The following is a 117,636-nucleotide window of genomic DNA, read 5'->3' as shown; positions in this document are numbered from 1 at the left end:
AAATTACATTTTAAAAAATGTGGCGTTTAAGGCTCTCATGGCCAAAAAGGTTGCTGATCCCTGGTCTAGAGCCTCAGTAATGAGCCTTAGGTTAAATACATAGGACATGGGCAATAAGCAAATACAGTTCACTTAACAATAGACAGCTGCTACTCATTCCCATCACCAGTCACAAGAGAAGAGCCATTTCTTTATGGCCTCAGTAATTGGGCACACGTTGAATCAGAAGAGTTCCAGGTGGCATGGAACAAACACACAGAGAGAATTTCTTTTTTTATTAGCCAGAGGAATACAAACTTAACTGGGTAAAACTGTTTGGTAGTCAGGTTTTATTCTCTAGGTTGTTTCAGCTGTTCCTGAATTTTCTGTTTTATCAGGTTGCTCTTTTGTGAGAATTCATATTTTTTTGTCTTGATCTCAGGAATGATTACAGGTAGATCTCTATCAGAGATTTGTCTGAGGTAAAAAATATAGTTTTTACCTGAAAGGGTAAACAGGTAAGGTGTGTGTGTGTGGGTGGGTGGGTGTAAAAGAGAGACAGAGAGACTGAGAAAGAAAGAATCAGAAATAAATCATCCACCCCTTTTGCTGGGGAAGTCTTGAACATTCCTGGGTAGACTCTTCCCTAACATACCAACAGGTATGAGGCCTATTGGTTACTCTCAATCTGGTATAACCTGACTGTAGAGACAGTTTTTACCAGAGTGTGGCCACTGTGAATGCTATAGGTTCTTGGAGTTATAGGTGAGAGCTGGGTGGAAGGAAGACGTCAAAAGTGTATGACCAACCCTGAAAAGGGCTCCACAAACCCTTATACCAGAGGTGCTAGTCATTGTAAAGATTAAAATTAATATTCAATAACTAAGAATTATATTTTATAAAGTTTATTAATAATAACTAAAGTTTAAATAAAAACTAACTCAGCCCCAGTCAAGAGAGAAGAGAGCGAGAGGGAGGAGTTATAGAGCTTATAAACAATATGTGACCATGCAATGTAGTGGAGAGATTAAAAGGAATTCTGGGAAATACTGAAGGACTTCTGGGGGATGAAGTCCAGAGTACAAAATTCTAATTAATACATCCCCACTCCTTCATGGTCCTTTTGGGAGACCAGTCTCCCCAAAGGGATCATTTTAAACACAACTGACCTATAAATTGCAATAATTTGTGGATAAAAGGAAAATAAAAGAGAAAAAGAACAAAACCAATGATTGCTACATTCAGAAAAAGCCAGTTTGGGAGCATTCTCCTTTGGCAGAAGAGTATTCATTCCAAAAAAAAAATGCTTTCAACCCCCCATAGCTTAATTTAGCACATCCCAAAGTTCACTCTAGATCTTCTGGTGCAGCATGTGGTCTCTGCAGGCATCTTCATGGCACCTTCTGGATTCTTGGATGTAGCAAGTTTCTAATCCTAAAATTGTTCAAATTCAAATAAAAATTCACAATAACATAGTCGCCCCTGAGGAGAATAATAACAAACACAGGGATTACTCAGGGATGCATGGCTGAGTTATGAGGTATATGAATCAATTGGCAAAAGAAAATCAAAAACATCAATAAAAAATCCAAACAAAAGAGAAAAAATGTATTGTGGATAAAATATAAAATATCAAAAGTCTTATATCTAAAAAATCTAAGTAAAGGAAAAATACCTATAATAGGTCCTTGAATCAGGACCCAATTAAAGTGATGTATGTAATTATACACTTACCCAATCAGTAGCCAGGACTACAAAAAGTTTGCCACACTATGAAACACAGAAAAGGGACGAGATTATGGGAACCAGGATGGCAGCCATAGTGAGGTGCTTGATGGGGCTAAGGGAAGTCTGGCCTCTAACATATGTCAAAACATCTACAACCTTGAACCCCAAACAAGTTCAAGTCCTCTTGTCTTGGCTCAAAAATCTCATCAATCTCACTGGTATTGGTTGGTTTCTTTGACCTTTGTGCTCTCTAGGCACTATGCAGGTTAGCTTTGTACTTCTTTGGCACTGTGCAGTGGTTCTTTTTGTATTCCCTTCTTCTGGAATCAGACAGAATCATTAAGCAAAGTCCCATAATTTTTAAAATAATCAATGGCATTATTCTATAGTCTAAAGCTTTTTGGGTATGCAAGGACATTAGGGCTAATGGACATTTTAAAACTTACCCTAGTATAAAATAAAAAAAAAATTTTTAATACTGGTAACATATGCTTCAAGTCCAAAAAAGGTGAGAAAAAATAAAACTCAAATACTATATTGCAAATACAAGGAAAATATAATACAAAATGTTTTAAAAATCAAAAATATATAGCTTACAATCAATGACACACTGTGTCAGCCAAGGAGAGGTAGAATACAAAGGTTTCTCACCAAAATAATTTCCATTTCCTTTTTAACTTGGCCATGATCCATTGTGTGAGTGCAAATGATTTTCACAAAGTAACAAGTTTTATAAAACAGTAATACAGTAGATAATGCACATTCAAAGAAAAAATTCCCAAAATTCACAATAGCCCAGTTAATGACAATAGCAAACAAACCCACTATCATATTTCACATGAGTTTCTGTGTGACATTTTAAAAATCTATGAATTGATGGATACTTGTCACAAATTCTACAGGTGTAACAAATCTTTCAACCTTGGCAAAGATGTTTTTAACGAAGTCTTTTACTGCCATTATTTCAATATTTAGCAGAAGAGCCTAGAAAAAGCACAAACCTTTGCACTATTGATGAAAATCTTTTTGAGGTCTATAACATCACCATGAAATCTAGATTGTTCTGGTGGGAGTAGATTAAACTGAAGAGTTAAAATATTATGCATGCAGAAGCTTTTTTTGGCTTCCTGCTTTATATAAAACCTCTTTTGGTAGGAACTTCTATTTTGTTCCCATCCTTTAATTCAACATTCTATAATAAAGAATGTTGAATGATAGGTATACACATGTATACCTATCATTCCAGAAACTACTAGATATCTAAAATTATTTCTGAAGTCCCCTTAACATTAACTAAAATTCTTAAGTCATTAAATTCTCCAAAGGTTGTATATAGGTTATAACCAGTTTTTATGGAGTCCATCCATCATATATGTGACAATTAACAAATGCAAAAATGAAGAAAAGGCTGTATAAGCAACAAGTGACCTTGATGGATCAGGTGACAAGGATTTGTGCAGATTGACTATGGACTTGTACAATGATATTTTGTTCAATACAGTCATAGGGGAAGGGTACAAATAAAAATAATATAATAGAATATATCTAATAGGAAAAAACACAGTAGCTTAAAATAATTCAGTGTAGCAGAATAGCACTGATTAGATTAATACAGATAAACTTAAGAAAAAAATTAAACCTTAAAACAATCAGCAAAATAAGCAATGACAGGGTACAGGCAGTGAGTTCAAAAGAATCCTTTTCTACAATTCCAATAGACTTGTTCACTACTTGGAGAGGAAGCAAAAACTCAAAAAGTTAACATCAATATACTTCCAGATCTCTTTTAAGGTTACTTCCCCTCCCCCAGTATTTATTATCCATTTGCATTTTTTTTTGTTGGAGCTCTGAAGTTCCTCATAGTGAGGGAGAATTCTGCACTGAAAATAGTATGAAGGAACCTCAAATTGGATGTATTGTAGGGGCTGGACAGGCCCAAATGGCAAGGGGTGTGGGGAGATGAATTTCTCCCCTGAATATTAAGATTAGTCAAGCTAGGCATAAGGACCAGTGCACCCAGGAATAGTAGTAAGAAAAAACACTCCAAAACTTTGAGCTGCGCTAGCTCTGTAATGCTCTCTCAGAATGAGAGTTGTTTGAGATAGGCAGACCAGGCCATGCTTTGTAACAAGATTACTTCTTAAATAAAAGTTAAACAAAAAGAGACCCTGACTAGAAAGTAAAGAGACTTTTTTTTTTAGGGTTTTGCTAAGAGACTTGGAAGAACTATTCTTCTTTCCCCTCCTCCCTAGGGGCAAAACTCCTATGGAGAACAATAGGGTATTTGCATATGAAGGACTGGTTACCCCTGGTCAGGAAGAAAAAGGAAAAAATATCAATCAGGCTTATCCCCCAAATCTCTGACTTCAAATCTACTGATTTAGAACTATGTGCCCTCAAAAAAAATGGCATAGGAGTCCCCTTCCGGTGAAGAAAAATCCTGAGTTGCAAGTCTCTCTCTCTCAGGCAGGAACCCAGGGTCAACTTAAGAATCCAGCTTAGAAACTAGAAGGGTGTGTGGCTCAATAGTGTTGTTTTTTTTTTCTTTTTCCACGCTGTGTTCCTCTGCTGAAAAAATGGCTAGGATAGGCTGGAAACCCACATGGGGTTGGGGGGGTGTGGCCAAAGGGATTGGGGAATCTTACCCTTCCATGGGGAAAAAATTGCACAAACGAGCAGCAGGCTTATAGCAGCTGATCTGGTAGCAGGCAAGCAGAGGCTGCAGGCTGGGTGGGGCAGTGGCAGGAGGAGGGCTTACTCAAGCAGGAAGGCTGGCAGGCAAGCAGGTGGGCGGCAAAAAAACAGCAGGAGCACAGGTTTGAAAAAATTTATCTATTCTCTATTCTTTCTCAAAGACTTAAAAAAAATTTTAGAATTCTATCCCTTCTGGTTGCCATAAATGTAAAGATTAAAATTAATATACAATAACTATTATATTTTTAAAAGTTTATTAATAATAACTAAAGTAAAAAAACTAAGAGCTCCAGTTGTGAGAGAAGAGCACTAGAGAGAGGAGTTACAGAGCTTATAAACAATACGTGACCAAGCAACATGGTGGAGAGATTAAAAGGAATTCTAGGAAATACTGACGGATTTCTGGGGGATGAAGTCCAGAGTACAAAATTCTAATTAATACATCATCCATGACCTCCCTATACTGGTACAGCCTTCCTGCCAGTAGTGTGAAAGGGAAAAGAAGGGTGCTAGTGAGCTGGGGGTCCATGAGCATTAGATCCTAGGTTTCTGAGTTTTGTTTTGTTTTTTTAACCTTTTCTATTCTGGGTGATCTAGACCATGAAAATAGCTAAAGTTGCTTTATTTTGGGAGCACAATTTCTATTTCTGAGAAATTTCAGAGATCATGGGGATGAAGAAAATCTGGAACTTCACAGCTGTGAATTTTTTTAAAGTATTTTGATAGTTGGGTTTTAATGTAATTGTTTTCCTTTGTAACCCTATGCATTTTATATAATCATTTTAAAATATTATGGTAAGGTAGTGATGGAGTACTGTTTAGAGACCTTAGAGACTACAAGATTAAAATTAATATCCAATATCTCCAATATTACATTTTATAAAGTTTTATTAATAATCACTTGAAGTAAAGGAAATAAAAAGACTAAAGAAAAGCCTGAGTGAAGAGAAGTTTTCCCTACTGAGGTAGTGGGAGAAGAGAGAGAGAGAGGGCAGGGTTACAGAAACTTTATTTCCAAAACATAAGGATATACTGTGAGGATGAAAGTGGGATTCTGGGAAATGAAGTCCTATATAATAAAATTCTAATTACACAAGACCAAGTGACCAAACTATAACCTTTATGTAGCATGTAAGCCCCTCACCTTGCCCCAGACAGGGGAAGGAGGAAGTGCTCCACTGGGCTGCTGGGCAGAGGGGCAGGTGATGAGAGAAATGTCCTCAGGTGTGGTGGAGAGGGAGAAGTCCCCTCTGGCATGCTCTGGAAAGTGTGCCATAAATTCACCAACATGATTCTAAGGAGTCCACGACACTCACAAAAATTAAAAACCCCTACATTCAGTGGTCCATCCAAAAGTATCCTCCCCTCCCAAAGTGAACCTGTGGAGCCACTAGGTTCTAAGATAGATGTTTTTAAATTCCTAAATTATAGTGCTTTTTCTCTTTTCTTTCGAACCCCAGGAAGTTCTAATCTAACATGCACTATGAACCAAGAAAAGACATTATATTCCAAATTAAAGACCACAGCCACATTCTGTCAAGGTGACTTTTGTCTTCAACTCTTTTCATTGCAGAGAAATAGTGATGTGAGCAGAAAATCAAAAGGAATTGAAGAGGGGGTAAAAGAGAATATGGTTAACATATAACTTTCTGGAAAGTAGTCTCCTTTTTATTAGGCATTTATACCAACATATCTAATTATCCTGCACCAGGAAATCATCAGATCCGCTTTATAAAACACTCTACCCTTGGGGAAGTTAGGTAGCACAGTGGTTAGAGAACCAGGCCTGGAGTCAGGAGAACCTCAATTCAAATCTGACCTCAGTCCTCCTTAGTTGTGTGACCCTGGGCAGGTCACTTAACCTCTATTGCCTAGACTTTGCCACTGATTTGTTTTAGAATTGATACTAAGTCAGAAGGTAACAATGCTTTTTTAAATTTTCTACCCTTGAGATAGAGGGTTTGAGGTATTGCTCTGAGTCAGAAAATTTAGGGAAAAGGAGAACAGGACGTTTTAAAAATCCATATCAAAGTGAGCTGATCCTGTTTGACTTGGTCATTAGCTCTATGAGTCACCCAGTTGGTGTTGTCATCTGCCTTATGATAGAAGATGAGATTATATGTTGAAGGAAGTATACTACAGACTGTCTGGACAGATGGAGAGAAAGGGTGAAGCATTACTAAGTGATCACAGAACTGTCATGAATTTAAGAACTCTGATAGACACACTAACTCTAAAACTGTCTTCATGGAAATATACTTCCTTCTATCCTCCTTTCAATTGCCCTTCCCTTTTTAGCTATAAAATAAGGTGGGTTTTTTTTTAATCCTTACCTTTTATCTTAGTATCAATTATAAGACAAAAGTGTGGCAAATGGGGTCAATTGACTTTCCTAGAGTCAAACAGCTAGAAAGTGTCTGAGGCCAGATCTGAACCCAGTTCTTCCCAACTCCATGCCTGGCGCTCTATCCACTCTGCTACCCAGGTGCTCCTCATAGAATAAGTTATTTTTTTCCCATCAGGTCTCTCATATATCCAGAATAGAGGGACCATTAGAAAATAATATCTAGGTACCGTCTATTTCTCTGGAATCCACTTCACATCTTCATTCACTATCTCTACTCTCAAACAAGTCCAAGAAGATTTCCAGGGTTAACTTAATTGTGTGAAGTATGAATCAAACTTTCTTTGTATTTCAATCAGCAACTTTTAATTTAATCAACCAAAAACTGAAAACACCCCTACTTAACACTTTGTTAGCCAACAAGTAAAAACTTTCACAAGTCACTTACTTAAAGAGTTCACACCCTCAGAAACTCAATTGGTCAGAAACTTGTGAATCCTTTTGATAAGCGTTCACACCTTCAGAGGATGAGAGGTGTGAATCCCACAGACACTGCCCTGCCCTGCTCTCCTGGGCAGTGCTAGGCAATTTGTAAGCTATGATTAGCCCCTGTAAAGAGGGGAAGGGACAAAAAGTACTACAAAAGTCCTGATCTTCTGCTAGAGAGACTTCTACAAGCAGTCTTCTGGAGATAGTCTTTGGGAGGTCCTCTTCAGTCTGAATCTGGAGCTTGGAGGATCTTGGACTGGGACTGTGGCTTGGAGCTACAACTTTGGACTTGGGACCTTGGCTCTTGGACTGTTTCTTGGGTGAGTGAGTAGCTGGCCTTCCTTTCCTGATGTCTGGAGAGAGATTAGTTTTGGAGAGGCCTTCCCTTCTTGGAGGAGGCTGTGTGAGTGGTCTTCTGGTTGATGGTTAACAAGCCCTGCTGTGCTGAGCCAAGCACAGGAGTAATATTTAGTGTGATAGGTGTGATAGTGTGATAGAAGATAGACATCTTCTCTACTCTCTTTTTGTATTTTTCTACTTTCACTCTTTCCACCCTTTTGTAAATAAAAGCTATTAAAAGTCATTTTGACTTGAGCTATAATATTTTAAATTGGCAACCACAATGCGAATTTAGAATCTTCACATATTTAGTCAAACCCTTAATTTAATTCCTTACAAATGAATCTGATCTAGAATGGATCCAAGTGTCTTGTTAGTATACAGGATCTTCAGACCAACTATAGAGTGGATATGGAACCACATTTTGGTAGTAGAACTCAGTAAAACCCCAAAAATATTCACTTCAGTGCTGGGGAAGGCTGTGTACCAGGACAAGAGGAGTAGCCAAACCCTTACTAGGGCATCATGACTTCATACAAGGAGCAGGGATGAGTGACAGCTGGCTGCTCTGCCATTACTCCTTAGTTCCAAGTCACAGTTCCAGGACAGACTAAGAAGGGGATCTGCATTCAGGGAAGGCATACCAGAGTCAAAACTGGTTACAGATCCTACCCTGTGCACTGAACAAGAGACATCTTCAGAAGCAGGCAGCAGCAGTGTAGCTTCAACCTCCAGACACAGAGCAGGGTCTCAGTTAGGCTTCTAGCTCAGCCTGCAGAGCAATAATCTGGAAAGGATGATAGTGACTGAGTTCAGCAGCAGTCTACTACTAGTCAGACCCAAATCCAGGCTCAGGAACTTGCAGAGCCCAGATCAGAAAAGGACAAATAACAGACTTTGCTCTGGATGAGGACCCCTTAAGAACACTAAAAGTTTGCTGGTCATCAGCCTGAACTGTGCCTGAGAGCCTGGAACGACACAACTCATTATGCCCAGGAAAACATCAAAAGGACCAGCACATCATTTCCCTCCAAAAGTGTGCACAGCCTCTAGACCTAATATCAAGTTCAAATTCAGAAAGTAGACTGAAGAATGAGCACCAAAAGAAATTCACACCATAAAAAACTATTATCATGACAGATCTCCATCACCAAGACATCTACAAATAAACCTTAATGAAAAATAAAGCTTGGATACAAGTTCAAGTAGAATTCCTTGAAGAGATCAATCAAAAGTGGCTTTTTAAAAGTTTAATATATTTTTATAAATTAAATGAGAATGTGAAAAGAAAAAAAAATAGAAAAGAAATGAAAGCTATGGAGGAAAGAATTGGCATAAAAGGTACAAAACCCTAACCAAATATCAAACTTCTCCAAAATTAAAATGGAACAAATAAAGCCAATGAGACAGACTATGAGACAATAAGGAATATTAAAACAAAATCAAAAGACTGAAAAAAATAGAAAAAAAATGTATAGTATTGCAGAGCATGGAACAACTGACCTGAAAAGCAGATTGAAGGGGGAGATTTTAAGAATTATTAGACTACTTGAAAGTCATGAACAAAAAAAGAGTCTAGATATCATATTTCAATAAATTTTAAAATGAAATAACTCTAGGAATCTGAGGGTAAAGTAGAAATAAAAGGAATCCATTAGTCATCTTCTGAAAGAAACCCCCAAATGAAAACTCTCAGGAACATTAAAGGCTAAATCCAGAGATTCCAAGTGAAAGAAAAAAAACAACAATACAGTTAGCCAGAGAGAAAGGATTCAGATACCAATAAGCCACTATCAAGATCACAAATAATTTAGCAGGCACTATTATGTGGAGGACATGTATATATTACAGAAGGTGAATGATATAAGATTTCAACCAAGAATAACTAATCCAGACAAGTTAAGTACAATCCTAATGGGGAAAAATGAATCTTTAATGCAATAAAAGACCAGAGCTGAAAAGAAACTTTGAAATTTAAACACAGGAGTTAAGAGAAACATAAAAAAGTAAACACGAATGAAAAATGATACAAAACTAAACAAGGATAAATGACTTACATTCTAATATGATATATAATTAGAATCTGCTCCCCAGAAATTCTCTTTCCCAGCTTCCCATGTTCCTTCTCACATTATGTGCTAATGTGGGGAGGATATAAGTTTTGTATAGCCCTTCCTCTCTCTCTTTTCCCCTGATCACGGCTGGGAAAAGGGGCTTTATGCCAATCAGGAGAATCTACACACATGAGTTTACTTTTTGTCAGATAATTAGGTTTGAACTTCTATTTCTTTTAGTTTATTTTCTTTCTACTTCAAGTGATTATTAATAAACTTTATAAAATATGATACTTAGAGTTATGGATATTAATTTAAATCTTACAATGAGGAAATGATACATGTGTTCCCCCCCCCCCCAACTATATTATCATCAAGGGTCTTAGAGGGAGCTTAATTATACAGAAGGCCTGAGAGTAATTCTGTTATATCTTTTTTTTTAACCTTTACCATCTGTCTTAGAATCAATACTAAGTAGCTGAGATCACATTTGAACCCATATCTTCCCAACTCCAAGACTGGCACTCTATCCATTGCTCTACCTTGCTGCCTCAATTCTGTGATATTTAGATGATCTTAAAAGAAGAATGGAAAGAGAGGGGACGAGGAATACATTAGACAGGGAGTAGGAGGATGTGAAGGAAAGGAAGGTTAGGGAAAATTATCCCACATAATCAGGGTATGCATGAAGCAGTCTATGAAAAGGAGAAAGGGGTAGGGTGAAGTTGCTAACAATTGAACCTCACTCTCATCTGAACTAGTCAAGGAATAGAAGAATGTACTTGTATGCACACACAATGTAATGAAAATGGGGTAGCTTTAATAATAGGAGGCTATAAAGAGGAAGGTATGAGCCAGTCTCAGGGGCTATGGGCTTGAAATACTGAACGTAAATATAGCAAGGATCCTGCACCCAGGCTAGCAGAGAAATAGGGGAAACTCTCTCTTGCTAGGAACCAAACTCCTTTAAGTTGAATATTCTATAGCCCCTGGCCTGATAAGGAAGTGACTCCTATTGGTGTATGTAGGACTCAGACAGGAAGGGAAATATGGCATTTCCTGTTTAACAGTAATGAAGTTATTCCTGCTTTAGCACTTCAGAATGTTCAGGTAGCTGTCCCTGCTTGGCCCTAGATGAAGGTAGTGTAAGAGGGGAAAACTAGATATTTAAGGTATGGTTGCCAGAAATTGATTAACTCTATTTTAAAATAAAATAGACCCAAGTCAGGATGACTTTATGGTGATTTATTTACAATTAGGAAGGTTGAAGGTAGGGAAATTGAGAGAGAGAAACTGGCCCAGACCAGGTAAGAATTTAGAGGCCCCAGCAGAGGGGCACAGAGGTTAATTATACAAGGCTTCTAGCCACAAGGCCTTTTACAATTAGAGAGGCAAGAAAGGCCTCCTTAAGGCTAGAGCCTCCAGAAATGCCAAGGGAAGAGAAAGAGAGTCAGCCTAACTTACCCACGTGACAATTCAAAGGGAAGCAGTCAGAGGTCCCACCAGAGATCCTTCTACACCAAGTTCAGAACGCCAACCCCTCCAGAGGAAGTTACCATCATATTTAAAAGATAGCATCTTTTGTCACTTCCTGCATCCACCTTCAATTTCAAGTGGTCAAATGGCAGCTTCAACACTGTTTTGGGACTGCCCAAAGAGCAGTCCCTTGTTTTTGATTTGTTACTATCATTCTAAGTTGGGTGGGGTGACATTATTTCTGGTGGCTAGAGTCTAAACAATGAATGAGGATGAGCTAATTCCATTTACACAGTAGGCAATAACAACACGTTCTAAGATTAAAAGCTAAGGGGGTTTATTGATAATGAGACATAGGTGAAAGGGATTGGAAGGAGGGTTAGGTAAAATTAAGAACTAAAGGACAGTTAACTTCTCAGACTTGGGTTTAAAATGCTGAAAGGTCTTTCTTGTATGCTCCTCTGCTGACCCAGGGTGGACAGCCCTGGGTCAGAATGATGTGGTCTCTTTGGTGATAAATAAATCATTCTCTTGCATTGCCAGATGTGATGTTAATATTTGGCCTGCAGTTAGTTTGATCCTACCTAGCCTATGGAACTACCCACATTCCTGCTCCCTCCACCCTGGGTTCCCAAACCCAAAAAGGGAAAAAAGGAAAAGTGACCCAAGTCAGGGTCTACAAGCTCTTTTATACCCTGGCTTCCAACTGCCAGGTGGCACAAGCCCCCTGGTTCATGCCAGGTTCTATATTCTAACTAGGGCAAACTGCCAACTTGCCCCATTAAAATATGCATATTACAACACACATACACACATTTTGTCACAGAAATACATTTTATTAAACAAGGAAACAAGAGAGAAAGGAGAGAAACATTAAGAGAGAATTAGAGCCTTAGCTCATTGTGTTTAATCTAAGGTGTCATATTTTAGGAAGGACATTGGAGAGCTATAGCAGGTGGTACAGATAATAACCAGGTTGATAAGTATTCATTTGCCCGGGATGCTCTTTGGTTGTGATTTTCAGGTAGTCCAATAATTATTAAATTGTCTCTCCTGGATCTATTTTCCAGGTCTGTTGTTTTATCAATTAGGTGTTTCATATTTCCTTGATTTTTTCATTCTTTTGATTTTGTTTTATAGATTCTTACTGCCTTGTGATATCATTCACTTCTAATTGCCTAATTTTAATTTTTAAAGACTGAATTTCATCCCTTATTTTTTGATCCTCCTTTTCCTTTTGATCTATTTTTCTTTGTATGTCATTGTTTTTATCTTTTACTTTCTTTGCCTTGTTTTTGAGCAGGTCAATTCTGGCTTTTAGTACACTATTTTCTTGTTTTAGTCCGTGTGCTTCTGTTTCCAGATGCCCTATTTTGCTTTTTAAGTTATTTTCCCAGTTTTCTTCAAAATCTCTTAATTTTTAAAAAAATTTTTTTTAGTTCTTCCAGAGCCTGAGCCCAATTTGCTGGAGTTTCTGAGTTTTTGCTTGCTATTCTTTGGTTCTCCTCTGTTCCATTTGTTCTTTGTTCATTACCTGAATAGAAGCTCTTGATTGTAATTTTTTTTTCTTTTTCTGTTGTTTACTCATATTTGTCCCCCTCCTTATTGGCTGCATTCTTTTTCCTCTGTTTATTTGCTGGATCTGTGAGTTGTTTGGGCTTTTCTTCCCTAAAAGGGCTTCTTCTCCGTTCCACTGATTAACTGGATTAGGCTGATCAAATTGACCTATTGCATTAATGTGCCCTAAGGCCAAATCTTCCCCAGTTGCTGGAAGAAGCTAAAGGTGAACATAAAGGTAAAAGTGTGGAGGCTGAAGTAAGTCACCTTTGGGTCCTCCTCTCTGCCAGCCACCTCCCTACCAGCCACCCAGTCAGAACCCTGAGCTTCCCATGGTGGTACCAAAGTATTCTGTTGAGGTTGCAGCCTTCAGCCTGGGATCCCAGTCAGCCCCTGTGGGTCTCAGTGCAGTAGGTGGGGGAGGGGTGTTGGATCTTTCCCTTATACCCAATAATTCAACTTTATCTGTACACCTTTCAGGTTGAATCAAGTAGGAAAGACCAGTGGCTCTATATTGTTGTTGAGTTTAGCTTTCTCTATTTTGTGCATGTGTTCTTATGATTAGATCTGTGAGTTTGAGCTTTTCTGCCCCCTAGAGGTTTCTTCTCTGTACTATTTATAAACTGGATTAAGCAGTTGAGCTGATCTACAGAACTGAATCTGCCCTGAGTCCAAAATTTCCAGAGGCAAAAGCCTAATATGGAGGTGTGGTGGCTGAAGACTACGATCAGCCTGTCCTTTTCTCTGCTTCTCTCCTCCAACTGCCTCCTTGCCAACTGTAGTCAGAGCCCTGAGTTTCACATAGTTGTAGTAGCAAGGCACTGTGTCCTAGTTGGAGCCCTCACCCTGAGATCCCACCTATCATTCGAGTTTCAGCACAGTAGGTGGGAGAGGGACATTGGGACTTTTCTTCTTTTCCTTAAACCCAAGAATTCAACCTTCTCTGCATACCTTTTAAGTTGAATTGAGCAAGAGAGTCCCACAGCTCTGTCTTATTATTGGATTTGGTTTTCTGTCCCCTTTGAAGCACTTTGTTTTTGATTGGTGTAGAAGGGTTTTTGCAGAGGAATCAATTTTTGCTGCTTTTAAACCATCATCTTGACTCCACCCTTCGCTGGATGATCTTATTACCTTTTCGTAGATTCAACTACAATCTTTTAGCAAATTACTTCTATATCTTCATTTATAGACTTCATTTTCTAGTCTCTCATGACTGGATTTCATGTCTCTTTTGGAATCTTCTCAAACTCAATGGGCTCAAAACCGACTTCCTTATCTTTTCCCCATAAATTCACCTCTGGGTTCTCTATTTCTGTCAAGAACACCAACATTCCTCTAGTCACCCAAGTTGATGACCTAGAATCATCTTTGACTCTTTATTCTCAATCCCTCAATATCCAATCACTTACCAAGTCTTGTCGATTACAACTCTAAACACTTTTCAAATTCAAAACACTCATTCCGCTTACACCCCAACTAAGCTAGTTCAATTCCTTATCACCTCTCATATGAACTAGTTTAATTGCTTCCCAATTGGTTTCTCTATACCCAACCACTGTGTAATCAGGAAATGTTGTGTTATTTATAAGAAAAAGCAATGACCAGTGTATCTGAATCACAGATTTCCTGGAAATGAGTAAGAAGCATAAGACTGAAAAAGTAGAAAAGAGCCTTGTTATGGAGGGATTTAAATGCCAAGAAGGAGATTTTATATTTTATTCTAGAGGTAATAATGAACTAATTGAATTTATTGAGTAGGAAGGGACATGGTCAAATCTATACTTCAGGAAGATTACCTTGACATCTGAGTGGAGGATGGTTGGAGGGGAGAGTCACAAAGCAGGGAGATGAAACAGAAGGCTATTGCAATAGATCAATCATAAGGTGCTAAGGGCATGTACTGGGGTGTTAGCCATGTGAGTAGAGAGAAGGGGATATATGCAAGAAACATTGTGAAGGTAGAAATGACTTGTCAATAGATCAGATCTGTGAGATTAATATGTGTGAGGAATTAAGGATGACATTAAAGTTTTAAGTGTAGATATTTGGAAGGTTGATGGTAATTTCTATATTAATAGGAAAGTTGGAAAGAAGACAGAGTTTTTAGGGAAAAATAATGAGTTCTGTTTTAGGCATGTTAAACTTGAGAAGCCTATCTGGGCCTGGCATTCAAGAGATACTAGGACTAAATATATAGATCTAAGAATTCTATGTAGAGATAATTGAATCCATAGGAACTGATAAGATCATCAAAAGAGAAAGAGGAAGATGAGAAGAGAGCTCAGAGAGAGACTTTGGGAATGCTCATGGTCATTGGAAATTACTTAGAGAAAAATCCAGCAAAGACAACTGAGAAAGAGTGATTACATGCTGTCACAATAACCTAGAGATGAAAGAGTATTCAGGAAGAAAGAGTGATTAATAGCATCAAAGGCTTCAGACAGGTCCAGAAGGATGAGGATTGAGAAAATGCCATTAGATTTGTCAATTAAGAAATCATTGGTAACTTTGGAGTTTCAGGTCAACAATGAGATTAAAAGTCATGTTGCCCAGGGTCTAGAAGCAAATGATAGGGAAGGAAATGAAGACACAGCTTTCTTAAGGAGTTTAGCTGAGAAAGGGAGGAGAGACACTGAATGGAAATTAGCAGGGATTTCCAGATCAAGTTAAGGTTTTTTAATGTTGGGGAGATATAGCCATGTTTCACCTAGATTTTCCCTGGCTTCCTTAAAATCTCAATTAAAATACCATCTTTTGTAGAAACCCTTTCCCAATCCCTCTTAATTTTGGTGTCTTCCTTTTAATTGTTTCTTATTTATCCTATATGTAGCATGTTTTGTAGGTATTTGTTTATGTGTCATTTCTTCCCCATTCAATTGCAAGCTTCTTGTTCAGAAAATTTTTATTTTTTTATTCCCAAGGATTGTACAGTACCTGGCACATATTATCTATTTAATAAATGTTTATTTATTGGTCAATTAATATTTTTAGACATCAAAGAAGGAGCCAGTAGATAGGGAAATACTGAAAATCATAAAAAATAGGGATGATAGTTGAGACAATCTGCTGGGGAAAACAGGAGGATATTGAATCAATCATGCGTGCAGAGTGGTTTGCATTGGTAAAGAGAAGGGCTAGCTCTTCATGTGAGACAGAAGTGAATTTCGTTTAGTAAGAGAATGTCTGAGTGACATGAGGAAGAGGAGGAAGAAGAGGAAATTGGAAACATTCAGCAAATTACCTAAATTTTTATTAGTGAAGTTTTAGGCTTAGGTCCTTAGATGAGAGAGGATTGGAGTAGGGTGAGGTGCCATGGTTGGAATAGCCTTTCTGGTGAGTAGCTTAGCAAATTGACTAGGGAAATGAGAATAATTGTTTTGCTATATTGAGGATCCAGTAGAGATTATGAAGTGCAAATTTTTAGTGATTCTTATCAGCTCAGTTTTCTTTAAATTTTCTCCAGCTCCATTCATAAGCACATGAAAAAGAACAAAGGAAGCAGATGGTGAAAGTAATTCATAGTTGACATTTGGGAAGACGTGATCATCTGTAACACAAGGCATCAAGGGATTTGAGTGTGTAGGATAGTATAGAATTGAACTGATCACCAAAGGGTCAAGCTAGAAAAGGAAGGAGATTGTTGCTAATATTAGAGTTGTTAGTCTGTGAAAAATCTGGAGTGGAGCAATTGGAGGTCATAGTAAGGACAAAGAATAGGATTAAAGGTTGTGAGATAGAGAGAAAGATAGAAGAATGACTTTTAAAATTATAAGATAAAGGAATTTCAGAGTTTATGAATTTGGAAGTGGAACATTTGGGGGGGTAATGGCAAGATTAAGGGTATGGCCAGAATCTGTATGTATAGCTGACAAAGAGTGAAGGAGTAGGTCATAGGAAATGAGTAAATTGATAAACTGAGAAGTTAGAGTATTTGAGGAAGCAGCAGTATTTATGTTAAAGTCCCCTAATATGAGGACTGGAGTTGAGATGGAAAGAAGACTGAGCCAGTCAATGAATTGACAGAGGAAGGAAGGAAAATGCCCCGGAGATCAATAGACAGTGGCCAATGGGATCTCTATTAGGTAGCAAATTTAAATAGCTTAGAACTCAAAAGAGCATTTCTGAGTAATGGTAGTTTTGGAAAAGTCTAGAAGGGATGAGAAGGAGAGAAAGGGAGCAAGCAGTTGGGGAAAGGGAATGGAGTTTTAACTTCAGCAGCAGGAGAGTTCATAATCATGGCAATAAGGAGGACTCAAGGGGGTGGGACTATGTTAACAACTGAGGAAGTCTAGGTAACGTATTCATACTATAGGGAGGTCCATTGAAGGAGGCAGTTAGATTATTCAAGATCCAGGCTTGTCGTATATGGTGATGCTATGTCCTTTGAGGCTCAGGAAGTCTATCTCACAGCAAGCAGAAGCAGATAAATGTACAATCTATGCCATCAGGAGATACAAGGTACTACTAGCAGCAGTGCAATGATCCAGACAATTCTGAGGGACTTATAAGAAAGAACGTTAACCACATTCAGAGAAAGAACCGTGGGAACAGAAATGCAGAAGAAAAACACAGGAACAGTTATGTGGTTTGATAGGTATATGATTGGAGATGTTGATTTTAATTGATCACTCTATTGCAAATATTAATAATATAGAAATAAGTTTTGAACAATGATACATGTAAAGCCTAGTGGAATTGCTCATTGGCTCTGGGAGGGGGGAGGGAGAAGGGGAGACATAAAACATGAGTCATGTGACCTTGGAAAAATATTCTAATTTAATTAATTAAATAAAAAAAATTTTTAAAGGAGACACGAGGTAGCTAAAGAAAGTGGGTCTGGTTTTGGAATGACCTCTGAAAAACTGGAGAAGTCTCTGAAAAAAGACAGGCTAAAAGGTGGGCTACCCCCTAGGCTGACTAGAAAGACCCTAAAGGAGAAAATGTAGTCTAAGAGGCAGGTGATAACATGACAGACTTATTCAGAGTTCACATAATTTCTGTTTTCATTATGAAAAATATTCTATTAGAAATAACAAGAGTGAAATCGGCTATCTTAGGAGGTCGTAGGTTCTTTACAGTGCAGATTTTCAAATGGATACTGAATGGTCACTTGCTAGGGAGGTTATAAAAAGAATTCTTGATTAGTTATTGGTTGGACTAGATCACTGATTCCCAAAGTGGGCACCACTTCCCCCTGGTGGGTGCTACAGCAATCCAAGAGGGCGGTGATGGCCACAGGTGCATTTATCTTTCCTATTAATTGCTATTAAAATTTTTTAAAATTAATTTCCAGGAGGCTAAGTAATATTTTTCTGGAAAGGAGGTGGGAGGCCAAAAAAGTTTTGGAACCACTGGACTAGATGAACCTTCGAGGACCTTTGCACCTCTGTGGGCTTTTTAAAATACCTACCATAGTATAGTACTACACAGAGCATTGAGAAGGATAAAAATGGAATATAAAATACAGTCCCTACTTTCTAGAAACTTGTCATTAGGGAGTCAAGACATATAAACATTAAATAATTAAGTAACAATGCAAGGTTGAGAGCTCACAAGTATGATACGGATTGGCCCATAATCAAGAGTCCAGATTTAGAAGAATCAACAAAGTAGGTAAAGGAAGACTAGTCAGAGACATAAGTAGAGAACCATCCAGATTGTAGAATATCATGAAAGCCAGGGGGGGAAAGTTAGATTATTAGATGGTATAGGACCAGTCTAACATCTAAGGAGGGGAGACAAGATCATCTCAGCATTTATCTCACATTGTTTTCTTCCTTCTGTGGCCTCCAGGTGAAACTATTACACTTAATACAATTTACGATTCCCATTGAACATTGAACTCTTTAGTTAAATTAGTTACATTTTGGAAATTAAATTAAAGAACATTTCTCCTTAGGGGATCTATAGCTGAAAAATATCCAGGTGACAGGAAGTGATCAGAAAATACAGCCTCCTTTATATCTCTAGATGCTTGGATCATCAGTTTATTTCCCCCCAATTAAGTGGAGAAAAATAAAAAAATCATCATGCAAACTGCCTGTCAGGAATATTGTATAAGACGGGAAATCAGACTATATGATTCTAATTTCTCTTCCAATTAGGATTTTGTGTCATTTCTTTAGCTACTGCTATTTCAAGAAGAAAAGGTATTTCTATTATCCAATTGATCTTCAAAATTTCTCAGAGGCAGCTAAGAGACTCAGTGGACTGAAACCCAAGCCAATCCACAGAAGGTCTTGGGTTCAAATCAAGCCTCAGACACTTCCTAACTACTGATCCCAGTGGGCAAGTCACTTAATCCCCATTGCCTAGCCCTTACCTCTCCTGCCTTGGAACCAATTGATTCTAAGATAGAAAGTATGGGTTTCCAAAAAAAAGGAACTTCTCACAAGTAATCCTCTCTCTGCATTCTCTCTGAAGAGTTTCATTTTGTTGGAAGGCAAGAACTGAACACTTTTTGACATTTTTGAATATCTATGAAGAAAAGGAGAATTCAAGAAGCAATAAAAAAATGATGAGAGGTCCTCAAGCTCAAAGCCGTGGGTAATAGTGGGGACCATACATTTCTAAACCTAGCCCAAAGTGTGACCCTTAACATCACCATAATTGAGGCAATCTCCCAACTTTTTTTTTTAACTGGACCCATGATTTCATTAGTATAACTACTCATGAAGAAATTCCCTCTCCCAATATAGATATGTAGCTATTCCTTCACTTGTGGTCCTAGAGAGTGCTTTTGGTACTGAGACTATGAGTGACTTGCCCAGAATCATACGGCTCATATATGTCAGAGATAGAACTTGAAGAGGACTCCTGGGAAGAGTAGCCTTGCCAGCTAGAAGGAGAGACTAAAGGTTCCTGAACGGCAGGAGCTACATGCCACATGGGAGCTTGGAAACACTGGTACTCTGTGGAGAAGAGCTCAAGGTACAGGCATGTAGCATGAAGCGTGTTGCAAGAAAAGGGTGCTGTTACCCTGGATTGACTATGCTAGTCAGCCACTGGAGCTTTGTCTGGCTCACTGATCCTCCTAAAGCATTATCTGCTTAGGGGCAGGCAGGTAGTACAGAGGACAGAACACCTGGAGTCAGAAGGACCTGGGTTCAAATGTGACATCATATACTTCCTAGCTGTGTGACCTTGGACAAATCACTTCACCTCAACTGGCTAGACCGTAATGCTCTTCTATCTTAGAATCAATACAATGACAGGTTGGGGTTTTTTGTTTGTTTGTTTGTTTGTTTGTTTGTTTTTTTAAAGAGGCAATCTGCTTGAAAAGAACTTGCCATCTGGAACTGGAAGAACATTGTACACAGTGACAGCAACATTGTACAATGATCAACTGTGAAAACTTGGCTACTCTCAGTAATGCAATGATCTGGAACAATCCTGAAAGGCATATAACGGGGAAGGCTATTCCCCTCCAGAGGAAGAATTGTTGGAGTTGGTTGGATGGGGATCAAAGCATACTATCTTTCATATCAACGTATTTATGGTTTTATTTCGGGGTGTTGGCTTTGTATGAGTGTGCTCTTACAACAATGACCAATATGGAAGTGTGTTTTGCATGATAATGCATGTATGGCCCAGACCAAATGGCTTACCAACTCTGAGTTGGGGGAGAGAAGAGAGGAAAGGAGACGGTTTCGATCTTATAATTTTGAAAAACATATGTTGAAAATCAGTATTACAACGTAACTGGGGAAATAAAATATCTTTGAACTTAAAAACAATTTTAAATAAAGAAATAAAATAGACAAAAAGAAAAGAACTTGCCATTTGCTTGAAGATGCCTATCTTATAGCACTGTTGGGATCTGGTTCATCTATCTACTCTCTAGTTTCTCTATCTTCCTCCTATCTGGAGAACCAGCATCGTTACCCTTTTGGAACTACATAACCTTTTTTAAACATTGTGTATTTATTGTTTGTTCTTTTATAATAGATTTTGTTTCAGAATGAAAATATGTTAACTTTTGCTGCAGTGTTTGCTATGAAGAAATGGTTAAAGGAAAAGGCAGTGGCTAGTTAGATTTTTTTTCCAGAGGGTACTAAGGGTCATAGGTCTCCACTTAGTGACTAGTCTGGGGATTCTGATCTTATGAATTTTATTAATATTTGGCATAACTAACTCCCCAAAAGAGCAAGGAGAAAGGGCAAATATGAGATTATAAGAACAATATCTTGGACTTGAAAGGGAAAAAAAGGTTTTTTTATTAAGCCACACAAAGTAAGGCTTCAATAGAATCTTGGATTTAGAACTAGAAAGGACTGTAGGAGTTATATGGTACTCTGGCCATTTTCCTATAATGCTATTGGGCTCCACTCTGCCTCATATCCAACACTCCTGCTCCTCCCCTAGTGCCCTGAGCTCCTAATTGGTAAGAGTTTACCCATATTAAGATGTACCATGATGTATTCCAGACAGCTATCTCCAACAGTAACTCCATTAGAAAGCTAAAGTTTGTGATAAGTCAACTAGAAGTCCAAAAGGTCATTGAGGCTAGACTAAAGATGGCCTTGCATTGGCCTGATGGGTTTGAAAATGTTTGTAGGGAGCACAAAGTCATTGTTTTAGGGAAATGTTGATGTTCCTGATCCAGAACTCTATGAACTTACACAGCATCAAAAAATTTTGAAAAGAAAAGCAAGACTGAAAACGCTTTAATTTGTAAACAGTGAAATTAAAGAACTAATTGGGAGGCTGGTTGTTTGAGGGTAGGGGATGGGGGAGGATTGTTTTTGTTATTTGTTGAAGAAATGCAAATGAGAGTAAATTATTATGGAAAAAAATGTAGGGAATTTCTGGATTGATAAGCAGTTATATCCAAACTTACTAATGATTAGTTGTTTCCACCAGCTTTTATTTTTTTAATTAAAGGTTTTTCCCCCATTTACAAGAATTCTCGCCTTACCACTTCCCCCTTCCTACTAGAAAAAGAAAAAAAAAGAGAAAAAACAAAACCTTGGTTACAAATATGCATAGTCAAGCAAAACAATTTCTCATATTGGCCATTTCCAAAAATGTATTTATTTTTTATATTTAAACCATCACTTCTCAGTCAGAAAGGACTTAGGGCTCTTCATTATTGGCCCACTGGAACAGTGGTTGATCATCATGTTGTTCAGGTTCTTAAGTCTTTCAAGGTCACTCAGTTTCCTTCATTCTTAGTCAACAATGTTTCTAGTTAGTCAAGATTCCTTCCTCTGTCCATTCACTTGCATAGTGTAGAGGCAGAGCTGTTTTCGGGACTGAAGAAGTCTCTCTAGGGCCAATTGGGCTTCTTTTAGCCCCTCACCTGTAAGGGCACTGCAGCCCCGAAGCTCCCAGCATCGGTCATTGAATCGTTCGAGCTGCATCCTATCCCTAATCTCCAGCAGAGACAGGGCGCCTGGCACCTCCTGCTTATTGGCTAAGACCAAGAAAGGGACACCAACCATATGAGCATTATTCAGGACATTTTCCAGCTCAACCGTAGCCTCAGGCAGCCGGTCTTCATCTGTACTGTCCAGTACATAGAGGAGGGAGTCAGTATCCTCTAGATAGTCCTTCCAGCTGGACCGGAGTTGGTCCTGACCCCCTATATCCCACAAAGTCAGGGCCCCATACTTTGATGCCTCCAAAGACTCCACATTAAAGCCCACAGTAGGGTAGGTCTCCACTTGTTGGTTACTCTTCAGTCTGTAGAGGAGAGTGGTCTTGCCGGCAGAATCTAGGCCCATTATCACCACCCTGGGTTCCTCCTTATGCTGAGCTTTGAAATTTAGGTTACCCATCTTGGCCACTGGTTAAATCCTAAAGGGGAAAAAAATGCCAGTGGTAATTGACTGTTCCTTTCTAGATATTGGGCACTTAGGGTCACAACCTGGCTCCAACCTGTCCTTCCAGTCTAATTATCCATACACTCATCTTCCAGTCAAACTGGACTAGTTGCTATTCCCCTCTTCATGACATCCCCTGTGTCCTGCTCCTATTTCTTTCCTTAGATTGTACCCTCATACTTGAAATATTTTCCCCCCTTGCCTCCCTTAGTTCATTTCAAGACTCATTTAAATAATATGCCTAGGGGTGAGATAAAGCTCCCTACTTTCTTGATAGATGATTCTATATTTATTTTACATATATTTTGCATTGATTTAATCTGTATACATGCCAGCTTTTGTTTCTCCTTTTGTATCTCCAGTGCTAACACAGTACCTGGCACATAGTAGGCAGTAGGCACTTAATATATGCTTGATGAATTGAATTGACCTTAGCAAGTGCATAGAATGATTTGTACCCCCAACATAACAAGATCTTCCATAATTTCACAATTAGAAAAAATGATCTAGACCGGAATCTAGGTTTGTTGAAATGACTCCCCAGAAAAAACATATGATAGATCATGTCGTGTGATGGGGATATGATGGGGGTATTGGCATTAAAAGATCACTCTATTGCAAATATGAAAATATGGAAATAGGTTTGAACAATGATACATGTATAACCCAATGGAATTGCTTGTCAGCTCCAGGAGCGGGGAGGGAAGAAGGGTGGAAAAGATCATGAATCATATAACCAAGGAGAAATAGTTTAAATAAATAAATAAATTATAAAAAGAAATGACTCCCCAGGATCAGGAAGTTGAGGATATATCACTTGAATTCAAATCTCCCACTGAGCCAATCTGATCTCTGCCGATGAATGTCTCAAAGGGAAGGAAAGACCCAGAACCAGTGAGTCAACACTCACTAGCATTTATTTCTTCAGAAAATTGCTTCATAGAAGAGTAAGTGCCTAAACCTCTTCCCCCCCACCAACAAAAAGAAATATAGTCTGTCCTGCCATTCGTTAGCAATAAAAGCAAAAAGGCAGATGTCATTATTTATTATATGGTTGTGATAGCATTAGTTAGTGAAAAACACTGAGTAGAAACTTCTGTTCTTAGTGCCCTATTGATGCTAACTTCTGCTTTGCTCCTTAAGCTCAAACTCTGGGAAACTCCTGGGTTCATTAATCAGAGTGAAAGAGAAAGCCCAAACACCACCTTCTGCTCCTTTCCTAACTTTCCCTATGCGGGCTAATGCAGACAAAGTTTCCAACAAACACTATTAGCTTATTGACAGAGGGAGAAGAAATGTATACCCCAAATGATGTGAATTTTCCTTGACTCTGCTACTTACTTCTTACTACTACTAACTACTACTACTTCTACTACTATTCCCATCACTACTACTATTACTACTACTACTACTTCCACCACTACTCCCTAGTCCTTCTTACTCCTCCCTACTCTTCACTACCACCACCACCACCACCACCACCACCACCACTACTACTACTACTACTACTACTACTACTACTACTACTACTACTACTACTACTACTACTACTACTACTACCACTACCACTACTACTACTACATACTCCTCCACCTTCTGTCAATAACCTTGGACAAATCATAACCTTTCTGGACTGTAGTTTTCCCATCTCTAAAATGAGAAACTGGGCAAGATGACTCCTTGATTCCTTCCAGTTCTAAGTCTATGCTCCAAAGAGTCTCTAATCACAAAAAACAACTTATTTGAAAATTATTGAAATTGAAACTTATTCCCTCTCTGACCTTGAAAAAATTCTTTAATTTTCCTGGGCTTCATTTTCTTCCCCTGAAAAAAAATTATAGGGGTAGAAAGTTTGTTCTAGATAGCCTCTGAGATCCCTTGCAATCCTAGGTCTATGAATCCTAGGGATGTTTTTTTTAAATAATTTAAAATTGATTTTTTGTTTCTTATATCACCATAGATATCCCAAGTATTTCTCTCTTCCCATTCCAGAGAACCATCCTATGTGACAAATAGTATTTTTAAGAGGGGGTGGGAATCACCATAACTGATTAATACATTGGAAAATTCTGAAAATATGTCCAATATATAACATAGCAAGTTTCTGTTGGAAGGTGAGGCTTATCCCCAATAGACTGAGTTAGTAGAACTGCTAAAAAGCCTTTGACACCAACAAGCAGCTCCATTTACTAGCCTAGTGATCCTGGGCAAGACACTCCACCTGTCTTATCCTCAGTTTTCTCTTTTGTAAAATTAAGGTAATGATAACAGCTATCTCACTGGAGTGTTGTGAGGATCCAAGGAGATAACATGTGCAGAGGAACTATTCCATTGCCTTTGAGAAGAAACAAATGGCAAATACTGAGTAGCTATGCCTTTCTCCTCAGTCCCTGACCACCAGAATAGACAAATAATAAAAATTACCTCCATCTAGTTAAGCAGTAAAGGGCAATTTCTCCTCCGGGCTTCAGTTTCCAGTCTCCCATGGAGTCAATCTGATCTCAGCCAGTGAATGTCACAAACACAGGGAGGGAGAGACCTAGAGCAAGGTTTAAGGAAGTGTGTGTGGTCACTCTTGCTACTGCTCTATTTCCTTTTCACTGGGGTGGGGGTGGACCAGTGTGGCAATTTTGCAGCCTCTCAGTGAGATAAGGATTGTTTTTTTCCCTTCTCTTCTGGCCCTGCCTCAGAACTGACACAAGGGACTCCTGTATTCATGGGCTCTGGAGGGGATGCCTCATGCAAGCTACTCATGCAAGATCTTATCATCAGATGCTCCTGTATCCTAGCAACTCGGAATCCAAAGGCTGGAAAGAGAGTCCTGCTGGTGTTCATTTTTCTGTCTTCTGCTTGTCTTCATATAATCTGTGCAGTCTTGGCGTGTGGATCTATTATGAAGGTCCTGAGTGAGAACTGTCGTCCCTTTTCCCATTTTATCGAAGCCCTACAGTCTTTTTCTCATCTGTAGGGATTCTTTCACTAGCTTAGATGTATGCGCTTAGGTGGTACAGTGGTTAGGACTCTCCCAGGACTTGCAAATAAACCTGAGTTCAAATCAAATACTTACTAGTCATGTGACCCTGAGTGAATCACTTGAATACTGTTTGCCTCAGTTTCCTTGGCTGTAAAATTGGGTTCATAATGCCACCTGCCTCCCAGAGGATCAAATGAGATAATATTTATAAAGCACTTAGCACAGTATCTGACACATAGGTAGGTACATTTATTAAAATGCTTGTTCTCTTCTTTCCTTCCCCCTCTTCCTTTTCCCTATTTCCTTATCTGTAAAATATGGATAATGATAAAAGCACCTTCCTCCCAGAGTTATTGTGCAGATCAAATGAAATAAAATATGTAAAACTTTGGAAACCTTAAAGGACTATATAATGCTAGCTACCATTATTATATGGGCAGGTAGGTGGTTCAATGGATAGGAGGCACCAGGCCTGGAGTCAGGAAGATCCATCTTCCTGAGTTTAAATCTGGCCTCAAATACTTCCTAGCTACCTGACCCTGGGCAAGTCACTTACCCCTATTTGCCTCACTTTTCTCATCTATGAACTACACAGGAGAAGAAAATGGCAAACCATTCCAGCATCTCTGCCAAGAAAACCCCAAATGGAATTTCCAGGCCCGGTTCTTTATCCACTGAGCCACCTAGTTGCCCCCCACCCCATCCCACCCTCCACACATATAGTAGACTCTTAATAAGTGTTCATTGATTGATTGCTCCAGATCCAGTGCAGCCCTAGGGGCATGAGCTGTACAGGGCATGTCACCTCTCACACTGGCTCCAAAGTCTCTTGGAAATTTACCCCTTTGTGTATAGAGGCCGCAGAGTGATCCTACTATGGGATTTTCCCTTGTAATTGATTTTATCATTCTATCTTGTTGAAATGTTTTGCTATTTTCATTCTTGCCTTGTCTGTTGTTTGAGAAAGCAGAACATGTGGGGAGTAAAGAGTTCCAGAGTTGAAGAGGACCTTGTTACCTACTACCAAAGAATTATACATCTAGAATCAAAATTATATGTCACCTAATTCAAACTTTCATTTTACAGATGAGGAAACTGAGGCCCCAAAGTAGTTAAGTGATGAGCTCAAATTACACAGGTAATAACAATCAGAAACAAGATTCTATGGTTCTAAGTTCAGCATTCTTTCCAAAACACAATGCCTACCTCAAGTAAGATGAAGTTTTCAGCTAATCCTAAATCACAGTATGGAATAGATTCCTTTGGGAATCGTTTTCCAAAGAAAGCTAAACTCATTTTGAAGATTAATGCTACATATTGGGTTTTGATCTTGTAGTACAATTAATTACCCTAAGGAGGGTAATCAATTCCTCCTAAAAACTGTGCCTAGGGACAGTTGGGTGGCTCAGTGGATTTAGAGTCAGGCCTAGCTGTGTGACCCTGGGCAAGTCACTTATTCCCCATTGCCTAGCCCTTCCTACTCTTCTGCCTTGGAACCAATATATGGTATTGATCCAAGATGGAAGGTAACAACACAAAAAACTCATCTAAATTTTGGACAGTTGCCACCAGGTGAATGGCAAATGCCTCTTCATTCTTGGAATCAGTGTATAATCCATAAAATCCAGCTTCCCTCAGACATGTGTGGGACAACTAGGTGGCAAGGGCATAGAGTGTTGGGTCTGGAGTCAGGAAGACTCATCTTCTTGAGTTCAAATCTCATACTTACTAACCCGGGTAAGCCTGGACAAGTCATTTAACCCTGTTTGTCTTTGTTTCTTCAACTGTAAAATGCCTGGAGAAGGAAATGGCAAATCACTTCAATATCTTTGCCAAGAAAGGGTCCCAAAAGGCCAGGCATGACTGAGAAAATGACTAAACAACAATAGGCATAGATAACTGAAAGAGGCAGATTCACTAATGAATAAAGTGTAATTCTTGATCCAATTTAGTATACCTTAGTATGTGTATTTAGTAAACCTTTTGACTAATTTCTGCCATCTACTTGATAACAATTTGATATTCATACTCCAATGAAATTTAAAGTAAAAGAGATAGGTACAAATTAAGTCACCCCGTTGCTAAACTTCACTGTTTTCAAACATTGCTTAATTAAATCTTTTTCTCACTTATAAAACTATTCCAGATTTATTCTCAACTCTGGTTGCTCAGCAGGCTATAGGTGTTACTTGCCTCCTAGGTGTCTTCATCTAGACTCAAAACTCTCTGTTCTAATTATCTGACAAAGAAAAATTGATTTTTATTTCTTCCAGTAAAGGTCATCTCTAGCCTGATATTGTATGCATTCAATCCCTTCATTCTGTCATGGATCATAGATAAGCTTCTCACAATAGTCATTTCAAATCTTGGCTTCTGCAATGTGATTTCTCTATGATGATCTTTCTTAAATTAGATCTTAGTCCCCTGATTCACTGATCCATATTGAAGAGGGGTATCCATTGATCATTTTAACTAACCCAGCATTTCTTGTACTTCTAGGGTAAGCAATGAGTCTATAAAGTTCACAGAGACTTCCAGGTCTACCAAGAATGAGACCTGCAAAATCTGAGTACCTGAATATTTTATTTCAAGGATCAGAAATAGGCAGATTATAAGACTGTGAAATAAAATATCACCTCCAATCTGTTCCCTGAACTTGCACTTTCACTCTCAGATGGAATTCCCAAACAGAGTCTATTACTTTCAGATTCTAGGGGTAACACTGTAGGTGGCAACTTCTTCTATTGTAGCCTACTCTCGGTATGCTTCTTATTAACAATTAGTCAGCCCCAGTTGATAAATAGTCAAAGGATATGAACAGGCAGTTCTCAGATGAAGAATTTAAAATGATCTGTAATCATATGAAAAAATGCTCCAAATCACTATTGATTAAAGAAGTTCGAATTAAAACAACTCTAAGATATCACCTCATACCTATCAGTTTGGCTAATATGACCAAAAGGGAAATGAGAAATGTCAGAGGGGATATGAAAAAATTGGGACATTAATACACTGTTGGTGGAACTGTGAACTGATATCACCGTTCTGGAGAGTAATCTGGAATCACACCAAAAAGGCCATAAAACTGCTCATACCTTTTGACTCAGAAACACCACTACTGAGTCTATATCCCAAAGAAATCAAAGACAGGGAGAAAGAACCTACTTGTGCAAAAATATTTATAGCTGCTCTTTTTGTAGTGGAATTGGAAACTGAGGGGATGCCCATCAATTGGGGAATGGCTGAACAAGTTGTAGAACATGGTTGTAATGGAATACTATTGTGCCATAAGAAATGTTGAACAGGATGAGTTCAGAAAAACCTGGAGTTATATGAACTGATGCAAAATGAAGTGAACAAAACCAGGAGAACAGTATATACAGCAAAAGAAATATTGTACAATGATCAACAATGAAGGACTAAACTATTATCAGCAATGCAAATTTACAAGATAACCCCAAGGGACTTATGATGAAAAATGTCATCCAAAGTCAAAGATGGAACCTTTGGAGTGCAGATCAAAGCATTCCACTTTTCACTTTATTTCCTTTATGAGTTATTTCTTATAGTTTGATATGTGTCTTCTTTCACAGCATAAGGAATATGGAAATATGAATTGCATGACAGCACTGGTATAATCTATATCTTACTAATTACTGCCTTAGGGAGGAGGAGGGGAGTGAGGGAGGAGAAGAATCTAAATCACAAAATGTCAGATAACAATTATTAAATGTAATTGAAAAAAATTCAAGTGAAAAAAATTAGTAGACTTTAATTAGCTATTATCAAAGGCATTTACGAAGGAACAGTTAGTACAAAATCTTCTCAAAAAAAAAAAAAACAAGGGCATATTCTCCCACGCATAGACAGAGTTCACGGGAAGAAATCCAACTTAAGAGTATAAAGAGAAGTGTGTCACATGTGTATCATATATATGTGGCATCGGGTAACTAGCATCTTCTGGTTCTGCATGGCCTGGAAGTTCTCTATCTCTTTGTAGAGGCCTCTTGCAGTTCCCCTTGGGTACAGGGTTTATACTGGGAGGCACACTGAGGTGAGCATCTAGTGTTTGAATCTTATTTGAGACCACAATTTGCCATTTTCCCTTGGTGCAAAGTGTTACGTGCTAAGGTTCCAACAAGAAGGGTATGTGAATGATGGCTTGAGTGTAAGTGGCATGATATGGAACAGAAATGAGGGTTTGGGAATGTACCAATTGATCAGCATAGTTTAGAACAACATGGAATACAAATATATGACCAAAAAAAAGGGGGGGAAAGAAACAGAGGAAAGAAATTTGTGGTTTTAATTGTTTATATATGGAAATTCTTTTTTAATGTAATGAATTTTAAATATTTGATTTGATTTGATTGATATTTAAAGTTATTTATAATACATTTTTTAGAAAAAATAATAGCCTCTTGAAAAATTTTAAAGTATGTATCAACACCCTTTATATAGAACTTTTCCAGAGATATTCTACAAGCATAATAAAGTACACTGAAGCAAGACACGTTATGCACATAAATAATCCAGAGGCAACAACTGCAGATGCTTCAGAAAATCAGCTATGGATTAGGCTGAGTCATAGAAATGAATGTCTGAACTCATTATTAGTAAAAAAAAAAAAAAAAGAAAAGAAAACATTCAAATGAAGCTCAGTATAAATAATTTAGAAATTCCATTATCTCAGAGTAATTATATCCACATGCTCTCATTTTTTTAAAAAGGGCTTTTTCCATATTGGTATTTCAAAAGACACAGGTGAATATGAGTACCAAAATTTGTGTTGATTATATTCCAGAGTGGGTGCTTTAGGATCTGTTAAACTGTAACTACTGAGATTCGTTTTATAGTCTGATTTTTTTTTTTTTACATATAAAGTTATGTTTGCTTCTTAGAGTTTTGTAACTGCCAGTAGTGTCCTCTCTGGGGAATGTAAATGAATCAATTTTGATTGCTAAAGAATGTGTACATTCATACACCATTTATACATAGTTATAAATCAAAGCCCTTTTCCCCTTATTAGTATCTTTGTGTAATGTAAGCTTATTCTCTTTCTACAGTGTTTGATTTAGCCTTCATTTGTAGAATAGCAAGAGAGAAAGTCAAAAGCAATTCCAGTCTTTTTTTTTTTTTAACCCTTACCTTCTGTCTTAGAATCAATACTGAGTATTGATTGTAAGGCAGAAGAGCGGTAAGGATTATCCAATTGGAGTTAGGTGACTTGCCTAGAGTCACAGAGCTAGGAAGTGTCTGTGACTAGATTTGAACCCAGGACCTTCCATCTCCATTCCTGGCCCCTTATCCACTGAGCCATATACTTGTCCCCACAAAGTCTTTTGATTCTCACTTTGAGAGAACATCTCAAGAACATCCTCAGTGTACCTCTGGAAGGCCTTGAAATTCAGGCCTATAAAAATTGGCTATTATTCTTGTGACAATTATCTCTTGCTTAATTCTACCTTCATTACTAAAACTAGCCTAGAAGGTCTGCCTATCTTTTCTGAATACTAAATCCATAGATAAGCTCCCCCAGGGTCCCAAATGGCCTCATAGCACCTAGCAACCTTTATTCACCTTGTTAACCAACTTTTAGTAAACTAAGAAACATTTGCCAGCATTCTCCAGATAAAGGAATTGAAATCTCCTCTTCATTTTTAAACTCCTCATTCCAAATGTTGAGGAGTTTGACCCTAATTTAGTGGGAGAAAAAAATATGGTTTATACACATGCATATATATTGCTTATATCCCCAAAAGGTTTGAAGTTTTAACCTTTTGAAAAAGATCTGAAAAGAAAATCTCATTGAATTTCATACTACCCCAAGCAACTTTGTTGATTCTACCTGTAAGGAAACCATCTCTTGGTAAGTTGGGCATGAGATTCTGTCAATTTGTTTTATGTAGCCATGTTCTAGAATGGAAGTTAATGGCTAATTATATCTCTGGTCCTCTGGGAAATCCTTTTAGCCTAACAGGTTTTTAACACCATCTTAAATCACACACCCACAAAAAAAAGCTTCCACTTGATTTACTAACAAAAGAAATTTCAAACTGCTCCATAGCACCAAGACATTATTATGCATGGTAGGCTAGGAAAAGGCCATATATCATCCAGCACCTGGGAAACCCTTCATCAAAGCTAAAAACTTCATCGGTTACACAGAACTGAGTTCATCTATCTTTATAAGTACTAATTAGCAAAGGAATAGGAGCCAAGTTGAAGGACTAAGCAGCATGGTAGAATGGATAGTGTTGGACTTGGAGTCAGGAAGACTTGATTTTGAATCTCCCCTAAGACACTTAAAAGTTGTGTGGCCCTGGCCAAGGCATTTCCTGGGCCTCTGTTACTTCATCTGTAAAATGATCAGATTGGAATTGATGATCTTGATGATCCTTTCTAGTTATGGCATGGTTCTTAGCTCCAGGCCAGTCTGAATATCTGTAAAACAATGGTAGTACCTCACCTTAGCATGGTTTTGAATGTGAACTTGTCATGGTCAACATATAAGGCTATACTTAGAAGGATCCCTGCAGGATGCTCTTAAACTATTCCCCTTCATCTCTCCTCCCTTAGGAAAAGCTGCCTATACACATTGTTTCTACTTCTTCCCCTCCAACTTTTCAATCTTTTTGACTTCTGACCTCATCATGCAGTTGAAATTTTTCCCTCTAGGGTTACCCAGTGATCTTTCAGTTGCTAAACATTATGGTCTTTTGTCGGTCTTCATCTTTTTCTAAGCTCTGCTCTAGTCTACAGAAGATCCAAGACTTTTCCCCCTAATTCTACACCTAAGAGCTTCTCCATATCATTCTTCCCCCCTCCCCATTCTCTCCTCTCTGAGGATGAGGTAGCTCTTTCCTTCCCAAGTCTTTCCTGGTAAGGCTACATGCATCTTGATCCTATCCTCATCTTTCTCCTCCAGAGGCTTATCCTTTTAATCATCTTCACCCTAATGCCTCTAATCTTTAGTCTTTCTTTGTCCATTGGTTCTTTCTCTAAAACCTACAAACCTGCCCAGATTTCCCTTACTCAGGGAAAAAAAAATTCATGTGAGCCTGAATCATCCTTCAAATCATCCCCCTAGATTTCTTTTCCCCTTTACATCCAAAGTCCTGGGGGGAAAAAATACAAAACATTCACCCTCTTGCTTCTGCTTCCTCATCTTACACCCTTTTTCTCAACTCTTCCAACTTTATCATTTGACAAAATTACTCTTCTCAAGATTCTCAGTGATCCCTTAATTGCTCAATTCAATGGTGTTTTAAAAATCTTTATCCTCCTTGATCTCTCTTCAACATTTAACATCTTTGTTCTTTCTCTTTACCCCTACCTTTTTAACACTACTGTCACCTAGTTTTCCTTCAACCTGTCTGACTACTCCTTCTGAGTTTCCTTTAGTGCAGGGGTCGGCCATGAAAGCCATAAAGGCTACATTTTTTAAAATGTAATTTTGTGAGAGCTGTACAGTGCTCACAGTGCCGCTCCTGTAACAGCGCCTGAAAAAAAATGGACTTCATGGCTCCTGCAGAAAGAGCCATATCTGGCCCTCAAAAGAGCCAGATATGGCTGGAGAGTCATGCGTTGCTGACCCCTGCTTTAGTGGATCACCATCCAAATTTCTACCCTCCATGCAAGAAGAGTTTCTGTCCTCAGCCTTCTCTCTATTTGCTCTGTGATCTCATAACCCCAGTGGATTCAATTATCATCTCTATGCAGATGTTTCTCAAATATTTATCTAGCCCTCATCTCTCTTCAGAGCTCTAATTCAACATTACCCACTACCTGGTGGACATAAACTGGCTGTCTGACCATAGGCACCCCTAACAATCTGTTTAAATTAAAACTCACTCTCATAAAATAAAACTCATTAAACATGATTATGATTAAATTAAAATATCATTGTCATCTGTGCCCAGGGCAACTAGGTAGCACAGTGGATAAACTGCCTCTATCTTCCTGAGTTGAAATATGGCTTCATACCCTTGTCTCTAGGATAAATGCAAGCTCCTTTGATTAGCATTTAAAATTCTTTATAATGAACTCCAACATATCTTAGTAGACTAATTTGAACCCTTGTTCGCTCTACATCCAGTCAAACTGGTCTGCTTGCTCTCTAGGCACCCTCTCTGGTAACATACAGGTCCAGAGGACTTGCCTTGACTGCCCCATTCCATCATATTCCAGATACCCTCTCTAGCCACCATCCTCCAATCCATCCAGGCTCAAAGCCTAGGTGTTGTCTTCAACATCTCTCTCTCACCTCCTATATCCAAGAAGTAATCAAGTTCTGTTCCTTTTTACTTTCTTAACCGTTCCATTCTCTCTTCCGACTCTGGACTACTCTGATGCAAGCCCTCATTACCTTATAACTGGACTATTGCAGGATGGCTGGTCTCCTCGTCTCAAGTCCATGCCTAATCAAGTTAGTCTGTCCTCTGTTCAGAAGTTAAATTGATCTTCTTAAAGCACAGGACAAACTCTGTCATTTCTCCATATGGTAAACTCTAGTGGCTCCCTGTTACCTCCAGGACTAAATAAAAAAATTTGCTATTTGATTTATAAAGTCCTTCATAGCCTGTCACCTTCTTGTCTTACTCCCCTTGACATGCTCTGCAATCCAGTTACCCTGGCTGCTCCTCATCCAGGATACTCCATCACTTGGTTCTAGGTATTTTCTCTATCTGTCCCACATGTTTGGAATGCTCTCCCTCCTAGCTTCTTGGCCTCTCTTCGACATTTAACACTCAACTTTTATCTGTTGTCCTATGGGTTGTACCGTTAGTAGCAAGTGGTTAGTACAAAGAGAATTTATGGATCAGACACTGAACTTGGAATCAGGAAAACCTCAGTTCAAATCCTACCTCAGACATTTACTAGCTGCTACTCTGTGGCACACCACTTGAGCTCCTTGATGGCTCCTGTTCCTTCTATGTAAAATGGGGTGGTTGAATTTGATAGTCTCTAAAGTTTCTTCCAGCTCTATATCTCTACCTCATCTCTGCCTCCTGGCTTCTCTAAATTGTCAGTAAAAGTCTCACTTTACCCAATAAACCTTTCCTAGTTTCTCTTTAATCTTACTACGGCTTTCCTTCTAAGATTACCCTCCCCGCCAATTTATCATGTATATACCTTGTTTATACATAGTTATTTTCATATTCGTTTCCCTCTGTTAGATTGTGAGCTCCTTGAGAGTTCAGATTGTTCATGGCCTTTTTTTTTTTTGTATCCCCAGAGCTTAACACAATGTCCAGCACATAGTAGGCACAGAATATTCTAGAGCTTAACACAATGTCCAGCACATAGTAGGCACAGAATACCCCAGAGTTTAACACAATGTCCAGCACATAGTAGGCACAGAACAAATGCTGCTTGTCTTGACCTATCAATGCATGTATGTACATATGTGTATGTACCTAGTCTTCATTCCTCATGGAGCATGGACACTTCACAACTTAAAGGAAATTAGTAGGAATGTTGCCCCTTTTTGTGGACTGACCATTAGTAGTAAAGATGATTGGACAAGAGAATTTATGAATCAGATACTGATTTTGGAGTCAGGAAAACCTCAGTTCAAATCCTACCTCAGACATTTACAAGCCACTTGAGCTCTTCTTCCTACATAAAATAAGGGGGTCGAATTTAATGGTCTCTAAGGTTTCTTTCCGCTCTAAATCTATTTGTGATCCATGATCCTATGGCCAGGGTGAAGCAACACATCATTTTCATGCACACTGCAAGCACAGCCCTGGGTAAATCTAACACCAACCCTGACAAAACAAGCCAAAGTCCCTCCTGCAGCAGTGATAATCCAGCATTGTTTTGGTAGACAAAGGAAAACACATCGGGAACTGGATTCAGGCTCAAAACGCACCAGAAGTGGGTTGCAATGATCTTTGTCAATGTCCTCGTTTTGAATATAATTGCATTTAGTATGGTTGTTTTAAAGCTACTTGCCAGGATTTGATTTTTATTTCTTTCTTTCTCTTTCAGTTACACATAGAAACAATTTTTTGACAATTGCCTGCTGACATTTTAGGATTCAGATTTTTCCTCTCCCTCCCTCCCCCGCTCCCCCAGGCAGTAAATAGTCTGATATAGAGTCTCGCAGTGCTTTCTTGCAATACATAGTTCCATATTGCTCATGCCGTGACAAGAGACACATATCACACAAACAATAAAAAAGCCATGAAGGAAATAAACTGGAAGGTCTGCCAGTATTTTATATTGCCATCTAGCTCACCAATCAGGGTTTTCCTGCTATTTCCACTTCCTATTTTTGTAGAAAACCTATTTCATAACTAAGAAAGGAGGTAAAAGTTAGTGGCCTCTGCGTGCACGCATGTGTGTGCGTGTACGTGTGTGTATGGCTAAGAATACTTGATCTAGAGGATCTAGTCTCTGCAACAGCACAAATGAACATGAAGGAATCTTTTTTCTCTCTTTGCCAGGAGAAGTCCGGCTCCTACTCTTCCAGTTGCTCCTGCAATTTTAATCCCAGTAAGCCCAAGAAAAGATAACGAATGGCAAAGAGCCAGATGCCGGAGATATGGAGCCGGCTCTCAGTCTATGTGATAATATCCAGCTGTGCCTCCCCAAAGGGAACTAATGCCAACAAATGGTGTTATTCCCCACCCCCCTCCGCAAGTTGTTTTGAGTGTGCAAAGAAGTTCCTCAATGCTGCTACTGTTCGGTCAGCCACATTTCCAGATCCAAATGGGGTATTTTTAGTTGGTCGTGAAAATCCAGACCAGCAAGGAGGCTAGAGAAGCCAACTGGTTAGAGATGGCGCAGCTCAGGGTCACAAGACCTTTATGTCATTTCCAGATTAGTTAGTGACCCATTCAGTAAACAGCAAGAAATAAATTGCTTAAACTTTTCTGTGTCTCATGACTCTCAGCTTCCAACTATGTACAGTGAAACTATAGGGTCACCTACTCATCGCCCAGTCATTTAAGGTATTTGTGGGAAAATGTTTCACAAAGATAAAATCTCCCTGTCAAATTTGTAGAGAGTCAAGATTGTCTGGTGGAAGGATGATTACTTTATGAATTCCAAGCAATATTCAAATTCCTTTTATGCTAAACCTGTTTGGAATATTTTACAGAGTGAGGAAACTGTTCTTCAGGAGGGAAAATCTAAATGTTTGTTCAAATTGTCCTTGGGCTGCTGACATTTGACACAATCTACAAGTCATGAAGAAATGTGAGAAGGAAAAAATATGTGTGTGCTTTTAAAATATTTAAATAATGAGATATTTTATGATGATTTTTTTTCTCAAGCAAAGGGATCAATTCACTCCTAAGAAGGGGAAAATTGGTGCTTGTTCACTATTTGCAAAACAAAGGACTAACACATAATATTTTTTACCCAAAAATTCACCCCCAAAGCATTTTACCAAGCCATACATTGCATCTAATTCTGATAGTCCTGGTTGGGGCTAATGCAGTAAGCATTATACACTCTACTTGGGAATAACTCAACCAAAGCCTTTTATTTTCTTTGGAATAAACTAACAGAGACAGAGAAGAAATCTTGGCCAAGTATTTCTTATAAAAGATAACAGCTCTTAAAAATCTGGCTCATCTCCAGATGTCTGCATTGAGTCTGAGCTTTTCCCAGAGGACAAATCTGAAGATATTCTAGCTTAATGCATAGCATGTAGGGACAGGATGATCCCATCCCCTAAGTGTGGGTTTCCCCCAAGGATCTGACATGGATCCTCTTCTTATCTCTTTTTGCACTTTCTATGATGTCTTCTGTATCAATGGGCTATGTTTCTACAATATAACTCCCAGATATAGAGAACCAACACTAATATCTCTCCTGAATTCCAGGTTCATATATTCAACTATCTATAGAAGTCACTACCCACACATTCCATCACCATCTCAAACAATATATAGCTCTCATCATTTGTTGTTGTTCTTCAGTCATTTCAATTGTATCCAACTCTTTGTAACATCATTTGGGGTTTTCTTGGCAGAGATACTGGAATGGTTTGCCATTTCCTTCTCCAGCTCATTTTACAAATGATTAAACTGAGGCAAACAGAGTTAAGTGATTTAGCCAGTGTTACACAGCTAATAAGTGTCCAAGTCTATATTTGAACTCAGGTCTTTCTGACTCCAGGCTTGGCACTCTGTTCATCGTGTTATTCCTTATCCACCCACCTAGCTACAACTTATCCTAGTTCAAATTCTGATCTCCTGAGCTATTATAATGGCTTCCTAATTGGCCTTCTTTCTGTCAGGATCCATCCTTCATGAAGATGCTAAAATAATGTTCTTAAAATATATGTGATTCTGGAATCCTCCCTGCTCAAAAAACCTACAATGGATCTTGATTGCCTATGGGGCACAATGTCAACTCCTTAGCCAAGTATTCAATATTCTCTGCAACCTGGTTCCCCAAAGGACAAGAGAAGTGATGCTGGTGGCTCTGATAAGTCTAAGAAGTTGTAAAGTGTCTAGGTATGTTCATACAAGAAATACTAAATGATGGGATTTGTTATTATGAGTGGTCTTAAAATGTATTGGCCACATAAAATAAGATCCTATTGTACTAGCTTTTTCTTTTCAATATTCAACTTCCCATCTTCATGCATTTGCACAAACTGTTTCTCCTGCCCAGAATGTACTTCCTCCTCCTTCATCTCTCAGAAACTTTTGCTTCCCACAAGGATCAGCTCAGGTACTACCTCCTCTGTGAAGCCTTCCCTGAGTTCCCTCAAGTGCCTTCTACCTCCTCAGAATACCATGAATCCTATTTAATTGTACATATATCGTATTGTGTATTGTCTCTCCCACCCCTCCACTCCCCAAGGAAAATGAAGCTTTCTTTAGGGCTAGGACTGTGTTATTCTTGTCTAGTTTCCAGTACCAAGTACACTGCTTTTCATATAAGAAACATTTGATGAATTGGATTGAACTGAATTTAGTTCTGGTACCAAATTCTCTATTCAGATCTTTGATGTCTCAGATTTTCCATTTATAAATGCAAAGGAGTGCCTCAAAGTCTTTTGAGTTTGGGACCTGTTGTATCTGATTCTGAAAAGGCCAGAAACAAGACTGAACAAGGGGTAGAAACTGCACTCTGGCCTTAATCTCCATCTTTTTCTCAACTCAGTCAGGGATCAGGGAGATTAGAAGAGATTTAGAGCTAGAAAAAGTTTATGTATAGACTTTATACTAGGGGAGCATGGCAAAACCTGCCCCTCCATGATAAAAGCATAGATGAACCAGAAGTTGCAGGCAGCATCTGGACAAGAAGAGGGAACAGAGATTGTGGGAACATAATAATGATATCACTAAAAGATATCAGAAGAGCTGGAAGTGTGAGTTGCCCGCTCCTTATGTGTGCCTTAACATCGTGTGATCCCTTTGAGTGCTCCTCACCACAAATGTAACCTGGCCCTATGTATGTGCTTCTCCATATATGTCCCCTAGAGGTGCTCACTCTTCCCAAAGATGCTTCGTGCAATTGTGGATGAGTGAGTCTCAGATTTATGGGGGAAATATTTTTGTTGCTACTTTTCTTGCTAAGCTTTTCTTTGAATTAATTATATCCTCTGGCTGACTTTCAAAGATAAGCACATTGATAGGGGCTCACAAGCTATGGTTTTAAGTGGATGAAGAAGCATAAAATCTTTTGAACCTAGGTATCTGTTCCCTACGGCACTCATTCTGTCAGTTAAGGATTGCCCTCAATAAATTACATAAAATAAGGAGATAATCTTTCTTACAGGAATGTGAGGAGATGAGATCACAGGTGTAAAAAGAAGGACGTTATATAAATCCAAAGTAGTATCTGGCTGGCCATTTCCCAGACATGGTAGTTGGGGATTAATGACTTACTTACATCAGTGATAAGGGGAGAGGGATTAAAGAATCCATTAGAAGGTAAGCTGTTTCAGTGCCATAACTGCCTTTTGGCCTGTCTTTGTTTCCCCAATATTTCATACAATGCCAAGAATTAAGCACTTCATTCATGTTGACTTGACTTATGAGTTTGTTGCCACATTTTTAGCCCAAAAGCTGCCAGAAGAAGACAAGTTCCTAGACTAAATCAGTTCTGATACACTGCTCTCCTGGTTTCTTCTAGCCTGAATTGGATAAAGAAATGAGTGTGTTTTCCTCTCGCTTACTTTAAAATGAAATCATTCCAAAAATAACTATCTAATCAACAAAATTATAGGCTCATCTTACTTTGCAATAGTGTTTTCATTCAATAACAGATTTACTTTAGTTATATATGGATTGACTTTGACCTCATTTCCATTACAACTTCTAAGGTATTTTGATTGAGATTAAAAGGGTTTTTATTTATTTTACAAAGGCTTCCTCTTTTATGTCTTAGAGGAGACTGTAGGACTGATATACTGCAGGGATACAAGCCCTTTCTATCTCTTCCCTCTGCTCATTTCACAGGACAGGAAACATCCTCCCAATACTTTGGTCAAGAAATAAATGACCAGGAAAATCTGCCTGTTATTGATTTGCCTTTTGAACAAGTAGCTTAATGCTAACAATTCACATATTTATTTTGCATAGAATCATTTTGATGAGAGGGGGCAAGTCATGATTATGTTGGCAAACATTTTTATAAAGACCTTTGAAAATCAAGAGAACAATTTAGGAAAAAAGATACCCTTAATTTCTCTGGCAACTATTCTGCCCTGGAAGACCTGTAATTTCTTGCACTATAGCCTTAGAGAGTTGTGTGAAGTGCCAAGAGTTTAAATGACTTACTCATAATGTCCCAGTGAATGTCAAGGACCAGAATTAAATCTAACTCTTCCTGACTCCCAGTACAGCACTCACTGCCTCTAGAATTCGTGTCCATTAAATGAAATGAATAGCTTGTATTACACTTTGTTGAGCTGTCATAGAGATTAATTAATTAATTGATTGAGCAAATAAATGCAGAAAACTTGCCAGTTTGAATTTTTTTTTAAACTAACTCTTTCTTCCTTTTATTGGGTAGCAAGACAGTAATTTAAACCAAGTTAGGTTTACCTACTACTTGCCTGTAAAACCTGATATTTGTCCTAAAAGTGTATGTAAGTTGTTGTTAACAAGAAAATATACATAAACAACACATACATCTGACAGTTCATAAAATGGTAGATTCTTAAGAGTTGGAAGATGCAGAGTGGAAAGAACCATAGAGTTGGAATTGAGGACCTGAGATTGAATCCTGGTTCTCTTGTCTACATGAACAACAAATTTCTGCATTTATAAAATAAGGAGACATCTGAGGCCTCTCCTGACTTTAAATTTTTCAACCTGTTGTGTGCATCTGCACACAACAACCCCTAACAGGAAGTTATCTCATACCTGTTTTAAATTGTCTTTAAAAATGTTGAATTCCTTCAGAAGCCACCAGGAGTCCTAGGTTTATTCATCATTCATTAGATCTCCCTTTATAACAATAATCTACACTCCTTTTAACAGTACTTCTGTGCATTGGCTCCTAGGTGGAAGAGTGGTAACGGTGGGCAATGGGGGTCAAGTGACTTGCCCAGGGTCACACAGCTGGGAATTGTTTGAGGCTGGATTTGAACCTAGGAAATTTCTAACCCTAAGTCAGATAGTTATCTGTAACAATCATCTCAGGGAATTCAAAATTTAAGTATTCAGTGGCTATAATTAGCTAACCACTATTTTGTTCCAGAAGAACTTTGCCTTTGGAAGTTAAGCTTCTGGGAACCAATAGATTTTCTTCCTCCAAGAGAAAGACCATTTTTTCTCTAGTTAGATACCTGGGCATGTGAAGGACCCTTCATCCTTTTTTATTTTTTTAATTTTTTATTTTTAGAAAAAATTTCCATGGTTACATAATTCATGGTTTTACTTTACCCCACCAACCCCCCCCCCCACCTAGCTAACTCACATTTCCACTGGTTTTAACATGTGTGGTCAGTCAAGACTTATTTACATATTATTGATAGTTACATTGGTGTGGTCTTTTCAGGTCTACATCCCCAATCATGTCCTCATCAACCCAAGTGTTCAATCAGTTGTTTTTCTTCTGTGTTTCCACTCCTGTAGTTCTTCCTCTGAATGTTGGTAGTGTTCTTTTCCATACATCCCTCAGAATTGTCCTGGCTCATTGCATTGCTACTAGTACAGAAGTCCATTACATTCGGTTTTACCAGTGTATCAGTCTCTGTGTACAATGTTCTTCTGGCTCTGTTCCTTTCACTCTGCATCAATTCCTGGAGGTCTTTCCAGTTCACATGGAATTCCTCCAGTTGATTATTCCTTTGAGCACAATAGTATTCCATCACTAGCATATACCACAATTTGTTCAGCCATTCCCCAACTGAAGGGTATACCCTCGCTTTCCAGTTTTTTGCCACCACAAAGAGTGCAGCTATAACAAGTCTGTTTATCTATGATCTCTTTGGGGTACAATCCCAGCAATGGTATGGCTGGATCAAAGGGCAGGCATTCTTTTATCACTCTTTGGGCATAATTCCAAATTGCCATCCAGAATGGTTGGATCACAAAAGATCAAGAATATCAAGGGAAATAATGAAAAAAAAAAAAACGTGAAGGAAGGTGGCTTAGCAGTACCAGATATTAAGCTATCCTATAAAGCATCAGTCATCAAAACAATATGGTACTGGCTAAGAGATAGAAGGGAGGATCAGTGGAATAGACTTGGGGTAAGTGACGTCAGCAAAACAGTGTATGATAAACCCAAAGAGCCCAACTTTGGGGACAAAAATCCACTATTTGACAAAAACTGCTGGGAAAATTGGAAAACAATATGGGAGAGATTAGGTTTAGATCAACATCTCACACCCTACACCAAGATAAATTCAGAATGGGTGAAAGACTTGAATATAAAAAAGGAAACTGTAAGTAAATTAGGTGAACACAGAACAGTATACTTGTCAGATCTCTGGGAAAGAAAAGATTTTTAAACCAAGCAAGAGTTAGAAAAATTACAAAATTTAAAATAAATAATTTTGATTATATTAAATTAAAAAGTTTTTGTACAAACAAAAACAATGCAACCAAAATCAGAAGGGAAACAACAAACTTGGAAAAAAATCTTTATAACAAAAAATTCTGACAGAGGTCTAATTACTGAAATATATAAGGAGCTAAATCAATTGTATAAAAAAAATCTAGCCATCCCCCAATTGATAAATGGGCAAGAGACATGAATAGGCAATTTTCAGATAAAGAAATCAAAAGTATCAATAAGCACATGAGAAAGTGTTCTAAATCTCTAATAATTAGAGAAATGCAAATGAAAACAACTCTGAGGTATCACCTCACACCTAGTAGATTAGTTAAAATGATAGCAGGGGAGAGTAATGAATGTTGGAGGGGATGTGGCAAAATTGGGACCTCCATCTTTTTTTAAAGAGTCTAAGGATTATCCTCTAAGTGAAAAGAGATGACTGAACTTAATCCTTCTGCTGGTGGTAGCAGACAGGACAGCCCAGAGGAAAGAGAACGTCAGAGATTAATATTACTTACAGCAGACAGAAACAGATGCCCAGATATGGGTCCAATGTCATCCAGAAGACACCGGTAGTCCTGTTGAAAAGGTATTATCCCTCCAAGCTTGTACCAAACTCACATGTGTGTATAATTCCATATATGTTCCTTTTTCATATCTGTTCTTCCTACTGATGGTGCTTGTGTTGTATATTCACCATGCATTTTCCACAATGAGTTCAGGAGGTGATTATTAATTATTTTTCCAACAAATATATCTAGTCCTACTAGAACACAAATGACTAATGTATCACAAATATAATGATCATGTGGACTCATTCTTCCAAAGCAAGGCCAGCTACATCTTCCTCCTGGGTTTTGGGGTACTCTTGAGAGGTTGAAGGATTTTTTTTCCTAATGGCATTGGTTCAAGTGCCCATTCTTTTGTGTTTCTCCTCCAGCACTGTCTGCCACCAGTAACAAGCCCTCCAGTTCTATTTAACCAGTTAACGCTGATTGGCTTTTACAAAGACATTAATTTCAAAGATTCAACTTAAAGAAATGCACATGTGCCTAGAAAGGAAGAAGACCAGTCAAGTTACAAGAATGAAAGGCAGGCCAAAAAATTGCCAAAATCTGAATATCTTGTGCCACCATGGTACCACTGCTAGGCTTATGCTCTTGTGTATTTTTTTCTTCATAGTTTGCTGCCATTGTTATTGTCAGGGGGACAGGGAATTTTATTATAGTTTCAGGAATTCTGGGGGGAAAGGTTACCATCTCTACCCCACCTTTTCCAGAGTACTAAGTGTCTTCTTTTTTTCCCCCATGATTCTATGATTCTTGTTGTCTCCCTCCCATCTCCTCTCCCCTGTCCCAGAGTTGACAAGCAATTTTACTGAGTTATACATATATTATCTAAGTGTCTTCTTGGGGCTGTTGGATATCTATGGTCATTGTAGATGTAGATACTGTTGGGGATGAGGAGGAGATAGGAGGCAGCCAAATAGGAGTTAAAATGAATTCACTTGCCTTAACTCATCTAGTAGAGAGGGCTGGAGAATTTATCATTGCGCAAATCAAGTTAAAAAATGTCTTGAAAACTTCCTGAGGAGCAATTTTCTGTGCCAGCTAAAAATGTGTTGATTAGACCTAGGCATCCTAGGTTGGGAGAGCCCCATAAAAAGGGGTAGTATTTTTTTAAGGAAGAAGACACTCTAGGTACAGATAGATGTTAACAAAAGATGGCAACAGCTACTCAACAGAAAAGCTGAAAAGGACAGTGAAAGAGGTACTGCAGCTTAAAGTTACAGCTAGTTACTGGGTTGTATAGCCATGAAAGGTAACCCTGTCACACTATATCCCTGGTATATCTATTAAATTTCTAGTATACAAAAGGTCAGCCCGTCTGGAGTTTCCTATTTATTTTACTTGACTTTATAACACATTTTTATAGTAAAAAGTTAAAATAATCCATTAGTAGTTTTCTATATATTTCTTCAGGTGAGGTTATAAATTTTTACTTTAGATATTTAAATGTTATACTTATATGCACACATAATATGTGTTCTATGCTTTCTGAATGTGAACATATTTTTTTCAATTATAACAACAAAATAAAAGCTTGTCCAGATTTTCTTAAGCTGACCATGTTACAATATATTTTATTCTATCCTTTCATTTTAAATCTATACTCTTTTCACTAGAAATATTTCTTCTAGACAATATATTGATATATTTTATTTTATTTTATTTTATTTTTTTTAAACCCTTGTACTTCGGTGTATTGTCTCATAGGTGGAAGATTGGTAAGGGTGGGCAATGGGGGTCAAGTGACTTGCCCAGGGTCACACAGCTGGGAAGTGGCTGAGGCCAGGTTTGAACCTAGGACCTCCTGTCTCTAGGCCTGACTCTCACTCCACTGAGCTACCCAGCTGCCCCTATATTTTATTTTTTAATCCATTCTGTAACTCTTTTTTGATGGGATAATTCAATCTATTTATATCTACATAATTAAACTTTACTCATCTTTACTTATCCCAAAGTTGTGCTTATCACAATCACAATACAGTCATTTCTATTTTATGTAGAAGAATCTTATGATACTTGATTCATGTTTTTTGCTGAGTACTTTCTCCTTTCTGGTTGCTTGAAATTTTGGTTTGGGGGTTTTATTTTGTTTTCCATTGTAGTTTTAAGGTCTGATAATGAGTTAAATTTTTACATTCTTCTTGGGGTTCTCTGGATTTTTTTTGGAAGTATAGATGTGCTTATTTTTATATTTCTGGACATGTTTCTTTTCTTTTAATTGTTTTCTTGAAATAGTAGTAACTGAGTAGTTAGATTCTTTTATCCTTTGACATTTTCTTGAACTCCAATAATTTTGGGTTATTCTGTCCTTTATCTGTTTTTCAAATGAATCTTTTTTTTTTACCTTTACCTTTCTTCTTAGAATCAGTAATATGTATTGGTTCCAAGGGAGAATAGTAGTAAGAATTAGGCAATAAGGGTGAACATGGTAACATAGCCAGGAAATGTCTGAGGCTAGATTTGAACTCTGGACCTCCCAACTCTAGTTCTGGCTTTTAATCTTCTGAGCCATCTAGCTGCCTCCTTCAAATGAATCACTTTCATGTGCATTGCTTCCAAATCTTTTTTTAGCTGTTATTTTAATTCCCTCTTAATCATGTTTGCTTTACACTTTCCAGTTTGAAGGCCATTCTCTTTAATGGAAAATCTACCAATACAAGGACCTGTGCTTTCAGGAGTGTGGAAACTCCCAGAAAACACAAAAGCAAAAGAGGAGCTGAGTACTTCAGTTACCTTTGTCACTTTACTATACAATGTTCCCCATTCAATGGATTTATCCATTCTTTTTCATTCTTCTTGTTCTATGACTTAACAGGCCATGTTATCTTTAGTATTTTTCAAAATGCCTATAGGTTTTTGTTTCCTATAGGATTATTATATATTATATATATTTTATATAGAGTATTATTCTTCCAGAGATAGACAAAGTTAGGAATACCTGGGTTCAGAAACACCTTTGACCTTTACTACCTTTATAACTGTAAGCAAGTTACTAAAAACTCTGTAAGATTAAGTTTTTATTTGAATTTTTTAAAACCCTTACCTTTAGAATCAATACTGTGTATTGGTTCCAAGGCAGAAGAGTGATAAGGGCTAAGCAATGGGGGTCAAGTGACTTGCCCAGGGTCACACAGCTGGGAAGTGTCTGAGGCCAGATTTGAACCTAGGACTGCCCATCTCTAAGTATGGCTCTCAATCCACTGAACCACCCAGTTGCTCCCTTTTACTTGAATAGTTAGGATAATAAAACTTTTAATACCTACCTTGTGATTATAATAAATTAAAATTAATTTTGGAGACTTTATACAAAATTTACAAGTATTTATTAGTAAAGAGAAAGAAAGGGAGAAGTAAGGTTTCCAGCCTCACTCCCCAAAGTCTCTGGCCATGCTGCTGCTGCTTCCTCAGGTCCTGGATTCCCAACCGGCCCTGGTCCCTGCTGGCCCAATGCTATGCCACTTGCCAGAGATGGCTTACATGGAAAAGGGTTGGAACTGCTCCCCAGTGAGAAAGCTTCTTCCATAAGCAAAAAATAGCAGAGAGCCTTCTACTTCATGCCTTGGCTTTTTAAGCTTAGTCTAACCCTTCCCCTAAGATTTTCTAATTGGCCAGGATTTCACTCTAGTCCTTTCCCAGATCAGGACTTTGGTCTGCCATGATAGCAAATTAAAACACATGACTGTGTCACCGACTCAATGCAGTGAGTCTCCCCGCTCTTTGGGTCCTCTAAATATTTAATTCGCACACGACATTGTTCTGAGGATCAAATGAAATGTTTATATAGCAAACACGTAGATACATTACCAATATAAAGTGGAGTCTCTAAATCAGGTTTCCCCAAGTTCAAGGTTTTCTGTGGATCTCCATCTTCTCAAGCACTAATCAATGAATGTACCTTTATTAGTCTGCCAGAGGACACAATTAATTCAAAGCAAAGGTTTTTCATAGGATAGCAAAGCAAGAAAAATAATAAACTTTCCCCTTGTAAACCTGGGTCAAACTCTCCCACAAACACACATACATAATTCTTAGGAAGAGTGGAAAGAAATCCAGATAGGGTAGATGTATGACCAGGACATGTGTGTAGAGGGGGCAAAAGCATGATAAACACACGTGGCCAGAATACCCAGATGCAAGGACAACATGATGCTGTAAGGACAATGATATCTTCTGGAGATATCATGGAACTGCCCCTGCCAGATCTGTTCCCTGTTGGCCTCTGCTGGGCATGCTGTCTCTGTCAATGTGTTGTTTCTGCTGAATGGATGCTTAGTTTCTGCTGGACACAGGCCAAGCACAGCTGCCCTGGGTACATGGTTGAAGAGCTTTCTGTTTCCAACTTTTGCCTACAGCTAAACTTCCTAGCTGCAGTTCTAACTCTTCCCCATGAGAACAGTGAGTTATTTAAGTTTAAAGTTCCAAGACTTTCTCTTGCTTTTTCAAAGAAGAAGCCGGTAGCATTTCAGCCATAAGATCTGAAACCCTTTTTTTTTTTCCTTGAGGAGAAGAAGCCAGTATGTTTCTTTCAGATCCTAGACCAGAAGAATCTTTTCATCCTAAGCACTGGGTTCTAGGCTCCAGGCACTAAGTTCCTAGAGACAATATAGTACAATATAAATAGTGCTGGCCCTGAATACTACTCCAAAGACCAAGGATAGGATCATCACTTCCCTGGGTGGTTGCTTTGAACTAATATGCCCTTTGGTGGACTAATCAAGGTAAATACAGTAAATTCTTTCCACATTGGGGTATGGGGCGGGGTGGGTAGGAACATTAGGGGCACTTGCTCCCTGACAATCTGGAAAGTCCTCATAAGATTTTTTGGCCTTCTCTTCGTATCAGAGAACAAGTCTGAGTTTTGTCTTTTTCTTTTATGGGGTATTTGCAGCACTGTCTTGTAAATTTTGGATTAAGTATACATTTCTGAGTTTCTAAACTTTTTCTTCGTCATCTGCTGTCCTTCTGCAAAACTTCCTCCAAATTCCCATTTAATTTCTTATGCTGGCCAGAGGTATATCAAAACCCCAATGGGTAAAGTCAAAATACAGGAGGGATACCACCACATTGATTAGTGCTTAAAAGGAGGTAGATTCACAAAGATCCTGGAACTTGGGGCATTCCAATTTGAGGACTCCACTCCGAGTTGTTTTCTCAACTATAATGAGGACTTCTAGGTCTATGTATTGTTTTTGTTTGTTTGTTTTATTTTGTTTTAATACAGTAATTTATTTATTTGTTTGTTTGTTTGTTTGTAGGCAATGGGGGTCAAGTGACTTGTCCAGGGTCACACAGCTGGGAAGTGTCTGAGGCCAGATTTGAACCTAGGACCTCCCATCTCTAGGCCTGGCTCTCAATCCACTGAGCTACCCAGCTGCCCCCTTGTTTTTGTTTTTAAAGAACACAGAGCAGTAGCTCTCCTAGTTAAATAGTTAGTGTCCTCAAACTCAGCTTCCTAGTCATTGGAGCATGGCCTCTTCCCAGAAGACCTCACCTTAGCTTAGAGTGGATGCTCTCTATGTCTCCTTAGTAGTCCTCAGTGATTAGATTATATCTAACTAATCATCCACTGCACTAGAGATTATCCTCCCTACAAATAATCAAGACATCTGGAGCTGGTTCCTGCTTTTTCTCAATTTCACTTGCAGTGTGAGGGTTGCAGTTTGGGCACTCAATCTCTAAAAGGTTCACCATCACTGTTCTAGAAAGATAATAGAGCAGTAGAAAGAACATGGTAGAGAGTGGTGGGGAAAAGAGGGGGAGGTTCAGTTTCACCAGTTTCGAAGCCTCAGGCAGCTAATCAAAGGAGGCTACCCCTCCCAGCCTGGGGGAAGACTGACCACTCTGTTAAGCCAACTGGACATGCTCAAAAGGACCCTCAAAGGCATTGCCAGGTTAGAACAGGCTATGACCAGAGAAACCTAGGTTATATATGCATGTATATTAGTCATCAAAATCTAAAATCTTATGAGGCTTTTCGAGCCTTTACATATGTAAATATTGCAAAACGTTGAAGTGTTTTATAAACGTCATTTAAGATCATCAGGTCTATACTACTCCTTTGTTTTCCTTTGTGGTTACATATCTTACACATTCCATCTTTTATACATGCCCTTTTAAAATTTGACCTTTGTCCAAAAGGCCAGTCTAGTTTCTTTAGATGCTTCCCTGTTTTTCCTTCCTCTTTGGGATAAATAATAATAGCACAGTTAGAATTTTATATTTTAGAACTTCCTATCCCTCTGGAGCCGTGTTCCTGTTTAGAGCCTCGCCGTGACATTCTAATTATCTTTTCTCTGAACTTTTTGAGATTTGTTTTTCAAAATCTGGGATGCAAGTCCAAGTAGGCCAGCGAGGCTAGTAAAATTTGGATTTGAAATCTGACTCTCTTACTTACTATTTATGGAACTTTGGAAAAGAATTTTACAGAGTGGAATTAGACGATCTTTTCCAGGCCTAACATCTTGAGAAATGTTTGGATGTCCAAAATTTAGGAACTAGCATTTTTTCAATTACACCACAGGGTGGCATGCTTACTCCATGAACTTCCCTTCTAACGCCTTCCGAACTCAAGTTTGTATCTTCTTAGAAGTAAAAGCCTAAAAAGGCCCGTCCACGTGGCATTGTAGCCCCTCAGACTTGGCAGAGGTCCCAAAATCATAGGAGCCATTGTACTGTGCCCTGATGATCAGAAGCATTCCCAAATGGAGACAAAGGGACAGTCTACCCAAGTTAAGTACTGGAAGATCCTTATTGAATATCCTTTCAATGCTATTATGAAGTAAATCTTTTGTTTGCTACTAAATAAATGTTGAATGAATGCCTCATCATTTTATATAACACATGTATAACCAAGATTGAATTGCTTGATTGCTTGTCAATCCCAGGAGGGCGTAGGGAAGAAGGGAGTGGGGAGGAAGGAGAGAGACAACATGAATCATATAACTTTGGAAAACTTATGTGGAAATTTGTTATTAAAATAAAATAAAGATTAAAACTTTTAAAAATAATAAAAATAGAAAATGAAAGGGTTAGACTAGATGGCCTCTGCGATAGGACCAATATGTTGTAGGCTTCCCCTCCTTCCCCCAGTATGAAAGCGTCTAATTTTTCTCTAAAAGGCCTGGAAAGTTATTGAACTGGGAATGGTTCAAGGTTCAAGCTGTACTTCCATTGCTGCAGGTTCATGGAGGCTTCCTGGTCACCTAAGGGCATAAAAAGGCCCATCCACATGGAAATAAGACCCTTCAGATTGGCAGAAAGCCTAGAATCACATGAGAAACTGCACCCTGCCCTGCTGACCTGAAGCATTCCCAAATGGAGACAAAAGGGGCTGTCTCCCCAGACTAAGTGCTGGAGTACCCTTCTGAATATCCTTTCAATGCTCTGACAAAGAATAAGTCCTTTTGTCAGCTGTTGAATGAGGATTGGGTGCCTCGTCAAACCTGTAATAGTATAAAAAACCTGAGTCAGCCCTGCCCCAAACAGCCTGTTGGTTCTCCCCCCCCCCCACTTTAGATCTATGATCTAATTTGAGTGGCAAGGGGGAACTCTTCCCCAAAATACCTTGGGAGAGAAAATCCCCAACGGGGATATTCTGAAATGACATGGAGAAATAACAGGACATTTGAATAGTGCTGCTCTGACCTATTAACAGGAGGTGCAATCGTGTGAGCTGTGGAGATAGTCATCATATGATTTCCCCCTAGATACTTCCTTCAAACTAACCTCCCAAATCTGCCTCCTTAAATCCCATGCTTTCCTCCTTCTTTTCATCTGGGCCATAGATAGATAGGATAGTCACATGCTAACTCTCACCATTACCCACAAGTAGTCTATTTCCCTAAATAGAAACTCTGACATTCCCCTTCCTGACCAAAATCTCCAATCATTCTGCCTCTCCCTATGCCTCACCCCCTCCTAAATCTATTTGTTTTCATTGAGACTTCTACTCCCTCTGCCCCTCGATACTTTTTCAGGCTATTACCCCACCTTACTTGGCTTTCCTTACTCTCCAGCCTCAGCCCAATAGTTAGCCCTTTCAATTCCACAGATTTCTCTGTTTTGGAATCCCTTGCCCCTGCAGCCTATGCCAGTTCATCTTTTGCCAAACCTCAACCCTAGATCACTCCCACCATCCACTAACTGCTACTGACTGGGTACATTACAACTTCATGTTATTCAACCTTAACTGCACCTTCCCTGTAACAAAGCAGTCTTTTTATTCCTCTCAAACCAATTCCTTATTTCACTCCCCAAAGAAGCTATTCCATTCCTTCTCTTCCCTCCTCAAACTTCCTGCACCTCTCCCAACTGGGGACCTTGTGTTTTTCTTTACTGAGAAAACTGAGTACATTCAGCATAAATTCCCTCTTCTTCAATGCTCTTCATTGCAAAACCCTTTGATATCCCCTTACTATCTCCTTTTCCCCCCTCCATCTAACGGAGACTGCCCTTCTCTTTGCCAAGGCCTGCTCCTCTACCATCTTCTCCTAAAGATTGTAATCAAACATCCCCTCTCAAATTTTTAGTTTTTCCCTGTCTACTTTTCTTTCTCTACAACTTTCAAGCATGTCCAAGTTAGTCTTCCTCATCTTTAAAATACATTCAGTACATTCTACAATTCCTTCAAAATATCATCTAATATCTTCTCTTCCCCTTTTTAGTCAAACTCCTTGAAAAAACTATCTATCTATATTTCTCACCTCTACTTCCTTCTCAATAGCTTCTCTGTCCTTTGCCATCTCAGCCTAATTATTCACTTACGATTTCTCTCTTCATATTTACCAGTCCATATTTACTAATCCTTTTTGACCTAAATTCTCCATTTTACACTATATTCTACACTCTCCTCCTGGGAACCCTCTTCTTTGGGTTTTCCTGATATTACTTTTCTGATTCTTCTACTTGTCAGGCCACTCCTCATCCTCCTTTGTTGGCTCACCATTCACTTAATTGTCCTCTAACCATGAGTATTCCCCAGACTTCTGCCCTGGGTCCTCTTCCCTTTTTCCTGTACATTTTCTCTCTAATAGCCTCACAAACTTTGATGTAATTAACTCTTAATATCTATGCAGAGAAGTCCCAGATCAATAAACCCAGCCTTGGCACCTATGCTGATCTTCCACCCTGTAGCACCAGTTGCCCATTGGATATTTCCAATGGAAGACATTTCCAAGACAGAAATATCTTGGAGACATTTTTTAAAATTCTTACCTTCTGTCTTAGAATCCATACTAAGTATTTGTTCCAAGGTAAAAGAATGGTAAGGACTAGGCAAGTAGGGTCAAGTGGCTTGCCCAGGGTCATGCAGCTAGGAAATATATAAGGCCAAATTTTAACCCAGGTCCTCCCATCTCTGGGCCTGGCTCTTTTACCACTGAGTCACCTACGTGCCCATCCTAGAGACATATTAAACTGAATATCTTCAACACCGAATTCATTAACTTTCTCTTCAAACCATCCCTTCTTTCAAACTTCTCTATTTCTATGGAAGGTACCACCATCCATCCAGTCTCCAAATATGTAACCTGAGTGCTATCCTCAACTCCTCACTTACCTCAAATATAATCACTTGCTGACCTTGCCATTTCTACCTTTATAAAATCTCTCATATCCAAACCTTTTCCCCCACTCACCTAGATACTGTGTTAGTTCAAGCCTTCATCACCTCTCAGCTAGGTTATTACAACAGCCTCTTAATTGTTTTCACTGACTCAGGTCTCTCCTGACTTTAGCCCATCCTACACACAGCTGTCGAAAGTATTTTCCTTAACTGCAGATCTGGCCGTGTCATTCCTGTACTCCTAACTTCCTATTGATTCTCAGATAAAATAGAAACACCTCCATTAAACATTAAAAACCCAATAGAATTTGGCCCTAACCAATCTTTCCAGCCTCAATAAACATTACTCCCCTTCCCACACTCTGTCATCCAGTTAAACTGGTCTCATTTCTGTTCCTCACACATGGTCCTCCAATTTCCATCTCTCTGCCTTTTCCCTAGCTATTCTCTCTTTATCTCTATTAAAACCTCTCTCTCTCTCTTTTTTAAAATACAACTCAAGCAATATCTTTTTATCTTCCCAATTGCTAGGACCCTCCCTTCCAAATGACCATATCCACACATACACATATACGCATTTGTTAACATTAAATTTATGCTTTTTGTATAGCTATAGAGATAGCATAAATTTAATGTTTTAGATATATAGTCTCCTCCATTAGATAAGTGCTCCTTAGGGCCAGGGATTATTTCATTTATCGTATTTAGATCTTGAGCTCTAAGGTACATTCCACACCAGAGAGTGGGTTTTTCAATGAAGGTCTCATAAGTCAGTGTTCTTAATTTTGGTCCAACTCTTCTCATAGTCATATATCAAATAAAATCAATCAAACAAGTGCTTTCTTTTAACTTCTATCTTCTGTCTTAGAATTGCTTTAAAGAGTCAGTCCCAAGGCAGAAGAGGGGTAAGGGCTAGGCAATTGGGGCTAAGTGACTTACCTAGATTCACATGGATAGGAAGTATCTGGGGTCAAATTTGAACCCAGGACCTCCTGTCTCTAGGCTTGGTTCTCTATCCACTGAACCACCTAGTTACTCCTTAACAAGTATTTATTAAGTGCCTACTATGTGCTATTGGTCACCTAGCTGGTACACTGGATAGACTGCTAGACCGAAAACCTGCAGGACTCATCTTCCTGAGTTCAAGTCTGGCCTCAGACATGTACTAGCTGTGAGATCCTGGGCAAGTCATTTAACCCTGTTTGTCTCAATTTCCTCAGCTGCAAAATGAGTTAGAGACGGAAACAGCAAAGCACTCCAGTGTCTCTGCCAAGAAAACCCCAAATGAAATTACAAAGAGTTGGGCATGACCAAAATCTGACTGAATAACAAAGGAAATTTTTTTTAAATCACATTTTTAAAAAAATTTAATTAATTTAGAATATTTTCCTATGATTTCATAATTAATTTTCTCTCCCTCCCCTTTTCCCTCCCCCTCCCAGATCTGACAAGTAATTCCACTAGGTAATACACATATTATTGCTCAAAATCTATTTTCATATTATTCATATTTACAATAGAGTGATCTTTTAAAGCCAAAACCCCAATCATATTCTCATCAAACCTTGTGATCAATCATATGTTTTTCTTCTGTGTTTTTACTCCCACAGTTCTTTCTCTGGATGTGAATAGCATTCTTTCTCCTAAGTCCCTCGGATTGTTCTGGATCACTGCATTGCTACTAGTAGCAAAGTCCATTACATTTGATCAATCCACAATGTTTCAACTACTGTGTGCAATGTTCTCCTGGTTCTGCTCATTTCACTCTGCAAAAGATCACATATGTTAAAAACACATTTATAGCTGTACTTTCTGATAGCAAAGAACTGGGAACAAAGTAGATGCCCATTGATTGGAAATCAGTTGAAAAAACTATGGTATATTCATTTAAAGGAATATTTTTCAGTAGTAAGAAATGATGAATGTGAGGAATCATGGGAAATACAGTCAGATCTATATGACCTGATGCCAAGTGAAGTAAACAAGTGCAAAAGGAAAATAAGTACAATAATTACAACACTGTAAATGAAAGGGATTACACAAAGAAAAATATAGTCTGAGTAAATGAAAAGCCAGTGCCAGTCATGGAGAAAAGTCAATGAGTCATGCCTCTCAAATTAGAGTAGAGAGACAGGGGATTATCAGAGCAAAATATTATATATGTTGTTCAATGTGATTGCTGTTTGCGATGTTTTAAAATTGTGCTTGTTACAAAGGAGAGTTTAATCCTGAGGGAGAGGGGATTTTGTCCCTGAAGAAATAATTATGATATAAAAACAAAGACATCAATAAAATGTGATAGAGGGTTGGGATGGGGAAATAGTTTTTAGATCTGCCATTTAATCAGTGTTCAGACCTTCCAATAAGAAAATTTCTGTGTCAATGCAGATCAGTGATAAAGACTATTTTAAAACATGAAATAAAATGTAGACAATAACATTACTTATAACTGCAAGCAGGAACCAAGGTACATACCCAACAGTTTGTGAATGGTAGAATAAAGCATGGAATTTCAAAATAGCAGAATATTATCATACAATGCCATAAAAAAGAAAAATATAAAGAATATAAATAAATTTGAGAAGGCATTTGGAGTAATGTGAAACAAAAAAAGTAGAATTAGAAAAATAATATTTACATGACCTACAACTATGTAGTTGTATATATATACTCAGATACAGAGATGACTGAACAAATGGGATAGAATGGGACACAAAGGAAATATGAAGCAGTAATTATTAGTTATAAAGCTGTTGATAAATAAATATTTTTATCCTTCAAAAGGTGGGAAACCAAGAAAGGGAAATTCTATTCTGGATCAAAATCTTATGAACATGGAAGAAATTATGAGTGGCGTGTGGAAATGATAGGATATAGGGAGTGAAGGAGAAAATTACCACTTCACATTAAAATCTATAATAAAAAGGGAGTTGGAAAGTTGGAAATAGTATGGCAAATTACCAAGGGAAGGATGGAGTAGAGATTTCAAAGGGCTAAGAAAAACAAGAGGGATTTGCAGGAAAGAAGGCTACCTAAATGAAGGTGGAGCACCTCTTATATTTTTCTACTCCAGGAGAAATCACCCAAAACATATTCATTGTAAAGCAGGAAAAACTCAAAGGCAGTTATTAATATTGTCTATATTCATTAAATGCCTCCTCCCAAAAATTCTCAAAGTTCTTTCTTCTCTAGGATGTGAACTAACTGTATTTTATCAAGTTAGCACCTAAACTGGAGCTAAGATAAAACATAAATTGCAGCTTGAAAACAAACTAAATTCTCTCTTCTGGCTTCTCTAAGTTCTTTCCTTATCCTAAACTGAAAACAGTTGTTAGTTTTACCCTGGAGGCAGCTAGAATGATTCTGATGCTTGTACGGTTTTGAAAGAACCTTAAGATCCCCTGTGGGTTGTAAGATGTAAGCAGATCTGCTATTAAAGTGAGTTCATCTGTGGAGATAAGCAGCTTGAGAATTTCTTTTGGTGCCAAAACCTTCCCCTTCTGTTTTAGGCCTTGAGCCAATAACTCATTCTCTAAGTTCCATGAGAGTCTAATCTAAGGGCACAGGGCAATAACAGATTATACCCCATTGATGTCAACTGCTTATAAATATTATTTGAGAGTCCAAAATGGGAAGAAGGGAACAGTGGAAAATATTTGAGCACCAGAAGGTTCATGGGATTTGTGGTGCCACTCAGTCACTGACTGTAACCCTATTCTTTCCCGTGCCTAGAAACCCTAGGACTTGGTTTGGTGGCACCCTCTTCTGGTTTTACATTGTCACTATTTTTCCACTGTGGTTTGGGTTTCTGCCCTTAACTTAGCGTACTGAAGAAAAGATTTTCTTTTCTGCCCTTGTTCTTCTCCTTAGAAAAAAGAAGACAATACATTATTTTTTTCTGTGTACTCACTAATATGTGTTATAGATAAGCACAAAGAGGGTTTTTATATTCTTTAGCCATCCTGGTAATAACATCCATATGCATTATGAATAAATGAAGTGGATTTATTGAGCTACTCTGGAAAACTATTCAATCACCTGTTCACTTCTATAGGAAAAACAACTCATTAGATCAAAATCAAGAACGTTAGAAGAAAGAATAAAATTGAGATGACATGCACTTGAGACAACCTCAACAGGACCTAAGCAACTTGTTGAACTGAAAAATGGTTAAAAAAAAAAAAAGGCATCAAACTATGCTTACGTGTTATAGAAGTTTTAAAACTATGAATCAATCACCTCAAAAATGAGACCAGGAAAGCCTAGAAACCACCCTAGTCAGCAAATATTTTATTTCTTGCCAATGGAGAGGCATAGCAGCTATCCTAGGAGGACTTTTCATTATCCAGTGCCTTATTTTGACTGCTGTGATACATCTCGTTATTTGAAATGCTACTGATATATGAATTTCTCAATATAAAAGAGAAATTAAATGATCAATCAAGTCATTATCATTATTGTTGTTATCATCACTAGATGTATATTTCAACTGCAAGTATAATCACTATTTTAGGAAGCCTCTTCTCAGAAGACAGGAAAAGGTTGAAGTTTAGAGATAAAAGGGAGAGGACTGAGATTACAATCTGCTGGAGTAGATGGGACAGGCTGGAATCAAGGGCACATATGGAGGGGCTAGTCTTGACAAAGAGAAGAGTCACCTCATTGTCAGAGACTGAGAGAAAGGAAGAGATTGATAGGTGGTACTGATGGAGTTTATATAAAGAGAATGAAAAGAGAGGCAGTTTATGTCAAATGGTCTCAATTTTCTCAGGAAAGGAAGATGCAAAGTCCTTAAGCTGAGAGAGGAAGGGACGGAGAGGGAAATTCTGTATGGAAGACTTAAGGAAAACAAATAAGTTTTGTTTTAGAAAAGCTTTTGTGGGGTGTGAGATAGGGAATCAATCAGGAAAGAGTAAAAGGATTGCCTTGCTGCAGTGAAGGACCAGTTGAAGTTGAGTTGGATAGCATGAATCTATAATAGACTGAATCAGCATGCTTATTTGACTTCACCTAGCACTATTCTGTAACCCTTGCATAGATACTAGTGTTTATATCAGTGATGGGCAACCTTTTGAGATTGGTGTGTCAAAATTCACCAAAAAACTGAGCATAACTAGGGTGGTGTGTCACTTTGAGAAAAAAACCATAATTTCATGATATTTATAGTTTAAATAAAATATATAATTATAATATATAACTGTATTTAATAAATCAAAATAGGTAAATTAACATAGGTAGAATTGTCATCTATAGTGCACAGTGTGTCTACACTACAGCAAATGTTTCGTCCTCGGCTTGCGGCCCCATACTTCTCTGTATGCGGCCACACATCATCGAAAATGGCTATACGTGTGACACTCGTGTCATAGGTTTGCCATCACCAGTTTGTATTAATGTGTTAAAGGCTTTATTGTGAGCAGAATTTTTAAAAGAGCAGACTATGGTAATTCTCCAAGAGAGAAATCCTTTAAAAGCTGGGGCATGCAGTCTGATGACAAAGGGGTCTTATGGCTAGCTTGCATTTGTGCTAAAGACCAGGAGTAAGAGTCAACAACATCTGTTAAATCGGCTTATGTCATCCTTCTGATTGGCCCAACAGTATATCATTTTAACCTTCCAGCAAAAGTAAGGCAACACTGATTGGTGGACTTTTTTTAATGAGGCAGGTTGTTTTCAGCTTTTCCCTATTACTACATTGTTAAAGGGTAGGACTAATCCTCAAAGTCAACGTGTAGAGCTAGGAAAAGGCTTTCAGATGTGATTGATCACACTCCTAACACTAACTTAAGAACACTAGCTGTCCCATGGACTCAGCTGCCTTAGCAAACTTGGCTAGAAACATAGGCCATCTCAACCAGGTTTTCACTAGATTAGCATCCCTATTGGAGACCAGGTCACCCCAAACTTTGATTAGGAAAGGCAAGAATCACTCCTCCTGCACTCCCACTTAGCTTAAGCTGTCTTCTATTTATCAGGTAAACAGATTCAAGAGTCCCATTCCAAGCAAATGCTTGCTCAGTTATGCCTTTCAGAAACTACCTGACCAGCCAGCCTCAGACACTTCCCAGCTGTGTAACCCTGGGCAAGTCACTTGACCCCCATTGCCCACCCTTACCACTTTTCCACCTATGAGCCAATACACAGAAGTTAATGGTAGAAAGAAAGAAAGATAGAAAGAAAGAAAGAAAGAAAGAAAGAAAGAAAGAAAGAAAGAAAGAAAGAAAGAAAGAAAGAAAGAAAGAAAGAAAGAAAGAAAGAAAGAAAGGAAGAAAGAAACTACCTGACCTTTAGAGGAGGAGTCTGAGGAAATTAATGTATTAAATATTGTATTAAAAATAATACGATACACTATTAATTTTCTGTTCCTCCTTGATTCACTGAGAGAGACAATCTCCTTAATGAATCATTAACTGATATCACAATTAAAAATCTCAGGATTGATTCACCAGGATACAACAGGGCCTGAAGGTACTAAACACATTATCAAGCATTTTTTAACAATAGAGCACAAGTGTTTTAATATGATGGGAATGTGTGAGGAAATTGGGAGAGAAAATGACCAATGCATCAACAGGAACCATTGGGGGCAGGCACACATCTTGGACTAATATAATATATAAACAATGAGCTGGGTACAGAATTACCCTGAAGGAAAGTTTTTAAAAGACTTGTTTTTCCTTATAAAGTATTGAAACTATCCTTGAGAGTTCATTGATCCGGGGGGCCTAGGCAGGAACCCTGTATACAAAAGCCATAGAAAGACTAATCAAAGGATTTTCCCTCAGGCTTGACATGTACTTCTGGCTAGCACAAAGTACAGGGAAGTTGAACTCAACTAAATTGAGTGCTATATACTTTCTGAGTATTCTTTCCATGCCATGACTAGATGAACTTTCTTTTTTAAAAATGTAGATAGTCTACAAATGTCTCGCCTTGGTTTTTTTCTTGAACCTGAACCACTAAAATGGTCTGGGGTAGACCTGGACCAGAAGAGAGACGAAGGGTAGAGCAGTAGCAATAGGAGCAGGTTGGGTAGCACGGATAGCACTGATTGCCTTTGGGAAATTACACAGTATTTTTTAAATAAATCCAAGCTTCTCATTGAAACTAAGATCCCTCTTAGGATCATAAAGATCATACAATAACAGATTTAGAACTGGAAGAGACCTTTGAGGTCATCTAGTTCAACAACCTCATTTTATATGTGAGGAAACTGAGCCTTAAAGAAATCAAATCATTTGCCCACAGTCACACAGGCAAAAACTGAGTTTTAAACCCAGGTCTTGTTATTCTGAGTTCAGCACTCTTTCTGCTATATCCTGTTGTCCTCTCTTTTGGTGATTCTCTGTGGCTATGAGTCATGGAATTCCCCAGTCTCAGAAGAGTAAATTTGTGGGGTACCCAAAAGGCAACCCAGAGGCACATGGTGAGCAGGAGTTAGCTACCACACATTACCAGTGAATAACTATGCAAGAAAAGCAATGCAAAAATATATTCAGAGAAAGACGTCATCTTAGGAATGTATGTCTGAAAATTAGGGAGACTAGAAAGGAAGGTGGGGGTGGGTGGGTCATGTGGTGAGAGTAAGAGACAACCTTGCCTAGGAAGAGTCTTAGGATGTTGGGTGGAGCCCATGTATTATCTTTATAGAAGGACATGGACAAGTCACACTAGGAAAAGAAATGATGGGTATGTTATATTCTTTATGGGAGGGAGCAGTCACATTGATGGAGAAAAGGTACATAGCAGCATTATTTGTGAAATAGAAAGCTGGGAACAAAAGCTGGAAACAATAATTAGGGAATGGCTAAACAAATTATGGTGCATTAATATAATAGAATATGACTGCACTATAAAGAATGGAGATATATTAAGAATTAAGAGAAATGATGCAAGTGATGCATAGTGAAGAAAGGAAGAGTAAACATGAATATTTGCTACAATATAAATAAAATCAACAAGGAGAGAAAGTAAAATATAGTCAAATACAAATGTATCATATTGCTTATAGGTTATATTATTATTCTAATAAAAGATGTATTATTAAGTTATATATTCCTTCTTTCTATTGATAATGTATAATCAAATTGTTTATCAGGGGATATACTTTTTTAAAGCACTTGCCCATAATTGTGGAAGAAGTTATCTCCTGTCAAAATATGTGTCAATAATTTGTGGAAAGTTAAAGTGGAATGGACTGTCTGCTGGTGAGATAGTAGGTTTCTTGTGATCCCCTTTAATATTAGCCTTCCCCCATCTCCTCTTTTAGAATGTGAGCTCCTTGAGAAATTTTTTTTAGTTTAGTTTTTTTTTTTTTTTTTTTGTATTTCTTTGAATCTCCAGCCCTAAGTATAAGAGTTTGGCTTATAGCAAGTGTTTGATAAATGCTTGTTGACTTGATTTTCTCACTGTCTTCTAGCCAAAAGTTGGGGGACCTAAAGGATACTGATAGGAGAATAGTGTTCATTTTCAGAAGAGTGAGACTAAATATTCCACCAAGAGCCAAGAATCTCTCAATGCTGAGATTCTGACTTTTAAAATACTATTTCTATTTTTTAAAACTTTGATGTATTTTGATTTTTTTTTACCATCATAGTTTTCCCCAGGATCTTTCTCCTTCTCTAAGCCATTTCATATAATAAAAAGTATTTTTGAAACCAAAAAAAAAAAAAAAAAAGAGGGAAAAATCAGCATCAAAAAAGAGTCTGGGACCTCAGACACTTCCCAGCTGTGTGACCCTGGGCAAGTCACTTGACCCCCATTGCCTACCCTTGCCACTCTTCCACCAAGGAGCCAATACACAGTAAAGTTAAGGGTAAAAAAAGTATTGACTCCCAGACGGAAGGTAAGGGTTTAAAAAAAAAAAGTCTGAAAATTTGTGCAGTGTGCTTCCCACCTCTACCAAGGAGTGGGGTGGGAGTGTCTCCTTATATTTCTTCTTTCAAGCCATGATAATTTTTGATAATTTAGCAACATTCGATTTTGGTCTGTGTGTGTGTGTGTGTGTGTGTGTGTGTGTGTGTGTGTTTCCTGTTAAAATTGCAGCAGTCACTGTCTATATTGTTTTCTAGTCTCTGTTTATTTCACCATGCATCAGTTCATATAGATGTTTCTTTGCTCTTCTGTATTTATCATTTGTCAATTCTTACAGCACAATATCCCACTACATTCACATCCCACAATGTGTTCAGCTATTCCTTCAATAAGCATCTACTTTGTTTCCAATTCTTTCTCATATTAAAAAAAATCTGTTTTATTTTGGTGTCTAATAGGAAACTTTCTTATTATCAGTAACCTCCCTGAAGTATGTCTAGTAGTGGAATCTCTGGGTCAAAGAGTGCATACTTTTTGGTCACTTGATTTGCGTAATTCCTAACTGTTTCAGTGATTCTATTTTAATAACAATCAGTCCAAAGAACTGCCCCGGCACCCACATCCTCAACGTCTGATAAAAGCAGTCTAATCTAGATCATCTGAAATGCAAGGGATTGTGGAAAGTGTTTCCCAAAGCTGCCAGTTTGGCCAACATTTTTTTATTAAGGATCTCTAGGAAAGCACTCCAAAACCAAAGGTCTCTTTCCCGCCTCCCGCTCTCCAGGGAGGACACGTTGCTAGGTAGAGGCCTCCCATTGGCTGGAGGGGTGGGGCCGGCAGCTTTTCCCCTCCAAGAAACAGGGGAGGAGGGAGCTCCAAGGACACGCGCTCCTCCCGCTCCAGCTCAAGCGGCCCTTTGCCAGGACTTCTGGGGAGTCCACCGACCCGCCCAGAATAAAATAAACCAATCAGCGTGTCCAATGCACCCCGCCTCTCTGAGGATGAGTCAATAAAATCTGCGAGAAGAGTTGGAGTCCCGCCCCTTGGCAGCCAGAAGCTCCGGTTCTCCAGGCGCGCCCCCAGGCTCCCTGGTGAATTTAGCCCGGAACCTGGTCCTAATTTTTTTTCTTTCTCTCTCTTTTTCTCTCTCTCTGTTTTTTTTTCCTTTCCTTTCCTCTTGGTCACGTGAAGCGGCAGCAGGAGGCTGGTACTTCCTTGGGACACGTGACCCGGCAGTGCAGTGGCTCTCGGTCCCCTCCTCCTGAGGCTGCTGCCGCTGCGACCGCTGCTCCTCCCGCCGCCGCTGAGCTCTTTCTTTCTCTATTCCCCCCACCCCCAGAGGAGCGCGCCTCGTCTCGCCGCGGGGAGTCGGGGCTAGAAAGGCGCGCGCGCGGGTGGCTTTTCTCCAGGTAGCGCGTGGGCGCGAGCTCGCGGCAGAAAGTGGGCAATGAACGGGTGGGGAGTGGGGGGCTGGTTGGTGGGAGGCTGGCTGGCTGGCCGGCCGGCCGACCGACCGTGCTCGCGCGGCTGTCCTGGCCTGGAGTCCCAGAATCAGGCGTTTGCCGCTGTCCAGGATCCGTTAGGTGGGGCAGGGGCTCTTCGGCATCCTTGTGCCTGGCGCCGCGAGCATGAGGACCCGGGCAGCGCTGTTTGGAGGGAGGTTCCTGGCCCCTTTTCGTGCTGCTTTTCGGCGTCCAGCGAGCAAGGAGGAGGGAGTAGGAATGGGGGGCGGGGGAGGGGGCAAGGAAAGTTCTGTCTTTTATTACGTCATTTTTTTGGAGGGGATATATAAATGTATGTGTACATGCTTGTCCAGCATAAGGGCTGGTGCCCCTGCGTGTGCTAGTTAAACTGCGACCGGCTGTCTTCTTTCTCTCAATGCCTCCACACCTGTCTGGTGTGATTTGAACACCCGCAGCTGTTGTTCCTTTTCTATCTGGGTTAAGACATCAGATTTACCCCAGGGCGTTCTCCACTCAAGTTTCCCCCCACTCCTACCCCCCACCTCCGAAGTGAACAAGTAATGCCCTCCCCGGGTCTTTGATCCTGGAACACCACGAAATAGCATCTTATTTGATCTTTCCATGATATGATCCTGGCCTCGGACTATCGAGGCATGCCCTGTTCTAGGTGCTATCTCTTTTCTTGTGGCATAGAGTTTATATTTTGCCACCTGAAGCCTCCTGCTAAGGGGCAGAAAGTATTAGTCAGCTGTACTTTGAAACTTTATGAAGTTAGTTTGCTGGGTGGCCCTTTTATGTAGCTGTAGATTTGCATTTGAGTGTCATTTCCTCTTGGATAAATGGTCCCTCCGGGGCAAAAACTTTGAGTCTTTTGAAGTGGTCTCAATTATGGGTGAAGTATTCTTGTGGGAGAAATTAATAACATAGTTGTATTGTTAGCTGTTATTGTAGTTGTATTTAAGCTATTAAAGCTTAAAATTCAAATTAAGAACTTTTGGAACACCCCACTTAACATAGTAAGTTAGAAAAGCTTAATTTAGTAAGCTATTTGTGCTTATTAAATTAATAAGCTAAAATTTTTGGATTACCCCTGTATGTTAACTTGTTAAAACAAGCGTATAGACTATATTTTAATCCATCCTGGGAAAAGAAACACTGTACTTTGGCTACCCTCATATTCTTGATCATAATAGAAAGCATCCAGAATAATGTGATACTACATTATGTAGTTTGGGGCAGCAGTTTTGGTTCAAATGACCAGAATCTGGGATTTTCGGTGAGGAAATAATCACAAAGCTGAAGTCCTTTGCAGCAGTTTATTAATAAAGGGTGCCCCTGCCTTTCAGCTAGGATTGGCAGGATTTCCAGTAAACAGCAGCAAGCTTTGGGAAGTCTAATAGTGAGAGTCTTTGAGTGTCAGGAAAGGGGAGGTAAAGAAGTAGGGCTATGTGAACAACTAGTCCTAGAATGGTATTCATTTTTCAGGGTTCATAGCACATTTACTGTGAACCTCACAGGAGTAGGTGCTTGGGAGATACAAAAGAAATAGAAGATAAGGACCTTGGTCCAAGAACTTACAATCCAATCAGGGAGATAAGATTGAACAACAACAACAAAAAATCCTGGCTTGTGTCTACAGTTGGTATCACTTTCTAGCTTGTGAGGTCTGAATTTAGCCAGGGCATGCTTCTTGGAAAAAATGAAGGCAGCAGATCTCATCATTCTACTTATTAAGGGTCTCTAAACCTGGAGTCCTGAACCTAAACTTTTTTTTTTTAATATATATTTGGTTACTATATTTCGATATTACTAGCTTCCTTTGGAATATTATGTATATTATTTTGAGAAAGGGTCCATTGTACTATGTAGGAAATTGACTAAATCTATTCAGTTTCTAAGTCATATATTCATCCTTAAAAGTGAGTGGTACCTTAGAGTCCTAAAGTATGGAAGGATCCCAAGAATTTTGTTTAGTCTATCTTTTCAAGTAAGACTCAAGAAAAATCCTTGAAAATAATTTTCTTCCTCCTTGCAAAGTATCCAGAGAAAAAGATTTCATAACAGTCCTTTTTCTTATAAGGGATTTCTTCCTTGTCTAGTCAAAACTTATGTTGTCTGTTTCATCTTTTCTTTTTTTTTTCTTTCTTAAACCTCTCCTCTTCTTCCCCCTCCCTCACCAAGCTGAAATATGGTGAAGTTACTTTTCATCTTTGTTCTACTGATTAAGTGAACTCTTCCTTGTGAGGCCTATTTGTTATTTTTGTGAGCTTCTGAATCCATTCTAAGTTCTCTGTTAAGCCCTTTTCAGGCCTAAAATTCAGACATTTCACATTGTGGTGAAAAACAAAAACACCAAAATTAGGAGACCTCTGGTCTAATTAGCATCTCTATCTATAGTGGCAGGATTGATAGAACCTTGGGCCTGAGTCAGACTAAACTTCCTGAGTTCAAATTTGGCCTCAGATCCTTACTAGCTCTGTTACTGTAGACAAGTCATTTAACTCTGTTAGCTTTAGTTCCTTGAAGTCTGTAAAAATGAGCTGGAGAAGAAAATGCCAAGAAAATCACGAAGAGTTGGACACAACTGAAAGCATAATTTGAAATGATTGAACAACAAAACTGAGGCAAACATAGGTGACTTGTCCAGAGCCACATAGCTAGTATCTGAGGTCAGATTTGAACTCTGGAAGATGATTCTTCCCAACTCCAGTTCTGGCATTCTATCTACTGGTTCACTTAGCTGAACATTGGTTAGGGACTGCCTATGCATTGAAATAGCTCTAGTATTAGTCTTAAAAACTAAATACTGGCTAAAAGATGAGTTCATATTGGACCTCATCTGAGAAGAATTAAATTCATTGAATACCAAAATATCTCCGGAAGACAGGCTCAAGTTAATAGAATACTTTTTAGGGTGTTGTAAATATTAAGGCCTAAGGAATGTTGAGGTCTCCTTTGCAAAAGTAGTTTCATAAGCTAGCTTTATCAAGCTTTGGTGATTTCTAGTAGCTCTATTTATATAGCTCTATAAAGTTTAAGTGATTTATCCACATCTCATGTGAGTCTTCTGAGAATCCTTTGTTGTAGGTCTTGTGGGCATTATTGAACCCTGTTTTACAAAGGAAGAATATGAGGTACAGGGAAGTTATAAGAGTAACCCACAGTCACACAGATGGTAAGTGACAAAGACAGGACTCAAAACTTGATTTTTCCAAGTCTCATTCCATTATGCTAAAATGTTGCACACTGACTAGTATTCAGTGTAATTTAATTCACTTAATAAGTACCTACTATGTGAACAGCACTTGGGATGCAAAGACAAAATGAGAAACAGTTTCTTTTCCAAAAGAGTATAATTGAGGATAAAGAGAACTAATACCTAGGACAATCAAGGAAGGTTCCCTGTAAGAAGTAGTATCTGGCATGAGTCTTTCAGGAAATTCATATTGGAAGATTCTCGGAAGTATTTTGAGTGCTCAAGAGAGCTTTGATGTAGTCTTTGCTTTCTATTCTTTATCTTTTCCTCAAGTTTCTATCTCATTGGGTTACTCATGAAGATGTTTCTAGGCTGCTTATTGTGGTATATGAAATTCTTAATCCATAGCAGGAACTCTTAAAAGATTTTACTGTACATCAAATAGTGCCACCCATTATAAATTAAGACATCTTATACATTTTTATGTTCATTTGGATATCAAATCATTTCCACTTGACAAAGTTAAGAATGGATAGAAATATCACTTTGGACACATGTTCTTTGTGCTTTTTTTGTTGACAAAATGCTTCCTATTTTTAAAATCTCAAAATCAAATTATTTAATTAAAGTTTTCACTGGCTAAAATATTTCTTTGCTGGGCAAATTGCATTGTTGGTGATGAGCAAGTGTTTTGCTCTAAACTTAATTGTTTTTATTGATAATCTTTTGTTTTTACACCACCTAAATTTCCCTATGCCCCCAGATAGCCATCTATCTTAGCAAAGAATTTTTTTTAAAGGAGGAAAAATTTTTTTAAAAGAGGGAAAAAAATAAAACTGATCAATAGTTTTTAAGATCCAAAATTATATGCAATGTTCCAGACTCCTCTTGGCTCTGCAAAGGTTGGGAAGGATGTCTTTTCAACTTTGGGATAAATCTTGTCCCTTATAATTTTGCAGCATTCCAAATGTTTCTAACAGGGAGCATTGTTTGAAGAAACTGAACCATTTGGGGCACATTGTAGGTTGATTTTTAATGTAGAGTTAGAAAAGTACTACTGGAATTCAAGCCTTTCTATTGCTATTTGTGTTTCCTTGCTTTTCAATTGCTGGTAAATTTTGCTCAGAGTTGTTCTTGGATTGCATACATATGAAGCCAGCTGCATATTTCCAGAATTATGGTTTGGATTCAAGCCATAACTGGCTAGAACTGACATTTTTCAGAAAGCCACAGATTTAGAATCACATCCAAATCCCAAACATACCTTAACTGATTAATTTAAAAAATTTGGTATCTCTAGTAGATTTGAACTTTGCCAAACTATCTCATTGCCAAAAGGGATACTTTCAGCTTTTTAGCTCGTTAGAAAATTTATGAAGTAAGGGTTGGTCCATTCTCTTTAGTCTTTCATACTGCCTAGAATTGGGGTTGTCACAAAGAACTATATTTTGGTAGTGGAGCATGGTTCCTTCCTGTTTACCGTTCCAAAACAAAAGTATAGTGTGATGATTTTTAAAAAATGATTCTGTTTTGCTTTCTATGCAGATATATTTGCTGTTAACAAATCAGCCAACTAGGATGTGGAAGCCTTACTTTACCTTTACTACTTTAGTGAGCCTTCAGGGAAATAGATCAGCATGTATCCCAAATTTTGCTTTCAATAGGATTTTCTTTAGGTATTGATCTTAGTAATGTGTACTGAAAAGTTCCTAGAATTACCTAAAGTTTTTGTTTTGTTCTAGATCTGTAATTTCACCAGGGATAGAAAAAATCCCCATCTGAAAATTCCTAGACAATTCATCTGTAACATCTGTCTTACAGCAGCTTGGGGCACTGAGAAATTAAGTAAATCAATCCTGATCACACAGTTGGTAGATGTCAGAGAAGGGACAGGAACCAAATCTTTAAGGCTTTCTCTTTATTCTCTATGACTACAGGAAGGCTTCCAGGATATTTTGCTGCTATTTGTTTTTCAAGATAACACAGTTACCGGGCAGAGATCTTTTATAAGTCATTTTATTATCTTACTTTCTGACTTAGCATCCATTCTAAGAGAGAAGAGCTGCAAGGGCTAGGCATTCAGGGTTAAGTGACTTGCCTGGGGTCTTAAGTGTCTAAGGCTAGATTTGAAACCAGGCACTCCTGACCTGGTGCTCTATTCTCTGTGCTACCTTGATCCTCTGGTCATTCATTTCTGTTCTGGATTTGATGAAAACTAATGAGGGCATAGTTACAGAGAACAGTGCACTCCAGAGCAGCAACCATGGTTACTAGCCATGCTTTTTAGAGGGCAAGGGGACCCACGGGTGCACTTTTATCTTCCGTTGTTTGTATAAACAAATGTTAGCAGCATCTCATTTTTTAAGTGGCAAATTAGGCCTAAAGGTGGCCACATTCCTGCAGCACCTTAGGTCAGGGTTTCTTTCTGGAATCTAGCAGTTGTTAAGAACACCTTAGATTTCTGTCCATAGTCATCTCTTGTTAGATAGAAGATAATAGTACTCTGCCTCTTCTTTCATATTAGTACGAGATTACTAGAAATAGGAGTGGAGGCTGCTAAGATGTGGAAAGAGACAGAGCATTGTTCAGCTATTCCACATAAGTTCTTCTGTACAACTAATGGAGATTCAACAACCTTTTACCAAGAAGAGTGTCAGGGTTGATATGGTTTAAAAAAAAAAAACAAAAAACAAAACTACGCCTTTGTTGAAGATGATAATATCAAGAACAACAGCAACTGACATTTATATGTCACTTTAAGGTTTGCAAAACATTTACAGCTATCTCAATTTATCCTCCCACCTGCTTTAGGAAGGATGTGCTATTTTTATATTCCATTTTATAGATGAGAAAACTGAGGAGGACCTAGAAGTTAAATGACTTTCCCAGAGTCATAGAATTATTGTCTGAAGCTGGATTTAAGTTCAGGTCTTGGGAACAGCCCCACAGTCTTAGGAAAAAAAAAGCCAGAAATGCCAAGTAATAAGAATACTGAAGTTCCAGGAATCTGGTTTAATAGCAAGAAGAGGAAGAGATCCTAGAGGAAGTAGATGAGTTCCAGACCTAAGCAGTAAATGGAACATGAGCTTTGAATCACTTATGTTACTGGCTTACTGAGGTGAAGATATAGATAATTAGAAACAAAACATTTTGATAAGTGAATAATCATTTTAGCATTTAATTGTAGTAGGAAGGACTGCTTGGGGAGGATCCTAGGAAATGAGCTGAGGTCTCCAAGATCATAAAAGCCCCAGGCTGGGAGGCACTAAGAAGATGCTACAATGTGTGTGGAAAGGATATTCTGTCCTTAGGTAGAAATACTGACCCATCATCAGTCCCAGGAACCCTGGCTACATCTATTCCAGCCTACGTCTAAAATGATGTCAATACATCATCAGTGGTAACTTGTACATCTGCTATAATAGCCTTGCCAACAGCTGAACTTCCTCCTAAAAGAAAGATCACCTTGGTAGCCAATAAGTATCTATAACACTGGCCTTTTTGGATTTTTTGACATTTTGTTTTCACCACCCTGCACTGAACCTTTTTACTACTTATTTCCTCTGCCTGAAATGGTTTCCCTCCTCACCTCCACCTTTTGGCTTCCTTCTAGGCTCAGCGTTAATTTGCTTTAGACCTTTCCTAGTCCTTGTCCGTCCAGTTCTCCACCACCTCTACCACTATCCCTTACCTTTTGAGATTTCTTCTCATTTAAACTGTACATATCTTTACATAATTGATCATTAGAATGTGAATTCCCTGAGGGCATGGACCTGTTTTTTGCCTTTCTTTTCATTTTCTAATAAGTAAGGGTTTTTATAAAATGCTTGTTAACTGATCCTATCAGCTTTGAATTTACTTTGGAAAACAAAAATATTTCTATGTTTGCTTTTTTTGAGGGTGGGGAAAAGAGGCTGAAGTTAAACATTTATTATTTAAGACTTTGGGAAGTGAGACACAGATGAAAAAATAAGTCTCAGTTCTCAAGGAATTTATGACTTACCTGGAAGAAACTTGAATGAATTTAAAAAAAAAAAGCTTTGTTTTCTTTGTAGCAAGCACTATGCCAAATACTGGGAATGCAAAAGTGTTAAGAAAAAAGTTTCTGCCTTCAAGGGACTTAACATTCTAATAAGAGAGAAAATCATAAATTTACTGCAAAGAAAAACTGTAGACAAAGTTCTCTAGATAAATTTGAGAAAGGGGGAAATATTTGCACCTATAATATCTGGAAAGGATCTTGAAGGGAATGGCTTATGAAGCAATCTTAGCTGGAAGAGCAATTTATTTTTTAACAAAAAGAGATGAAGAGTACATTCCAAAAAACTTAGAAGATGTGAGAATTTGGTTATAGAGGGTGAACAGGAAAAATGGAAGAATCAAGAATAACTAGTGTTACAAATCTTATGCCAAGTGGAAAGGTAACTTTCACCAAAAATTGTTTTGAGGATAATTCTATTTTGGACATGTTGAGGGTGCCATTGGGACATTCAGTTGGAGATTTCTAATGTTAGAGTGTGGGGAAGAGATTAGGACTGAGTGTGTAGATTTAGGAATGAGCACATAGGAGCAGAGAGAATTCCCAATATCAGAGAGCCATCAATGTAAGTATTGCAAGACAAGAGCAAGTGAATGAAGGAAAAGGGAAATAAAGAGTAGAGTTTTCCTTTTGTGAGGAGTTATCAACAAACAAATGAACAATTTCTACCAAGAAGTATCTTTCAGCTTGAGTAGAAGGTAAAAGAGAAACAGTAGCCACTGGATGGGATCCCAGCTCCATGTTTACTCTTGTTTTGGCCAATGTTATTTTATTTGTTGTTAAGTTGTTTCAGTTGTGTCTGGCATTTCATGTTCCCATTTGGGATTTTCTTGGCAAAGATGCTGGATTGCTTTTGCCATTTCTTTCTCCAGCTGATTTTATAGATGAAGAAAATAAGACAAAGAGTTAAGCGACTTGCCCAGGGTCACATAGTTAAGTAAATGTTGAGGCCAGATTTCAGGTATGGAAGATAAGTCTTCCTGTTTTCAGACCCAGCACTCCACTGTGCCACCTTTCTGTTTTTATAGCCAATACAATCCAAGGTAGGGCTATAGTGAATTTTGAATTATGGCAGCCTGAAGAAATACTTAAAGGTAGGCAGCAGCCTTCCTGGGATAAGGTAGAAAAATAGTCCAAATATATATCCTTTGCTTCATTTTCTTTTTTTTTAAATAAATGTTGACTACTGTCTTTCTCACAAGATGCCAGAAGCATTTTATGAGCAGCTCCTTAGCTATTAAAACCCCTTTGAATGGCTTCCCAGTGTAAACTGTTAATTAAAATGAAGCCTCATCCGGCTTGTACAAATTTAGGAAATTCTTTAATTAGTAGAAGACTTTCATATGTAGCTTGAGTTTTTATTATAATTAAAATGTTAACCAGGTGGTACAGGTAGTAGATGGAGTGCTGGACTTGAACTCAGAAAGATAAGTTTGAATCTTGTCTCAAATACACTTTCCAGCTGTGTAGTCATTAGCAAGCCACTCGGCCTCAGTTTCCTCATTTGCAAATGGGAATAATATAACCTACCTCATAAGAATTGTTGAGTTAATATGCATATTTAACTTTAAAAGCCTATATAAATATTATTAGTTAAAATGTTATGAAGTAGGGATTGCCCCTAGCCCCATAGCATGTCTGCTAAGGATGAATCGTGGACCAATTCATTACCATGGCCATTTGCCTCTGGTTACCATAGGGCTGGTCCTCAGAGTAATCAGAACCTCTCTTTCCACCCTGCAGGTTATACAAGTAAAGCCAGAACCTTAGTGTGCTGCACTTTTTAAAAGTTATAGAACTCTCTCTCTTAGATTGCTTTTCATATCTGAGCAGTTTTCTATTCTAATAATCATTTGCATAGCTTAAAGTTACTAACATTTTAAAGTTTCCTAAACATCATATGTGTAGATCATCTCTTTTGATCCTCACAAGAACCCTTTGAAATCATTGTTATTACTATTCTCATTTTAGATGTGGAACCTGAAACTTAGAGAACTTAAATGATCAGTGCTAGGTTAAATGTTGAAGTCTAAATTAGAACCTAAGCCTTCCTGATCCTAAGCAATAGGATCATAGGGTTAAAGCTGGTACGGATCAGAGGGATCATCAGGTCTATTTCACATGTGGGAAACTGAGGCTCAGAGTAGTTAGGTAACTTGTTTGTGGTTATCTAGGCAATTAAGTGGCAAAACCAGGATTGAAACCGAGGATTCTAACCCCAAATTAGTGTTTCGGCTGCATGTGCTGAATGATAGCTTTTGAGAATTATGCTTTTGTACTTAAAGTGTGTCTGGAAACCAAGTGGAATTATATATTTTAGAGACCGCTATTCCCTTTATGTATTTTTTAAAAAAAATTAACCTGAACTGACATTCTTTTACTTTCTATAAGGTTATTTTGATATTTTCTCACTTTTGAAATAATTTCAAATACATCATTCATGCTTTCTTTTGGTAGTCCATACCTTTCTTTATGACTTTTATGCAGCATGTGAATAATTGAGTAGTTAGTGGAATTAAACGATGAATGGGGCAACTTGTCTTCCTGTTCTTAAGACAGAATAGCAAAATCATAAAATGGAACAAGAAAAAAAAACTTCATGACTGAAATGTGCATTTATTTTTATGTCAAGTAAATGAAATTTATCTGCTTCTTTAGATTATAAGCCCAAGGCAAGAATGTTTAAACTTAAAACATTTAGTTTTCTAAGTATACTTACATGTAATTGTATACTTATGTATAACTGAAATGTTGAGCTTTAAAGCCTAAAGTTGGTGTTTTGTTTTTTTTAATTTTGCTTATTCTCTAAATTAAGCCATCATTTAGCTTTGTGGGTAGCCTTTTATAAACCCCTTGAAAAGGTTTTGTTGCTTGCAGAATTCACCTCTTATTTTGTTTTAAAATGTTAAAAAAATTATGTTTTCATGCCTTTGAAGGTTTATAACACATTTGTTTCATCTTTGAGTCACTTCAGTAGACACTATCATTGTCAGCTGCTTCATCCAAAACTTATCTCCATTATGACACATCAACTTCTATTTGTGAGCAGGTGTGAACCACACCTTAGAGTCCATGCTGAGCTTCTTTTCAAAACAAAATAAATACTTGGTTTATGTTGGCCAGTCAGTTATAAATGTCTGCATCTGGATTCACAGTAGATGCTGTGGGCTGAAAAGTAAGGAGTTTAGAAGTTGAAACTGGGTTATCACAGTAAATATCACTACAGTCTCAGGGAATATATCTTAGGATATTAAACTTATAGAGGGGTTCACTTAGTATATATTGATCACCCAGGGAGTTCTAAAGACTGTAGAAAATATGGGTCACTCAGACTCTGCCCTCTTAGAGATTTCTTTATAAGTTAGCTCATCTCAAATAAAGGTGTACATATTGAGATGTATGTAAGATAAACACAGGTATTAAACATATCTTATGACACAACCAGGTCATAGCTAAATATAAATGTCTGACCTAGTGAGAACATTAACATGTTCTGGTAGAAAGAATATACATCTGGATTAAATCTTGCCTCCATTTTCTGTGCAATGTTGGGCAAGTCACTCAGCCAGCCTCAGTTTCTTTATCTTTAAAATGAAAACTGTTTCAGGGGCAGCTGGGTGGCTCAGTGGATTGAGAACCAGGCTCAGAGACAGGAGGTCCTGGGTTCAAATATGGCCTCAGATACTAACTAGCTGTGTTAGAGGGGCAGATTTTAGTTTTTAAAGATCGGAACATACTTTTTGGGTATTTTAGAAAGATTCGAATAGTTTAGGACAGTAATGGGCAAACTTTTTAAAGAGGGGGCCAAAGGAAAGGAAATGTTCGTCTGTCAGTCTGTTTCTATGGCAACTCTTTCAGAAGTTTCATTGTATTGTATCCTACTCATTGTATTCAGCAGATTAGGAATTATGTTGTGAGGGAGGATAGAACATTTCTGGGGCAGCCCTTTCCCCCCACCCCCCAATCTAGCCAGAGGGCCTAGGTTGCCCATCACTGGTTTAGGAGGTAAAAATTAGATTGTTTATCCCACTTCAATTTATTGGAAGCTACTACAGTAGCAGAGAGATTTCCTTTTATGATAGAATTCAAATAAGGAGCAAAAACACTGTCGTTTAATTTTAAATTACAAAGATTCAAATTTAGCTGCCTTTAGTAAATGTATAGTTTAAATTTTTCTCATCTGTTTAGGAAAAACTGATGTTTATATTTTGGCTATTTGTGAAATAGTATATGATAGTTAACATTTAAGTGCCTACTACAGTTAGGTATTCTAATGTTGGGGAACAACATACAAGCTATATACAGGATAAATTTGAAATAATCAACTGAGGGCAATGAGGAAAAACTTCTTATAGAAGGTAGGATCTTAGCTGGAACTTGAAAGAAAGCCAAGAAGCAGAGATGGGAAGGGAAGTACATCTGGTGAAAATGCCCAGAGTTGGGGTAGCCAGGTAGCACAGTGGGTAGAGAGCACCAGGCCTAGAGTTGGAAGGATCTGACCTCAGAAACTTCCTAATCCTGTGACCTTTGGGCAAGTCACTTAACCCTGTTGTGTAGTCCTTATCACTCTTCTGCCTTAGTATTGATAGTAGGACAGGAGGTAAGGATTTTTCCAAAAAGAAAAAGTGCCCAGAATTCAAGGATCTTGTTTAAGGAATGACAAGGAGGCCGGGTGTCACTGGTTATAGGGTACATAGTCAGGTATAAGGTGTACAGGAGGAAAGGTAATCAATTTATGAAAGACTTTGAATACTAAAACCAGATTTTGCATTTTTAGGTGTTGTAAATTTTAGCAATACATTTTAAGATTAGGAGCCACTGGAGTTTAATGAATGGGGTGGAGGGGAGAGATGGTATGGTCTCAGACCTGTGCTTTCAGAAAACTACTTTGAGGGGTAGCTAGGTAGTGGACAAAGCACCAGGCCTGGAGTCAGGAAGATCTGGGTTCAAATTTGGCTTCAGATACTTCCCAGCTGTGTGACCCTGAGCAAGTCACTTAACCCTAGTTGCCTAGTCCTTGCTGCTCTTTTTAGAATTGATACTAAGAAAAAGTAAGGGTTTTAAAAAAAGAAAATCATTGACATTGAGGTTGTGACCCTGAGTGGCTGGGAGGATGGTAGAACCCTCAGTATTTTTAGGGAAGTTGGGAGGAGTGGAAGGGAAGAAAATGAGTTTGAAATTGGACACACTTGTTTAAGATGTTTACTGAATATCCTCTGATATGTCAGGCTGTTGTCAATTTAAGACTGGAAGTCAGCAAAGAAGGAAGGTAAGGTAGCCTGGGTAAATTTGGGAATCATTACATAGAGATAGCCATGGAATCCATGGAAGCTGATGAGGTCACCAAGTGAAGCAATGGAAAGGAATATGGGAAGAAGGCCTGGGACAGAACCCCAAAGGATACCTATACTTGGAAGATGTGATTGCAAAAAGGATCCAGCAGAGGAAACTGGCACATGTATTACTTTAGCTTTCATAGAACATATTGCATATATTAGTTTTCCTGATCCTCACAATTCTGTGATGTGAATTATAGATATCCCCATTGTGGATGTATGGAGAAGATAAGACCCAGAGGTTGTGATTCAGCCATAACCACACAGCCACTAAGTGCCAGATATAGAATTCAGACCCAGGGCTTTTCTAACTATTGTTCCTTGTTCTTTCTACTATACCACCCTGTTTTGGTGTGGTGATGCTGACTGCCTCTTTTTATGTTATTGTTGTCATGAGGCAGGCCATTTTTAGAATTTCTTAATCTGGTGTCTTAAAAAAGCAAAATACTTGGTCATAATACCACATAGTTGTCATATCTACTTTTTCAGTAGTTCTTCAGCTAAGGAGAGACCAGAACTAGCAGTTTGGGAACTCAGACAAGTATCATTAAGTATATCCATAAATGAATTTACTTGAGGGTGGGAAAAAGAACCTGGGACACAAGGTCCTATAAGGGAGAAATCCCAATACAGTGGCCCACGTCAGCTGAGGCACCTCAAGACTAGATCATTTGACTACTTCCTGAACTTGATGTTCTGTCACCATTTTCCACACTTCTAGGCCCTTGTACCAATCATTTTCCATACTTGGAATGCACTCTATCCTCTCCTTGATGTCTTAGAAATCGTGGCTTTTCTTTAAGGCACAGCTCATGTGTTGCTTTTTTTTTTTTTTTAAAGATTTAAAAATTTTGTTATTTTAGAAAAATTTCCCATGGTTACATGATTCATGTTTTTACTTGCCCCTTAACCCCTCCCCCCCCCATAGCCAATGCTCATTTCCACTGGTTTTTACATTGTCATCAATCAAGACTTATTTCCATATTATTGATGTGTGCATTGGTATGGTTTCGAGTGTACATCCCCAACCATGTCTACATCAACCCATGTGTTCAAGCAGTTGTTTTTCTTCTGTGTTTCCACTCCTGCAGTTCTTCCTCTGAATATGGGTAGTGTTCTTTTCCATACATCCCTCAGAATTGTCCTGGCTCATTGCATTGCTACTAGTACAGAAGTCCATTACATTCAGTTTTACCAATGTATCAGTCTCTTTGTACAATGTTCTTCTAGCTCTGCTCCTTTCACTCTGCATCAATTCCTGGAGGTCTTTCCAGTTCACATGGAATTCCTCCAGTTGATTATTCCTTTGAGCACAATAGTATTCCATCACCAGCATATACCACAATTTGTTCAGCCATTCCCCCCAATTGAAGGGCATACCCTTGTTTTCCAGTTTTTTGCTACCACAAAGAGCATGGCTATAAATACAACTTCTAATGTAATAGTCTCAATGGCTATATGGTAGGAAACCAGGGACTGGCACCAGTATGTGCCCCTTGATTACAGTGGAAAGGGGTTGGGAGGAATAGGGCAGTTCTGTGATTTCAATGGTAAAATGAGTTCTCGTTGAGGAAATTCTACCAATGTAAGTTGGCACCTGTCTTGTTACTTTGAATCTTAGAGAGTTGGCTTGTGGCATAAAAAAGTTAAGTATAATTTGCCCAGGATCATCTCTAGCATCTGTCAGAGGCAGGCCTTGAATCCAGGTCTCCTTGAGTACCAGGTCAGCTGACTTCTTTATGAAATAGAGATTATGCTATATGTTTCAGAAGAGATGATTCTTTTCAGAGTTGTTGATAGGACAGTGAAGATGCCCTTTATGGTAAAGGGGCTCCTGAGCTGTGTAGACTCAGGCTGTTTCAGACTGCAGGTGCTATAAGGTCTTCCTTCTACTTAATGTGACCAGGCCTCTTTTATCCTTTGAGCTAACCTTTATTTATTTCTCTTCCAGAATCTCTTGACTGCTTTTCAGGCCTAGGAAAAAGAGTTCAGAAACATCAGCTGTGGCCAAAACTTGTTAGGAAACTTTGGCCTTAATCTGTGAGTAAAAAAGACCTGAATTCAAACCAGCCTGAGACAAATTTAGTAGCTTTATAACCTTGAAGAAGTCATTTGTTCTCTAAACCAGCTTCCTTTTCTGTAAAATTAGGATGATAATAGGGCAGTGGGAAAATGGAATGAAATAATATATGTTAAAGTACTAAATAAATGTGAATTGTTATTCAACACAGGTTCATTCCCTAAAGGCAAAAGGTAGATTAGGAAATGTTCAGCCAACTGTGGGGTCTCATGATACATAATAAAAAAAATCATGCTTTTCTGTTTTGATTCCAGGGAAGCCCCTAGACAAATTTATGATTTCATAATATATGTATGCCATTTTCTGCCTAGAAAATGTTCTGTGAAAATTTTTCTCCACTTACTATAGTCATTAAAATTCACAAAATGATCTGTATAGAATTTTTGTGCTCAGTGCCTGACTGTGACATGCATGTCTATTTGAGACAGAAAAAGTCACATGAATAAGGGGAAAAAACACCCAGGCCATGTGTCAAATGTTTCTTACTCAAGAGATAGATTGTCTTGAAGACAAAGAAAAAATTTCATTAGTAGCTACCTGAATGTGTTAGGTAGCTGTTTTTATGGAGTGATTTACAGGATATGATTCTCCTTAAGTTTTATAAATGCACTTACCCAACCCCATTCCAATTACAGAGCCAGGATGTAGCTTATTTCAACTACCTTAATGTTTGTTTTTAATCCTTGTTTACTGCAGCAGAGATGCCGGCTTATCTATAGGAGTTTCTTGGAACAGGAGTCATGGTGGATGTAGGAAAGTGGCCAATATTTACCCTGCTTTCACCTCAGGAGATTGCTTCTATCCGGAAAGCATGTGTCTTTGGCACATCAGCTAATGAAGCTATCTATGTTACCCATAATGATGAGGTAAGAACCTAAGCAAACACTGGCTTACTTTGATAATACCGCCTATGCCATGAAACATAAATGTAATCCAGAGGCTGAAATGGTAGGGGTCAGCTTATGTGAAAGCAAATTCAATTTCAATTTTATTCAGCCTTTACTAACTACTGTGTGATGATAAAGGAATCATTTAAAATTCTCCACCCTACTCCTCCGCCATTGCCTATTTAAATGATATACAAAATATTCTATAACTAGATGCTTTCAGCCAATAATGGCTTTTTCAGTAAATATTATTACTTTACTCTTCACCATTTATGAGTGCTATAAATTGGTTATCATGCTGAGCTTGAATGATACTTTATTTCCAGAATGGAATGGGAACTTTTTTCATAGCCTTAAGCTTAAGTGGCATAGAGTCTAAAAAAGTTTTTTTGTTTTCTAGGTGTTTGTATTTGGACTGAACTGTAGTAACTGTCTGGGGACAGGGGATAATCAGAGCACTATTGTACCCAAAAAGCTGGAGGCATTGTGTGGAAAGAAGATTAAAAGCCTTAGTTATGGAAGTGGACCACATGTTCTTCTCAGCACTGAAGGTAAAAAGGGAGGTGACCCCAAACTTTGATACATGGAAAGTGGAACCATTGATTCTGAGTTAAGGGAATAGGGGCTTTATTCAGTATGAGTTACTTATTTGCATTTCCAGTGGAGAGAAGAGGGGGAGGTACAGTTACATTCGAAAATATGATATCTGAGAGCTTAGCAAACTTCCAAAGGCATTGCCTTGTGTTTCTGGTTTACTTATATGCTGCTGCAACCAAGTAGCTGCCTTGTACTTTCTAATCTAATTTTTCCATTTATGTATTTTTATTTTTATTAACATCTTTTGTTTTTGTATTACCTTCATTTTCCAAATATATATTTGCCCCCACCCTTAAACGAAGACGTTATTGCTTATAACAAAGCATGAAAAAAGAGGAAGTAAGAAAGTGGTTTGGTGAAACCAAGCAAGTTTGACAACATATGGAATATTTCACGCCCAAAGTGCCCACCTCTATGAAGAAGCTACTTTTTTTTTTAAAAATTCTCCTAGGACAAGCTTGCTCATATATAATTACATGGCATTATTTAGATATATATATATGTGTGTATACATATATGTATATATACACGCACACACATCATTGTAGTCATCTACATATAAGTCTTTCCTATGCTTTTATGAAATCTTCATATTCATTGCTTAAGTACCTATCCAGTTCTTGCATAGGTGATTTGTAGTCAGCACAGAGAATCTCTTCAGTTGAGAAAATCTGCTGGGTCATTTAAAAATCCTGGAAAAGTAAGTAGGTCATATACCTATAATAGTTAAGATATTTAGCTGAATTTTATTTAAAAAGAAAAGCCACCTTCTGGAATCTTGAGAAATACTAAATATTAATTGGTATGTGTTGCTATACCTTATAATTAGAAATTCTTGGTCAAAAAAGATATATTCTTTATCCAGTACAATAAAGGTACAATAAGCCCACACCATAATATCAAGCTTAGGGATGAATTGGATAGAGAGTCTGAAGGCTGTTCATTTTAAGTAAAGCAAGCCCATTCTTTGTGTTGGGAATCTATTTTCCTTAGCATTGTCGTTTTAAAAAAAATGTTAGAACTACAGGTGACAGGCAATAGGCACTTACTAATAACTTACAATATGCCACAATCTGTGCTAAGAGCTAGGGATACAAATACAAGCCAAAAGATAGACATCCTAATAGGAAAGGTAACCAGGTGGGCCTAGACATGGTGGTAAAGTCTGGTGCATCAGAACAAATCAACAAGTATTTATTAAATTCCTACTGTGTGCTAGACACTATTAAGAACAGGGCTTACAAAGAAAGAGGAAAAAAGTCTCTGCTCTTTAAGCTTACAGTCTAATGAGGGAAGACAACATGCAAACAATGATGTACAAACATGATCTATACAGAACAAATTGGAGATAATCTCAGGGAAAGTACTAACCTTACAAAGACAGAGATATACCAACTACAGAAAGTTATCTGAAATGTGATCAGAAAAAACCTCAAGTATTAATAATTGTATCTTAAGAGTATTTACTACAAAATGTCCTTGTAGAGCAGTAGCAAGGGGTCTAAAAATAGTCAGGGCTCCTAGATGATGGGAAAGGAGAACCTGGGCCATAGATTAGAGGCTTTAGAATTTCTAGGAATTTGAGGGGGTTGGACTAGGAACTGGGAGCCTCAGGAAGCATTCCAGTCTAGAGCATTTCAGCTGTAAATTACTTGTTTTATGCAGGACTAAGAACTCTCTGAAAGGTTCCTCATGGAATTGGTCAGGAGGGCCAATTTAGTGGGCCCTCTAGGTGCAATAACTGTCTTCCACCTAAAAGAATGCCCAGGCTTGCTTAGAGAGAAGTCTTTGGGTAGGAGCTTATCTGAATCTGATTAAGTTTTAGCCCCCACATTAACTCAGGGGCTCCTAAAGGTAGACCAAAGAGGTATATATTATGATTTGCTAGATAATGCCAATTAGAATGAATGTTGTAATAGTGAATATGTGGACTGAATTCTTTGATATTGTAAATGATAAATATATAAGTATGATTGATCCATTGCCTGAAGGGAATGCAACTCTAACCAGTGTTTGAGGACCCTGTCCCTCAAAACACTAGGATGGCTTCAGACAGGGAACACCCTTTTTTTTAAGAGTTCAAAGAAGAGGAAATGAGTATTTTATTCTTTCTTTAAGAGGATTTTCTCTGGAAACCTAAAAGATAATGATTATTTCCCAAAGATTTTGGTATCCATATGTACATATGTATGTATTTATCAATGTTACCGTAGGATTTTATACCCTAGAATCCCAAAGTGGGAAGTCATCTGATACAAACCCTACCCAGATCATGAGCCTGACCTAAATACCCCATCTCTAATTAGTAGTTATTTTTAAGCTTTTTTTTGAACACCTTTAGTAACAAGAAATTCACTATCTTTAAGATAGTCCATTCCATTTTTGAGCTGCTATAATTAAGAGTTTTTTTTTTCTTTTTTTTTTTTTTTTTTGATCCATAGTTCAAATTCCTGTAACTTTTATCTGCTAATGCTAATTCTGCTTTCAGGGACCAATTGTAATTCTAATTCCTCTTTTAAATTGATTGACTTTGATATATTTGGCTTTGTAGACAGAGATCTGGCCTTGGAGCAAGGAAGACTTGAGGTTACATTCCAACTCTGATCCATATTAGCTGGGTGACCTGAGGCAAGGCCATTAACTTTAAAATTATAGCTTAATTGCAGAACAGGTGCTGGTCTGCCTTGGTAGAGGGAGTTTCCTCATCTTAAAGTTCTCTGTAGTAATGAAGTCACATGTCCATTTCCTATTTCCATCTCTATCCTTATTGGATCCCTAAGAAGTCTTCATCTCTCTGGGCCAAACATGCTAGCTCCTTCAGCCAATCCACTCATGGAATATTTTCCAGTGCCCTCACTATCCTATTCTGGCTGTTCTTCAGCTTGTCAGCATCCTACATAAAATGTAATTATTTGAAGTATACATTAATAAAACTATTGCCTCCTTTGTGCTGGGCACTATACTTCTCTTATTTCGGTCTAAGGTCACACAAGGAAAGGAGAGGCAACATGGTGTGATACATGGAGAGTTTGCCTTAGAGGTCAACAAGCATGAGTTTAATTTTTCCCTCTGACACATGACTATGTGTCTATGAGTAGGTCCCACGACCTCTCAGTGCCCCAGGTAACTTTCTGTTGTGATATGGTGCAGAGCATATGCTGATCTGTATTGATAAAGAATGTTTTCTCATCCAAAGTTCCCCATGCCAATAAAATCACAGGTCCTATGCCTGCCACACACACCCCATGCCTCCCCGCTCCCCCCCCAGTCAAAAGTTGCTTTTTGGCTGTTGTGTGGGTGTTTTTGTTTGAATAAACCACTTTAAAGAGGTTTCTTCATCTTTTACTTATATGATTTATTTTTTAGATATAAGAGCAAGACTTTATTTTACATCAGACAAACTTCTGGGCCAATAGATTAATCAGAAAGATGGCCTTCCATTTCAATTTATTATGAACAGCTCCATGGTCTAATTAATTAGTCACCCAGTTCTGAAAATCAACTTATGATGCTATCTTTTAGTCCATGTTTTTCACGGTGTCCTTGTGGACAGGAAAAAAATATTTCATAAAAATTCTTGTTGAGACTCACATATTAGTATTTTACTGATCTACTCTTCCTTTTTTTTTTTTACAAGGTTATTATAAGACTTTTTGGGCATAATTCTTCTTAACGAACCAACCTTGGCTCTTAGAAAACATTTGTACATTATGAACTGGATGAAATGATTATAAATATTCATGTTTCATTGATTTAGAGCTATAAGGGACCTTAGAGATCATGTAGTCTTTTGAGTTCAGGCTTTTCTCTCCCTCAAAATATGACTTAGTGGAAAATGGGGTTGGTTGGGGTGGATAAATAAGAAAGATATGAAGGATGAAAGAGTAGAAATGTTAAAAGGTGGGTATTAGTTGGGAGGAGAAGAGATTCTCCCTCTCTTTTTCCCCATTTGATTTTGAAACTTGATGTATGTAAATATTTTATATAGATGGAATGGTTTATGCCTGGGGTCACAATGGATATAGCCAGCTTGGCAATGGAACAACCAACCAAGGCATTGCTCCAATTCAAGTTTGTACCAATCTCTTGATTAAGCAAGTGGTAGAAGTTGCTTGTGGTTCACATCATTCTATGGCCCTGGCAGCTGATGGAGAGGTAAGTGCTGTCATTATTATTACTAAAAGTAATAATATTTAATTAGTAATGAAAACAACCTATACTAGCTACCACAAATATTTAGTTCCTTCTCACATAAACACTTTGTAATCATTTTTTTCCTTTAGTACAGTCTACATTATGACATGAGTAACACTGTATTGGTAGCAGTACAGTTAGGCTTATTCAATGCCTTACTCTTGACTATTATCAGAAATTGTGCTGCTATTACAGTAGGACATGAAATAATTTGCCATCTGTTTTTCAGCCCTTTCTTTTTGCAAAATCTCATTTTACTACTAAATAAAGCTTTACTTCTCTTTTTTGGTGGCCTTGATGTTTGTAACAACAGTTGTGTCTAGGCTAAGATCACCCAAGAATACCAATAATGCATGGTAATAATAATTATAATAACTCATTTATTCTTACAAAATACTTTTATGTACTTTTTAAAAAATCCTAATTATGGCCTTGCGAGGTGAGCATCAATCAATGATTAAGCAATTAACTATGCCAGACACTGCACTAAGCTCTGGAGAGAGAAAAAGGAAAAACGGTCTCTGTCCTTAAGAAATTTACATTTATTTGTTTGTTTATTTAATTTAGAGTATTTTTCCATGGTTATATGATTCATGTTCTTTCCCTCCCCTCCTCCCATGGCCAACGAGCAATTCAACTGGGTTTTACATGTGTTGTTGATCAAGACCTATTTCCATATTATTTGCAATAGAGCCATCATTTAGAGCAGTGATTCCCAAAGTGGGCACTACCGCACCCTGGTGGGTGTTGTAGCAATCTAGGGGAGCGGTGATGGCCACAAGTGCATTTATCTTTCCTATTAATTGCTATTAAAATTTTTTAAAAATTGATTTCCAGGGGGCTAAGTAATATTTTTTCTGGAAAGGGGGCAGTAGGCCAAAAAAGTATGGGAACCACTGATTTAGAGTCTACATCCCCAGTCATATCCTCATCGAACCATGTGATCAAGGAAATGTTTGTCTTCTGTGTTTCTACTCCCACAGTTCTTTCTCTGAGTGTTGATAGCATTCTTTCTCATAAAGTCCTTCAGAATTGTCCTATGTCATTGCATTTCTGCTAATAGAGAAGTCCGTTGCGTTCAATTGTGCCATAGTGTATTAGTATTCCATCACCAACAGATACCACAATTTTTTCAACCATTTCTCATTCAATGGACACCCCCTCATTTTCCAATTTTTTGCCACCACAAAGAGCGCAGCTGTAAATATTTTTGTGCGTATATTTTTCCCTATTACCTCTTTGAGATACAAACCCAGAAATGACTGGATCAAAGGGCAGGCAGTCATTTAAAGCCTTTTGGGCATAAGGGACATTCTAATGGGAGAGACAATGTATACAAAAATTGAAAATCAGTTCTACTATGATGCCTATTTTGAAAATGTTAATTTGTTTCAAAGTAATTTATATATTGGGGAACAATTTGAATATAATGCAGATTTTACTTTTGTTTATGCACATCTGTGAGAGAGTACAGGAAACTGCATAAAAATCATAATGACAATACATTTTAATTCCTAATGCCCACTTCAAAGCAAACTTGAGTTCTTTTTTCAAGGTAAAGTGTTATTTTTATTGTATATCTTTTAGTGCAGTAGGAAGTATGGGTGGTAGAAGGTTAGTCAGTATCCATATTCTATCCCTTCCCCATACCTTCATCTTGACTTTGGCCCAAGCCCCCATAGCCATTAACTTTGCCAATTTGACTGCTTTGGGAACCAGGGTGGGGGAAAAGCAGCACAAAGCTGTGGACTTTACCTCTATGTATTACAGCGTTTATTTCTTAATCATTTGACATGTATCAAACTGTTTTATTAGGTTCCTATTTTTTTTTATGTCACTGATGACATTTTAGTGTTGTGTTCCTAGCCCCATTATCCTCATGAGTTTTCTAGTTTTTATTGCACAATTTTGGATAGGGCAGTGATTTGTAGGACAGCGAAATTATAGCAGAATGGACTATGTATAAAAGATATATCCAGAGTAGATAGAAGTTAAAATTATTGGGGAAGGCACTTTAGTATTGTTGTTATATTTCAGATGAAGTAATAAAGTTAAATAAGGTTAACTAATTTGTCTGAGATCACAAAACTGTGAATTTTTAACAAATTTTGTCTTTTTAAAGCAATTTCCCAATCTCAATTGTTTTGTGAGTCTCTTTTCTAGTGCTTAGGAAACTGAAACAGCCACACTACAATTAATTTGTGTATGTAATTAGTAGGATTAATATATGTGAGTTGTATTGGAAATAGACTTCCAAAGTGTCTAGGAAATAGGCAGATGGATGACAGGAAAGAAGAGGCACACAGGGCAATCATGCCAAAAGAGATTCAGGTTTGTTTCTCCACCAAAGATGAGACTTTACTTATTTCAATACTCGATTAGCTCTTTGGATGTTATCGATGGTGCTGTCTCTAGTGACGCAGATTGAAATCCATCCGTTCCTGCCCTGCTCACTCAGCTCTTGTTTGTGGCCTCAGGAGAGCTCCCCAGCATGCTATTGGATCTGTTGATAGCACAGGATGTCAGGGGAGACATAGCTCAGCTAAGTAGTTTTATTATTAAAGGAGGTAGATTATAGAATTATAGATCTAGTGCTGGTGGGGACTATAGAAACCATCTAGTCTAGCTTCTCATTTTACAGTTGAAGAAACCAAGCCCCACAAAGGTTAAGTGACTTGCTCAAAGTTGAACTGCATGAGTTTATTTTATTCACGCATATAAAATTAACGGGCTAGTAGTATAAGCTCTTAAGTGTTACATATGGCACATTCTATTTGTCCTGGGCCAGGTTCTACCTCACTTCAAGAAGCATGGACTAAAATCTACATTTTGAACACTAAAATCTATGAGACACAGAACTAGTCATTTCATTGTGCTCATTTCTCTTGGCAGAACATACAGGGAAAGTGCCTTTTAACTTCATGTTTTTGCCTGGGATAATGATTCTTTCTCTTTTTGGTTCCTTTGCCAATATTCCCCATACCATTTATTCCCCCAGCATGGACTACATTCTTCCTTGTCAGTGTTACAGGTTTTACGTGTCTGAGAGAGAGCCCATCTATGTGTAATCTTTCAACATGAAAAAAAGTATCATATAGATAGTTTTCTCCCCCCCACTAACCAGGTATATAAATTGCTTGTTTTTTTTAAAGGTCTTCTCTATATTTTGCTTGGATAACATTGAACTTTATTTTATTCAGCAGTATTATGTACAACTTGAATTGCAATGCCAGAAGTTATTGCAGCAATGATCTAATGAGATAGAGGCACAACACTGGATAGTGGTCAGACCTCAGCAACCTCAGCCATCTGAGAAACAGCTAGCACCCAGAAGTAAGCCTTTGTAAAGAAGAAAGATAGTTGTCCTAAAACTTGGACACATCCACATTTGACAAGTATAGTTATCTTCAGGTGAAAGTTACTAAACGTTGGACACCTGGGTTCTCCCCTGCAAACATTGTTATTTGGAGGTCATGGGAGACAGCAGATGATATTCCTTGCTTATGGTCACACCAACAGCATGAGAGGTGACAGCTATCTGGCAGCAAGGGATGACACAGTGAATGAAACTAGAGAATCACAGGCACAATTTTGAGGACAAACAACTAATTTCACTGGAAGTCATGATGTGAGTTTTTATAGTATATAAGTGTAGATTCAGAGGTAATAACAAAACATTGAAGAAACTTCTTAGAAAAGGCAATAGAAAAATACATGTTGAGTGTGTTTGGTTTCTGAAAATCTCCACACTGATACAATAGGGGAGTCAATAAGGCATATAGGCTTATTCTAGGTTAGGAACTGGGAATAGATAGAATTAGCTCCTGCTCTCAAGGGGTTTACCATCTAATAGGGGAAGAAAACTTATAAAATAAAGGTATACACGATTTTTTTTCCTCACTTAAGATGTTATTGTGCTTCAGTTTGCTAGGTTACTATTACTAATATATCAGATCTCTTTTTTGTTTTTGTTGATATTTTCTGTTTCTTACATCATTATAGTTATCTCAAGTGTCCATCTCATGGGCAAGTAGCATTTTTTTTTAACCAGATCTCTTTTAATCCTCTTTCAAAGGAGTACACTAGAAAAAAATAAGGCTAGTGCTTCAATAGTTAGTAGTTTAGTTATAGGAAAAAATTTTGAGCAAATTTGATTGTGGTATCTCTTAGTGCCAAAAGAAACCACCCCTTTCTTCTCAAGTCTCCACTTCCAGAGAATGTATTGGCCTCGAATATGGGCTGGATTAAAGAGCCTTGAATGTTAGGATGAAATAAAATAGGAGTGCTGTCTGCATCTGGGATTTGAATCCCTAAGATAGAGACAAGGAAGTAGTCTAATCCAACTTTTTGAGAGTTAAAATACAGAACAATCATAGAATTTTAGAACGTTAGCAGTATTGGCAACTAAGATGGGTCTAGTCCTTAAAGTTTCTAGGGTAAAGTAGCCTAGAATGGGATGGTTGCATAGCAAAATTTTACCCCCAGATCACTCATTTCAGGAGGTAGAGATTCCCAAGGGCAGGTTTGACCCAGAGCCTGAACTGACCACTAATTTGGAGCCCTTGCCTCTAGGGAAATTTCAAAGTGAGGAGATGAGTTCATTAGGATTTTAGTTTCACTAAGAAGTCTTCCATCAAGCATGCTTGAAATTACCATTCTTTCTAGTCTTTTTTTTTTAAGCTATTATTTTTTATTCATATCTTTGTATAGTTAAAACAAGATTTCCTTGTATTTTGGTGTTATAACGAGAATGTTTTATCAGAGCTTAAACTCTTACCACACCTCCTTTTCCACCCCCTTGTTTCCTCTTGGTACAGGTTTATGCTTGGGGTTATAATAACTGCGGTCAAGTGGGATCTGGATCTACAGCAAATCAACCAACTCCTAGGAAAGTTACAAACTGTTTACACATTAAGAGGGTCGTGAGCATAGCATGTGGCCAGACTTCTTCTATGGCTGTATTGGACAATGGCGAGGTGAGATCTCTTGCCTCTTATGTTTTTTTAGTTCCCCCTCAGGAATATAAGTTGAAAAGAACTCTTTATTTCTTCATGTAATTGAGCCTATTGGATGGATGACTGAGCATTGATTTAATTCTGTAATGTAACTACCAGAGGGAAGCATTGCTGGACAGTGGCTTGGAAATAGGGAGGCTGATTTCTGTCCAATGTAAAATTTCTAAATTCCAAGTTAATTTAAGTCTAAGTTGCAAATCAGGGAGAAATTAACTTGATTTGGTGTACATATTCATTCCAGTGGGTTTAAGTTTTTTTCTTTGGGGTAAGACCCAAATAGTTAATGGATCCTTAAGGATATGTTGAATGAATATCTCTTATTCTGGGTATAAAGCTTTTCAATAGAAGCTTGCCTTCTTCACCACATGCAACCATATAGCCTTTTCTTACTGTATTCAAATACACTGGTTAGTCAGGCTCTTAATCAATAGAATACCTTTTTTTAGAGTTCTACTTGTATTCTGAAACTACGTAGCTGAATACAGTTGCAGAAACACTTTTGTGTACCTGTTATTGCTGATTTACTTTTATTAGTCGGTAACCAGTGTATAAAAATGTTTTCATATATTCATGACTTTAGTATGTATAGAAAAGCCAAGCTGGCATAGTGGATAAAGGACTGGCCTCAGTCAGGCATACTCATGTTGACAGCCTGCCTTCAGCATATTGGCTTATGATTATCATGAGCAAGTCATTCTCAGTGCTCCCAGGGAACTTACTAGGACTTAATTTCTGGGGAGCTATCAGTTTGCATTGGTGCATTTATTGGAGGAAGTTTTCTCACTGAGAGCTCATACCAGTGAGTTCACAAGATTATATCATTTAAAAAATGCCCTTGTATAATTCTTCTGTGAAAAATAAATTCGGATTACATAGCTTCACAATTTGACATAAGGGAATTGACCAAAGAATATAGATTAATAGGGGGCAACTAGGTGGCACAGTAGTTTGAGAGCCAGGCCCAGAAACAAGCTCCTGGTTTCAAATTTGGCCTCTTACACGTCCTAGCTGTGTGACTCTGGGCAAGTCATTTAACACCCCTCCCCTCTCCCCCCCCCCCCCCATTGCCTAGTTCTTACCAGTCTTCTGCCCTGGAACCAATACACAATATTGATTCTAAGGCAGAAGGTTAGAGTTTTGTTTTTTTCTTTTTTGGGGGGGCGGTATTCCTATTTTAATTTTTTTTATTTTTAGAAAAGATTTCCGTGGTTACATGATTCATGTTCTTACTTTCCCCTTCAGCCCCCTTCACTACCCCCCACCCCCATAGCCAACACGCATTTCCACTGGTTTTAACGTGTCATCTATCAAGACTTATTTCTATATTATTGGTAGTTGCATTGGTGTGGTAGTTTCGAGTCTACATCCCCAATCATGTCCTCATCAACCCAAGTGTTCAAGTAGTTGTTTTTCTTCTGTGTTTCCACTCCTGTAGTTCTTCCTCTGAATGTGGGTAGCGTTCTTTTCCCTAAATCCCTCAGAATTGTCCTGGCTCATTGCATTGCTACTAGTATAGAAGTCCATTACATTCGGTTTTACCACTGTGTATCAGTCTCTGTGTACAATGTTCTTCTGGTTCTGCTCCTTTCACTCTGCATCAATTCCTGGAGGTCTTTCCAGTTCACATGGAATTCCTCCAGTTGATTATTCCTTTGAGCACAGTAGTATTCCATCACCAGCATATACCACAATTTGTTCAGCCATTCCCCAATTAAAGGACATACCCTCACTTTCCAGTTTTTTGCCACCACAAAGAGCATGGCTATAAATATTTTTGTACAAGTCTTTTTATCTATGAACTCTTTGGGGTACAAACCCAGCAATGCTACGGCTGGATCAAAGGGCAGGCATTCTTTTAGCACTCTTTGGGCATAGTTCCAAATTGCCATCCAGAATGGTTGGATCAGTTCACAACTCCACCAGCATTGCATTAATGTCCCAATTTTGCCACATCCCCTCCAACATTCGTTACTCTCCCCTGCTATCATTTTAGCCAATCTGCTAGGTGTGAGGTGGTACCTCAGAGTTCTTTTGATTTGCATTTCTCTTAATTATTAGAGATTTAGAACATTTAGAACAAGATTTCTTCTGAGCTTATTGATAGTTTTGATTTCTTTATCTGAAAATTGCCTATTCATGTCTCTTGCCCATTTATCAATTGGGTAATGGCTTGATTTTTTAATACAATTGATTTAGTTCCTTGTATATTTGAGTAATTACACCTCTGTCTGAGTTTTTCATTATAAAGATTTTTTCCCATTTTGTTGTTTCCCTTCTGATTTTGGTTGCATTGTTTTTGTTTGAACAAACACTTTTTAATCTAATATAATCAAAATAATTTATTTTAAATTTTGTAATTTTTTCTAATTTTTGCTTGGTATAAAAATCTTTCCTTTCCCAGAGATCTGACAAGTATACTATTCTGTGTTCACTTAATTTACTTACAGTTTCTTTCTTTATATTCAAGTCATTCACCCATTCTGAATTTATCTTGGTGTAGGGTGTGAGATGTTGATCTAAACCTAATCTCTCCCATATTGTTTTCCAAATTTCCCAGCAGTTTTTGTCAAACAGTGGATTCTTGTCCCAAAAGTTGGGCTCTTTAGGTTTATCATACACTGTTTTGCTGACGTCACTTACCCCAAGTCTATTCCACTGATCCTCCCTTCTTTCTCTTAGCCAGTACCATACCGTTTTGATGGACGCTGCTTTATAATATAGTTTAATATCTAGTACTGCTAGGCCACCTTCCTTCACATTTTTTTTTATTATTTCTCTTGATATTCTTGATCTTTTGTTCTTCCAAATGAACTTTGTTATATTTTTTTCTAATTCAGTAAAAAAGTTTTTTGGTAGTTTGATAGGTATGGCCCTAAATAGGTAAATTAATTTGGGTAGAATGATCATTTTTATTATGTTAGCTCGTCCTACCTATGAGTAATCATTGTTTTTCCAATTGTTTAGATCTAGTTTTAATTGTTTGGAAACTGTTTTGTAGTTGTTTTCATATAATTCCTGTGTTTGTTTTGGTAGATAGATTCCTAAGTATTTTATGTTGTCTAGGGTGATTTTAAATGGTGTTTCTCTTTCTACCTCTTGCTGCTCTAATGTGTTGGAAATATATAGAAATGCTGATGATTTCTGTGCATTTATTTTGTATCCTGCAACTTTGCTAAAGTTGTGGATTATTTCTACAAGTTTCTTAGTTGATTCTCTAGGATTTTTTAAGTAGACCATCATATCATCTGCAAAGAGTGATAGCTTAGTCTCCTCACTGCCTATTTTAATACCTTCAATTTCTTTTTCTTCTCTAATTGCTACTGCTAGTGTTTCTAGTACAATGTTAAATAATAGAAGTGATAGTAGGTATCCTTGTTTCATATCTGATCTTATTGGGAAGGCTTCTAATTTATCCCCATTCCATATGATGCTTGTTGATGGTTTTAGATATATACTGTTTATTATTTTTAGGAAAGGACCTTCTATTCCTATACTTTCTAGTGTTTTCAAGAGGAATGAGTGTTGTATTTTGTCAAAGGCTTTTTCAGCATCTATTGAGATAATCATGTGATTTTTGTTGGTTTGCTTGTTGTTATGGTCAATTATGTGGATGGTTTTCCATATATTGAACCATTCTTGCATTCCTGGTATAAATCCCACCTGATCATGATGAATAACCCTCGTGATCACATGCTGGAGTCTTTTTGCTCGTATTTGGTTTATGATTTTTGCATCTGTGTTCATTAAGGAGATTGGTCGGTAGTTTTCTTTCTCTGTTTTTGATCTACCTGGCTTTGGGATCAGTACCATATTTGTATCATAAAAGGAGTTTGGTAAAACTCCTTCTTTGCTTATTATGTCAAATAGTTTGTATAGTATTGGAATTAGTTGCTTTTTGAATGTCTGATAGAATTCACTTGTGAATCCATCAGGCGCTGGTGGTTTTTTCTTAGGGAGTTCTTTGATGGCTTGTTCAATTTCTTTTTCTGATATGGGATTATTTAAGTATTCTTTTTCTTCTGCTATTAATCTAGGCAATTTGTATTTTTGAAAATATTCATCTATGTCACATAGATTGCTATATTTATTGCCATATAATTGGGCAAAATAGTTTTTAATGATTGCCTTAATTTCCTCTTCATCAGAGGTGAGGTCTCCCTTTTCATCTTTGATATTATTAATTTGATTTTCTTTTTTTCTTTTTTTATTAGATTTACTAGTACTTTGTCTATTTTATCTGTTTTTTCAAAATACCAGCTTCTAGTCTTATTAATTTAATAGTTCTTTTGCTTTTGATTTTATTAATTTTTCCTTTGATTTTTAGTATTTCTAATTTAGTTTTCATTTGAGGATTTTTAATTTGTTCATTTTCTGGTTTTTTATGTTGTATTCCCAATTCATTAGTCTCTGCCCTCCCTAATTTGTTGATATATGCACTCAGTGATATAAATTTTCCCCTTAGAACTGCTTTGGCTGCATCCCATAGGTTTGGGTAAGAAGTCTCATTGTCATTGTCTTCAATGAAATTATTGTTTCTATGATTTGTTCTTTCACTAAATTATTTTGGAGAAACATTATTTAATTTCCAATTAGTTTTTGGTTTGCCTCTCCATGTATTCTTACTAATAACTATTTTTATTGCATTATGATCTGATAATGTTGCATTTATTATTTCTGTTTTTTTGCATTTGTTTACCATGTTTCTGTGCCCTATTACATGGTCTTATCTTTGTGAATGTTCCATGTGCTGCTGAAAAGGTGTATTCCTTTTTGTCCCTATTTTTCTCCATATATCTATTAACTCTGATTTTTCTAGGGTTTCATTCACCTCTCTTATCTCTTTCTTATTTATTTTTTGGTTTGATTTATCTAGGTCTGATAGGGGAAGGTTGAGGTCCCCCACTAGTATAGTTTTGCTGTCTATTTCATCCTTTAGCTCCACTAGCTTCTCCTTTAGAAATTTGGAAGCTATACCATTTGGTGCATACATGTTGAGTACTGATATTTCTTCATTGTTTATACTGCCTTTTGTTAGGATGTAGTTACCTTCCCCATCTCTTTTAACCATATCTATTCTTACTTTGGCTCTGCCAGAGATCATGATGGCAACCCCTGCCTTCTTTTTTCTCATTTGAAGCCCAATAGATTTTGCTCCATCCTTTCATTTTTACTCTATGTATGTCTGCCTGGCTCTTGTAAACAACATATGGTAGGATTTTGGTTTCTAATCCACTCTATTTGCTTCCATTTTATGGGCAAGTTCATCCCATTCACATTCAGAGTTATAATTATCAACTGTGTATTCCCAGACATTTTGATTCTCTCTCTTTATGCTGTCCTTTCTTCTTTCACTATTTCCTTCAATACCAGTGTTTTGTTTTTAATCAGTTCCCCTAATCCCCTCCCTTATTGTAGTTCCCTTTCTCCCCTCTCCCTTCTTATTCCCCTCTTATTCTTCTTTAGGATCTTTTTAAGCTCCCCCCCTTCCTAGTGTTATTTCCCTCCCCACCAGTCCTTTTGTTACCCTTCTATTTCTCTATAAGGCACGAATCAATTCTCTGCCCTAATACATCTGATTGTTCTTCCCTCTTTAAGTTGATTTGAATGTACTTTAGTATTAAATATTTCCACTCTCCAACCTCTTTACTCTTACAGTGTATTGCTATTCTTCCCTGTTGGCCCCACGTGCTTCTTTATGGAGTATAAATTTACTCCATTTTGTTTATTTTCCCATTTTTCTTAATATTACCTTCTTCCCCCCGCTCTATTTTTGTATATATTTATACATACATACATACATACATACATACATACATACATACATACATATATATATATAGCTTGACATTACATCCTATACAGTTTGTCACTGTTCCCTCTATGTAAACTTCTCCTAGTTACCCTGTTGATAATAACAATTTTTAATATTTGCCAATATCTTCTTTTCTTCTTAGGATACAAATTGATTGAACTTATTGGGTCCCTTAAAGAAAAGATTTTCCCCCTCCCCCATTCTCTTAATTACCTTATGGTGATTCTCTTGAGTTCTGTGTTTGGGCAGCAAACTCTTTGTTTAAGTCCAGTTTTTTCATTATGAATGCTTGGAAGTCCTCAATTTTATTGAATGACCATACTTTTCCCCTGCAATAAAATAGTCAGTTTTGCTGGATAGTTGATTCTTGGTTTTAGACCCAGTTCTTTTGCTTTCTGGAATATTATGTTCCATGCCTTCCGGTCCTTCAGTGTAGATGCAGCTAGATCCTGTGTTATCCTAACTGTGGTTCCCTGATATCTGAATGACTTCTTTTTAGCAGCTTGTAATATTTTTTCCTTGGTCTGGTGGTTTTTTAATTTGGCTATAATATTCCTAGAAGTTGTCAGTTGTGGATTAAAATGTAGGAGGTGATCTGTGGATTCTTTCAATTTCTACTTTTCCCTCTTGTTTGAGAATGTCAGGGCAGTTGTCTCTGTTAATTTCTTGTAGGATGATGTCTAAACTTTTTCTTTTTTCATGATGTTCTGGTAAACCAATAATTCTTAAATTGTCTCTTCTTGCTCTGTTCTCCAGATCTTTGGTTGAATCAATGAAGTGTTTCATATTCTCCTCAAATTTTTCATTTTTTAAATTTTGTTTTATTATATTCTTGCTGCCTTGTGAAGTCATTTGCTTCTAGTTGTTGAGTTCTGTTTATTAAAGACTGAATTTCATCCCTGGCTTTTTGGTCATCCTCCTTCTGGTCTGATTTTCTTTGTAGATCATCTTTTGCCCTTTTTGCTTCATTTTCAAGTTGGCCAATTCTGGCTTTTAAGACTTTATTTTCTTGTTTTAGTTCATGTATTTCCTTTTTCAAATTGTCTTCAGCCTCTCTTGATTGCTTTTTGAGTTCCTGAAGTTATAGAGTTAATTGAATTTTGAGATCTTACAAAGCCTGTGTCTAATTCGCTGGAACTTCTTCCTCTTCTGTTTCTATTTCATTTACTCTCTTTTCACTTCCTTGAATGAAGCTGTCAATTGTCATTTCTTCTCTCTTTTTCTGTTGTTTATTCATATTTTTTTCCTTTTCTGTTCTGCTAGTTTCAGTAAATGTATTTAATGATCTTTGATGAAAGATCTTCCCTCAGCTGGCAATGGAGTTTTGTAGTTACTTTCTCTGCCCTCTGAAGACTTCTTGTCTGTCCAATTGTTGGTATTTAGCCTGCATCGATTGGATTAGTCTGGACTACTTAATCTGCCCTGAGGCTAAAAGCTCAGAGAGGAGGGGGGAAAAAAGCTTTGGGGGGACAAGAAGGACCATTTTGGCTGAGCTGTCCAGCTGTAGGGTCCCCCTGTGCTATCCATGTGTTTAGTCTGCTTTTCTTTCCTCTTGAAGCCCTTTGTTCTCTATCTCAGTATGAGGAAGCCCAGTGGTCTGCAGTCTGAGATTTGGCTCTCTCTAAGCCACCATCTTCCAGGTGTTTTTGCTGTTTCTCTGGTTTTCTCCTCCAGTCTACTTCTCCAGTGCCTGTGTTCAACTCCAAGAGTCCTGGGGGTGCCCACCCGCCCTGGAGATTTCAGGGGCCACTGGAGACTCTGCACAGCATGTGGGGGAGGCGTCCTCGGATTCCCCTTCTATATCCTCAGCCCCGACAGTTCAATAATTGAAGCCTTTTTCTTGCTTTACCTCTTTAGCTGTATAGCAGTAGGATTCCCCCTGCTCTGTCCCATTGTTAAATTTGTTCCTCTTTCTTCTCCAAGCACGTTGTTTTCTATCTCGGTGTGTAAGGGTGCGGAGGTTTTAAGATTTGCTCCATCTAAGCCGCCGTCTTCCCAGAATTCCTTTTGTGGTTTTTTTAAGGAATATAGATTATAGATCTCTGAATTCGTTTGCAGTTTTAACTTCTAAAAAAATATCTCTTCAGTCTGAAAATAATTTGAAAAAGCTGAAATGAACATACCAAAAGAAAACAATGCTGCTTCTTTGCCCAACAAAAATACTGAGACCTATAAGTTTTATTTTATGTATTCTTTGAAGAAGTTTCACATTTCTTATGCTATAACTAAACAAAATATTTGTTTAAATAATAGAAGCAGATGGATAAAATGAGGTTTGAAAATAGGTGGAGACAATAGGTCTGTACATGGTAACTGACTTATGTCACAAATAAGGGTTGCAATGACTATCTTTAGTAGAAGGATTTGACTAAGGTCCAGAGAAACTGGTCTAAGGAAGGGAAGGCAGAGGGAATAAATATTTTTTTGACACCTACTATGCATCAGCCACTATACTTCATTTGATCCATATAACCTGGAAGGTGCCACTATTATCTCCATTTTACAGTTGAGGAAACTGGTGCAGACAGGTTAAGTGACTTGCCTAGGGGTCATGTAGCTAGGAAGTGACTAAGGCTGGATTTGAACTCAGGTCTTCCTGACTCTAGGACCAGCCCTTTTATCTATTGTGCCTCTAGTAAGGCCCGAGTTATTTTGTCTAGAAATTAATCAACTGAGGGAGTTATCAGTGTAGGATGGAGTGAAATCGTAAATATTTGAAAGAAGAAAAATCAACTCTGATTTGGATGCAGACAAATTATTTTTTATATGTTTTATTATTTTCTTCAAGGTATATGGCTGGGGTTATAATGGCAATGGTCAGTTAGGCCTGGGAAATAACGGCAATCAGCTGACCCCTTGTCGAGTAGCAGCTTTACACAGTGTGTGTGTTCTTCAGGTAAGCATGTCTGAAATCTCAGCTGGGTAACTGACATGGGATGTGTTTTAAATAAAACTATTTTTAGAAGTCATACAATTATAGTTTTTCAAAATTTCTCTGATTCCTTGCTTTCTAAATTTAGTACATTATTTTCCCAAGGTTCACACATCCAGAAGGAGCACAGTGATGCCAATGTAGCAGTTGTGGCTGATAGAAAACCCATTAAAAAGATTAGTAGTACTAAAGCTGCTTTCCCCCTTCTCCCCCAGTGCTTATTGGCTCATATTGTACATTAGCTTTAAGCACCAGGGAATGGTTGTTCAGATCTGATGATGAATGTATGTTTTATAATAAACTTGCTGAAATTTTAATGTAGATAATACCCTCCTCTTGCCCCACCCCCACCCCACCCCTTTCCATTTTCCTGTGTATGGTAACCCTTTAAATTTACTTGCAGATTGTCTGCGGCTATGCACACACACTAGCACTAACAGATGAGGGCTTGCTGTATGCCTGGGGAGCTAACACTTATGGGCAGCTAGGAACTGGCAATAAAAGTAACCTGCTAAGCCCAGCACAGATCATGGTGGAAAAAGAAAGGTAATGTTGCAGTAACTAATATGTTTTTGGACTGTGTGTGCATTGTGAGCTTGTATGCTAGAGGTATGTGTATTCTTTTTTTGATCTGTTTGTATCACATTTGGGTTTTGTGACTAATGTTTTTGTTGGAATGCTTCTCAGCTTTGAGTAAAAAGAGGTTCTATCTGGGTCGGATGAAATGATCTTGGATGTAAGTGCCCATAAAACTTTTTGAAAGTTAGTATATGCCACTGGATTTTATGAAGTTCTTATGTTTTAGAAGCATAAATTAAAACATGTGTCCTTACAACAAGCATCTGGAGTTTTAAAATATAGATTAAGGTAAAAAGTTTTGCCATCAATGATTCTGATTGAAAATCTGACAGTTGAAGGAATTAAAACAAACTTCAAAGACTAAAATTCATTCCATAGTAGCCAGAGAAACTAAGGAAATGTTTTGAAAGAAGAGCTGCAATAGTTTCAGCCACCTGGAAACTCTAGTCAGAGAAATAAAACATATACAATTCTACATTTAAGTATAATTAGAGAAATTTAACATACATTTTTAGTACCATCTTAGACCTATTAAATTGAGGGAAAAGGTTTAAAAATGGCAAAAATCAGGGCCAGTGTATGCAATAGTTAGGCATATTATTAACTAATTAAATTATTATTGACTAATTAAATAATTAGAACTGTTAGCACACTGCTCTTTAGAAAGAAATAGTACATTATAATGTAAAAACTCTTTAAACTTTCTATACCCTTTGACCCTACTGATCCTACTACTCAACCCATATGCTAAAGTTGCACTTAATGGGGGATAGAGGGAGTGATTCATCTATACAAAAATACTAATTATAGCATTCTTTATAATAGCAAAAAACTAGAAACAATCCATGCCATTGGGAATGGCTGAAGAAATTGCAATATAAGAATGTAATAAAATATTAATATATCTTAAGTAATGATAACTATGAAGAATACAAATAAACATGGAAAAATTATGTGAATTGATGTAAGAATAAATAAAGCAAGCAAGCACAGGGTGTTTTTATTACTGTCTTATTAAATGACTTTTTTTAAATGTGTTTACCCCTTTCAAAAGAGAAGGAAAGTGGGGCTCTTTCCATCTGGTAATTAAAAATTAAGTGCAAACTTTTCTTTCAGTCAAATAGTATAATGTCTTAATGTGCCTTCAGCAGTGAATTTCATACCTCTAAATATATAGTTTTTGTTTAATATGGATTTTTGTCTTCTTGCTCCAGCATTGCATATTTGAGATATCATGAAGTTTTGGCTTTTGTGGCTTTGCTTAGATTGAACATTTTAAAATTAATGATTTCAGCTTTTATCCTTGCTAGATATTGATGGGTTTTTAGAGCATGTGGACATGTTTCTATTTTAATAACTGGAAGTTCACTAAGCAGACAACCATCCTGACCAATACTTATAAGATACTTACCAAATGAACTGTTGGCCTCTCTAATGGGAGAAGTTGTTTTATATTGAATACATACCTCTACTGATATTCAATAGGCCCTAAGATAATGTCTGCTAAGTTATGTTTGCTGTTCATATCTCATATTGGGGGATCCTCTGCCCCTTCTAGCCAATATTTCTAAAAATAACATTGAATATACTATTATTCACTTAAACTGCCCCAATTCGGAGTTGGGAGGAAAAGGAGAGAAATATCTCTTTCCTCAACCTGTGCATTGATTCATTTGATTCTTGAAATTGTAATCTGCATGTGGCCTATTTTTTGACCCAGGTTTTCCAAGCATGAATTTGAGATCCTCGCATGGTGTTTCAGGCTTCTGTGGAAAATGCTATACATTTTTCTCTTGGCAATTCTTTAGGGTGGTAGAGATCGCAGCCTGTCATTCTGCACATACATCTGCTGCCAAGACCCAGGGTGGCCATGTGTATATGTGGGGCCAGTGTCGAGGCCAGTCAGTGATTCTTCCTCACCTCACCCACTTTTCCTGCACAGACGATGTATTTGCCTGCTTTGCCACTCCTGCTGTAACATGGCGCCTTCTCTCCGTAGGTGAGATAAAACTGAAGAATGTTCAGGAGTAGTAGCGTTATGAGGAAATAGTAGTATTACCTGCTTTGAAAAGATTTCTCTTATAGAGCTTTTGTGTCCTCACATGTCTTCTCTCTCTCTCTTTTTTTTTTTTTTAGAAAAATGTGTTTAATTATTTCTGTCATATGCCTTACAAAACAAATTTGTAAAACAAGTTCTAATTTGCATAACAGAATTGTATGAGAAAAAAACTCTTTAAGTTTCTAATTTTTAAAGTCCTTTTTATTTTACATTTTGGTCAGGAAGAAATAATCTGAACCAGGTTGTCAGGGGATATAAAACTTGGAAACTAACTGGATTTGGGGAATAAGAAAGTACTCTATCAAAGGTGACTGAGGTTTCAAGTCTCAGTGCCTTCATGCCACTCATACGGATTCACAGTTGTGTTTTGGCTGGGAGGACATTTGGTCTTGAATTGAAAGTCCTAACCACATCTAGCTGCCTAAGAATCAGATCAATGAGGAAGGAAGAGTTATGCTTGTTGACATTTGAGCCAAGGCTTTTTTGTATCTCTGGCCTGAGCTCTGTTTATAAGGGGTTATTGCAGAACCTCATTTTGTTCTAAAATAATTATTCAGGGCTTTCAAGTACAGGACCAGAATTTGAACTTGATACATATTCATATTAGTAAGCACCACATAAATTATAGGTGCTTATCTAAAATATTTGAAAGAACTTAACACCTATCTTATGCTGTCCTAGAGAACCAAGTAGAGTTTGGTTCTATTGCTATAGAATAACAAGTATTTTTGAGATTCCTCCATTATGTGTTTGATTTATTTTCTGCAGAGCATGAAGACTTTCTAACAGTTGCAGAGTCATTGAAGAAAGAGTTTGATAGTCCAGACACTGCAGATTTGAAGTTTCGAGTGGATGGAAAATACATTCATGTCCATAAAGCTGTTTTAAAAATCCGGTATGGTCACATAAGCTCTGGCAATTGAATAACTGTATTGCAAAATTATGATGTACTTTTTTTTTCCTTCTTTTTGCTGTCTTAGAGTTTGGGACATATGATGGTACAATTTAGCCCACTTGAGAAAGTTTTATTTATGCCTTTTGTTTTGATGTCATGATTTCTGAAAGCATTTTTTCTTCTCCAACCCTGGATTGACTCCTTCCCTTGTAATGAAGAAAAACAGTCTAGCAAAAAAACATATATAGTCAGTATATTGCCCACATTTGACATTGTGTGCAGCACTCTTTCCTAATAACACTCTCCATTTCTCTATCATGAGAGAGATGGAATGAATTTTATCCATTTTAACCAATTAACAAAATTTTTGCTTTATACTAACTTAAAGTTAGAGTGATATTGTGTAAACATTCAGGGTGATTTTCTCCCTTCTTTTACAGAGTCATGAGAATTGTTTTTATATTTGGGGAAGAAATAGGGCTATTCTTCAGGATTTAAAGGAATAAGAGAGGAAAGCCATCGTTCCATTGGATTAATTTAAGCCTTAACAGTGGGAGCCAAGAGCCCAATGCATATGGTAGTTAGAGGGAATGAACTGAGACAGAGTACCTGGAAACCTCAGTAATTACTTTCTTAGGAAACTATTGCTGTTGGACTTTTCAAATGAAATACTTTTGTGTTTAGCCATTCTTTTTAATTTTTTAAAAGTTCAAAATTACTTTTCACTTCCAGCCCCCATAGGAAACCTTAAACTCCTGAAATAACTTAGTCTTTGTAGGTGTTCAAGTATTCCCTCCACTGACAAAGATGCCAAACCCTTCTGCTTTGTAACAGAAAGTTCTTCATCAAGTAATCAACCTTTTGATGTTGAGTCTCTCTCTCCCTTTGCTCCAATAAGAGTTATAGTTTGTTGCTAGATTGTACTTGTAAGCCTTTCTGCTTAGTGTAGAACCTATTGGAGCTGGGGATGGGAGCATCCTCCTTAAATTCAGTGTTGTCTCTACCTTATCTGAACACCTAGGGACAGCTAAGTGACTTAGTGAATAGACCCAGGCCTGGCATCAGGAGGACCTGGGTTCACATTTAGCCTTAGGTCACTTCCTAGCTATGTAGCTCTGGAGAGTCACTTAACCCCAATTCACTAGCCCTTATGGCTCTTCTGCCTTGAAATTGATACTTAGTATCAATTTTAAGGCAGAAGATAAGTATTTAAGGTAAAAGAGAGAGATAGTCTAGTAGAAATGTCTAACATCAAAGTCACTAAGATGCTAAATGTTCCTATTTTGCAGCAGTGTGTGATTATGGGTGTTAAATTCCATATTCTGTCAGATTCACTTGATGTGTTGGTTAGTTTTGTTGACCTGCTTTGAAGTTTTCTTTTTTAAATTTGTCTATCACAAGTGCTGACTCATTGGATAAGGAAGGGAGGGTATACATTCAGAAATGAAGGTGATGAAACAATAAGTTATTAATAAAATTAGAAATATGACTTTAGATTTCAAAAGAGGTCTTTTACCAAAAGATTCCCCTTTTGCTTTTCTTTAAATAGGGATCTTTGTGCAATTAAATATTTTACTTTTTAAAAAGTGGGTCAGGGGCTGGTAGAGCAACAAAATCCAGAGTATTCAGTTGGTGGTGACTTTTAATTTAAGATTGACCAGAAATGAATCTAGGCCATCTTGGAAAAAGACTTTAAAAATTTAGCCTTTAAGATCACAGCTATTGCATAACTTGAAGTGTATCTACAATATAAATAATTATATTGCTCTACCAATTCAACAAACTTAAATAACTAGTTTAAATTTCACATTTTGAAATTCCAATTTTCATTTCAATAGTTATGACATATTTAATAACATTAATTCAAGCTAATTCGTGTTAATTAAGTGTTAGCAATGGTCTTTCCTTATTACAGCCCCGTGTGGTAAAGTAAATAATGTTGTAAATATTATCACTGCTTAATGGTGTGGCACAATGAATAAAGAGTAGACCTTGTTGTCAGGATGGCCTGGGTTCAATTCCCACCTCATATACCTGACCTTTAGCAATCTACTTAACTTCTCTGTCTTCTGGCCATCTCTCTAAGACAAAAGTGCACAGCAGGTACAGTTTTCTCATTGGGAGTTCTCTATACCAATGAAATCACAGATAAACCAAGATTCTTAAAAGTTATCACTTGTGCTCAAACTCCGAGCTAGGGAAGGATCTAAAGGCAAGATTCTTGAGTCCATGTTGAGTACTCTATGTTATACCATGCTGCCTCCCTTTTAAAAGAAACAGTTGGGATCTGTCAAATGAGGAAGTGTCAGAGCTTCCTAGGCCTCAAGCCTAATTCCCTATAAAGTTTAGCCGGCCACATTTGGCAAAAATAAATTATGGAAAGACTTACATGAACTGATGCAAAGTTAAGTGAGCAGAATCAGAAGAACATTTTACACAGGGAAAGCAATATTTCTTGAACAACTGTGGATGACCTAGTTATTCTCTTTGATGCAGTGATCTAAGACAGTCCCAGAGATTCATATTGAAAAATGCAATCTGCTCTCTGAGAAAGAACTGATGAAGTCTGAATGCAGACTGAAACATTCTATATTTCATTTTTCTTTTTTTTCTATTTGAGCTCTCTTCCAGAAAATAATATAGAAAAATATTTTATGTGATTACACATGTAAAATCTTTATCAGATTATTTACTGTCTCAAGGAGGGCAGGAAGGAGGGAGAGTCAGAAGAATGGAGAAAATTTGAAACTCAAAACTTAAAAAAAATGAATGTTTAAAAAATTATTTTTATATGTAACATGGGGAAAATAAAATCTTTTAAAAAATAAATTATTTATGTTTGCCTATTATTTTATAAGGGTTTCTTAACCCTTATAGATTATGGATATTGATATGGTACTACCAATACCTATGTCCTGAGAGGACAGGCATTGGATTTGACTGTTGAGAAAGATGGTTTCTCAGAGCAGTCCAAAGAATTCCGGCTCAGGCCAATTATATAAAAATATAATTTTATTATGGATAAAAAAACTAAAGGAAGGGGATAGTAAAAGAAAACAGGTAGAAAGGAAATTCTTATACTATATTGGTCCCTAAATAATCTTACTAAAACCACCCAAACAAACCTAATCTATGAGGATTGTCTTCTCCCTCAGAGTTGAGGCTATCCTCTCTCCCTAAATTATCTACAAACCCAAAATACTTATCTAACTTATCCTATCCTAAATTATAAACTTATAAACTAGAGAAATTACTTCGATTTCTCTTCTTGCTGTCTGGATGAAAAAACAGTTTAGAATCTCCACAGCCTTTCTCCACTTGCACAACAATCTTGCTGGGCTTGCACTGGTGTGGTACCCAACAATCTTCTTGACTTGTTCAGCCTGAAAGATGAATTTTAGACATGAAAAACTGAGATCTTCCAGCCTCACCAAGCAACTCTTAGGACCTCCTTTCAGAACAGAATTAACACCCAGAGTGAGATCAGTTGGATTAACTGCCTCTCAAAGCACCTTGGGAAAATTCTCTTTTACCCAAAATCCATCTCTGAGATTCTATTCAGATTTAAAGAAATCCAGCTTATAACTCATATATCTTATCAATACATTATGCTACTTAACTCTATTTCCTAATGAATTCTTACTTAATTAACAAATAATTCTCTGCAATTAGTATATATAATGAACTGATTATAATATCTCTATGTAAAAGTTCTTACAAATATTATTTGTTTACAAGTGAGTCAGTGAAAAAATATTTACATACTCTGTGCTAGACATTATGGTAGAAGTACTAGGGATATACAAATATTTTATAAAAAGAGATGATCTCTGCTCTCATGGAGCTTATATTTTATTAGGGATGTGCTGGCCAGGGAAAAGAGTTTTGGTCTGGAGGGGGAGGGGTGACAGGTAACCTGTGTAATAGTTTTCCAGGAGACAGGTAGGTTAATAGGCAAAACCACATGGCTCTCAAGCTATAATGGGACTGTGATGTTGGTAAATGCCTTGCTGGCATATGTGTGATAGGCAAGTGATGTTCTAAATGTAGCACAATGTGATTATGCCCTCAAGTGGTAAGTTGATACCTACTTATTCATTGAGTTCACACTAATTTGCTCACATTTTCAGGATTGGATTCTCAGAGATAGACTGCCACCAATAATGTTGTACTCATATTTTCTCAGGGTCCTGGGGTTAGCCCTTGTTGATGAGGAATGTAATTTGCCTATGTGCCTCTCTCTTGAGCCCCCTCTGCCCCATCTGATACACTTTACACAATTCAAAATGTAATGCACTCAAATGGTATGTATGTGATATTTATGCAACCAGCTACTTTCAATACTTACTTTTAGACCTTAACAAAAAGACAAAGGAAATAATGTCATAGGTAGGTACAAGGTTGTATATAATTTTACTTTCTTTAGTCATAAAACAATCATATATAAATAAGTTGAGGTATTCTAATGTCTTATAGCTCTCAAGTTTTCAGCATGGTCCAATATGTCTTTTTTCCACCTGGGAACTGTTTCTTTACATTACATTTCTCCTTTCTTCTGCATCTTTAAAACATATTGTTTAAAATGTATCATTCACATAGAATGTTTTGCATCATTCATAAGTCAAATTAAGTATCTAGATGTTTTTTCTTATGCAAAGGTATTAATCGTTTTTCTTAAAAGAAAGTTCTTATTCTATAGTCTTACATATTAAAATGTTCCTTTATAAAACAACAGTGATGTTTTTCATCTGTGGAGAGTTAATATAAACCTTTTCCATACCCAAAAATACTTTTTCTGGTCTTTGTCATTAATTGCACCACATGAAAAGTGCTTTAAAGGGACAAAACATAGGGATGGTGAATTGATCCATAAGAAAGTCAGTTGACATGCCCTTTTCATAAAAAGTTGGTAGCAAGGCCAATGGCAAGATTGCTATGATAGATGTCTGGATGGGATATGGATCTAAGTAAAGACTCATGACTAAAAGGGACTGGCTTTAAGAATACTTTTCATGTCTCATATGTTTGATTATTTCCCCCCCTGCCTTTTGGTCCATTGACTTTGCATTTCTTGTTTTAGGTGCGAACATTTCCGAACTATGTTCCAGTCTTATTGGAATGAGGACATGAAAGAGGTGATAGAAATAGACCAGTTTTCTTACCCAGTGTATTGTGCCTTTCTCCAGTACCTTTACACAGACACAGTTGACTTGCCACCTGAAGATGCTATAGGTACATCATCTGTTTATATTCAAGTTATATAATAAATACTTTCTTGTGGGTATTATGTGATACTTTGCCTTGAAATAGGCAAAACTTGTGTTGAATTTTATTGATTCTTAAATGAACTCGCATTTCAAAGTAAACTTTTTTTAAAAAAAATTTAAAATTTTGGAAATGTTGATGCTATTGGTACCATTAAACACTGAGCTAATGGTCATATAAATATAGGTGTAGGCTTATAAATTCTGTAGTCCAAAATAGCTAATTCAGATTTAGGACAGTTATGGTAGAGGTAGATGAAGAAAATGTTCTTTAGTTTTGGAGAAACTACAGTTTTTGAGACAGAGAGCTGGGAAGAGATTGGAGGAGATATTAGATTTTTAATAAAATAAGGGAAAAACTGCCTTTTGAAAAGTTATTTTGACTTGGTTCTATTCAGTTAAAAAATAAACTAGAAGCATAGATTGTATTGACTTGATTAATCCTTTTCCACTCTCCCCCGTGTTTCATTTTAGGTCTTTTGGATTTGGCTACATCTTACTGTGAAAATAGATTGAAAAAACTTTGTCAGCACATCATCAAACGAGGGATTACTGTGGAGAATGCCTTTTCGTTGCTCTCTGCTGCAGTCAGATATGATGCAGAGGTAACCTCACAGGGAACCCTGAGCTCCTAGTGTAGCAGCTGGTGTGTTTTCCCCTTCTGCTGTGTATGGGGCTTAGAATCATGATTGTGTTAAAACCTTATTTTAGCCCACAAGATCAGAAAAACTAAACCTGTCAACTGCTGATGTTAATAAATTCAGCCTGACTTCATTATTAGATGAGTAAATTAGATTTGCTCTCGAGGATTTATTTAGGATATTTTCCATCAACTTTAACTTTTAACTAAAAAGAGAATAACAATCACCTTACAAAGATATAGTAGATAGAGGTACAAAATATCAAGCCTGATAAAATTAAAGAACAATGTTTTTGAGATCCAAGTTTTGCTTATGGGGTAATATGTATATATTACTAGATCACTCCTGCCTTCTGAGTATGAAGTTCTCCATAGGAATCTTTCTTCTCTCTAGAAATACTTTGTCACTGTCTAGTTATGACTAATTATTTTTTTTTAATTGCTATAAATTCCTTTTTTAGGCTTTGTAGCAAACAGGTTTCTGTATTACATTGGTTGTGTATAATGAGAAAAAACTGAAAATAGTTCATTGCTGCTTGAAACAGATTTCATTTGTAAAACTAAAAGTGTTTTTTAAAAATAATTCCTGTTCAGCTGCTTTTCCTTATATTTTCAGTCATAGGATAATAAAACTAGAAAAGACCTAGCAGAATCAGTGCCCTCATTTTATAGATGAGACAGCCTGAATGAAGCCCAGAGAGAAATGGCTTGGCCAAGGTCATACAATTAGCTAAATCTTAAGGAAGGTATACTGAATAAAACTATTAATCCTTTCTTCATTATTTTAGAGAAGCAGTTGAGTTTTGACATGAATAAAATGCTGACTTCCATGAAAAACTTTTGTAGGGTAACCAAAGATACCAAACACTGTGTAACAATAGCCGGAAACATCATGTAGCAGAAGAGAAATTTCCCATTTTACATCTTTGTCAACATAGTCTCATTTGTTTTCAAAACACTATCATATTTAGGTTCAATTCTTTTTGTATTGTTTTATAAGCATTTTGATGATTCAGTGGAGCCACTACCATATCCAGCAGTTTTCTATTAAACAAAATAATAATAAAACATTGATTAGAATGATTTAAATAGGATTTCTTTTATGCAGTAGTCTCCATACCACCATTCAGAATTATAACCATTGTACCAAAAATGTAATGTGTTTGTTTATTAGATGATAGGAAACCCTTGCTGACTTAATGAAAACTTAAGTTTTTAAAACTCTTCACAGAAACTCAGCTGAGATGCAGCAGATCTCCCCCACTTCACTTTTCTTTGAGTAGGAGGGGATATAAAAAGGTTGACATGGCAGGAAGAAAGTCTGATAATTAATGTGTTTCTATTTTCATTTCCCTGTAATTATTGTTGCTGCCCCTCTTTTAAATAATTATTGAGATAATTTTCAAGTAAATGTGAGCAAATAAAATCAATGTGATATACTGAAGTTATTCTGCCATAGGTTCTCAACCACCATCATATCCAGCAAAAATTGTGAGCAAAACATACCCCCTAGAAGGTCTTTACTCATCATTATAAAATTTACAAACACTCTTAAAAAATTTTTTTTTGCTTTTTTTATGATCAAGGAATTTTGATGTTAAGCATGTATCAAAACCTTATAAGATGGGGCAGCTGAGTAGCTCAGTGGATTGAGAGCCAGACCTAGAGATGGGAGGTCCTAGGTTCAAATCTGGCCTCAGACACTTCCCAGCTGTGTGACCCTGGGCAGGTCACTTGACCCCCATTGCCTACCCTTACCAATCTTCCACCTATAAGTCAATACACAGAAGTTAAGGGTTTAAAATTTAAAAAAAAAAAAAACCTTATAAGAATCAACTGGATAGTAGGTATAAGAATATAGAACATCTATTCATTTTTCTAGCTTCCTTGCACCATTGGGATGTTAGGCATCAGAATAATTATATTATTTTTCTGCATAAAAATTTATTCCTTAAGGAATTTAAATTCCTAGATATAGAACTGACAATGACCTCTGAGAGCAGGTAGTCCAACCCCCTTATTTTACAGATGCAGAAACTGAGGCCCAAGAAGGTAATATGACTTGTCCAAGGTCTTATGGGTAGTAAGAACTGGATAGGACTTGAATTCAGGTTCTCTGATTTCAGAATCAGTATTCTTTTTGCTGTTCCATGGTATCTTCACAAGTTTTGCCTTTAGTGGAAAGGAAAATATAAGAGTTTGCTCAAAGATTTTGAGTTGTTCCCCAGATCTGTTTGAAATCTATGTTTTTAGAATTTTTGCCCTTGACCTGGATGGTCCAGATTCCCTCTACCTCCTTCAAAGAGTCAGATGACTAGTTTTCACATAACCATCTTGATTACTATGTTCTGCATATGTGAGATAAAAAGGACTCTCTTAATTTAACTAATAATTTCAAAAATTAGATATAAGGGGGAAAGGATTCAGGTTCGAGGCCAGAGCTTTACTGAAGTCAAGCTGCTGGCTATTTAATGAGAGCCAGCCATTACTCTGAGAATTAGGGGCTGGAAATATTGTGCAGTTTTTCTTGTTTTCTAGATAAAGGAAAAACAGATTTTCTTTTGCAATCCAGAATGCTTTTAGTAGTTTAGGAAATGGAATTAGACTGTGGAAGTGGTGAAAAGCAGAGTAGTGTCCAAATTATTTGGCAGTAAGAAGAATTTTGTTTTACCGTCCTTAGATTAGGAATAAAATTGTAGATTATATAAAGAGTATATTTGTAATGAAAGATTTTTAGCCGTTTAGTGTCAGGAAATCATCAAAGAAATTATCTGGTAAATCTGATATAACTTTCCCAATATCTAGTACAGTGATAGAGTGCTAGACCCTGCCCCATTCCACCACCCCAAACCAAGTGCTGCCCCAGTACCACCACCACATGCTAGTTGTACCCCATCCTACCTTTTACCCCACACAGGGGAGGGAGGAAGAGCTCCCATTGGGCTGCTGAGCAGAGGGGCAGGTGAAATGAGGAATGTTCTCAATGAGTGTAGAGAGGGGGAGGGGAGGGGAGGGGAGTGACCTGAGCACTCTGCTGCCTGTGAGCTGCCCACCTTACCCTATGCTCTCCCATTGGGCTGCTGGGCAGAGAGAGACAGGGATGTAAAATAATGTCCTCAGGCACAGTGGAGAGGGGAAAGGGAGTGGCTCTGCCTGAGCCCCTCTGCCTTTCTAGTAAAGAATTTGGGGGGGGGGGGGGACAAAGGTCACATGCCCACGGAGTTCACTCTGCATGCCATCTTTAACACTTGTGCCATAGGTTTGCCATCTGGTATAATGCTAAACATATGAGAGACATATGTACCACATATTATGTGACAGTCAAAATAAGGTTAGTTTTTTATTAGAAAAGCTAACATAGGGTCACCAAAGAAAAGTCCATGTCATGGATCCTGAGGACAGTGTTATAGTTGTGTTCCTATTATGGCTTTTTCTTCATTCTTCCTCTTTTTAAAAAAATCGGGAGGTAGGTTATAAAATGCTTCAGCTTTTATCATTAACTTTAAAAAGCCCCAAATCAACAAAATTTCCTTATCCTTGGAACTAGTATGATAACTTCCTTTGGGAGGGGGGCGCAGCTGGGCAGCTCAGTGGATTAAGACCAGGCCTAGAGATGGGAGGTCCTAGGTTCAAATCTGGCCTCAGATACTTCCCAGCTGTGTGACCTTGGACAAGACACTTAACCCGCATTGCCTATCCCTTACCACTCTTCTGCCTTGGAACCAATACACAGTATTGATTCTAAGATAGAAGGTAAGATGGTTTGTTTTTTTCAAAGTAAAAGGAAAAAAAGAGCTCAAGAGGTCATGTATTTCGGTGGCTTATCAAAAGCAAACTTTCTTGTTTAAGTGAGCACCACCCTATTGCCTTTTTAAAGCAAAAGGGAAAATCTGATGGTCACTTGTAGATTTAGATGAAGAGATGAGGCTTATAAATACAGAATCATCTTCTTCTCTGCCATCACTCTAACAGTATCTCCCCATGCTTTCAATGAAGAAAATTATACCATCAAAAAAAGAATGTTTACCTTGTTCATATGTCAATGAGATATTGAGATTCCCAGTGGATGGTTCCTAGGTATTAATCCTTTGTTCTACCTTATGCCACAAGAATGTGTTGCTCTGAAGTGTACCAACATTGTCTACTTTCTGACTTAAAAGGTGTAAGGTGATTCTTCCTCTTTAACAATAGTGTAGGTTATTTCTTAATAATGAATCTCAAAATAAAGCCTGTGGGGAATTGAAATTCAGATTTTTAGGATTCCACAGTATATACACTAGAAACTTTTTTCTTAAATTCCAAAATACAGAAACCCTCACCAGTTCAGATGAATGGTTAAAGGGAGTGGAGGAGAAAGTAGCAGAAAAGGCAAAAACAGTATGACAAATTTAATACTTTAAAATGTAGACAGGAATGAGGATTTAAAAACAGGTTGCCAAATATGAAGGTTCTTATGAATTTATAGTTCCATTCTATGCTAAAGAACTATTTCCTTCAAGTAGGAGAAGCTATTTCCCTTAGAGAGTTTACTCTGTTTTGTGTGGTAGTCTCTTTTTTTTCCTCTCTTCATTTTAAATGGGAAGCTTTTATCTACTCAGTCATGAATTCTCAATCAGTGCAATCTGAGTTGATGAAGCTTTTACTGAACTAGAAATTCAGTTTGCTCTCTTTTTAACCACTGAGAATTCCACAATTCAGACTTGGAATTTAAAAAAAGAAATTAATCTTTTAAAAATGACAAAGCTTGGAGAATAGCCTTAGTATTTATGACTGGTTAAGAAGAATTACCCCATTTGGAACTTAATCTGTGGGTTATATATCTGTCTGGAGGAGCTTGCTTTCTATTTATGTGAGTCTGTTTCTATTCATGTGGGGGAGGGTGACAGTCTCTCCTTGGAATGTCTTACATCTTTGGGAATCTGTGAGTGCCTCTCACTGGCTCCCTGGATTCAACTGTCATCTTTGCAGATGCCTCCAAAATCTCTACCAGGCTACCACATATATTCATCCAGTCCTCATTTCTCTCATGAGCTCCTGTTATTTCAGTGATGTAGGGAACTTCCCTTGAAGAAACTCATCAATGTAGATCAGCAGCTAACTTATAATTGAGAATTTTAAATTGTTGCCTTCATTAAGAAGTTAAGTGACTTACTCAGGGTCACAGAGTCAGTATGTGGCAGATACTAGATTGAAATTATGATCTTTCTTACCCAAGAAAGTTTTCTTGATTCTCTACTCTGCTTCTATGCCTCTCTATTGTTAATAGGAATTTCTTAATCTCCCACTATTTCTTTAGGAGACAGTATCTGACAGGTTGGGAGTCTTGTAAAATCTTCTGACTCTAAGAGGCAGAGCAGATAGCTCTTGTGCTCCATCACTTTAAGAAATCAACCATAAAAGAGGAAAAAAATCCGTTAAGGAACTCCAATTTCTCTGACTTCCTTCGGAGCAAGGTTGCTGGGTCATTCTGTCAGACAAAGATGATCTGTTAGTGACTTTTGAGACAGTTACTTTTGAGAGTTTGAGATACACATATGAAGTTGAGTCTGATTTACTGAGAGTTTTACTCTTCAGTTTCTTGAGGGAGAAGAAGCTGTCAGAGGGACTTGTCTCCTCTGACTTCAGAGAGAGAGGAGAGCTGCATCAGTTTCTCTGTGAAGAGAATCTGATAGTCATATCTGACAGTTTGATTTCATATATTACTTTAAGGAGTTCATTATCAATTTAATGTTCATCAATTAGTTAAAGATAGATAGGGAAATTTAATATAAGTTAGAGCAGGCCAGATTTAGGACTGCTTTGGGAGCAAGAAGAAACTGCCAAGAAAGGCAGTTAGAAGTAGGGTTCTTTAAAGATTTTTTAGTATAAAATTTGTTTTTAGGATTTAGTATAAGGATTAATAGATAAAATTTCCTAGTTCCTACCTCCTATTTCCTATCACTACCTCTCCTCCAAATAAATAAGGACACTGGTTTACCACACAGCTCTCTGCAACTTCATCAACCTCCACCAATAATATTTATCACCCATAACAGTTTGGCTATGAATATTTATCAGCTATAACAGCTTAGTGAGCCTCAAGGATTTGAATTAATCTATAGATCTTCTAAATTAGCAGTCAGTACTAGGCAAAAAACAAACATTGAGAGATTAAGAAATTCCTATTAACACCATGTTTACTTTATCTAGAACTATTATTTATATTGTATTAGTCAATGGGGGTTGTTTATATGGAGAATGGAGTTTATTTGTATAGTTAGTTTATAATGCCAGCTCTTTAGCTTGTTCATATTCAACTACACAATAATAATTGCCGTATATATTTATACTTCAGATCTTTGGAGCCAGAGGTCCTACTATTAACACTTGAGTAGTTCAAATCCAAAGTGCATTTGGTTTAGAAAAACCTGGCTTCAGGCATCAATAAGCTAATACAAATAAGACTGTGGGGTGCAAAAATAGCTGACAGTGTTTAAATTTTGGAGGCTATATTTACTGGGTAGGTTTCTGTGGTAAATATGTTGTTTTACCTATCAGCTAGGTCAGAGTGACCCTTTCAGATATTTGCTTGCAAGGCTTTCAGTCAGGAAAAAGGAGGGATTTTCACTAATCGTTTCATCTGCTCAGGACCCATTTCTCTGTATTCTCCCCTTTCACCAGTGTAGAATTAAGAAAAGTCAGGAAATGGCTATAGAGGCCTATAAATATTCCAAATGTTATCCTCTTAAAGGGAACTTGAGTTTAGTGGCCTCTAGTTCACAACTTTTGAGAAGTAGCAGGGCAAGATACAATGGTACTATGCTATGCTTTGTGATATGGGTTTGTGTGTGTTAACGTGCTTTTTATTTTTGTTTGCATGTCCAATTTCTGTCATTTATGTAAATAAAGGTTTTTTGTTGAAAGATTTCATCGTTCTATGTCATAGGATCATAGATCTAGAACTGGAAGGGAGTTCAGATGTCATCTAGTACAACCCTCTAAATTTTACAGATGTGGAAACTGAGAAAGTTTAGTGCCTTGCCCAAGGTCATACAAGCTAGTAGGTGTCAGAAGCAGGATTCCAGGTCCACTGCCTCTTATGAAGTATAATCTCCTTTAAGACAACTCCTTTGAAATGACCTATGATAAAGATTGACTTGCCTGACAGCTGCTATAATCATCCTATAAGTGTGCTTACTGTTTTTACTGACTGAATAAAATCACTGTGGGGTTTACCTTTTTGAAAATTGACAATCCTAGAGACTTAACTTTTTGAAGCTTAAGAATACTAAAGCCTTTTTATTTTATGGATGCCTAAAAGTGAGATTTAGGTAGGTGCATTATACATTTTTAACCAATTCCAAAATACATGTCTCTTCATCATTTTTGTATTTTTTGCATTCCTTTCTTAGCAAAAATCAAAATCTCCCTTCTTCATATCCTCTATTATCTTAACTGAGTTTAAATTTGAGTGCCTTTTTCTAATTCAGTTGGCCTTTTGATAACTGAGGAGAAAGTGTTTGTCCAGTGGGTCTCTTGACATGTTTTCCTCAACAAATTGGATTAAACAAGCCATCTCTTTGAATAAAATAGGGTGTTGTTATCTGCTCTCCCCTCTTCTGCCATCTGCATTTGAGCCCTTGTATGCCTACTGATTTTAAAGTTAGTTTCTGGCCTTCTTTTGGGGAGGTAAGGGAGGAGAAATAGTTGAACTAAAGCTAATAAAAAGGCCTCTTGTTTTTATTTTTGTGTGTGTCTAGGATTTAGAAGAATTCTGCTTTAAGTTTTGCGTCAATCATTTGACAGAAGTTACACAGACTGCAGCATTTTGGCAAATGGATGGCCGTCTACTAAAGGAATTCATTGCTAAGGCCAGTAAATGTGGAGCCTTTAAGAACTGAAGCATATGTCTGTGAGTGAGTGAGAGTGTGAGAGAGAGAGAGAGAGAGAGAGAGTGTGTGTGTGTGTGTGTGTGTGTGTGTGTGTGTGTGTGTGTGTGTGTGTGTGTGTGTGTGTGTGTGTNTGTGTGTGTGTGTGTGTGTGTGTGTGTGTGTGTGTGTGTGTGTGTGTGTGTGTGTGTTCATGTTCTCTAGGGCATTATTGCTGATATGCCCAGTGTGTGCCCTACAGGCTGGTGTAATTCTACAGGTAAAAAATACAAACAAAACACAAACTGTATTTTACTCCAGAGAGAATTCTCTGCATAGAAACCCATGAAGAATGTACTGTTTTCTCATTACTCTTCTGACCAACTGCTGTTGCCAGACTTGCACGTTTTTTAAAGGGTGACTTTTTCTCATATTTTGATTGGAATATTGGGAAGGGATGAAAGTTAGCTGTTGCTTCAGTTCCAAAGAGAACCATTGCCTGAAGAGTTGGAAGTCTAGATCTAGGAAGCTACTTGTTTGGTTTACAGATCATTTACCCTTTGGTGCCAGGATTGTTAGACTTTTTAATTAAATGGGACCTCTGGATTTACTTACCTCCTGTGGGCTAACAGGTAACATATCTTTGGTTGAGGTGCTGCATGAGTTGTGAGTCCGGTGGGATTACTATGAAGGAACAATTTGGGTTGCTCAAGCTTTTGTATCCATGCTGTCATACATTTGTTTTCCCTGTTTAGTATATTAAAAGTTTTTGTTTTTACAAGTGCTTAAAGGAAACTATGCAGTCAGTACTCTACAAGACATATAAAATATAAGTTTATAAAGGTATATGACAAGGATTTTAAAAGCTCTTAAGACAAACCTATATACAGAGCATGGTAACTTCTGAAATGATGATGGATGAGATTTTTTTTGAAGGCAGGAGGTATTAATTAGCCACTTTATTAAATCCTATATAAATGAGGGCTACTGCCTTCTCCTTCCTTCTATTTTTGGATAACATTTTTATCTTATTAAAGAGGTGCATATTTACACTTGATTGTTTTTCATTTCTAATATAAATGTGTAGACTTGTAAAGGAAAATTATGATGTCCTACATACTTTCAGAAATCCTCTTGCTTTCCCAGCTACCAGGTATAATGATTAATTTTCCTCATCAGTTCAGTAAACACTGTAGGTAGGTGTGTGGCCTCTGGCAAGGAGTCTGAGTTAAAGGAACATTAGGACTCCTAGGAACATGAGCATTCTGAATTTCAACAGATGAGAAAAGGCAGTTCTTGAGAACCAGTTGTCTTGAAAGGCTTAATGTAATTTTTCCTACATCTCTTTTATCTGGTCCAGATACTCTTGCCATTTGCCAGATTCTGAACTCAGACACATTCTGTGGATTCCCCCCATTGTTGCCCTATGTGAAGGATTAATTTTTTTATGTAGCATTTTATTAAGTAGGTGCTTTGTCATTTCTGTTCTAATTATAGAAATTTTGACATTTAGATAATGTTAGGACAGATAAGGAAGCTGCTGAATGGATATATACATATATAACCATTTTTCATTGCCTTTAAAAAGGGAACATTTTTTTTAAACTTTTATTCTTCCACAGGATTTTGTTTCCAAAGTTGTTCTGAGCTTCTTTGCTCTGTTGTTAAGTTGGAGGATTTTAGGGGGAGGAGGAGAAAAGGTTGAAGCAAACGCTTTAGTAGAACCCCAGAATTTTGGAGGTAGACAGAAATTAATCATCATTCAAACAGTAGTTTCACCGTGAGGCTGTAGCTGCTATTTTTAGCAACTGTTAATTTTAAAATTGAGGCAAAAAAATTAGTATTCACCGGCATGTTAAAGAAATGTGTACATAGAAACTCAGACCTCCCTTTCTTGACCATACGTTTGGGCTTTTGTTTGAAGTGATGAGCCCATGGATTTCTTGATAAGAATCAATTGGTTATATAGGGTTTTTCTTATAGATTGGGAAGTGCACATTAATTTCTTGATTGCCAATAATATGGTAGGCAATATATGTAATACATGCCACTACTCAGTGGATTTATAATCTGAAAAAAAATTGAGTATCTACTTGGTACAGACAGTAGTTCTTGAAATAAAATTGTTTACCATCTTCAAATAAGTGTTCTTGTACTAAATCAGAATAATGAGAATTTCTATTTTTGTTATTCTGATTTCATGCATATAAATCGATGAAAGTGAAATAAAAAGTCAGAATTAATGAGTGCCTCATTAAATCATCTGAGGGAAGGATTCAGGAGAGAGTGGAAAAGTTAGAGCTGGTGAATCCTTAGAGAGTCCTCCAAATATCTTCTCCCACCCCCCCCCACCCCCTTCTTAAATCTTACACAGTCATGGTGTTCCTCCTACTGAACTTTGTTATTGATCCCAGTAGGAAATAAAAACCCTTTAAATAAAGGAATTGATTTTTTTTAACTGACATGAAAATAGAAACCTAAGTGTTCACATTTCTTAAAGCAGCCCTAAGTGTACTCTTGAACTTCTTAGTGAAGTGATATTTGATACAGTGAGTAGCATGTAGGTGGTATTGTATTTATGTAATGTTTAGAATGCCACATTAATAAAGCAATCTGTTAAAACAGGCGTGCAGAGTTTTTAATGTTGTGATCCACAGGTGAGAGTGCAAACTGGCTCCATTGGAACTCCTAGACTCACTCAGGCTGCTTCAGCCCCTGAAACACACAGTATTGAGTATTGTCTATGCATAAGAGCAGCTCCAGGCCCAGTGTTCTGGGAGGTGCTAAAAGAACCAAAGCTGCGTGAGGTTAAACTTAGACAGTTTCCTAAAGGGGGGTGATCATTGTGCATTTGCTAAGAAAAATCATGGGTGCTTTTCTACCAAACCAAGTATATAAGGGGATGGCATGAGCAAAGGCTCAGAAATGAAAGAATTCCCTGTTAAGAGCTAACTGATTAAATTGTATTGGTAAGAAAGGAGAACACGAGACCTTCCCTTTCACTTGTCTCTTCTCCCCATCTCTTACCCTGTTTTTTGCATCATTCATATCCAGGCTCTCAGAAAAAGCTATTCATGCCTGTTGTTTCGATTTTTCTATCCAGCTTCTTCTTGACCTTTCCACAGCACTTAACTCTGTTGACCCATCCCCTGTGGTTTCTTTGTTGCACTGGGTCTCCTGATACCTTGTTTGGCTATTCCTTGGTCTCTTTTCCTGTGTCATCATGCTTGTTTTTCTTTCTCTGGGTGTGCTTCAGGATTCTGCTGAGGCTGTCCTCTTTCTTTAGCAGGGGTTTTTAACCTAGGGTCTGTGAACTTGATTTCTTTTTAAAAATATTTTTCTGATTGTATTTTAATAGTTGGTTTTCTTTGTAATCTATGTGTATTATATATATATGTGTATATATATATATATA

The 117,636-nt window shown here is 37.6% G+C and overlaps 2 protein-coding genes across 3 annotated transcripts; one reads left to right on the top strand and one right to left on the bottom strand.

Annotated features, from left to right (window-relative positions):
* Window positions 1-21,273: 21,273 nt before the first annotated feature.
* On the bottom strand, window positions 21,274-25,011 carry ARL11 (ADP ribosylation factor like GTPase 11). Its single transcript, XM_044666043.1, has 2 exons — window positions 24,909-25,011; window positions 21,274-22,458 (listed from the first exon to the last, which is right to left on the bottom strand). The coding sequence occupies exon 2, from the start codon at window positions 22,437-22,439 to the stop codon at window positions 21,855-21,857; it is 585 nt and encodes a 194-aa protein (XP_044521978.1). The 5' UTR covers window positions 22,440-22,458; window positions 24,909-25,011; the 3' UTR covers window positions 21,274-21,854.
* Window positions 25,012-62,611: 37,600 nt separating this feature from the next.
* RCBTB1 (RCC1 and BTB domain containing protein 1) lies at window positions 62,612-114,287 on the top strand. 2 transcript variants are annotated; one of them, XM_044668239.1, is made up of 13 exons: window positions 62,612-62,795; window positions 77,372-77,460; window positions 78,197-78,366; window positions 78,788-78,938; window positions 82,973-83,139; window positions 87,996-88,154; window positions 96,794-96,901; window positions 97,341-97,483; window positions 99,325-99,515; window positions 100,344-100,470; window positions 105,551-105,702; window positions 106,209-106,339; window positions 114,114-114,287. In XM_044668239.1, exons 3-13 carry the CDS (start codon window positions 78,241-78,243, stop codon window positions 114,252-114,254), a joined length of 1,596 nt encoding a protein of 531 aa, XP_044524174.1. In that variant the 5' UTR covers window positions 62,612-62,795; window positions 77,372-77,460; window positions 78,197-78,240; the 3' UTR covers window positions 114,255-114,287. The 2 variants fall into 2 exon arrangements, with proteins under 2 accessions (XP_044524174.1, XP_044524175.1); XM_044668240.1 differs by lacking the exons at window positions 62,612-62,795; window positions 77,372-77,460 and adding an exon at window positions 76,380-76,391 and having other exon boundaries at window positions 78,241-78,366.
* The last annotated feature ends 3,349 nt before the right edge of the window (window positions 114,288-117,636 follow it).

The sequence above is a fragment of the Gracilinanus agilis genome, chromosome 3 (genome assembly GCF_016433145.1).
Source record: "Gracilinanus agilis isolate LMUSP501 chromosome 3, AgileGrace, whole genome shotgun sequence".
NCBI lineage: Eukaryota > Metazoa > Chordata > Mammalia > Didelphimorphia > Didelphidae > Gracilinanus > Gracilinanus agilis.
Note: the sequence above shows the minus strand (reverse complement) of the source record. Positions and strands in the feature narration are given on the sequence as shown.

Coding starts and splice junctions, on each gene's coding strand:
- ARL11 (XM_044666043.1), bottom strand. CDS start 22,439: ATGGGTAACCTAAATTTCAAAGCTCAGCATAAGGAGGAACCCAGGGTG.
- RCBTB1 (XM_044668239.1), top strand. CDS start 78,241: ATGGTGGATGTAGGAAAGTGGCCAATATTTACCCTGCTTTCACCTCAG. Junction 105,703..106,208: donor GCCACCTGAAGATGCTATAG/GTACATCATCTG, acceptor GTTTCATTTTAG/GTCTTTTGGATTTGGCTACA. Junction 106,340..114,113: donor CAGTCAGATATGATGCAGAG/GTAACCTCACAG, acceptor GTGTGTGTCTAG/GATTTAGAAGAATTCTGCTT.